General features: G+C 46.2%; 2 protein-coding genes across 7 annotated transcripts; both read left to right on the top strand.

The window, feature by feature from the left end:
* The first annotated feature begins 36466 nt into the window (after window positions 1-36466).
* PHB1 (prohibitin 1) lies at window positions 36467-48269 on the top strand. 3 transcript variants are annotated; one of them, XM_001502391.6, is made up of 7 exons: window positions 36467-37687; window positions 38878-38992; window positions 40357-40518; window positions 43017-43159; window positions 43321-43437; window positions 45686-45781; window positions 47117-48269. In XM_001502391.6, the coding sequence occupies exons 2-7, from the start codon at window positions 38905-38907 to the stop codon at window positions 47327-47329; spliced, it is 819 nt and encodes a 272-aa protein (XP_001502441.1). In that variant the 5' UTR covers window positions 36467-37687; window positions 38878-38904; the 3' UTR covers window positions 47330-48269. The 3 variants fall into 3 exon arrangements, with proteins under 3 accessions (XP_001502441.1, XP_070083543.1, XP_070083544.1); XM_070227442.1 differs by having other exon boundaries at window positions 37605-37671; XM_070227443.1 differs by having other exon boundaries at window positions 37640-37762.
* Window positions 48270-75381: 27112 nt separating this feature from the next.
* Window positions 75382-126203, top strand: ZNF652 (zinc finger protein 652). 4 transcript variants are annotated; one of them, XM_014741029.3, is made up of 7 exons: window positions 75691-75799; window positions 108825-108925; window positions 112125-113283; window positions 115739-115886; window positions 116244-116359; window positions 116823-116967; window positions 124987-126203. In XM_014741029.3, the coding sequence occupies exons 3-7, from the start codon at window positions 112381-112383 to the stop codon at window positions 125496-125498; spliced, it is 1824 nt and encodes a 607-aa protein (XP_014596515.1). In that variant the 5' UTR covers window positions 75691-75799; window positions 108825-108925; window positions 112125-112380; the 3' UTR covers window positions 125499-126203. The 4 variants fall into 4 exon arrangements, with proteins under 4 accessions (XP_023508462.1, XP_001502436.1, XP_014596515.1 ...); XM_023652694.2 differs by lacking the exon at window positions 108825-108925 and having other exon boundaries at window positions 75382-75799; XM_001502386.7 differs by lacking the exon at window positions 108825-108925 and having other exon boundaries at window positions 75654-76738.
* The last annotated feature ends 16595 nt before the right edge of the window (window positions 126204-142798 follow it).

The following is a 142798-nucleotide window of genomic DNA, read 5'->3' as shown; positions in this document are numbered from 1 at the left end:
TGCAAGCGCACTGAGGACAGAGACCTTGGTTTGGCGTGGTGCCTGGCTAGCAGGACGGCGCTGCTCCTCTTTCACAGACGGTTGATTCAGCCCCCTAACTGCTTTCTCTGCCTCTGTCTTGGTTCCTCCAGTCCATCCAGAGGTCTTCCTAAACACAGATCCTCTGACTCTGCTTAAATGCGTTTAGGGACCCTCCACAGCTACAGCAATAATTCTCAAAGTATGCCCTGGGGCACATCCATCCCAAGAGATGCTCCTGAAGAAACGGTTTGGGGGCCAAATAAGTTTGGAAAATGCTCTTTACTGGAGCTCCCCACTGCTGGGAGATTCGCATTCCACCTGAGCAGAATAAAGGCTCTGAGAAGTTCTGCAAGGTTAGTGCACAGCCAGGTTAGCTGTCTGACACAGCTTTCCCAAACTATCCCATCACATACAATCTTTTTTGCAAGAAATACCTAAAAACAGACCCGTGGAACATACTCTGGGAAGCAGTATACTGAATGGTGAAGCCCGAAGTCCATTCAGGGAGGGAAAGGGCAGCTGCAACGTGACAAGTCCCTGCCGAGGGAGCAGGAGTCTGTGGGAGCGCTCAGGAGCAGCGCTGGCCTGGGGTGCCAAAGGGGAGGTGAGGCTGTGGGCGGGTACGACAGAGGCTGGGTCAGGAGACCCCATCCACAGCTCTCCTCTCTGGGTGGTTTCCTCACCTGAACATGGATGTCCTCCCAGGCCAGGGTGTGCAATTCTGGACCTGGCACATCCAGAATGAGTCTTGACTCTCATTGGTCCCAGATACCCTGACTAGGGGGGTTACTGACATGGCAATTCTGAGGTCTCCCCAAAAAGAATGTTCCTGCTTGTCAACTGGGTAGTCATGGAGGCCAATGTCCCAAGGGATCAGCTACAGGAGGAGCCTCCTATGGTAGGAAAGGCACAGGCTTTGGGGGCAGAGTCCTGGGCTCCCTTTCTGACCCCATCACCTACTAGGAGCTGTGGGGCCTTAGGTAAGTCACTCAACCTCTCTGAACCTGTTTCCTCATGTGTAAAATGGGGAAATAACAGCTGCTTTCAGGCTTGCTGGTGGAGTCAGAATTCAAAGTGAGACCTTTTTTTGTCCGTTTGTTTTTTAGGAAGATTAGCCCTGAGCTAACTGCTGCCAATCCTCCTCTTTTTGCCGAGCAAGTCTGGCCCTGAGCTAACATCTGTGCCCATCTTCCTCCACTTTATATGTGGGATGCCTACCACAGCATGGCCTGCCAAGCGGTGCCATGTCTGCACCTGGGATCCGAACCGGTGAACCCTGGGCCACTAAAGCAGAACATACGCACTTAACCGCTGTACCAGCGGGCCGGCCCCCAAACTTTTGATGCCTCCAAAGCCAGTTGGGTTCACCGCCTTGTGATTTAAGTCTCATCACCTCCAAAGTTCTAGAAGTTCCCAAGGGTAAGATTAAGTCTCATCATTCATTCATTCATTCAATCCAAGTATTTATTGGGCACCTACCATGTGCCAGGCACTGGGAAACAATGCTGAGGAAGAGCCAGCTGGGTCTCTGCCTGTGCAAAGCTCATTGTCTGGTGGGGACTGAATCATTCGTTCATTTATTCAATACTGAGCCACCTCTGTGGGCAGGCACTGTGCTGGGCTTGGGCCCTGTGAGTTGTGTTTACAAAGCGCTTTTGCTGTCATCCTTCCGTTTGTTACCCAGGACAGTCTGAGGAGGTAGGAAGTACTGGGTTACTGCTCCATTTTGTAGACAGGGGACTAGAGGTTCAGGAAAACCAAGTGGAAAACTGAGCCAGAACCTAAACTCTCTTCCCTCCACAGGATTCACTGAAGCCCTGCTCTGGGCCAGGTGCTGTGCTGCATTGCAGGGCAGATGTCCAGTCTGGCTGCGTGGAGCTGGCAGCCTTTGCTTGCCTCTGTGTGTGTTTGTCCCTCGTGCTCTCTGAGACTTGGAGCCTCCCCCACCAAGTCCTCAGCCGTGGACCTTCCACACAACAGCGTGCACATGAACTGATTCCTTGAAATCCAGCCCTTCAGCTGTCCCGCTTTGCAGCCCAGGAAATCCTTCCTGCTCTTGAACTTCCACACCTGAAGGCTGGTCCCTCCTGGGGGGGCCTCCTTTGAGAGGAGCGATGCTCAGGATGAGTCAGCCCCTCCCCAAATGCCAGCATGTGAGCCAAAGGCACAGCAGACCCCGCACCACTGGCCAAGCCGGTGCTCATGGCGGGGCCACCCCGGGGCGGGGGGGAGGCGCAGGGAGCCAAGCATGCAGATCTTCCAGAGCCAGTGGGGCTAGCAACTGGGGTGGGAGGAGGAAAGAGTGATGAGGAGGCAGAGTGACGAGCCCACCATCATTTTACTGAGGGCCTGGAAACTGATGGCAAGATGGGATCCTGGAGGGAGGCGCGGCTTGGGGCGGGGTGGGGGGGGGGGAGTCAATATCATCCAACACCCAACTCGCTGTCAGTTTAAATGAGCGCATCCCAGCTGGGCCAGAGCAGACCAACAAATCCAGCAGTCCCCAGACCTCTTCTGAGCGCCCCTTCCTCCTCCCTCTTCCCCTCCTCCTCCTCCCGACCCGCTCTCCCCCTCCAAAAAGACTTCTCAGATCATCTCCACCCCACCGGAGTTTTCCCTGTGTGTCTGCCCAGCTTCTGTACCTGCACCCTCTGTCCCTGTGTGTCCTAGGTGTGCTCTTCCTCCTCCATCAAACTGGGGCTCCAGGCGGTGGGCCAATGCTGGAGAGCAAGCCCCCTGCAGGCACAGAGTACAGTCTTCTTTGAAGCTGCCTCCACCTGGGCTGTCCTGCGTCCATCCCGGCCAGCGCCAGCTTCAGAGACCACCCCCTCATCTCCACGAGATCCTGACTCTTCTGCGGGTGTTGACAGCCTCTCTCCCATGCTCCTGGCCCATGGCCCTCCGCCTGGATCCTGTCTCTTCTCTCATCCCCTGCCCCTGGTTCTTACCAACCTTATCCCTCCAGCCTGGTTGGCGGTGAGCAGTCGACCTAAGTCATGCCCACTGCAGCTTTGGGTGCACATCTTCCCTCGCGGGTTCTGTTGGGGATGGACAGCCTGAGGATTTGGGGGAGATCCAAGGTACAGCTCTCTGCGTGGGGGAGTGTTCTCGTGCTTTTCTTAGAGTTCACTGCAGGGCCTTCCCGAGGAGGGGAACCTTTGTCTCCATTAATTAACTTATTGCCAGGAGAGAGTAGAGCTGCTTCTTTCCTCCTTACAGGTGCGAAACCCCGCAGGCAGGAATCCAAGAGTCATCCTTGACACCGTCCTCCTCCCCTTACTAACTCCCCGCCAACTCCTAGTTCAAGCCAGTGTCAGCTCTCACTGGGACCACTGCCATCACCTCCTGACAGGTCTCCCCACCTCCACTCACGTTACCCCCAATCTGCAGCCCACCTGAGATGATCATGTCGCCCCTCTAACACAACTCCAAAATCCTAAGTGGCTGCCTCTGCTCTTAGATCAAGGTTTTAAACATGCCCTAGAAGACCCCTCATGTGCCATCTCTCCCCACCTCTCACTGTATTCATTCCCCTTGCTTTTTGCACTCCAGCCATGTCTGCCCTCTCACAGACCCTCGTACATGCTCCCTCCCCCCACAGGGCCTTTGCATGTACTGTTTTCTCTGCCTGGACTGTTCTCCCATTCTCTCCAGTTTCAGCTCAGGCATCACCCCCTTGGGGAAGCCCCTCAGCATCCCCAGCTGGTCAAATGATCCGTATATACTCTCAGGGTGTCCTGAGGTTCCTTTTCTTTGCACTGACCGTGGTTGTCATTTTGACTGCATTTCTGTGGCTATACAAGTGATATCTGCTTCACACTGGATTGCAGGCTCAGTGAGGGCAGGAGCCAAGACGGCTTTGCTCTCTCTGTATCCCCGTGCCCAGCACAGCACCTGGCGGACAGTAGGCTTTCAATCAATAATTGCTGTTGGAATGAGTGAGGCTTGGATGAGAAAGGCCTTAACCAAACCAGGATCAGGAACTCAGAGCCCTTGGTTAACTCCCAGGGGCTGGTCCGGGAGGCCACAGTCCCATGCCCTGCTGGAAGAGCCCGCCTCTTGCTTGGCCAGCAACTAGTCACCATTTAGAAACAGAGTTTGCTACATAACAAGCAGTCCCCAGGGACCGGGTGCAGAGGAGGGCGCCAATTCGAGTAAGGAATCCCACCACAGTCCCCACTGCTGCGGTCCCTCTCAGGGGTCTGGTTCTTGGCCTTGGGATCCCAGTGCTTGCTACATCCTTATCTTTGAAATTGTCCTCCCCAGGCCAATCCCAAAGCAGAGACATGGGAGGCTTCAGTCATTGCTTAAAGGGTGGAGACCTGGAGGAAAGGAGAAAGAGGAAGAGGAAGGAAAAGGAAGAAAGAGCATCCATGAAAAAATGCAGGGTGATGGGAGAAAGGCTCATGGGAGGCAGGATGTTGGCCATTTGGGGAAACACCTTGGGAAAGTGATTCACCGTCTCTGGTCCTTGGGTTGCTCCAGGCAGGCATCACGATCTCGCTCTTTAGCATCTCTCCCATGGGAAGAGGAAAGAGAAAGAAAAGGACATCTACTGTCCAGACAGAGCCAGGCAGGCTCCTCTGAGCAATCCGGGAGGGCTCCCTGGAGTAAAGGAGATTTATAGAAGCCACAGGCAGCCTGGGAGGGTAGCTGAGAAGCAGGAGGCAGCAGGCAAGGAAAGGAGGTGTGACCAAAGTAGAGCGGAGAGCGCAAGCAGGGCAAGAATCACCCTGCTGCATTAATAGGTCCGGCCGTGTCAGTCTCTGCTCAAAACCCTCAGAGGCTCCCATCTCACTCAGAGGAAAACCAAAGACCTTCCTCCCTGCCCTCAGCTCCTTCTCCCCACCCAGCCTGACTCCCACCCCTCAGCCACACTGCCTCCTCCCCGGTCCTCAAACACATCGCGGTGCTCCTCAGGCTCCTCCCTCCGCCTGGGACCGGCTTCCTTAGACAGCCCCATGGCTCACTCCCTCACCTCCTGCAAGGCTTTGCTCAAGTATCACCTTCTCAAGGAAACCTCCCTGATGGTGCTAGTTAAAATCGCACCTCAGGGCCGGCCCGGTAGCGCAGCGGTTAAGTTCGCACATTCCGCTTCTCGGTGGCCCGGGGTTTGCCGGTTCGGATCCCAGGTGCGGACATGGCACCGCTTGGCAAGCCATGCTGTGGTAGGCATCCCACATATAAAGTAGAGAAAGATGGGCACGGATGTGAGCTCAGGGCCAGTCTTCCTCAGCAAAAAGAGGAGGATTGGCTGCGGATGTTAGCTCAGGGCTAATCTTCCTCAAAAAAAAAAAATTTTAAAAAATTAATAAAATAAAATCACACCTCTTCCCCAGCACCCCCTCCCCCCCCACACACACACTTGGCACTCCTCATTCCCTTTACCTGACAACCTTCTAATCTACTCCAGAATTTATTTATTCTCTCTCATGAGAAAGCAAGCTCCATAGGGCAAGAAAAATGGTCTGTTGTTTACTGATACATCATCAGCGCCTGACAGTGCCTGACACACAGAAGGTACTAGGTAAACATCAGTTTAACTAACTAAGAGGAGTAGAGGGCAGAAGTGGGGCTGGGAACCTGGGAACGGAGGAGGAGCTCATTTTTCCAGGCTCCTTGGTCAGCTTGGGGTAAGGAGGCCCAGAGTGGATGGTCAGCTCCTGAGTAGCCACCCAGCAGGCCAGGAACAGAAGTGTCCCCCTCATAGGCCCGGCTGCTCCAGTCTCCCTCCTCCCTCCCCTCAGAGTCCTCTCTGGGTGATGATGCTCCTGGCATCCGGCACCCCTCAGTCCCTTCCAGAAGTCCCTGTGAAACAAGGGAGATGGCTAAAGCGACCCCAGATTGGGGACAGGCAGGAGAGTGTGGGTGAGCTGCCCCCAGAGCTGCCAGCCCACTGGCTTCACCGCTCCCAGCACCCCAGGGGCCTGGAGGAGGTTGTTGCCAACCACATACAACTCCTGGCTCCAGATTTGAGGGAGGAGGAGGGGAGCTGGCAGGAGGGAACAGGGGCAAGCAAATGAGAGCTGACGGGGCCGGGCACCTCGGGCAGAGAATGTAAATAAAAATCAGTAAATATTTAGGGGAAGTGTAGCGGGAAGCGGGAGAGGGAGGGCTGGAGGGGACGTGTTGGATTTCCAACAACATCTGGAGGGCAGTCCCCTCTACCTCCTCCCCTACACTCTCTCCTCCACAGTGTGGGGGCTCGCAGTGTGAGAGAGGGTGCTGGCTTGTGTGTGTGTGTGTGTGGGGGGGTGTCTGCTCTGGGCTATCTGGGTGCGTGTATGCGTGGGGGTGAGTTTGATGTCTGGACTGTTTGCTTGGCCAAGCACACACAAGGCAAGCATCACCCAGTCCCAAACCGAGTGTGTCCCTCTGGGTCATTAGTGTCCTCACTTCCATGTGGCCTGCGATGAGCCGGGCAGTGGGCATTCTGGGAGGAAAGGACAGAGTCCCTACTTTCAAGCAGCTAGGTGAAAGGGTGATAACTACACATGAGACGTGCCTTCAGAGAAGTCAGGTCAGGGGCTACGAAGCCAGGCCAGGGCGTAGTGACATGAAGTGGAGGGAGACACAGATGAGAACAGAATGGGTGTGTTGGGGGGAGGTTCATTTTCCGAGAGAGGTAGGAGTGCAGAACACCTACAGACAAGGTGACTAAGGATGATGGAGCAGGGCGGCAAAGAGGGTGGAAGCTTTGCCTAACCCCAGGAGAAAGTCTAAACCAAAAGCCCAAGCGTGCAGCCACAGGCACGAGAGGGGACACTGCGGGATGGGCCAGGCTCCGGCTCACTGTCTTTCTCTTCCATAACTTCCTGATGACCATTTCAGGACAGGAATTGGGTCTCTCCCTGTCCCTGTAGCCTCCCCTTCCAGCCTGGCAACCAACCCTGGGCTCTGCCCCCGGGCCCTGCCCAACCCTGGGGGCGCAGCTCAGAATGTGCAGCCCGGAGGGCCTCATCAGTCCTCCTCCATCAGCTTTACAGGCGAGGAAACTGAGGCCCACAGAAGGGAAGCGACCTGCCCAAGGGTCTGTGGCAGCATGTGGTGGAGCCGGGGCTGGAGTCCGGGGCCTCTGACCCAGGGAGGAGGAAGTGCGGTGAGTGGAGAGTTCCTCATTGCTCTGTGCTGCCTCAGGCTCTGCCCTGGGGACTCATTCTGTGTCTGGGCTGTTGGCAGATTACGTGCAATAACCAGTGTCCAGCCCACCCGCGCACGCTTGCCCCCACTCTGCATACTACTTCAGCCGTCACCGCTGATGTCCTCTGCTGTGGCCCTTCCCACCTGGGGACATTGGATAACTCTGGTATAAACGGGAGGGAGTCCCTGAACTGGGGATGGAATCCAGGATACCGATGATACCTAGAACGAAGGGGAAGCAGAGGCCCCAGCCCCAGTCCCTAAGAGACCCAAGCACAAAACCTCATAGCATAAGTGAGGGGTGGAGATATCCATTCATCCATTCATTCATTCATTCAGTCAGTCAGTCAGTCATCAACTAGACTTTAAGCACCTACCCCTGGATGCTTGGGGAGCAGGAAAGAGCAAAGTAGTCTAAAGCAGTGGCTTCAAACTATGATTTGTGGACCCCCCCCCCCCCACCGCGCCTTAGATGCTGCCATGGTTGGGGGGTGGCATGAGGGATGGGGAAGGAGGGTTGAAGAGGTCTCTGCTCCCCATCTCACCATTCCCATCATCCCAACCAAAGGAGCTTCCACTTTCATCTGCTTTACTGATCACACTTCTAAGACGGTTTCATTTGAAGGCTCCCAATACTATTTTTAAAAAGTTGAAAACCACTACTCTCCCAGGGAATAGAAGAAAAGTTTTTCCCCTCTCCCAGAGAGGTCACTGCTGGAAAAAGGAAAGCAGAGACTGTCTGCCTCTAACTTGAGAGCAATGGGCTTCCACATCCCAAGATTGAGGTTAGGACCCCAGGAAAGACTTAGCAGATATTCCAAGTTTTTCTCTTGCCATCTGAATTGGGTCAGCCTCCCTCTGAGGGGCCTGTCTCCCTGCCCTGGCCCACCCATGCCGACGCTGAGGCTGCACCAGCCCCAAATGCAGGGTATCTGAAGAGGGTCCGAGGACTGGAGTGTCATCCTCCCGCCTCCTGTTTCCAGACGGGGGAACAACTGGGCCCTTTGTCCAGCAGGAGGATGCCCAAAGGGTGAGGTCACCCCCAACATGGCTCTCTTTGTCCCAGAGCCAAGGAGTCACCAAAACTGAGTCCTAGCATCCTCCCCCCAACTCCCTGTCCCCAAGCCCCTGGGCACCCCCCCCACCCCCCAATAAGGGCTTCCCTAGGGGCACAGGAATGAGCACTGACAGGTAGGGAGGGTGCATCAGGCACGGTGGAGGCGAGGAAGGTTTGAGATGGGTACAGCCAGGGGGTGGGATGAGAAAAAGTCCCCAACTTAGAGTCCCCAACGGGGACTAGAAAAAGTCCCCAACCCTTCGTCACGAGGATCTTCAGGCTGTCATGTGGCTCGGCCTACAAAGATGGTTCCAAACCCCAAAGGAAAAGCTAAGGGTCTGATCCTAGAGGCCCAGCAGCTTGTCTCAACTTTCAACCAAGAGGCCTTGGGAAAAGGGGATGAACTGACAGTCCCCATAGGTACAGACACAGGCTAGCTGGAGACAGACTCACCCTGCCACGCAGGCCGCCCACAGAGAGGGAGAGTCTGGGGCTCAGAGCACAGGGAAAGCTTAGGGTGGAGAAGGCAGGGGGAACATGTCTATGGCCTGGAAGAGTAACAGAGCTGGAGTGTGAACCAGAGAGTTTCTGAGGAGCCAAGATGGGAGGCCTTCAAGAGGGACAAGAGGGACAAGAAGAGGGGCTTGTCTAAATGGAGTTTGGAAGAGATGTCGTTATGGTGTCACTGAGCAGTAGGGTGGGAATCGAGGGCACTGGGTTCCAGTCCTGGCTCTGCCTCTAACTCACCCAGGATCCTGGCCTTGTTTTACTCTCTCTGGACCTCAGTTCCCCCATCTGTACGGTGGATCCTTCTGGAGCCAAAGTTCTAGTAGTCCAGACTACGAAGTTCTAGGCAGCAGGGTGCGGGAATGCAGAACAGAGCACAGGATGAGGGGGCCCTTGTGGTCAGCTGATGAGACACGGTGTGAGCTGGCGGGACAGGAAGGGCCCCCCTGAGAGCTTCAGCTATTGGAGCAGCTGCCTTGGGGAGGGAGGGGCAAAGCTAGGCAAGAGCCAAGCACGACCTGAGCGGGTGGGGAAGACAGTGGCGCTACTAGTGGACAGCGCAGCTGTCCAGAGGCCACCAATGTTGGGAGCGTGGAGGGGTGGGTCCACCCACCGGGCTGAATGAACTGCCAGAGAGGGCCCAGAGCATGCCGGGAGCAGGCGCCAGAGACAGGACACGGAACGGTCTGACCAGGTCAGTCTCCGAATACGGATTCTCCGACTGGGAGCTTCCTAGATTTTGGGAGCACCCTGCCTCCCTGCCTTCCCTCACCCAATTCATTCCGACCCGGCCCCATTCCATCTTGGTGGCACATTGAGTGAGCTGAGAATAGTCGTTGCTGGGGTCAACGAAGGGAGAGTCGCCAGGGATGAATTGCCCTAAATAAATGAGCAATTAAGGCTGTTACAGGAAGTATCCAGACCCCCCTCCGCCCACCACCCTGAAAGATCACCATGGTAACCACTGCTGGCTCCACCCCAAGAAAGGCTGAGCCACTTGGTTGGCCCACGTGGCTGTCATTCAGACAGCTGAGGCTGGAGAGGGAGTGGCTTCAGTCAAGGGAAGGGAAAGGGGCAAAGAAAAGACCGCGTTGAAGGAGAGGCAGGGGGATGACTGGGGTGACCTTCTGGCTGAGGGTTCTGGGGGATTTCTCCCAGTCAGTGGGGAGGAGAGGAAGAGCCTGGGGTGCACTCCATGACTGCAGCCTGCAGGACAGCTGCCCCTGTGGTGGGGGCTGGGGGCGGTTGCCAGGAGAAGTAGACCGTGCCAGGACCCCATCTCCTCTCAGCACCTCGGCCCCTCCCCCTACACTTCCTGTAATGGCGTCTCCAATGGGGAGGCCATTAGTCCTGTTCAGGACAGCGCTTAAGTACTGTGGCTGATAAATATAACATGAGCTCATCGATTAGAATCCTCTGGTCCTGCATCAGCTCAGCTCCCTAATGGCTCCCCCCACCCGCCTCCACACACACTGACTACTCACCCCCACCCGCCACACGGGCCTACTTTTCTTGCTTACTTGGGGCTGCGATGCAGACGTTGTTAGAGGAGCAGAGTGAGGTGATGAAGGCAACACCCGGGCCTGCTCCGTAGAGACAAGCTGGCCAAGTGTGGGCCCTAGGAAGCCCGGAAGCCCCTCTGGCAGTCGCGGGGAGTCCTGGTCAGCACACAGGACATGGAGTGCAGGAGGCAGAGGGCCTTACCCTCCATGAGGTGGACGGCACAGCTCCTGCCTTTGGGACTCTCCTGGTGACTTTGAAAACTTTTCTCCTGGTGCAGTGACACCAACTTGGACCCTGTCACCACACCCCCTTCTCCCGGGGCATCTCCCAGCCCCCCACTCAGCCAAGCAATTCCCTCGCTGTCTCCCCCAACCCTGATGTTCCTAGCTTCATTTCACCCATCTTCGGGGTTGTCCACGCTCCCTTGTCAGATTGGGAGCCCTGAGCACAGGGGCTGTGTCTCCCCCAGAAGCCTGGGGCCCCCTGAATGGGAGGAACTGTCTTCTCTAGGGTGGAGGGCTCTAGAAGTCACGAACTGTCTCCCCGCCCCCCAGACTGGGAACTGCAGAGGGTGGGGTGTGCCCTTCATAAGCTAAGCAGACCAATTAGACCTTTGGACGTCGTTCACATCAGCGCGCTGAGCTGAGACAGCTCCACACACCTCTCGCCAATCTGAGACTTCTCAAGGCGCTGGCGGGCTGCTCAGCTGCTCAAAGACATCTGGAAGGGCCTTGGCAGGAGGCACAAGAACAGCTCCAGCCTGGGCGCTGGGGGGCTTTGGTGGGTGGGTGGGGGCCCATGCCTGGGAGGGGGCTGTGGTTTTCAGAGCCGTGTCTCTGGGCAGAGGCTGCCCACAGAATCCTCTAACAGGAAGGCTGAGCCAGGCTGGCTGCAGCCAGGAAGTTAATCCTTAATGTGCCTCTGGCCTTGCTGCTGTGCAAACTCACCACTTAAACACTCCAGGCCGGTGGGGACCAGCCACAGAGCCCGCGCTCCAGGGGGGGGGTTTGGTACCACAGCAAGCTGACTACCAGGCATGCTCTGTGTGCTACAGGCGTGCCTGCCTGCCTGCGTGGCTTTGTATGAGAAGAATGGGTGTGCAAGAGGCCAGAGGTGGCCCATTCTCTGCTGTGTCCCTCTCCCCCACCTCTGTGCCTCTCTTAAGCCTCTGGTAGGCACTCCAACAAAGAAATGTGTTTTTATGGATGGGCATTTGAGCACCATTCTTCTTTCCCATGTATCTAATTGCAGCTGTAGAGATGGTGGCTAGATTGCAAGAAGAACTTCCTCATGTACATCGGTGGGAGACTAGAGTGAGCATCCTTTTGGGAAGTGAAGGATTCCCCTGTGAAGAAGTTTCTGGAAGGGAAGTAGACCTTTGGAGAAAAGGATGAAAGCACAATAAGGGGCTGGGCAGGGAGGTTATGCTTCTAAGCTGTCCCAGTCAGCCCCGGCGGCCATAACAAAACACCACAGACCGGGTGACTTAAAGAACAGAAATTTATGTTTTCACAGTTCTGGAGGCTAGAAGTCCAAGATCAAGGTTGCAGCCATTTCAGTTTGGGTTGAGAGCTCTTCCTGGCTCGCAGACAGCCTTTCCTTTGGTGCATGTGTGCCGGAGGAAAGAGGGGGACCAGCTCTCTGGTGTCTCTTTTTATAAGGACACTAATCCTAGGCGAGCAGGGCCCCACCTTTATGACCTCATTCAACCTTGATGACTTCCTCATGGGCTAAATACACACATCTCCAAATATAGCCCCATTGGGCGTTAGGGGTTCCGCATATGATGTTCCGGGGACACAATCCAGGCCATAGCACAAGGTGAGGAAGCTCCCTCCTGGTCTCCCACATTGCACCCTCATTTTTGAAGATGAGCTAGCTTGGATTTCCCCTTCCAACGCTCTAAGCCCACCCTCTCGTGCCCTTCCTGGCCCCCTAGGAGGGCCCACGTGCCCTCTCCTCACCCCTACTGCCTTCCTTCCTTCCCAGCCTCCTTTTCTCCGGCTCCCTGCGGCCCGGGCCTGGGGCAGGCAGCGGGAGGCCCGGCCCCTCAATAGCCTGAATTCAGCCCCCAGCCCCGGCTATATTTAGCCTCCTGCCTCAGACACTGGACAAAGCCGCTTTCCAAGGGGCTGGTGAGGACAGAGCTGAGAGGGGGCTGCCCTTCCTGCCTCTTCCCCTTCCCGATATGGATACCCTTTGGTTACCCTTCTGGGGTTACCAGAAATGCTGTTCACAGGGCTGTGGACTAGGACTCCGTGCGACTTGCATTCTATTTCTAGATTATCTGCTGGGAAGAAAGTTTGAACCCCCCGCCCCAGCCCGGACGGGGACGTTCTGGAGTGGTTTTTCTTTCACGTCCTCTTGGTGCATCAGAATCATCTAGGGAGCTTTAAAACTATGGATGCCCAGGCCCTACCACTAAAAATTCTGACTTAATTGGTCTGGGGTGAGGCCCTGGCATCCTTTTTTTCCTTTTAAAAATCTCCCAGGTGACTGTCATGTGCAGCCAGGATGGCGAATCGCTGTTCTAGATCCTTCCTCCCCCTCCAAGCGAGGTTCCTGGACCAGCAGCAGCAGCATCTCAGGGAAGGGGACCCTCGTTAGAAATGCAAATTCTTAGGCCCTACCCCAGCCTCTGGAATCAGAATCTGCATTTTAACAAGCTCCCCAGGGGATTCCAATGCAGCCTGAAGTTTGAAAGTCACTGTTCTAGAACCTTCCATGGTAGTGGGTAAGACCCCAGATCTGTGCAAGAGGTTCTGATACTCACCCTCTCCATCTCTGCTTTATTCTTTGGAGAGGATCCCTGTTTCTTGAGAGGGTCCACCTCTCCCAGGTCATTCCTTCACTCCCCAATGTGTCCACATGCTCATACATGCACCCTCCCCCCATCTCAGTCCATATCCCCAAGGCAGCAGGATCTCCTCTCCCCACAGGCCATGTGCAGAGAGGTCCAGGAATCTGTATCGAGACTTATGACTAAACTCCCTCACTATCAGGAGCAGCTTTCGCTGCTCAGCTCTCATTTCCACCAGAGAGCCGTCCCCTTGCTCTTTCAGCATCCCCAAAGGCTCGCATATGTCCCCTGTAAGAAATCCCAAGGGTCCCAATCATCAGAAATTGTTTCTCACATCCAGTGTGCATTCTCAGGATCAACTTCGCTTAGGGCGTCTAATATTAATTTGTGTCCTGCCTTTGCTTGAAACCCTTCCCTGGTCCCCCCCCCAACCCCAGCCCTGTCTATAAGACAAAATGCAAAGTCCTTGGAGGAGCCTCAGGGCCTGCAGGATCTGAGAGGCCCTGCTCCTGCACAGAGCCTCACCTCCTGCTGCTGCACCCACACCAGAGCGCGACCCACGACCCACGCTCTGCTCCCGGGGCGGTGCTTGCTTTGCACTAGAGCACTTCGCATTTGCTGTTCCCTAGCTTGAATGACTTTTACCTCTTCTTTCCCCGTCTCCCTGACAGGCTCCTATTTATCCTTCAAGTCCCAGATAAGGTCACTTCCACTGGGCAGCCTTCATTAATCCTCCAGGCACAGTAAGTGTTCCCATGGCTGTTTGCACAAGCCCTTCTCCCAGCACCAGTTACACTGTGTCTGTCCACGTCTCTCTCTTCCACGAGTCTCTTCAAAGGGGGAGCCAATCCCATTCATCTTTGTAACTCTAGCACCTTGGCCCAGCATTTGGCAAGGAGTGGAAGTAATAACAATAGCTCACATTTATTGAGTGTTCGTGCTGTACTAGGCACCGTACAGACCACTTCCTCTGGATCATATCATGTATTATTCACAACCCTACAGGACAGGTACTTTTATCATCTCTGTTTTATTGATGCAGAATCCGAGGCCCGGAGAGGTGAAGCAACTTGCCTAAGATCACACAGTGAATCATGGCAGAGCTGGGATTTGAACTCAGTCTCTCAGGCTCCAGAACTCATGTTCTTTACCACTGCACTCTACAGAGCTCATTAGATGGATGATGGAATTAATGAATGAACAACTCGGTGACTCCCAGGCAGGAACTTCCTAGAATCATCTCTTCATCAACACATTCTTCTTCAGTGGTATCAATGTCATCTTTCTATCCTCCTTGTTACCTTCATCAGCAAGAATCCTTTGTCAGAGTCCAGCAACTCCTGTTGGCCTGCAGCTGGGATTAGGATGTCATTTCTGGACTTCTAGTTCAGCTGCATGAATCTCGGGGGTCAGACTGCTTGGTCCAAATCTCAGCTCTCCCACTTCCTACCTGTGTGACCCTGGGCGGGTTACTTCTTTTCTCAGACTCTGAGCAAGTTGCTTAAGCCTCAGTTTTACATATTGGGGATGGTAATGGCACAGTTCCTCCCTCCTAGGATTGTTAGAGGAAGAAATGAGGTAATGTATGTAAGGCCTGGCCCATCGCAAGGGCTCAGTTAATGTTAGCTGGTGAGCTAAGGCCCGAGGAGAGACAGTGCTGTTAGGGGAAGGTGGACTTCCTGGTTCAGACTTATCTTCACCGTGCCAGAGGCAAGGGATGTGACTATTTGGACACTGACCTTGATAAGGAGAGAGGGTTGTCAAACGGTGTGGAATCGCTTGACTCAAACTGAGTAGAGTTGAGTGAAGCCATCCCCTCTCCCTGATTACTCCAGGAAGACCGGAGGGGGAGAGAACCTTGAGAATGATGGAGAAGGTGTCCAAGAGATGGTATAGAGGGCTGAGGATGGAGGGCACAGAGAAGGAGGCAGGGGATGCCCCGGCCTGGGGGCCACTGCAAGCTCCAGCAGGCTCCCCTGGATGGCTGCCCCAAGTTCCACCTCCCGCCGCAGCGCCGAGGGTGCTCTGTTAAAACCTGGAGGTGACCCCTGCCACATCCCAGCCTCATGCCTCCCTGCTTGACCCTGGGACAGACCCTTGTTGGCACCATTCCCCGGGTGGGCGCCAAGAGGACCGAGAGCGGGAAGAGGGGACCTTTGTCCAAGCCCCCAGTGACAACCACTCCTCGGGTCAGAGCCAGGCCGAGGGGCCAATGCACAGCCCCCTCCGTTCGTCCTTCCCTGCCCCATGAGGAATGCGTCCTCTGAGCCACACCAGCTTGGCGGTCGGCTCCGGTTCACAGAGGGGGCTGTGTCCTGCCACCCGTCCCCTCTGAAGCCCCCATTGTCAGACTGGGGGGGTTGGGGGCAGGCTGGGGGCATGCCTCAAAGGCCTAATGTTCTCAGAGGTGGGGAGGCCGAGGGGTCTCCCGGAAGTTCTAGGCCATGGGACACCTGGCTCTTCTCTGCCTGTCTGCTCGGAGCCCTGGCTGGCCGGAAAGAAGGCTTCCCAGGAAGTGGGACAGTCATGGGGACATCCTCTGCATTTGCTTGCCTTGTGCCAAGCTGTTCCCTAAACATGGCAGATAGGCTAGAGAATTAAAGAATTAAGGCTAGAGAGGATTAAAAGACAAAAACAAGCAGACGGTTAAGATAATACAAGTTAATTTTATAAAGTCGCATTGAGGACCAGACACTGTGCTGTAAGTTTCAAAACCATCACAGCCCACCTTGAAGCAGATGTGATTATTGTCATCATTCCTGTATTTCAAGGGAGGAAATCAGGCCCAGAGATGTTAGGGGACCTGCCCACGGTTACACAACAGCGGGGGGCAGAGCAGCTGAACCCAGGTGGGTTAGTCACAGAGCCCATGTCCGCAGTGACCACGTGAACCAGGGACAGAAGAGCACTTATGGAGGAGACTAAGGCGAATCATGCCCGTTTGCACCCCAAGCCAATCCCCAAGACACCTCCCCAGACCCCAGGGGTCTCCCAACCACAGCTGAAGACACTGTTCTAAATCTTCTCCCAGGATCCTGCCGTCAGTAGGGTCTCCCACCCATGGCTCTTAGGTTGCTTCAGTTGGGGGGCCCACTTGGGGACAAACAACGATGGACTCATCTGCCCACTCATCCCCTTTCCTGCAGCCCCACTGGCTCCTACCATAGGCCTCTCCAGGCCGGCAGGAAAGCACGAGTACATTTCTTCCCCGGGGCACAAGGCCAGCACCACTGGAAGAAATAAAGGTCCTAAAAGAAAAGCACAAGATGTCACTGATGTTTTTGATAAAGCCCCAGGACTCACTCATTGAACACGTGTGGTCCTTTTCAAAGCAATCTTCCTGGGAATCCCCCAGCGTGTGGGGGGAAATTCCTTCTCTGGGCCAAACTTAGAGCTCGCAGCTCAGGCCTCTGGCTGTCCTGGACGAAGGCAGAGCTTCCTGCTGTGGGGGTGAACTTGAGTGTGGGGGACAGCCAGGAGCCACTTGAGTCCAGCCTGGTGAGTGAGAGGTGCCTTCCTCACTTGCATGGGCAGGCATCACCCAGCACAGAGCGCACAGCAGGCACTCACCTGAGGCATGGTCCCAGGCCAGGGTGGCAGTGGGGTGGACCCAAAGATGACCAAGGACACTCGCCATTCTTGGTCACTTGGGGAGGAAAAGATCCATCCCAAGCCACCCGGGGCAATGTGGACAACACATGTGGGGTCCTGCAGGGCGGGCCTTCTCTGTAGAGGGGGCTCTGGGACAAGGCGAAGAGTCGAAGTGCCGCCATGAAGTTCAAAACCAGGTACACCCGAGAGATCCTCTCCAGCATGTGGAGAGGGGCTTGCAAAATCCAGGATGGCTTTCTGGAGGAGGCAGACTTTGCCCTGGGCTCAAAAGGATGAGTCAGATTCGGACAGAGTTAAATAGGAGGGGGATTCCAGGTAGAGGGGACAAGCTGGTTGGTGCTATTTTGATTAAAATCAATCAATCAATAAAACAAACTCTAGCCTAGAATGCTTGTCACCAGAGGGTGGGAGGTACTCTAAAGTCACATCTAAGATGCTCGCTGAGAAGCTGGGGCTCAGTTTGCATCCAGCCTCGGTCATTTACTAGCTGTGCGGCCTTGGGCAAGTGACTTACTCTCTTAAAAAAACTTAATCGGCTTGTCATCTGAAAAATGAAGATAATAATGGTGGTTTCATCTGAAAAATGAAGATAATAGTGGTGGCTTCCATGTGGGATTATTTGAGCACAAAACAGGATAAGTTCTGAGAAGTGGGCCCTTTGTGACTGTTGCATGGTAAGGACCCACCCAGTGTCAGTTCTTGTGACAATGGCACCATCTCCTTAAGAGGCTCCTGAAGAGACCCAAGAGTGAGTTCTCAAAAAGGGGTCCCCAAGCTCCTCTGAGTCATGGAAAACATGTGACATGCCCCTTTCCCTGCTCCCCAACAGGGCTATGGAAGAAGGGGCAGACCCTTTGTGGATTCCATCCTTAGCACTTGGTCCCAGTGTTTGACTCCTTCTAGTCTGTCAATAAACCCTGTAGATTCTTCTAAAACAATTCTGCAGTCTTCCTCGCCTGTCTACCTCCAGTACCAAAGCTGTAGCCTCGTCAGTGGTGTGCCTGTCTGGGTCTCTCCGCACATCAAACCTCATCCTCCCTATGGCCTCCAGGTGATCCCCCAGAGCAGAGCAGATCATGCTTCTCCCCAGCTCAAAAACCTTCCATGACTCCCACTGCCCAGAGAATAACCCCCAGCTCCTTAGCCTGGCACCCAAAGCCAGTTTACCACAGTCCAGCCCCTGCCTGCCTTTCCAGTGTCCTCTCTGACCACTCACCTGCCAGACCCTCCAGTCACTCTGGGTCAACCACCTCTAGGTCCCTGGCAGCCCTGCATGGTCCTGCCTGGAGCTATTTTTTACAAGCAGCCCTGCTTTTCCCTCTGCCTGGATTGTCCTTTCTCCCTTCTCTGATGGTTAAGTCCTAGACATGCTTCAAGGCCCAGCTCAGACATCCCCTCCTTCCCGGAGCCCTCCCAGACTCTATTCCCCAGCAGCGACCATGGCTGTCTCCTATAACCGGGTGTGGAATATGGTCGAAAGCTGGGGCCACACTCTGCAGCTGCCCAGAAGGACTGTTGGGGACCACCTTCAGGGCAGAGATCGCTGCTGAGAGAGGCTCTACCCCACAGCCCCCCGGAAAAGAGCAGGGTGGGGCTGCAGAAGCCTCCACAGAGCCTGGCATGGATGCCAGCAGCCCGGATAGAGCCCAGGCGGCAGTGTTGGCACGGCTCCGCTGCCGGAGATGAGGGTGAGACAAACAGCAATTAGCCAAGCACAGGCTGGGCTCTCAAGGCTAATTACCAATTAGATGGGGCCGGGCGATTAGCAACATGAAAGAGACAGTCAGCAAATAGTCACTGGCGTGGCAAACGGAAGATAGAGGGGATGAGGGTCCTCTCTTTCTGCCAACAGGCCTAGCTTCCTAGGGGTTAGTGCAGTCCTGTCATGGGGAGACGGGATGCAGCAACCGACAGGCTGAGCCTCCTACGGAGACTCGGGCAAATTTGCCTTCTTTTTGATCCCAGACTCATCTTCAGGGTGGCGTTGGGGTGATGGATGATGAGTGCTTTGACACCTTTGGCCAGGTGAGCCCGGCAGAACGTCGGAGCCTCGGTGCCAGATGCCAATGGGATGCATTTGTGTCTGGAGCTTTGCCTGGCATGGCTGGGCTGAGGGGAGAGGGAGGGGCTACAGCTTCCTCTCTCCCCTCTCTTGGCTCAGTTCTTCTTCACTCTCTCCGTCTCCTCTGTCTCCCGCTCCCTGCCCCCTTCCTCTCTTCCCTCTGCTCATTTTCTCTTTTTCTTTCATCCCCCCTCCCTCTCATCCTCCTGGTCTCTCCACTGCTTACCTCTCTGGCTTGCTCTGTCTCTGGCTCTCTGGGTCTCGCTCTTCCTCCCTCCCTGAACTCCACACCCTATGGTCCCTGCTTCACTTAGGGTGGGCCTCCATCACTGCGGGGAGAATTGAGATTGGACATATGGTGACTTCCTGACACCAAGGCCAGGCCTCTCTGGGGTGAGCTGGCCCTGGGTTGGGAGAGGGTGGAGCTGGGGAAAGGGCCTCTCTCGCTTTAGGAAGCTTGTGGGGGCAAATAATGATTTCTGTGAATGATCCTGCAAGAAGGTTGGATTGTAAGACCCTTTATCATACAGGTTCAGGGCCAAAATCAAGTTCAACCTGGAGTTTGGTTACTAGACTACCCCTGGCCGTGTACTTCTCTCCAGGCCCTGGTCTGCTTGAAGCCTGGCAGGCCCTGCTGGGCCAGGAAGCCCGACCTGCTGACCTGGCTGGTGACCAAATCTGCCCACCTTACAAGCCCAGATGAGCCTTCCTAGGCTGGGCCTGCGTGATGGTGGTGATAGGTACGCTGTGGGTGCACGTGCCTGTGTGTGTGAGTGCCTGCGTGTGTGCGTGTGTTGTTGGAGGGCTGGGCATGGGCAGACCAGTGCAACCTGTCTCAGCCACCGTCTGTGGGGTTTGCGTTGTAGACCTCAGTGAGGGGGAGAGGATTTCATTAGCGGAAGAGGCTCTGGAGGAAGATGAGGGCTCAGATCTGGAAACAAGCTTAGGAATGCAGACCTGGCCGAGAGACCTGGTTTGCGGGTCTCTGTTAATCTTGGCAGCCCCCATCACAAGTGCACACCGCACAGGAGATCAAAACACCCCGGCTCTCATCCCAGCGTGGGTGGGGCTCCAGGGGCTGCCCCTACCCCCAGGGACAGGTGCCGCAGTCCTGCTTCCCCTTGCTGTCGCTATGTCCGGAGCCCCTGCCCCGGAAGGTGGGGAGATTCTGCCTTGCTAGCTCTGGGAAGGAAAGCAAGGAGCATCTGCCGGCAGGAATGCGGAAGAAGGAGAGGAGGAGCTGTCAGCAAGTCTGCTGGGCCTGAGGGCAGGGGTATGTGTGTGTGTGTGTTGGGGAGCATTGGGAGTGCATGGGCCTGTGTGAGGATGCAGTGTCTATTGGGCTCATGGCTCCGTATGCAGTGGCGTGCACCAGCCCCTTTGCCCAGGAAGCAGGCCAGCGATTTTCCCTGACTCCCTCCTGCTGCGGTCAGGAAGCCGGTGACCAGCCCAGTGGTCCACATCTCTGGGCTCTGAACTCACCCCTCAGCTATGCTCCCAGGACAATGGGGCTCTTTCTGCACAAGATGGGCACGAGGGACCCTGTCATGGACTTGTGACCTGAGGGACAGGGCTGCCTCAGGGCACATCCCAGCCTTGGTCACACTTGTGGACGCTGACTGGCCTTGAGCCAGGGCAGACCAGGGAGAAGGAGAGGCCCTCCTTCCCGCCTGTCCCAAGAAGGCTCCCTGGAGGAGGGGTCCTTGACATGCCCATGTCTGCGGTTCTGGTGGGCACGCATGCGCGGGGCTCCCCTCTGGGACATCAGGAGCCTGAACAGGTACCTGCCCTCCAGCTGACCTGTGTCCCAGAGTGCTGACCCTCCAGTGCCTTGAGGGGCAGGACCAGTGGAGGACTGGGAGAGTCAGCTGGAGGAAGAAACAAATGCAGGTCTCTTGGCAGAGACACTGCCCCGCCCTGAGGGAGCCGGAGTCTGAGGAAAGAAGTGTCCGCAGCCAGGGCTAATCTAATGAGACTCGGCCCCTCTCCCTCCTTTGTTAAGTGGCCCCCCACTCTTACAGCCCCCCAGCCCTCACTGAAGGAAGTGTCAGACACACACCCAGAAGAGAGACCAAGACCACCCAGGGAGACAGGTGTGCGTGTATAGCTTTGAGGGCAGGAGGCGGCACATGAGGAAAGGGCCCATCCCATCAAGAGAAGACCAGGAGGGCTTCCTGGAGCGGAGGTTGTGGAGCTGAGCAGGGAACTCAGGCAGGGATTGTGGGGGCCTGAGGAGCCCCTGTTAGGGGCTCAAAGGAGGGCGAGAGTGCAGGGAAGAGCTTCTGGAGTCATCCCATTCCATTATCGGAGCACCCGGAAGACCCGCGCAGAGGCCAGTCTCAGCCCCAAGGTGGCACAGCACAGAGGAGGAAAGGCACACGGCGCAGCCCAGGTCTCTGCCTCGTGCGCATCTTTTCACATCCTCTTCTCCCTTCCCTTGCAGCCCACACCCCGGGGCGGCGGGAGAGATCAGTGCGGGGCAGGAAGCAGCTTCCAGCCGCTCCGCGCCCTCGGCGGGACAGCTGTTCTGCGCAGCTGCTGGGGGCTCTGCGGGCTGCGGCGGATTTGATTTGATTCAGGCCCCAAAATAGCCATCATAGCAGGAAGCGGCCCCCTCCCCCAACCCCTCCAGGACTCTCCATCCGGGGGCTGAATTGACACCTTAGGTTCTGCCCCCTCCCTCTCCCCCGCGCTCACCCCCTTGTCTCCAGAGACTCACTCCATTTTTCCCTCCCCTTAGCCCGCAGCCATTCTCCTCCTCGTGCCTCCCCTCCTCCAGGAAGCCTGCCCTGGTCACCCCCTCCCCCCATTATGCCTGCCGCAGCTCTTTGCCCACACACGATCGCCAGGCCCTCCCCCACCAGCCCTGCTCTTGCGGGGGCTGACGGGGAGCCAGTCTAGGGCTGGGGGCCTGTGGTCAGGCACGGGCGGGCTGCGGAGGGCACACAAAAGGCTGCCCTGGCCTTTGATGAGTAATCGTTGTTCCCTGGAGCCACGATTCCACTCGGCTGCCTGGGCCCCCTGCCCCCACCCGCGTCCTAGTCCTCAAATAAGACTCGTTTTTGTTCTGAGGACACAATGCGAGAAAATGTCACCCAGGGGGCGTGCCCCCTGGCCCCAGCCCTGACAACCGGAGCTCTTAATCACCCGGCCTCCTTCCTCCCCAGCTTCCCTCTCCAGCAGCTGGCTGAGCTGGGGGAGGGGGGAAAGTAGGGGTAGGGGCCAGTACCACTTTCTGGGGCTGGGGCTTCTTCCAGCTGGAGGTCTAAGGCCTTAATTTTTCTCCTCGCTGGGGTGCAACCCCTGCACTAACCTCTCACAAAGGCCTGGACCTCTGCTCAGTTCTTAGCTTTTCTCTCTCCATCACAACCTGTCAAGGTCCCCGAAGCAGGAGACGTGGAGAGGAGCGTCAAGTCTGCATCAAAGCTCTGGAAGCGGGCTGCACTATGCCAGTGCTTTGAGAAGTGCTACCAAGAAAGTAAAAGAGTGTGGTAAAATGATGCTGGGGGTCAAGGGCAGAAGTCACCTCTCCAGGCTCTAGGCGGAACCTTCCACACAAAGGCCTTGAGGCCTGCGGTGGTGTTAGGAAGCCGCTAGAGGGGTAAACCCTCCCCCTCCATCATCTCCCTAAGCATCCATCCCTCTTCACCTGCCCTGAGTAAATAGAGTCTAAATAAGAACCGTGTGCTTGCTGTGCACACAACTTCTAGACAAGTTCTCTGGCCCCCTTCCAAACAAATGACTGCCTCCCAAACCCTTCTCAATAGAGATTCTGGAACCTTCACTGCTGAGGTCTTTTTCTCTCTTGATCCTCACATCTCATATGCCAGCCAGTCTGGTCTGCTCTCCCTTCAAAACCTTCGCCAACTCGTCACTTTGGCTGTCTCCACGGCCACCCATCCAGCCCACACCAGCTTTCGTTTGTGCCACTTCAGCAGACTCTATTGGGTCTCCCAGCTCCACTTTCTCCCCTACCATGCGTTCTCCCAGAGCAAACAGAGCAATCTTATAAAATGGAAGCCACATCATGTCACTCGTTTGCTTAAAGGCCTCCAGAGACTTCTGATTGCTTTGAGAATGAAACTCAAATTCTTTTGTCAGCAAAAGTAGGGAGAATGGAAGATTCACACGAGATAAATATTTGTGGGTTCTCACTGTGTGTGAAAGGAGAGACCAAAAAAATAGTCAGTGGGATGAGGATGAGAAGACATCACTCTCTCAAGACGAAGAGCTACTTGATTAAATTTGTGTACGTGAGATCCAGCAGAGAAAAAAACTGCAAACTCCTCATTGTGGTCCACAAGGCTGGCTGGTCTGGCCTCCCCTTCTCCCCTACCTCATCTACCCCTCTTCTCTTTCCTTTGCTTAATGGGCTCCAGCAGAGAAAAAGGGAAGATTTCAACCCAGCATGCAATTTCCCAGGCCATTCATATATGAATTCATTCATTCAGACTCATGTGTTGCATCCCTGCCACCCACCAGGCATTGATTAGATATGGAGATACGGAGCTAAATAGGGGCTTGCAGTCTAGAGGGGAAGCAGATAGATAAGAGAGATCTGTAAGAAGTGTGATGGGAACCCTGCCTGGGATCCTTGGGAAAGGCTTCACAGCCTGGAGCTCAGTCTTCAAGGAGGAGTCCAAGTTCACCAAGCAAAAATCAGAATTCTAAGCTGGGGGATGATGTTTGCAAAGGAGAACCCTGAGAGAACAGGGGTTGATCGGGGAAGAGGGAGGGGCATGTGGTGTGGCTGGATCAGGGAGCATGCTGGGAAATGAGCGTGCACTGGGAAGCAAGGGTCAGGCCATGAATGGACTTGGTAGCCTCATTAGGACTTTGGATTTATCTTTAGGCCACAAGGCTACAGCCAAGATTTTAAAGCAGAGATGTGCATAATCAGATTTGTGTTTTAGAAAGAGCTCTCTGGCAGCAGCATAGATAGATGATAGATTAGAGAGAGGACAGGCTGGAGTCAGAGAGACCAATGGGTTCCGGAAAGAAATAATGCAGGCCTGAACCAGGGCAGGAGCACGAGAGAGTGAGAGGTGGGCACATTCAAGGTAAGCCCATCTGGACTTTTGGCCACATGAATGTGGAAAAGGGGAGTGTGAGAAGAGTGGGGATGATGTTAGCGCCCAAACTTCAGGCTTGGTGATTGGCAGGGTGGTGGGGCCACCGCTGAGATGGACAGCTGAGAGGAAGAGCAGCCTGGCGTGGGGGTGGGGGGTTCAGCGTGGGATGTGTTGGGATGCAGGTGCCTCAGAGATGTGCAGACGGAGAGGTCTGGTTGAGAGCTGGGAACACAGTCTGCTTGGAGTGAATCGTGGATTGAGAAAGAGGCCCCGGTGATGCCAAGAGCGTGGATCTTGACAGGGGTCCTCCGACTCCCAGGGATTCTCCCTCTCACAACCCCCGGGGGGAATGTCCCTGAATTGGGGCTGGGGGAGGGGGAAGCAAGGGCAGGAAGCTCCGCGGTGGGAAGGGCTGCCGTGCACCTGCAGAAGACAGTAAGATGGAGGGTAGAGGGAAAGGGCAGTGCCAGGAACCAGCCACTGCAGGATCCCCATGGTTACGGAATCCTCGCTTTAACTGGAGCTGAGGGGCCTCAGAAATCACCTGGCTGACCTAATCCTCTCATTTTACAGATGGGGAAACTGAGGTTCAGATGGGTAGAGTGACCTGGCTAAAACTGCCCCCCTTAGTTGCTCACACTCTGAGACGGGAAGGTGAATATAGATTTGCTTTTTTTTTTTTTGAGGAAGATTAGCCCTGAACTCACTGCTGCCAATCCTCCTCTTTTTGCTGAGGAAGACTGGCCCTGAGCTCACATCCGTGCCCATCTTCCTCCACTCTATATGTGGGATGCCTACCACAGCATGGCTTGCCAAGCGGTGCCTTGTCGCACCCGGGATCCGAACTGGCGAACCCCGGGCCGCGGAAGTGGAACGTGCAAACTTAACCGCTGTGCCACTGGGCTGACCCCTAGATTTGCTTTTGATTTATGCACAACCTGCCTATTTCCACAGAACCTGGAACCCCACTCCGACCACCACCACTATGTGTGACAGAGGAGAGAGTCAGAGCCCAGGGTCAAAGGGGAGGTGTTTAGGGGAGGCCTGAGGATCTCTGACCCTCTCTGCCTTCCCACCAACTGAGTGCTCCTCGTCCCTGGAGAGCATCACCCTGTGGTCCACTGGAGGACACTGGCTCCTCCTAGTGGTCACAAGGAGCATTGCTCTGGGTGGTCCCAGGTGAGCTCAGAGTCCAAGTCCCTGGAGCATAAGACCTCCGTTCCCCCTGACCAGTCTCCAGTGGGCCCAGACCCAGGTGCCAGTGCCCTGACAGACACTCTGCCTGCCCCTATAGGAGACATTCGCTCCAGAGCTGAGGCCTGACCCCAGCAAGACACTCTTCTCCAGGCGAGACTCCTTGACCGTGACTGATGTGTTTCCATGGCTTATGATGAGGCTTATGACGAGGGGCGGGATGTGGCCCATTTGTCTCATATCCAGATGTTTTTCACCAGGCTGAGAGCTCCTTGAGGGCAAGAGCCATGCTTACTTCACCTTTGTTTCCTTGGGGTCTGACACGGTGCCTCGCAGGAATTGGGTGCTCAATATGTCTGCTGGGACTGAAAGCACGTCCCCGCTGGGCCATCCTGGGAGCTCAGAGATCCCCTCCCCCTCCACACGACCCCAGGATGGCTGTCTGCGCTCCTCTGACCTCTCAGTTTCAGCTCATCATGAAGTTCTCCCTTTTAGAAAAAAACCCAGACTTCTTTACTTTGCGTGGCTGGTGCCAGGTCCCTTCAGGCTTCAGCTGAGATGGAGAAGTGCCTCCCAGAACCGTGTCCAGCTTTCTGTTGGGGTCTACACCTAGCCCCCATCCCTCCTGAGAGGGCTCCAGCCCCCTCACCACCTCCTTCCCTGCCCCTCCACCCACCTCGGAGGGCAGAGGTGAGTCGGAGCCCTCCTGGGCTTCCTCGGCACTTCCCAGAGCCCATCTGTCTCCTTTTCCACGTTATCTTTTAGAAGCTGAAGATTTTTGCTTACTCCACAATCCTGGAGCAGGGGAGAGGGCACGATTTTCATGACTGTTCCTGTCTTTTTCATGTGAAGAGTTAGTTGTGTGCGGCATCCAATTAGGGTAAAAGGTTTTTATCGCTCCTGGCTGTGACTGCAATTCTGAGGGAGCAAGAGGAGAAGGGCCAGTGTAAGGAGGGCATCCTGCCTGGGCACAGGGGTGGGTGCGACTAGAACAGCCTGGAGAGGCTTTCGTGTACCACTTTTGAACATGAGAGGTGTGTTGTCCCATCCCCACTTAGCAGAGGAGAAAACTGAGGCAAGTGCATTGCTCAAGGTCACAGAATTGGCAAAAGGAACAAAACTGGGACCTAAGCCAGGCCTCCTGAGTCTCAAGTTCAGTGTTTTTTCCCTGCAACAGAGGTGCCCACTTTACCTGATCTGTGACCTTTCAGAGACCTGTTTGGTTGTGACCTCAGGCTTGGTGACCTGGAGAGGATGGATTCGTGGGATTGGCTCAGATATAAGGTCTGTCCCCCTTCTTGCCCTTCCTCTCTCCCTCCCTTCCTCCCTTCCGACAAATCCTGCACTCTAAGTCTCAGACATTAGACTCTGAAGACCAGAGTTGTGCGTTTCTCACTTATCTCTTAGCGCTGGCACCAGCACCGTGCTGGGCACAGAGCAGCTGGGCAGGAGCTGTGTTGAAGGAAGGGAGAAACCAACACGTGAATGACTGGTCTACCTAGGAGTATGTTGGGGGGCAGAGGTGGGGCAGGAGAGTAATGTGACCAAAGTCCCTTGAGAGCTAGAACCACAAGGAAGGATGGACCTATAGAGGCTGCAGCCACGCCACTGCCAGAAACACAGCCCAAAGCGAGGGAGAAGCAAGGAAGAAATACTCCAATTTCTTTCCTCCTCCATCTTCTGCTAGTGCCTCCCGTTGGCCTAACCCACCTGGAAGTAGCTGGCAAGTGAGCTGGGTTGATGCCAAAGGACTGACCTCCCCACCTACAGAGCAGGATCTGGGGATTGGGGTTAAACTAAGATGGACCAGCACGTTCCTATAGACTTAGTATTCCCAGGGTGTAACACAGTGTGGGATACACTGTGGGCACTCAAGGAGTAGTGCGGTGGGTACTGGAGTCACTCTGACTCTCATCCCTCATACTGCTCTGCACACCTCTAGTCCAACCCAACTCCTGCTCCCGGTGCCCCCATTCCCGTCCTCTCAGCCCTCCCACAGGGCCCTCTGGTGGCTCGGTCTGTGCCTGGCAACCTCCCTTCTATCTTCATCTCTGCCCAGAATACTGCTCCCCTCCTGGCAGCCTCTCCTGCAGCCTTTTCAATGGAAGACTTTTCTTCCCTCACCCTCTGACTACCTTGGGACTTGGAAGGGAGTAAGAGTTCTCCTTGCTCCCCATTTCTTTTTCCTCCTTCTTCCTTTCTTTAAAACTCCTAGATCCTTGGAAGCCCCTGGGATCCAGGCACCTTCTCCCCACCTGTTACTTCCTCTTCCTTGACCCACCTCCCTGAACCTCATCCTCACCAGAAACTAAGCCTCCTCTGAAATCTCTCATTTCAAACACCACTTCCTGACCACCACCTCCTGTCCTTCCAGCTCGCTCGCTTGGGTCCTCCTGTGGCCACACATCTGTGAGCTTGATGAGACCTCCTGGTCAAGTACCACTTTCTCACTGGCCACCAGCCCTTCCTGACTTCCCCCTTCTCGCCCAGCCTAGATTCTAAGGTCCACCTCTTGCAATCCCTCTACCCATGCCCCCTCTTCCCCTCCTTCTGTTGTCATAACCCACATGGCAAAACCCCAACCCTGGGTGCAGTCTACCTTATGCATTCTCCAGGCCCGGCCTGAGCAGCTGGCCATTGCTGGAGAGGATCACACTGCTGACCAGTCACTTGGTGTTTCTGCTCACAAACCTCACATGGGCTCAACTCCACCCAGCAGTGCTGCTATGTTTTTTGGGTGGTCTTGCTTCCACTCCACAGGACGTCTCACATCTTCTCATCTTTCCTCGAACCTCCCACCCCTCCTCCTCTGCCCTCCTCTCTACTGATGACTTTATCACATACTTAACTGAGAAACCATCCGACGTGACTCCGCCATCTCCCACCACCAAACCCTCAACCCTCCTGCATCTGCACCAGCCCTGCCTCCTCCTCCCCTCTTGCGAGGGCAATGCCTCCACCTGTGCTCCAAACCCCACACCCCTGGCCTTTCCAAAGACTCTGCTCCTTCAGTGACCCCCACCCCCTCGAGTCATCATTCTCACCACCAGATAATTCCTATCAGTCCACAAACAGGATCGAGTATCTCCCACCAGTGGGGGGACCCCTCTTTTCCCACATTGTCCCCCGCCTCCCACCTCATTTCTCTTCTCCCCTTTCCAAATGAATTATTGACACACTCAGTTTCCTCACTTCCTATTCTCTTTTTCTTCCCGCATGCTTACAAAAAATACTTGATGACAGGAAAATTCTTACAAGAGAGTGTAAAGTGAAAAAAGGCAGGATACAAAGCTATATATTCAGTCTGATCCCAATTATTGATACATTAAAAACCAAGGAAAGACCTGTTTCTGGCAGTGACTATTCCTGAACATTGGGGTTAGAGGTGATTTTTATTTGCTTTTGTATGTTTTTCTCTTTTCCTATTTTCTACAGTGAACACATTTTACGTTTTTTATAATCCAACAAAGTAAATACTATACAAAAGGAGAGAAATCTCCCTTCAGCTAAAAGTCTGCCGTGTTTCTGCCTGAGAAGAATATGTGTCTTCTTATACTGCCTAATTATCATGGCCTTCATCCTCTGTAATTATTTGTTAGCAGTTTGGGGAGACAAGTCTTATCGTGTATTCTTGTGTATGCTTTCTCCTTTAATACGATCTGTCTTTCTTCTTCTTTCAGTTATAATTTTTATCAAAGCTATATATCTACATAATGAACCAGAGAGTTCCAGAAGGCTCACAGACACAAACAGAAGTCCTGCCCCTTCTCTCGCCACCCAAATTCCTGCTTCCCAGAGGCCAACATTTTCGATTCTTTTATCTATTTCTTTTGCATTTCCTTTCACGTCTGTAAACCACATTCTATACAACTATTTACTGAATTTCAGCTGTAAATATTACTGTCTTCCTGTTATGGAGGATGGAGATTTAGCTCATATAAATGATATCATCTTTCCTCTCTCTCATCTTCCCAATAGAGCTGCTAGCTCCTATTTCATGAGATCATTAAGTGCTTACATAATTATGACCATGAAAATGTTATTCACCATGGAGCCACGTAGTATACTAGGACACTAGGTCCTATCTCAAATACAAATAAATTCCTTTCCCCTGGAATTAAACTTATCTCTGTTTTTAAAATTTTTCCTTAGTTTTCTGTGTACCTACTGCTAATTAATCCCCACCTAATAAAGTTACAATCTTCTCTCAGTATTTTCAAACACAATTTTTTTCCTTAGCAGCATCCTCCCTGGATCCCTGCTTCCTCACGCTCCCAGCTGGTCTGGCTGCTTTCTGGGCTGTGTAGCTCACTTCACCATCATCTGAAAGATCCCTTTTGTCTCTCTCATGGTTGGATCTCCCATTTCCTGAATCCTATGTTTCACGTCTTTTAAAATTTTCTCCTTCTTTTTGCTGCAGCTCATCCTCACGTAGTTTCCTGAGAAATGGTACATAGGAGGCAAACTTTCTGAGACCTCGTACTCTGAAAATATCTTGATTTTAGCCTCTCACTTGATCAGTTGGCCTGGTACAGAACACTAGGGAGCAAACCAGTTTCCCTTAGAATTTGCAAGCATTATTCCGTTGTATTCTAAGTTCCAGCGGGGCTGGTGAGATGTCCATGCCATCCAGATTCCAGTTCTTTTCTCTCCGGGAGCATTTAGAATCTTCTTCTTGTCCTCACTGTTCTGAAGGTTCATGGTGATGAGTCTTGGCGTCAGTCTTTTTCATGCGTTGTGCACTCCTTGGTGTGATCTTCTAATCTAAAACATGTCCTTCAGTTCATTGTATTATTTACTTAATCCTATCTTCCTCTTTATTTTCCGAAACTCTTATTAGTAGGATGTCACACCTGAATTGTTCTCTAATCTTTTCTTTCCTACCATCCATCTCTTTATCTTTTTGTTCTACTTTCTGGAAATAATTTTACCTCCCAGTCCCCTCTATTGAATTTTTCATTTTAAATTTTATCTCAAATTTTTAATCTCCAAGAGCTGTTGTATGGTTTCAATAATTCGTTCAGCGAATATTTGCAGAGAATCTCCTATATGCCAGGCGCTGTTCTAGGTGATGGGAATAGAGCAGTGAATAGGGAAAAAGCCCTCTGCTTAGGAGCTTATATTCTACTTTCTTAAAAATAAAAACCAGCTTTTTTGAGATGTAGTTTACAAGCAATAAAATGAACCTATTTAAGTGTGCATTTTGATAAAATTTGACAAATTAATACATCCATGTAACCACCACCACAATCAAGATAGGGAACCTCTATCACCCCCAAAAGTTCCCTTGAGCCACTTTGCAGTCAATCAGCCTCTTATCCTGGTCCCAAGCACTCACCCATCTGCTTGCTGACAATGTGGATTAGATGTGTGTTTTCTAGAGTTTCATGTAAATAAAATCATAGAATTTTCACTTTTTTGTGCCTGGCTTCTTTCATTCAGAATAATGGATTTGAGATTCCTTCGTACTGTCACTTGTAGCAGTAATTCTTCTCATTGCTGAATAGTATTCCATTGCACACCACAGGCTCTCTCTCTCCACCTCTTGATAGACATTTGGGTTGCTTCCAATTTGGGGTTATTAGGAAGAAACTGGATATGAACATTTATACCCAAGTCTTTGTATGGACATAAGTTTTTATTTCTCTTGGATAAATATCCAGGGATGAAACTGCCAAAATGTATAATAAATACATGTTTAATTTCATAAGAAACCGCCGAACAGTTTTCCAAAGTGATTGTACCATTTTACACTCCCACCAGCAATGTTCCAGTTACTCTACATTCTCCCCAAGAGTTGGTATTGTTAGTCTTTTTCATTTTAATCATTTTAGTGGATATGTAATAGTAACTCATTATGGTTTTAACCTACATTTCCTTGATGACTAATGATATTGAGCGTCTTCTCATGTGTTTGTTAGCCATTCCTTTTTTTTAAAGATTGGCCCTGAGCTAACATCTGGTGCTAATCTTTTTTTTCTCTCCTTCTCCCCAAAGCTCCCCAGTACACAGCTATGTACCTAGTGGCAGATCCTTCTAGTTCTGCTATGTGGGACGCCGCCTCAGCATGGCTTGATGAGCGGTGCCATGTCCGCGCTCAGGATCCGAACTGGCGAAACCCCAGGCCACCAAAGCACTGGGCCACGGGACCAGAATGGCATGTTAGCCATTCTTTGACGAAGTTTCCATTCAAATCTTTCGTCTATTTAAAAAAATTTTTTAATTGATTTTGTAGTCTTGTTATTGAGTTGTAAGAGCCTTCATACATATTGGATGCAAGTCCTGTATCACAAAAACACCTTGCAGATATTTTATCCCAGTTTGTGGCTTAAAAATTTGTTTTTCTTAACAATGTGTATCAAAGGGCAAAAGTTTTCATTTAAATGAAGTCTGATTTATCAATTTGTTTTTTCATCTATGGTTTGTGCTTTTTGTGTCCTATGTGAGAAATCCTCACCATGGTCATGAAGATTTTTTCCTGCTTTTCTTCTAGAACTGAGTTTATAGTTTAGTTTTTATGTTTGGGTCTACGATCTATTTCAGGTTAATTTGGGGTTATGGAGTAAGACAAGGGACAAGTAATTTTGGTTTTCCATACTGATATCCAGTTGCTCCAGTGCCATTTTTTGAAAAGACTATCCATTTGCCATTAAATAACATTGTCATCTTTGTCAAAAATCAAGGGTTTATTTCTCTATTCTGTTGCATTGAGAGCCAATATGACACCTTCTAGACTACTATAGCTTTATGGATGAAGGGACACGATATCTTCCATGTACACTAAACCTTCCAAGCTTGTTGTCTTTTTCAAAATTCTAGGTCCTCTGCATTCCATAGAAACTTTAGAATTAGCTTGTCAATTCTTACCAAAAAAGCTTGCTTGAATTTTGGTTGGGATTGCTTTGAATCTTTAGATCAACTTGTGGGGAATGGACATTTTAACAATATTGAATTTTCTCTTCAATGAATATGGTATAGCTCACCGGTTATTTAGGTCTTCTTTAATTTCTCTCAGCAATGTTTGTAGTTTTTATCATACAGGTGTTAGTAAATTTATCCCTAAGTATTTCATGTTTTTTATGCTATTGTAGTATTTTTAACTTTCAATTTCCAAATGTTTATTGCTGATTTTTGTATATTGATCTTATGTCCTGCATTATTGCTAAGCTCACTTATTGGTTCTAATAGTTTTAAAAAAATATTTTTTAGGATTTTCTACATACACAATAAATAAAGACAGTTTTACTTCTTCTTTTCCAATCTGTATGCCTCCTATTTATTTTTCTTGTCCTTTGTAGGCTATTGTACAGGGCAAGACCTCCACATGCTGAATAGAAGTGATGAGAGTGGGCATCTTTGCCTCCTTCTTGATTTTAGGGGAAAACATTCAGTCTTTCATTTCTACCTATTTTTCTTAACAGCATCTTCTAGTTGCATGGACAGTAGTATCTTTCTCTTTATTTGAGAATACCAATTATAGAGTTGGTTGGTTGGTTTAGATTTTCCGTGCTCCTTGCCTTGTTCTGATTCTGCCAAGTTCTTTGTTTGTATTGCTTTTGTTTTGTTTCTGTTTTGCTTAGTTGTTTTTCTCTTTCATGATACGGCTTTTCTCAAATGGACTGGGGTCACTTGTCTGATGGTTCATATTTGAGAGTGAGGTATTGCAGACTACTGGTTAGCCCCCAAATCTTTTCTCTCTGGATGCTTGGCTGCCCGGCTAAAGAATACATTTTCCAGCCTCTTCTGGGACTAGATGAGGTCATGTAACCAAGTTTTCACCAGTAAAGTGGAGTGGAATTCATATGTGCTGTTTCTGCCTTGTTTGCTCAAACCAAAATTGCTGCCCTGAATTTCCTCTGTTTTCCCTTCCCACAAGCTGGACCACAGATGGCCCATGGTCAGATGAAGACAATCTTTCAGGGATGGCAAACCAATGAAATGAAAAGAAACTAGGTGTGTAAATATCTGCGGAGCAAAGAGAAATTAATTTCTATCTTCTTTTGGGATCTTTTGGGATCTCCTTGGTACAACAACTTAGACTTTACTCTAACTAACATCCCAGCTAATACAAGCACTGAAAAGTTGGTTGGAAGCTTTACGTGCATGAGTGCTTGTCCACTACTGGAGAAGATTTCACTCTAAGATTATGCCTCTCCACATGTGGTCCAGGTAACCCTTGGGGTCCTTGAGGGGTCCTTTTAGGGGGTACTTGAAGTCAAAATTATTTTCATTATAATACTAAATCATTATTTACCTTTTTGACTCTCACCCTCTCCTGAGTGTACGGTAGAGTTTTCTAGAGGGTATATGACCTGTGATAGCACAACAGAATCGATAAAGAATCCGAGATTTGAAAAAAATGTAAAAGAATGCCACACTTCTCACTAAATAATTTTGCTTGGGAAACTCTAGTTGTTTTTCAAAAAAATATGTTAACATGTAATGAGTTTATTATTGTTACTTTTAAATGAGTAAATATTTTTAAAATTTCTCATATTAATTTTGAATATATATAATCCATATTTTAAAAGCTCTTTGGGGTACTTAATAACTTTTAAGAATAGGAAGAGGTCCAAAGATTAAAAAGTTTAAGAACCATTGCACTAGGGTGACCTGCCTGGGCTCCTTCACTGAGGATTTCCAACTGTTAGGATCTGCAGGTTTTTCCTTTGGGCTGGTTGTTTTCCCCACAGAAGAATTATTCACTCTTCTGCTCAGAAACTTTGAAGGACTTTTTGGCAAGGCCTACAACATCTGGCGCTTGCTTATTTCGCTATTGTAATCTTCTGTAACTCTGCCATTCACTTATCATGTATTGGGACACGTTCATCTTCATCTTCATCTTCACTTGGTTCCATCAATATACCAAGCTCTGACCTGCCTCAAGGTCTTTGCACTGTAGGGAAGTGGCTCCACCATGGCGCTCTGGCAACCTTACACGCCTCCACATAGTCCACACAGGCAAGGCTGGAAGCTCAGCGGAATCTAAGTCTTGGCAGAACGCCTTGCGATCCTCCTGGAACACAAAGGAGGCTTTTGAGGAGCTTCTACAAGGCCATTTCTCACTCACTTCCGTACCTACTGGGAACGTTGTCATAAGATGGTTTCTCATAGCCTCCAGGTTGTGGGGAGCTCTGAGGCTTTCTGTCTCACCCCTCCAACGACACAGTTCAGCTGGGAGTCCTAACATCTGTGTTGCCGTCGTCTGGCCCCATTTGTTTCAGTGTTGCCCTACCTGAGGGCCACTAGGAGCTGGCACCTTTGGCCACTCTTCCTTTTGGTGTCTATGTAAGCAATAAACTGTCTGAATCTAAAAAAAGCTCCTTGACTCTTTACTAGCCAAATCCATCCGTCATTCCTTGCCTTGTGCTTGTCACACACATGCTATTCCCTCTGCTGAAAGCTCTCCTTCCATCCCACCCAACTTCTTCCACTTCTTACCTGTTTAGATCTTGCCTTAAATGTCATCTCCTCACGAGACCTTCTGACCAGCTTGTCCAAAATAGACCCCTTGTGGCAGATGTTGCGTGCAATTCCAACATCCATTCTCCCTTCCATCCAGTTCCTGGCTAACAAGAAGTCCCATTTTGATTTGTTAAGGTATTAGGCAGTCATGTGGTTTGGGGAGAAGCCAGGCCCTTCCCCAGTCCCAGAAGACGACTCTTGATTTGTTGAGCTCCAACATGGCAATTTTATTCCTTTGCAAACGACTGGTCTAAAAACGGGCAGATGATAAAAATTCTGCCCAACGGCACATAACGGGATATCTGGTGGGTGCTTCTGGGAAACTTTACCTCTAACAAAGGGACCCAAGATGTGACTTGCCCTTTTCCTGCCTTCTGGCCTCTGGTTATTGTTTTGCGGGAACGTCAAGTTTGGACCTTCTGCAGTCATCTGTGGCCTTGAGAGGACAATGCGTGAGGACAAAAGTCCGCACCTGAAGATGACAGAGCTGAAAGACAGAAAGACTCTGCACCATTGATGGCCTTGGTGAGCCACTAAAGTAACCAACCCCAGAACTGCCCTACTGTGGGACTTGTTATTTGAAATAAGGTATATTCTTTTTGTTTAATCCAATTGAGTCCACCTTTCTGTTCTTCCAGTCAAAGCCCTTCCTGACTGGGTCACACCGCCTCTTATTGTCTGCTTGTTTTCTTCAGGAAGCTAGTCAAAATTTCATGCAATTTATTTTTTTGTATATACTTGCCTTTGTCTGTATGCCACCCTCCCCTCACCCCAGAATGTAAACTCCATGAGGACAGGGCTCTTCTCCACGTTCTTCGTCACTGTATCCCCATTGTCTAGCACGATGTCTGGGGCATGACAGGCCTCCAATATATGTGTGTTAAATGAGTGAAGAAATGGAGATATTCTTGTCTAATTGTTTGCTTTAATTACCACTCCTCCCATTTTGGCGTTGAACTAGGAAGCAGAATCAGTCTTTGGGTATGCCTTTCAGATCACCCATTCCCACAGCTTGGAAAAGCACAGGCTATGGTATCAGACATATATCTGCCATTTATCAGCTGTGTGACTTCAAGCAAGTTACTTGACTTCTCTGAATCTCCATTTCTTCATTTCCAAAATGGATATGAAAATAGGGCTGAATAAGGTTATATATTTATGAAGCAACTGGTCCACAGTCGGTGTTCAAGACATATTTGTTCTTATTCTCCATGTGCACGTCTGGCCGGGGACACGGGCTGAAGGGGAGCGTGCTCTATGTAGCAGCGATTCGGATCCACTCCTAAAGCTGCTGCACTGATGCGACTCTGTCCCTAATCTTTGTTTCACCACAATTAAATTATTCCCAAATACCCTCCTCAGTGTCCTTATCCTTCATCCGCCCCATCTCTCCACCTATAACCAGCCCAGGTCCACATGATGCCCTCACGTCACGTGAGCTTTCCCATTGCCTTTGCTTCCCAGGGCACGATATGGGCAAGTGGAAAGAATACAAGGCTTAGACCCTGAAGACCTGTGTTCTAGTCCAGTCTTGCTCTGACTAGATGAGTGACCCTGAGCAAGCCATTTAACCTCTGAACCACAACTTCCTTATCTGTGTAACAGGGATAATGGGCTGTAATGATGTGCAAGTGGGATGCTGTAGGTATACAGACTTGAAGATTATAAAACACTATACAAAAGTTGATTTCTTCTAATATTTTCAGCATTCCTGCTAGTGATATTAGAATAGAAGCAGACAAGACTAAGGCTATTCTTGCAGGATTCTGGAGCAGCCTGGCTTGTGTTTCCCGGCCACAGCCTAACCAGCCACTTCAACGCCCTTCATTATTCATTCATTCAACAAATACTGACTGAGTGCCCACTGTGTGCCAAGCACTGTTGTATGTTCTGGGAATAGAACAATGAAGAAAGCAGACTAAACTTTCAGTCTCATAGAGCTTGCATCATAGTAGTCAGGGGAAAAAATTGTGGTTGGTTAGGGCAAGCTCTTACCACCTGAAGAGTACTGCCATGGATATCTCTGATCGTTTGATTGTGCCAAGTGGGGACAAAGAAGGGGGACAGAGAGGAGGAGGGGAAATGCAGGAAAAAGAAATTGAAAGAATCCAATCCTACTAGAATCCAGAAATGGGCCTGGTTTTGTTAGAATTGTGTCCATACACCAGTTAGGTAATGCCCCAGCTAAGAATGCAGAGCCTGAATTTAATCATGAGGAAACATCAGACAAACTCAAAATGAGAAACATTCTTTTTGGTTTTGTTTTAATGTAATAAAAGACAGGGAAGGCTGAGGACAATTTTCAGATTAAAGGAGACTAAAGAGACATGAAAAATAAATACAGTGCCTAATCTTAGACTGCATCTTGTATGGGGGAGGGTGGAGATTGCTATAAAGTTCATTATTGGGTCAATGGACAAAATTGGAAAGCAGAGGGTAAACTTACTCTAGTCATATAAAAGAATGTCCTTATTCTTAGAAAATAGAGAGAGAAAGAGGGGGAGATTGTTAGCAATAAATTAATTTGAGTAAAGGATACGCGTGTTTTTTGCACTATTCTTGCAACTTTTCCCAATAAGACTTTTTAAAAAAATTGTGTCCAGCGGACCCGGACTCTAAGCCGAGACCCTTTGTTAAATCGACGCATGACCCTGAATGAATCCCCTCCTCTCTCTGGGCCTCAGTTTTCTAGTCCACATGGTTTCTAAGGTTCTCTCTAGCTCTGGCAAGCAACGTCTGACTCAGGACATTCGCAGACAGAGCTTTGGAAAGAAGACGGTCCCTCGACTTCCCTCAAGATCTCTCAGCCCACCAGTTATTTCACAACTTTCCCCAGGGTGCCCATACAACCTCTTTCATCACCCGTAAACTTGTCCCTGCCACTCTTCCCGAGTGCCATCCGGCCCATCCTCCGCAGGCTGTAGCATCGGTTCAGGATGGGCACGTGCATTTATCCCCCAAGGAACTACAGCCCCCAAAAGGCTTTGCGGCAACATCTCGGCGTCTACCACCAAAGAGAAAAGCCTTTTCAGCGCGGGCCAGCCGCTGCACGGCTCTTTGGGAATTGTAGTTCCTCTGTGAGGAACGGGAGAAGCCAGGCCAGGCTGCAAGCCACCCTTCCCAGAACGCACCGCGCTCTTCCTCGCCAATCAGAGGCGCGAATCTTGGAAGGAGGGCGGGGAAGAGACGGAGCTGCCAGCGCATGCGCAGTATGTGAGGCTGGGGAATTCATGTGGAGGTCAGTGTGGAAGCAGGTGAGAATGCAGGGGAGCGCCTGCGACGCGCGTCCGGGCGTCTCTGCACCCATATTCGTGATCTGGGCTGGCGGGGTGCGTGCGTGGGTCCGCCTCGTGTCGGAGGGGAAAGGGGGTGAGCCCGGGACGAGCCAGGGGTTGCGTAGAGTAAGGGAGGGGTGTTTGGGGGCAGGGTGAGGAATAATGCAGAAGCTGTTAGAAATGGAAAGGCCGGCGGGTCAGGACTTGGGCGTCCTGACCTCGAGAAAGGAACATTTAAATGAACCGGGAGAGGTCAAGGTAGTCTCAGGAGTTGAAACTGACGTGGACGACGGTGGGCGGGGCATTAAAAAGTTAAGTGCTGGAGTAGATTCTGGTTGGGTCAGCCTTGCTCCCGCCACCCCCTCTCCACCCCACCCTCTCCTTCCAGGGCTCTCCCGCGCAGCGCAGCTGTTTAGAGCCTTTCTGCCCAATTGCTTCTTCAGCTATCTTGATCCCAGAATGTCATCTAGCTCCTGCTTCCATGATAACAGGTCATTCTTAATACCTGATGTTGAGAAGCAGGATGATGATTTAAGTTGTGCCTTCTAGAATTAGACATCTAGGTTCTAATTCTGGTTCTACCACTTAATAGCTATGTGATCTTGGGCTCTTCATGTAACTTCTCTGTGTACATCAGTTTCCTCATCTGTATTAGTCTACTTCATAGGGGTTAGTGTGAGGATTAAATAAATTGCTGTTAGAAGACTGCGAGGTATAAAGATGAGCTGTTATTGTTATTTTTGCTGTTGGAATTACCATGTAGCACATTCTTTGAGTTATTTTTCCAAACCAAAATTGCGAAGGACCAACCACACAGCCTCTGTCTTGCGGCCTGGTTGTCTAGGAAATGGGAGCGTGGGTTCGTGTGGTACTGAGTTCTTCTTGGGTATGAAGCCCGTGCCTCATTCACATTATTGAACCAAGTGCCCCAGACCCCTTTTCTTAAGTAGTAGAAAAAGAAGAAAGAAATGGAAAAAGAAACAAGCAGAGGAGTTGGTACTACCCTTTTCCAAGCTGTGGAGTGTCATTTAGTAGGTGTCCTTGAGTGGATGGTTTAGAACTCCAGAGTGGGGAATGAATAGCCAGCTTGAGAGGTGAATATGCCTCACACATAGCTTTCTCTGAGGATTTTGGGATCAAGTTCTTTTGTTTTGTTTTTACCCCCTTAGGTGTGAGTGGGTCCAGCAGAAGGAGACATGGCTGCCAAAGTGTTTGAGTCCATCGGCAAGTTCGGCCTGGCCTTAGCCATTGCGGGAGGCGTGGTGAACTCTGCTTTGTACAATGGTGAGGCCCTGAGGGGTGGTGGGTCTCTGCCCGTTGCTGGAGGATGTCTGTTGGTCTGCACAGCCCATGTGACACTCCTGATGGCAGCCGCTGTCTGTGAATGTGTTTGTGCCCGAGAGGGCTCACCTGCTGCCATCCCACACCATGTGGTTGCATTGTCATTAGACCTCTGTCCTTGTAGCCATAGGTTCGCTCAGAGCCTTTATTCACAAAGCGCCTCTGAGCCCAGTTGCCATTGGATGTTTCCAGGTGCTCTTGCTAATTTGAAGTGATGCTACACCACTCGAGTGCTTCAGCAGAGTGTGGGGTTTCATGGGCTGGCTGGAAGGGAGGTCTCCTTTGTTCCCTTCTGCCTGTGCGTGGACTCAGCAAGGGCTTTAGACTGTCGGTGACCTTGTCCTCAGCAGGAGCTTTTCCTCTGCCGCAGTCTGGTCATTCCAGAAAAATATCTTTGAGATACATTGCCCAGCTTTTAACAGTGTGGCAGGGGTTTAAGCTGGCTTTTTTCCCACTTTCCTGTGTGACCTTAGGCAAGTCACTTCCCCCTCCCTAGGGCTCAGCTTCCTCATTGGTCAAGAAATGCAACTGACCTGGTTCATCTCTGAGACCCCCTCCAGCTCTGATAGTCCCTGACTTTCCCTCTTGGAAAGCAGCAGTGCATTGACCCACCTCGTGTGTGACTGGCTGATAAGAGGAGGAGTACTTCCAGAGGGAAGATATTTGGACCAATTTTAAAGTCCAAAATGGCAGAGGCAGAAACAGCTGATCAGAAAAGCCTTGGCTTATATGGCGCAGTTCCGTGTTCTGATCTTTTTGGCTACCCTTGCACAGCTAGACAGTAATCACCATCACTAAGTTCTCTCTGAACCAACAAGACAACTCTCTAAGCCCTTAAAACCTTAGAGAAACCAAGCTATTTGAAGGAAAGAGTGGGACCTTCCAAGTTTTAGGATTCGCCTAGTGAGAGTGCTGCTTCTGGGAACACTGGGTTAAATTGGAACCGGGGTGGCATGCAGTCACAGTGAAGACTTTGCTCAGTTTTGGGAGGTGATTCCAGGAACTATAATGGTGGGAGTTTGGGGACGGGGTGGTTAATCAGAAAACCGGCAGCCAGTTGTTTCAAGGAGAAAGGACGCTGAGGATGATCTATAATTGAAGTCCTTGGGAAGACACATGGAATAGGAAGTGATTGCTTAGTTTTGTAGCTCTTTAGAAGCTTCTAGAGACCAGAAGTTTGGGAAGACAGAGCAAGACAGGGGGACTTAATAAATGAACAGAAAGCACCAGGGGTCTTTCGAAGACACAGTCCTTCTGGTTAAAGGGCGAGGGGGTTTTCCTGACCCGTCATTATCCTTCATTCCTAGTTGATGCTGGGCACAGAGCTGTCATCTTTGACCGGTTCCGTGGAGTGCAAGACATTGTGGTAGGGGAAGGGACTCACTTTCTCATCCCTTGGGTACAGAAACCAATTATCTTTGACTGCCGCTCTCGACCACGTAACGTGCCAGTAATCACTGGTAGCAAAGGTGAGTCCTGCCTGGGGGTCAGGTAAAGTAGAGTGTGGAAGGGGCGCTGTGGGATCTGGAAGAGATTGAACTTCACATAATAAGACTTCCTAGCATGTTTTTCCTGGAGGGTTTTATATGGGTTTATAGGAATGTACACTTAGGGGCCACCCCTGTGGCCGAGTGGTTAAGTTCGCGCACTCCGCTTCGGTGGCCCAGGGTTTCCCTGGTTTCGATCCTGGGCGTGGACCTAGCACCGCTCATCAGGCTGCACTGAGGTGGCGTCCCACACAGCACAACCAGAGGGACCTACAACTAGAATATACAACTATGTACTGGGGGACTTTGGAAGAAGGAAAAAAAAAAAGATTGGCAACAGATGTAAGCTCAGGTGTTAAAAAAAAAGAAATATATACTTAAAGTACACACACAAACAACAGTACAAATTTAGAGAAATACAAAAGGTATATTTCAAGAGTTACATGGTGATCCAATTTTTTTTTTTTTTTTTTGAGGCAGATCAGCCCTGAGCTAAGTACTGCCAATCCTCCTCTTTTTACTGAGGAAGACTGGCCCTGAGCTAACATCCGTGGCCATCTTCCTCTACTTTATACGTGGGATGCCTACCACAGCATGGCTTATTGCCAAGCGGCGCCATGTCTGCACCCAGGATCTGAACCAGCAAACCCCGGGCCGCCGAGAAGTGGAACGTGTGGACTTAACCGCTGCGCTGCCGGGCTGGCCCCGGTGATCCAATTTTAGAGAAATGTACATGTGCCTTTGCTCCCTCAGTTGACCCTTCCCATTGGTTCTTCTTCCCCAGAGTGGCCATATAAACGGATCTCTAGCCATTCCGTTTGCCTTCATGGCTGACTTAACCTTTGCCTCTGTTTCCAGCAATGACGACCTCACATTGTTATCTCACAGGCTGAGGCCCACGTACCTGGGAGCAGTCTCCTGGTGTCTGACGTGCCACTGGATTTCCAGTTGGAGCCTGAAATGAATAGCTCTCACTGTTCTCCATCCTGCTCTAAGAGGGGCACGGGCAGTAAATGGAATAGCAGATGTTGGCTCAGCAGTGACATTTCTGTGCAGCAAGAGCAGAGGGTCGTGTGGATGTTGGTTTATCATCTGGGTAACCCTCGATGTCTTCAGTGCTGTTCCTCAGCAGATGTTTACTGACTGTCAGCATGCCCGGCTTTGTGCTGTGCCAGAGGGTGGGGATAATTCGAAGGTGACCTAAGCAGGGGCCTTTGGGAGCTCAGGCTAGCTAGAGTGATAGACGTGTGAACAAGCAGTTAGAGTCGAGTGTGGTGAGCCTTGAAGCCAAGGTGGCAGAGCGTAGGGGAGCAGAGAAGAGAGCAGCCAGCTCCCACGAGCGGCTGGGCAGGCTCCTGCAAGGAACTTAGTAGTCAGCTGGGACTTTGGAGTGAGAAGTGTGTTGGACAGAGGAGGGGGAAGGGTAAATTGGTCTTGCATCATCTACTCTGTAGCTACTGGCTGGGCAAGGAAGGAGCCTCCCAGAAGGAGTCTGGCCTGCCTACTACAACAGAGGAAATCAAAGGTGGGGTGCAGTTCACCGAGAAACAAAATCTTAAAAACCTAGTTCTAAACTCCTCACCTCTTTTGGATTTCTTTCTCTGCTGTTTTACATTTGTCCTAAGGTTACGTTACATACCCGTCTTCAAGACTATTGGTAAGAACTTCCAGAGATCAGAGCCTTGGGTGGTCCATTCCCACTGCTCTTGTGCTGGCTCCGGACCATCTCCCAGGCCACGGTCCACATTGTTGGTGACTGCAAGCAGGCTGTGACAGTGCTTTAGCTCCAAGCAGACAGGACTTGTCAGGGGAAGTTGTCATCCCCTCCCGGGGTCCTTCGACGGGGCTGTGTAGGAAGAACCCCTTACGGCTGGTGTGCATTCGACGGAGCGCTTTTGTATCTTGTTTTCTCCTTCGGTTTCCCTGGAAGGCAGGTGAAATCGTCCCTGTTCTTACAGACGAGGGAGCAGCTGAGATTGGCTAAGGCTGGCTGAGGCCACGTGATTAGTAAACGGGAGAGTGGGACTGCTGGTGAGTCCAGGGTGGACCCTTCCCTCGGCCCCGTGATAATCTCTCCAAGGCAGACCCCTGACGTGGGCCACAGTCAGCAGGCCTTGCAAAGGCCTCACCCCAGAATTCTTGGCACTGGCCTGTTTTCTTAAAATCTTCAGTGTTCCAAACATCTCACAGCACCTGTTAGACTTATAATCTGAATTGCTTATATTAGAGGGCATTCAGGACGTACTGAAAAGCTGCCATGACCAGAAGCCTTTGAGAAGTTCCTACCTCTAGTGCTGTGCTTGGTTCTCGACCAATGAAACCATGTGTGTGTGCTCCTTGCCTTCTAGGGTCTTAAAATCAGCAGCTTTACCTATAAATTATAGCAAATTGAGAGTAGGAGAGGTGATATAAAAGGCCACTTGTTTCCCCCCTGGGCTTTTTATTTTTAACTCCAGCATTTGTCTGTCTCCCACGCTAAGATTTACAGAATGTCAACATCACCCTGCGCATCCTTTTCCGGCCAGTTGCTAGCCAGCTTCCCCGCATCTTCACCAGCATCGGAGAGGACTATGACGAGCGCGTGCTGCCATCCATCACTACAGAGATCCTCAAGTCAGTGGTGGTGAGTGAACAGGGCCTCAGCCTCCGGCCTAGAGCACCGCCCCCATGAGATCGCTAGGCGGGAGAGCTTGGCAGTGGATGGTTGGGATGTCGCTCGTAGTTTCCTGGTTCCCTTTCTGCTTCCTCATGCTAACCAGCTCCTCCGCCCTCCCTTGGAGCCAGGCTCGCTTTGATGCTGGAGAACTCATCACCCAGAGAGAGCTGGTCTCCAGGCAGGTGAGCGATGACCTTACGGAGCGAGCAGCAACCTTTGGGCTCATCCTGGATGACGTGTCCTTGGTAAGATCCTTGGGGAGCCTGTGGGGAAGGGGCTGTGGTTCTTGTTTCGGTGCCTGGCTCCATTTCTGGGTAGACACTGTTTGGTCCTGCGTTCTTAGGACTTGACTTTCCTAGATGTGAGACATGAAAACATGGAAACTTCTTGACGGTATGAGGCAGTCTCCTTGGGTTTGTTTTCAGATGAGGGTTCTTTTACCTTCCCTGTACCACACACATTTTTCTTTTGACTTCCGGCCCTACCCAGATGATCCCTAACCACTAGATTTTTCACCTTCCCGAAACTGTTTCCCCGAGCTCCCCCGGAAGTGATGTCTTGTTAACCATTTGACACAGGAAGAAACTGCCTGGTGGAGACTAGAGAACAGCTCGGCTAGTCTTTCTCCCTAGTGCCGACCTCCCAGCCTGATCCCTGGGCGTTTCCTAACACTTAGGGGCTGAAGCTCAGTGAAGGGAGCTCTGGGGACCCCCAATGAAAGATGATAGAGTGTAAGTGAATGGTTCTATTCCTCAAAGCCTGGTATGGGGGGCAGGGGACATCTCTGAGGTGTAAGCTATCCTCTTGAGACTGTATAGGCTGTGTATTTATAGGGCATTGAATGCCATAACTCAGACAGAAAGCAATACAGGCGGGATAGCATTTCAGATCGAGGTGGGTGAGGGAAAGGGGTCGTGTTTCTAGATTCTCTGGGAAAAATCATTTGGAGTGATTTGTTCGGGTAGTGAGGTCGTGTTTCCTGTTTAGCTCTCCTGTGCATTGCTAGGGAAAGGCACCATTTTGCCGTCAGCATCTGTGCAGCTGTTTAAACAGTCACGCTTTGCCACAGCCGGCGCAAACCTGAGGGCACTGCTCCACCTTGCAGCATTGCCCGCCCTGGAAGTGCCTGCGGGCTCCCTCTGCTGGCAAGACGCCGGGCTGCAGCCTTTGCGCTCCCCTGACAAGAGCCGTTCCTCAGGCTCTCCAGCTTACTGTTGACCTGAACACCTTGGCCGTGAGAAAATACTAAGTAAAAACCTAAGGAGAAGCTTGGCATTTTGCTAGACTTTAACCACATACTCCATTCTGGGGAAATGTGGGCTGACCACAAGAAACCATATCTAAGAGGTGTGAGGAGAAAATTAGATTTCATGGAGAATTTGCTGCCCTCAGCTGGCCCTTTTAGAAAGAAATTTTATTCCTTAATTCCACGTTTCGTTTTTCGTTTCTCAAGATTGTGTTTTCTTCCCCAGACTTTGAACAAGAGTCCAGGAATGGAGCGGGCAAAGTAAGACAGCTATAGTTTAAGAATTAGGAGTGTTAAAAACTCTAGAAGACAGTGGGACTAGGATTTACTTTTTAGGAGAAGTTTTGAGCTCCTTATATTAAACAAAAAAAAAAAGCAGAGATTGAAAGGGTGAAGGACGTAAAACAAGTAGAATTTGATAGCAAAACCAACACTGTTCTTCCCTTTGTTTCTTCCTATTTAATAAAAAGTTGGATGAAGAAGTAAATTACTGTAGACCAGGCTATTAGGAGCTCTGAGATCTGTTCCCATTATTTGCACTGTCATTAGAGACAGTCACTTCAGCCAAGTCTCAGTTATTTATGTTATTAGGGAAAGTCTGTGGGTAATCAGAATTTTAAACCCTCTCCCTAAGCAATAGCTTTACCTGCCTTCTGTTTCTTTTAAACCCTTTTCCAGAAGCACTCACACATAGGGAATACCATGATGTGCGTTCCACCTTCTCTCTCCTCCTCTTCCTGCTCTGTGCTGGAGGTATGTGAGAAAGAAGTGGACTGGTTATTCCATAAGCAGAGAGCGTCACGCTCGTGAATCCCTGAGAACCAGCTGCCTCCCCCACTCTCAGGGGCTCAGTTTTCCATCTGGCCTCCCCGGAGGCTGCAAACAGGCCATCAAAGGACCTTGGAAGAGCGCTAGTCAGTGTGGGTCCTCGAACCCATAGGTCTGCTCCCCTAGGAAGGTGGTCAGTCCAGTAGATACCTTCTGGTGCCTTTGGGGTGTTTTCTACTTGAGATCGTCACACTGAGGGTGACAGAATGCGGTACAGGAGCAATCTGGGCAGCCGAGGAGTCCAGGGTATGAACTCAGTTTGGACAAAGATAGAGAGGTGGAAGGGTGTCCTGGCTCCACGGTGCCTCCAGCTGCTAGAGCCATTCCTGGCCTCTTCCTTTCAGCGGCCGTGGAGGCCTCACAGCAGCGCTGTCTAAGCAATTACACTGCCTCATCTCGCGCTCCCTCTCTCCCCTTAGACACATCTGACCTTCGGGAAGGAGTTCACAGAAGCGGTAGAAGCCAAACAGGTGGCTCAGCAGGAAGCGGAGAGGGCCAGATTTGTGGTGGAGAAGGTGAGCGCTCAACCAGATGGCAGGAGCCTCCTCCCCTCTCTCCTGTGCTCAGCCTCCCCGTTTGCTGGGTGGCCTGGAAATTCATCATCTGTCATCTCTTCTTCCGGGATCATTGGAAGGGGATTGAAGGGACCGCACTCCTGCAATTGGTTCCAGAGTCTTTGGGGGCTAGTCCAGGGATATGTGAAGTTATGTTCCTAAATCGCTGAAGGGTCATTTTTTTTCTACTTCGCTAAGATCAAAAACACTCTGCTACAAATAAAAATGTTTCTCCTGCAATATTTTCAGCTTCACCGAGAGGCCATTTTTAACCGGGGTTACACAGTGAAAGCTGTCAGCAGGAAGGATCAAACATTGCACCAGATGCGCTATCGTCACTGGCGTTTTTTCAAGCATTAAATCCATCCAGATGTGTCAGAGTGCAGTGGGACACAATATATTTGCATAGCAGCCTGGTCTTCAGGTCTTAACAAAGGTGTATTTACTTCTTGCTGTCCCCTTCTCCCACCACTCAATGTCTCGGGGTAGCATTCCTGATCCAAGACCCCTTAGACCTTGGAATCAGGGAAAAGAGGGACACATGGCTGACCAACATTTAATTCTAGAGAATGTAAACTCCGTATGGGCGGGGACTTTTCTTACTTTTTTCTGCTTTTCTCTGGAGCCTAGAACATATCTAAGACTGTGCCTGAGGATCCCAGGTGCTCAGTAATGTTTGTTGAGCGAAGAGTCACAGAGCCCGGCAGTTTCAAAACTGTTAATTTCAGAAGGGCTTGGTACTGTCTCCTCCTGCACTTCTGAAGGTCATGCGTTGCAGATAGATGTCGTGCTCGTGATGCGGGTAGGGAAGGCCCAGGAGAGTTGGTTCTGGGTGGCTGGGTTCCTGGTTGGGAACCAGTTCAACTCACAGATGTGACTCTAGGAAGTGCCTGCTGCTCCTTCTTAGCTGTGCTGGTTTTCATGAAAGTCACTTTGACTTGGGACTGGTGGGAAAGATGAGCTGGAGGATTGATTCTGCCTTTCCTTCTCTCCTGTTTTCCTGGCTCAGAGTAGGGTGGCCAGTCTAGATTGCTATTAATATTAATGAGGACTTTGGAATAAGACAGATATTTATGCAGCCAACAGAAATGTATCCCTCCAGTGGTGAGACGTGGGCGCTACAGTACAGAGGAGGATTGGGTAGGCGGTGCTTGTTGACCCCACCCAGTGGAGGCGGTAAATTCCCGCAGCGCCTTCAGGAACCAAAGAAGGTGCCTCACCTGGGCCTTGGAGGCTGTAGCCTGCCATCCCACGCCCTGAGGTGTGATCTTGGTCTCTCTCCACGTCCGTTCTTAGGCTGAGCAGCAGAAGAAGGCGGCCATCATCTCTGCTGAGGGTGACTCCAAGGCAGCCGAGCTGATCGCCAACTCGCTCGCCACTGCGGGCGACGGCCTGATCGAGCTGCGCAAGCTGGAAGCCGCCGAGGACATCGCGTACCAGCTGTCGCGCTCTCGGAACATCACCTACCTGCCTTCCGGGCAGTCAGTGCTCCTCCAGCTGCCCCAGTGAGGCTTGCCCTGCCTGCACCTCCTTGGGCCACAGCCCCGATGATTCTTAGCACCACCTTCCTTCTGCCCCCCACCCCAGAAATCACTGTGAAGTTTCATGATTGGCTTAAAGTGAAGGAAATAAAAGCAAAGTCACTTCAGATCTCTAATTATCAGATAGAGCTCTTTCATTCTTCTCATTTCCATCCAACTTTTTATCCGCCTCCCTCCCCAAAATTGCCAAGTGCCTACGCAGACCAGCTTGGCTCCTGTCTCCAGGGCCTGCTGGAGCTCCAGCCGAGGTACTGGCACTTTGGCAGAAGAAAGGCAGGGCCATGTGCGTGACGGGCTGGGGAGCACAGTTGTTGGCCAAGTAAACCTGTAGCCTCCAAACTATCATTTATTCAAGACGTAAGGAAGACGGCCCAGGCAGCTGAGCTGAGACTGCAGGCCTCACTCAGGGTTCTCCAGCGGTTCCTGCACAGACCCAGCTGAAGTGAGGTGCTGGGGAGGGTCGGAGAGGAAGTGGTCTGTCTCTTACCATCAGGCTCAATCTCTAACTGTGGGGCCAGCGGAAGCAGGTGTGTACGAACAGGGCGTGGATTGAAGAAGCTGCCCCTGTGAAGGTGGGTGGGCCTGACTGGCTGCCCCCCCAGGGTCTGAAAGCTGGGCTGGACTTGGATAGAGAGAGCGGGCCTGGACCACGATCTGAGTCCTGCTGGAGACTTCCTCTCTACCCCCACCTTGGTGTCTCAAATACCCGGTGGAATTCCAGCTTGAAGGATTGCATCCTGCCGGGGCTGAACATGCCTGCCAAAGACGTGTGCATCCTGCGTTCCTGCTCCCTCGTTCAGAGACTGCCCTTCTAGAGGGTTCTGTGCCTGTGCTTTGAGGAAACAACCATGGGAAGAAAAATGTGTGTAAACTGCTGTCAATAAATGACACCCAGACCTTCCAGCTCAGTCTTTGAGGTTTGTTTTTTTTGTTTGTGAGAGCCGTGGGATCAGAACAGAGCATTCCAGCAGTTGTTGTGTGTACATGTTTGTATCGCCAGCTGGGACAGAATCTCCAGCAAGGCAGAAAATGCTTTGGTTTCAGAAAACACTTTGTGCTGCGTTCCAGATCCATCCGCAGCCTGAAGCGAATCTGCCTCGTATCAGGTGAGGTTTGTCGGAGATGGACTCTTCCGAGGCGAGGGTGACTAGGAGTTAGTTCACTTTCCTCCGCGGCTTTACCACTGCTCCTGACTGCCCACCAACTGTCAGCAGTACTTTCTCCTGATGGGAGGGAAGCAATTGACGTAAAATACACGTGTGCGATAGCCCTCAGTGCCCTCTGCTTTGATTTTTATATGCATTAGATGGCTTCGGCTGCCCTGCTGTGGGTTTATGTTGCTTATTCTGCTTTGCTTTGACGTGGAAGTCACTTGGCATTTGACCGGGCCAAGTTTACGCATGTTGGATGGTGGGGAGGGAAAGCGGACCCAGACGAACTATGCCACTCGTCCACCTCAGATCCTATTAGGAACAAAACGGAAACAGCGATGAGCTGTGAGCACTCACGTTGACTGTGTTAACCCCTGCTCTCCGTTTAATCCCCGGGCTCACCACCTGGCCAAGGAGAGCGGTCTGTAAGAGCACTCTGCAGGCTGGTCTCTGACCTCAGATTCTGCATTTCCTCTCCCACAGTGTCAGGATCAGCTGTCAGCTGGGAAAGGCAGGGACTGATGCATAGATCTGGGGTGGGACTGTGGACTGAGTTCTCCCATCCCTGCACTCCTCCCAGGGCCTTTCGGCAGAGATCTGGTCCCTTCCCATCCTCCCGTGAACGTGCAGACAAGTGTGCGATGGGCTCCTGACCGCCGGCTGAACCTCAAACCTCCCACCAAAGCCTCAATCTGGTTGATAGTCCCCTGAGCCTCCCATCTAGCCCGTCTGCCCACCACCTCCCCGGCATCATTTATCTCAGGAGCTCTCTTCCTACGTTTTTTTTTTTGCTGCAAGAATAGTGAGGCCTGCAAATGATGAGGTGCCTGGACCCACAAAGCGCCTTAAAGACTGGAGCAGAAAGCGCGTAATTCCTAAATGGCTTCCAGACCGGCTTCCCCTCTGCCGCCGTCCTCCTTTCCTGCTGGTTATTATTGCTTTGGACACCCTCCGGGGGCTGGGGGGGCGAGAGGCTCCTCTTCCCCAGGCCCTTTTTAAAAGAGCAGTTGTGTTTCGTGCTTTTGGCGGAGATTGGGTTTCATAGGTGTCTGTAGGGGAGCCCTCCACAGCTCCTGGGTTCCGACTGACTCAGGGCAGCCCCTTCAGCAGCAGGCAGGCCAGGCTCCTGCTGGGTTTGCCTTTAGCCTGCCTGCCACGGATGGTGCCAGTGACAGCCGGGGGCCTCATTCTGCCTTGATTTCCGCCAAGTAATTCTTTTCACAAATGTTCAAGGGCTGTTAACTGGTTGCTGAGCCCAGAGTCCCCTCACGGCCTCTGGGTTTCTCCAGAAACTGCCACAATGGGCCTTTATCAGCTCGGGATTCTCTGGGCCTTGGATCAAAAGCTGTGTCCTGTCCTGGCCAGGGAAGGCACAGAACAGGGACTCTCCCCCCTGTCTCCTTTGGTCAGGCTGAATAGTTCCCTTGTTTGGGCTCTGAGGGGTCGCTCACTAAGAAAGCAGTGGACCTTGGACAGGGAGGAGAGAGAAAAACCCTCAAAGGGTCGCCATTTTCCTTACTTCAGCTAGTTTTACACCAATCCTGCCAGTGTGGATGGATGGGGGAGGAGCTGTGTTTGGTCATCCCCAGGTGGGTTGAATTGAAAGACAAGGAAAGACAATGGAATATTAGTCAAATCCTGACTTAGCAAATGCTGTTCTCCTAGGCCATTCCAGCAATCAGCTGGGGGGACACGCAGTTAGGACCTCCCCATGACCTTTGCCGTCTGCCAGTCATTGTGGGACAGGCAGCCCAGCCACGTGAAAACAACCTGGGTGAGAGGCTTGCGGAGGCTGTAACCTATTTCCCTGCCTCTCCCAGGCCTTCCGTTCATCCTGCACACCCCTCCAGACTTCATTTTCCTAAAACAGATCTCATCCCCTCCCTCCTGAAAACCCTCGCTCACTACCTTTCTGGTCCAACTTTACGTTTTACTGTTTGCCTTGGCCTCACTACCTAGTGGTTCCCACGGGGTGGGGAGTGTTGTTTGAAAATGCAAGGAAAGGGGCAGTTGCTACCGGCAGGAGGGCAGGGGAGGGGAGTGGCAGGGATGCTACAAGACCTACTTTATAAGGGACAGACCGACACAGCAAAAACTTGCCCCGAAAGTATTGCAGTAACACCCCCTTGAAAACACACACCCGCTCGAGTTCCTTGCTCTTGTCTGCATACCCCTTGTCACTTCACCGCACCCGCTTCTCAGTGTCCCTTCTTCCTGGGCAGACCTTCCCCACATTTCACAGGTCCACGTGTCCTCTATCCTTTGAGTCGCAGCTCAAGTTCTTTCTCTTCCATGAAACTTCTGCTGATGGCCTCCTCCCCCATCTATCTCCTGACCTCCTTATCCATGTTGCCATAAGGCATTTAGCACTCTCTTCATTGGGGTATAGTTGTGTGCATGTGCATGCACACACTCTCCTACTCTGTATTTATGGAGGGCAGGACACTTACCTGATTCTACGTTCCCCCTTCCTCTTTCCTCAACCACCCCCTGATATCTTCCCCAAGCCTAAACTGCCTGGCCTGTTGTTTTGGGAGTTACTGAATGTTTGTCGAATGACTAGGTGAAGGAATAGAGAGTGCAGGGCTGAGGTTAGAAATGAGGGCTGGAAGTCGAAACCCATGAGTTCTCCTATGTCATTACGTTATCTCAAGCTACTCTGAATCAGGGTTCTTGGGGTCTAGCAGGCCAACCCGTCCCCTAAGTCCCACCCTGACCAATTCCCCCGTCTCATTGCTCTCACTTCATGTGGGCTCCGTGTGCAGACACTCCCCTGCTGTGGCCTGCCCACAGCTCACCGTCTCCTGCTTCTGTCTGGAACGCCTCTCCTCTCTCCTCCGTCTTCCCCTCCCTGTCCGTTGCCCTGCCTCAAGCCCAGCGTTAAACCCCCTTCTCCTGGAGTTCGCTTCTGGCTCACCTCTTCCTGGCTTTCCCTGTGTATCAGGTCTCCTTTTAGAGAAAGGGCATTGGCTCTGGAACTCTGGCAACGGGGTAGAGAATTGAACAAGAAAGGAGTGATGAGGCCTCCCTGGCCGGCAAAGGCTGGGAGGCTTGGGCCGGGCCCAGCTGTGCATAGCTGGAAGAGAGAATGAGTGGAAATGTACTGGGCCCGGGGAAGCGAGTTTAGAGTTGAAAGAGAACACCTTTGCACAGGACACTGGGTGGATGGGGGGAGGGGGTCTTTCCAGCATTCTCCAATCAAACTGCTTTGTAAGAGAGAGTAAAGTTGAAAGAGCAAGGTTACTTTAGGGGAGCTTAAAGCTGTTGTCATCCTTAGAGGACAAGACAAACCACCTGGATTAGCCCGAAAAGCCTGATCACTGAAAGGCTTGGACCGTCTAAGTTTGGCTGAACGAGCTGCGAACACTTAGGTCAGGGGTTGGCAAACTATGGCCTGTGGGCCAAGTACAGCCCGCCACTTGTTTTTGTATAGCTCACGAGCTAACAATGGTTGGGAAAAAATCAAAAGAGGAATACTATTTTGTGACACATGAAAGCTATATGAAATTCAAACTTCAGCATCCCTAAGTAGAGTTTTATTGGAGCACGGCCATGCCCATTCGCACCACAGCAGCAGACTTGAATAGCTGTAACAGAGACCATATGGCCTGCAAAGCCTAAAGTATTTACTATCTGGTCCTTCACAGGGGAAGTTTGCTGACCCTGATGTGGGGGATTAGATAGGCTTGGAGAAGGGGAAGAACCCTGGAATTTGGAAGTCTCAGGCACCAAGGGGGCTGAGGACTGTAAGTCAGATACGAGGTAATGGTCACCAGAGTTCTTGACTGTGTCCCTGGCTGTGGTGATCGGGGAAGCAATGTCACGTTGGGACCCTGGGACACAGATTTATAGCACCTGCTGTTCTCCATGGCTTGCACATGTTTCTGAACAAGGCAGGAGGTGGGACTGGGGGTGGCAAGCAGGTGGGAGTTAAGAAGGAAGAACCCGATGGTCCCCCAAAGGTCTGAGGATCTCCAGGTCCGGGATAAAACCACCTCTTTTCCACCCCTCTGCCCTCCAGGAAGGATTTGCTGCTGGACTCTTTCCAAAGCCAGAGGAGGCCACAGCCAAGGAAGGGAGCCCAGTGCAGCAATGACTCCCAGGAGTGGCCTCTGGGAGCTTTCGCCTCTGGGCAGAGGAGTCTCTTGGTTAAGGCCATGTCTATCCTGGACAGCCAGAGACCCTAAAAGAACCTACAGATGCTCCTTATTGTGGACTGTGCCAAATCTAGTCCTTACCAAGCTTTTAAGAAGAGATGAGCTCGCTGTCTCTGGCTAGTAATTGCTTCTTTTCTTTGCCTGCCTTGGCCAACCTCTCAGCATGCAATGCCATTTCCCTCTTCTGTGTCCGTGACCCTCCCCTCCTCATGAGCCTGTCCAGCGCTCCCTTCAGCCTCCTTTCCTGTCTAGCTCCACCCCCACTGAAATCACCACAGCGCAGACCTGAGCCGGGGGCTTTCAGAGCCTCAGGAACGCCCCTGAGTGAGGCGGGTGAGGAGCCTTGCCCAACATCCACAGCACGCAGGCGGCAAAGCCAGGGCTTGGAATCCAAGTCCCCAGACTCTCCGTCTAGTGCTGTTTCCATCCCATCTCTCAGCTTTCTCTTCTATATCTGGGGCTCGTCGTCCTGGAAATCCTTCCTTGACGCTCACAGTGGGTGGGTACATGTGTATTCTTCCTTCCTTTCATAAGCCCGCTTTCATCCCCAGCTAGATCATGGCAGGTGGGAGGCAGAGACAATGTCTTCTCCTCCGCAAGCCCCTTCGCGTCAGTGAACTGCTGTGGTCCTTCCTGACACCGTGAAACCCTGAGCTGGGCTGGACTTCCCAGATCTCTCACTCCAGAAGGCAACTCAGTTCAGTGGAAAGGACACAGGTTCCAGAATTAGAAAGATTTAGGTTTCGATTCTGACTCTGCCACTGACTAGCTTGGGAGACCTGGGGTAAATTACTTCAGTGCTTTAAGCATCTCTTTTTTTTTTTTTTTTCTAAAAAACTAAGGCTATGAATATGCACATGGCAGCATTGTTGAGTAAATAAGATGACTGATGTGAAAATGCTTAGCACAGGGCTCAGCACACAGTTGATGCTCAGAATATTCTCGTTCTCTTCCCTATTTGTGTCCTAGGGGGCTGTCTGCTCCTCCTGAATGTCAGAGACCAGCAAACTTCTTTGGAATCCTGAGTTAGCAGTGGGCATCTCTGTGCCCCTGATTCCAAGCTGGCTATTGAGAAGGCAGCATGCGGACCCTCAAGGGTCCCACCCTGGTTTGATTCAAACAAAGAGGTGCAAGAGGGATCAAGTTCCAGGCTCCTCCTTCCCAGGGGCCCAGATGTGTTGGGATAGGTGGCTTGACCCAGCATTCAGGAAGCTGTGTTTGGTCCTTATTTGAAGTTGGGGGTAGAGGTTGGCTGGCTAAATTCCAAAGTCTGTTTGTACAAGGAATTTGCGCTTTAGTCTTTGTTATACCACTGTTTGCACTAGTCCCTCCATATCTTTCATCTCTGTTTCCCCATCCTTTCAATGAGGGGTAAGTCTATCAGCTGTTTGCCAACTGAGCTTGGAGGAGTGTGGAGCGGGGCCGCTGGGGCTCTGGGTCCCTCCCTCCCCTGCTGCAGCCAGAGCAGTGGTGAGTTTCTCAGTCCTACATGAGGACCTTAGTCACGGCTGTCATTTGAAGGAAGGGTTCCATGGCTGCAAAAGTTTGAAATCCGCTGTTCTGGAAGTCGTTCTCAAAGGTTCCTTTCATTTCCCAAATTCCCTTCAGACGGAGCCCAGCAAGGCTGTGGCCTCTTTTCTCCACCAGATGGCAGCACCCTGCTTGCTGCTGCAGGTGCCAGGCTGTGTTGACAATTACAAGATGTTTGGAGAAAGATCCCAGGGAAGGGACTAGAAGGAGGTTAGCACCAGCGCTGAGGATGAGTAAACAGGTCAAGATGATCCTCTGCAGACGACTTCCTGATATAGAACCCCTGGGCATCAGTGGCTGTAAATATACCAAGTGTCCTGCCCCAACCACCAGCCAAACTGGTGCTACCCCTCTCTCTGCCAGGTGGGAGATGGCCACGCAGCTCAGCTTTAACTCCTTCTTAAACCAGGGAGGCACCCAGCACGCTGGGTACTCAGGCTCTGCAGCCAGCCTGAGTCAGTTTGGGGAGCTCACCCAGTTGTGAATGAATTAATAAGACATACAGGAGACATCAGATTCTCCTTCTGAGGCCCCAGGAGTTTCCTTCTGAGTTCCTAAACAGTCATGAGGAGGAGCAAAATTAAATCTGATGGGCTGATAAGCACATGGGGAAGGCCTGACCTGCCACCTTGTGGATGTTCCCTGTGAATGAAGAGACCCGAAAAGGACAAGTCTTATATACACAAGTGGGTCCATTCATTCCTGCAACAATTATTGAGTACCTACTGTGTGCAGTCCTGGGCCAGATGCTTCAAGGGATTAAAGATGAATCAAACACAGGTCCTTTATCAAGAGACTAATACAACATCGTCCAAATGACAGCTGATCAGGTCATGTGTATTGAAATGCCTTATACTGTTTTTCTTCTCCCTTCAGATTTCTGTTTCTCATTATTTGTTCAGATCAAAAGTTAAATGATGAGGCCATGAAATGGGGGAAGAAACAGGGAAAGGGAGTGGTTGGAAGGAGGCCAGAGACAGTTCAAATATTTGCCATAAAGAATCCACAAAGTGGAGTGCAGAATCAGCTACACTGTCTGTTATTGTGTACAGATCTTACAGCACAGCATTTTCCCATCTGCTCCCACGAATTTTCCTGAAGAATCTGTGATCCTCACTGTACTCTGTTTCATCCTGCAAGTGCACACTGCCCGATTCTTTAAATTGTCTCAAAAATAATACTTATTAGGGGCCAGCCCAGTGGCATAGTGGTTAAGTTCACGCGCACTGCTTTGGCGGCCTGTGGTTCTCCGGTTCGGATCCCCAGCGCGGACATACACACCGCTTATCAAGCCACGCTGCGGTGATGTCCCACATATAAAGTGGAGGAAGATGGACACACATGTTAGCTCAGGGCCAAGCTTCCTCAAATAATAATAATAATAATAATAATAATAATAATAATACCTATTGGTTTAATATTTTTTATTTTAAATGATACAGAGAAGCATAAAAAATAAAACAGAATGGACCATAATCCCATGGTCCACAGGTAGTATTTTAAAAATATATACATCACTAAAAAATGCAAGCAGGACGGAAAGATAAATAATGAAACGTGAAAGCCTTCCCACCACTTTTCTCCCACAGTTTCTCTCCCTCAAAATAACCACTGTTAGGTTGCTTCAATTTCCTTCCAGAAAAAAAGTCATGCATTCAGCAGCACCCGTATCTCCAGGCCTATGTGAACAGGTTCTCTGCTGTTCTAATTATTTATACAAAAGGGATCACACTGTTCTGCGCCTTGTCTTCATTTGTTGGAATATCTTGAACATCTCACCACAATACACATATTGATCCACCCCGTTCTTTTTTAAGGGCTACATCGTTTTCCCTGGTAGAGATCTATCATGTTTTGTTGTCACCAGTCAGCTTTTGGATGACTTGGTGGTGGTTTTTATGCATTTTGCTGTTGCAAACAAAACCACAATGCACGCTGCCCGATTAAGGGCCCGGTGATCTCTGCACGAGATTTCCCTACAGGGCAAAAGGGTTGTGCCCAGCGTCCTAGGAAATAATCTTTGGGGTGGAGGGGTGGCAATGCTCGAGCCCTTGGAGCTGCCCAGAGGTTTCATATGATGAATGTGTGACTCCGACTTCTTTGGGGAAGTTGTTACTCTACCTCCTGTCACTGCCAAGCTGGCATGGCTGCTACCAGGCTGGCCGTCTGAGCGTGGCTGCCCTGGGATGGAGGCCCTGCCCTGGAGTCCCTGCTGGCTGGGGGCTTGCAAGGTTGGCAGACGGGCTCTCTGGGGCTCTAGGCTGCTCTGCTTAGCTGGTATTCATGGCCACATGCTCTGAGATTCACAAACAAACAGGAAGCCAGTCCACTTCCTCTGCTGGGGCTGGTCCCCCATCCTTATCGCTCAGTTAGCCCAGAGGGGAAAGGGCAGCCCAGGATTCACAAGGCAGCTTCCTGGCAGAGGTGGCTGGGGAATTCTGGGTCCCGCCGTCAGGATGGGCTTCCTAGCGCTGTTGTACCTATTTGCCCAGTTTGGGACAGCCTTACTGACAATCCAAGTTAGGCTCAGATCTCTCCTCTCTGGGCAGCCTTTTCTGATACACCCCACCCTGTTTGGATGCCCCATGCTCCTTTAGTTCTGAGATGAAGTTCTTTTGAACTTGTAGTAAGCAGCTCTTTAGGTGTTTGTGGTGCGAGAGTGTTTTCTCCCTGCAGACAGCTCTGAGATATTTTCTTCTGTCTTTTCCCAGCACGGCTCTCTCTGTGCATAGGGGATGCCCAATAAATGTTTGTAGTCTGAATAACTGACCAGCTCCAAAAGGGGTGCCAGGGGACAAAGGAGAGGGAACAGGGTTGCAGCCACAGCTCAAGGTGGGGCCGGAAGGCATTGCTCCTTGGGATCGTGGGGCAGCTGTACAGGAGGGAGTATTGGGAACAGTCACCAGAGTATAGTGCAGACATGTGGCTGGGGCCAAGGCCAGAGATGTGGACTGCAGATATTCCAGTCAACAAGTCCCGAATGCCCACTAGGCCACGTGGAAAATCAGCTCCCTCCTTAGTCACCATATACATTATACAGGGGGTGCCCATTTTTAAGGAATTAGAATTTTTAAGACACAGTCAACATAGAAACAATGCTGAGTATATTTAATCCTCTGCAGTGACTCAGAGCACAGTAGGATGCCGCAGCGCTTTGGGCAATCATTAGGACTATCAATTACTTTAGAGAACATTAGCTGTGGGCCCAGCAGCCCTCAGTGAGTCACTGTCAGTTGCTTTTAAAAAAAATCTCTATCAACTTGTTTAGTTGCGAGTGTTCTCTTTTTTAAGAAAGCTGGGCACAGAAACCAAACTTAAAAACAAACAACAATAACTGTAAAACCCTAAAAGCCCAGTCAGCCCCTCTTTGCAGCTGTCTGGGCTTCAAATAAGTTTCCCTCTTAAGCACCTGGGTGCAGAGCAGCGTGAGACCCGTGGGAGCCGGGGATGGAGTGGAGGAGGATTGGTGGGCCAGGCGGGGCTGAGGTGGGAGAACAGGAAGCAGAAAGGGTAGCCAAGCCCTGGGGCAAGGTCAGAGGAGGCTGGGAGGGAGTGAGGAGCTCTCTGAGCTGCATCTCCAAAGTCGAAGGAGACTGGCACAAGCCATGAAACAGCAGCTCTGAACGTCCCCTAACGCCTCCGAAGGGCATCAATAATGTGGGTCACGCAGGTGGACCGAGAGATGACCCTGGTGGCTGTTCCGGGGACATGTGGGGTTCCAGTGCTCCTTAATCTTCACCTAGCTCCGCAGAGAGGCTTCACAGCATCACCTGGGGGGAGTTCGGCTCCCTATGTGCCCTGTGCAGTTTCCAAAGCTTCAACTCTCATTTAGGGTGTAAAAACCCAGTTTAGGGTGTTTACTCCAGAAGCAGAGAAGGAAAAGCTTAACAGAGATGGCTCAGGGTGAGAGCAAAGGCTGGGCCCAGCAGTGAGGGACACAAACTGTAGCCACCAAGGCTGGCAAAACGCTCCCAGCCCTCCCCGCACACCAGCAGCCCCGCCCAGTCCCAATCGGACAGTGAGAGGTGAGTGGAAACCTCAGGTTAAAAATACCCAGTCTTGTTGTAAAGAGAAAGAACAGGAAGGAAGTGTGGGGAGGTAAGACAGAATAGGCAAAAAGCCCCAGAGAAGGAGAATGAGATGTTATTAATGGCCGGAAACTGATCAGGTAGACCAGGTGGGCAACGCCCTCCAGGTGCCTGAGGGGCTGGTAGGCAGGGATGGGGTCATGGGCATGGCTCAGGCAGGCCCTCTCAGAGAAGTGATTTGGACCCCTGGAGACCAGGACTGAGATCCCCTCAAAGAGTCTTGGCCCAGGAAAGGAGTGGGCAGGTAGAGAGCCTCCCCTACGGAGAGCGGGGCATTGGTGACCAGAGGGCAGCCTGGCATGCCTGTCATTCTCCCTGGGGGGAGAGAGTCACCAGAGCCACCAGACCCTCAGCCCCACCCCTGGGCAGGTGGAAGGGTCTTCACAGGGCCTCAGAAACAGCAGCTCTTGTCCAGGAAAGGGAGAACAGTGAGAAGGCTGAGCGAGGTGACTCTGTGCCACAGAGGCTATGGTCAGGGCTGTGGGTCCTGGATGCTGAGTTTGACTCCTGACTGTGCCACTTACTAGCTGCATGACCTTGGACTGTCACATAACATCTCTCTGCTTCAGCTTCCTCTTCTGTAAAATAGAGATGCCAACAGTGCCAACCTTATGGGTTGTAGAAAAGATTAAGTAAGCTAATACACCCAGGGCTGCCAAGACAGTACCTGGTACCTAGTAATTGCTTTTTAAGTGGTAGCTATCGGGAGTGGAGTAGGGGACAGTACAAGTGAGGGGTGGGAAAGAAGTTCTTAACTCCTCGTGTGGATGGAACAGCCCTTCACGGAGAGCCTGCCACCACACCAGGCTAGGAGTGAGTGGGGAAAGGAGGGTATGGAGAGAAATAGGATATGGGCCCAAGTGTTCAGGAACCACTATCTTAGGGAAGATACAAACAGCTAACCAATCACATTTCAGCATAAGACAGGCGAGTTTCGTACAAGCGCTAGGGTACAGAGAGATGGAGGAACCTTCTCGGCCTTCAGTGTTTGGGAGATGCCTGGGTGCTGGTCTTGAAGGGTAAGTAACGTAATTCAGCAGGCCCAGAAGAGGGAACATGACAAGCTCTCCAAGCAAGAGGGACCATGGTATTCAGGGCAGCAGCTCCTGTGTGGTTGACTGGGGGTGACCAATTTGGAAAGGTCAGCAGGGCCCGGCCTGGCAACACTCTGCCAAGAGTTCACACCTTATCCTGTTGGCATGAGGCAAGTGGAGAGACTAGGACGTGGGGAAATCCAAATCAGACTTTATTTGAAAAATTTCTCGGGGCAGAATGGGGGGTGGGGGGTGAGAGGGGAATGGTGGCAGGGAGGCCAGCTGGTTAAGTGACCCCAGCAATGGTCAGGGCCAGAGACGATGAGGAAAGGGGCCTTAGAAAGTGGACTAATTTGGAAGGGAGACAAGGAGGAAGGAGGGGAGACTGACTCTGTGGTTTCTCGTCTGGGCAACTGAACACTCAGTGGTATCCTTAATGGAATTGGGAATAAAGGGAGAGAAGTGGGCTTTACAATACGAAGGAAGGTTTAGAAAGCATGAGCTTGAGACGGTTGAGATAGCCAGGCGGGCCTTGGAGATAGCAGAAATGGCAGGTGCCGTGAGGGAAATGAGGCGGGGTTCAGAAGATCCTTCGGACTGAATCAAGGAAGCTTCACGATTATTTTCACATGTGGATGGGCACTGAGTCATGCACCATGTGTGACACATAGGGTCTCTGGAGGAAGCACGAAATTATACAAGAGGGGCTGACAGGGCCCCCTCACTCTAGCTCATGGCCAGAAAATTGCGAAGTGTCACAGCTTACACTGCCTGGTTAAATGACTTTGTGACCTATGTTGTCGAACTTGAACTAAATTAAACTTCATAAAATGGGCAAGGGGGTTAAAAAGATTTCAGCACAAACACTGCAGATTAAAGACCGAATTCAGCAAGCGCTAGCACACGAGAAGATGCCAAAGCTGGCACTTCTCACGTGAGCTCTTTGTCAGCCCCGTCATGAGGTTACAACAAGGATGATCTGATCAGGTCTAACATGAAGAACGCCACAAAACTCTTTTGTAATCTCTAATGATCAAGGTGACTATTTCAAATGTGACCTTACACTTCTACCATTGTTAAAAGTGAACCTCACCCCAAGTGTGTATTGTGTCTTGAGGTACTAATAATAGTAGGCCATGTACACAATTTGTAAATAATTGAACATATATTAAGGGTGTATGCTCACATTTTATTACTGATGAGACATAACTTTTCAGGATGGGAGTTGTCATCGCACACGGCATTTGATTTGGGCAAAAATTCTGAAGTCACAGGTTTCAGGTCCCAGGGCATGAACTGGTTTCCTACTTTATCAGTTCCACACATCTGAAATACTGTGTATTACGTTCACCTCTGAGAACAATGGATGCTTGTATTCTAGAGCGTGGCTGCCTCTTCCATCACCTTGGTCCTTCTCTTCCTTCTGGAGATGAGGGAAAGATTAGTTGAGCTCCCTGGAGAAAAGCATTAAGTAAAGATGAGGCGTTGCCAAAGTTATTGTTACTATTATTAACAACAATAATGGGCAGCAGTGATGAACACTGCTCCGAGGGGTTCTCATAAGGATCTAGGGGAAAGGTCTCTAAAAGCATGTCCAACTGTTCATCTCTTACACCATGTGAATCCAAGGAACCTCTGGTGTCTGAGTCCTATGGGGCATGGAGGCTGCTGGGGCTTAGAAGAACTGAAGCCCCCAAAGGGTGGGGCTGCCATTCTCTGAGGAGGCAAGAGCTCACCTCCTGCTAGACAGAGTCCAGGTCCGACTGGACCTGCGACTGGTTGAGGAAGGCGTTCCGCATGTCAGCCCAGGAGCCAAAGCCAGGGAGCCAACGCCTTCACTGGAGACCCGGCTACCTACATCCAACTCCAGAGGAGGCAGAGCAGAACACACATGGGTAACATTTGACACTGAAAGAATTATTTTTACTTTCTCAAAGTACATTTGTGTGGGGAAGTTAATAGTGTGGAGATGATTATTCACCACAATTTATGTCCAATGCTTGTTTATCGAGTGCTTGCCCTGTGTGCAGAGCGCTGTCCTAGGGACCATGAGGACATAAAGATGGAGACCTCAGCACGCTGATGATCCAGTGGGCAAGTTAAGATATGCACATAACCATCCCATGGGGTGGGAGGGCTTGACAGGATGAGACAAACAAGAACCAGTGTTCCAAGGTGGGACAAGGGTCAGGCACAGTCATGGAGGTGATGACCTCTGGCCTCGGCCTTGAAGGCTAGGAGAGTCTGGCAGGTGGAGATGGAGGAAATGACATTCCTGAAGAAGGGCCAAAGCCCCAGAATGGAAAAGCGTGAGCTATGTATGACCAACAGTGAGTAGTTACGTCCGGCTGGTCTCTGGAGGGTGAAGAAGGAGAGTGGAGTTAGAAAGGTGGATTAGAATCAGATTTCAAATAGCCACATGATGGACTATGAGAGCCAGAGTTTATCTTCAGGGAGCATTAGGAGCCTTGCAAAGTTTCGGGGCAGGCAAGGCAGTGAACTCAAAGAAGTTAAAAACAAAACAAATCTTGCCCAGGGTCCCATGGTGAGTTAGTTTGTGGCCCAGTCAAGACATGATTTCAGATTTGTATTGACACAAGTAAAGCTCCTGGACCTCACACTGACCAGACATAGATGGGTCTGTGGGAAAGTGCTCCAGGCCAGTGGCGGGCAGGCTGCTTCTCTGGGAAACCCTGGAGCCTGAGTTTCCAAGTAGCTGGGCGTCCTACCCAGCTGCTGGCTTGGGTCTCACCGAGCTGAGTCTTCCCATGGAACCTGGGTGGTGGATGAGCCAGTGGCTGGACTGCAGTCCTTGGGAACCCAAATGGGTTGGGCTGGGAATGGCAGAGTGTGGGATCGCTGCAATAAAATGAAGGGAGAGGAGCCCTTGGATTGTCCTGGGGTGTGAGGCACACAGGGCGTGGGGCCTTGCATTCCTGGATGGTTAAGATGCAGCAGCTGATGATTATCATTATTATTCCTGCTCTGGTTTCTCCGAGCTTTCATCCTGCAGGACCCTGCCTTGCTGGCCTGGCGTCACCAACTAGCAAGGCCTCCCGGGGTGGGGCGGGATGGGTGTCTCCTGGCTCCAAGGGAACACACGTGACTGTGGGTTTCTTCCCCAGTGAGCTCAGGGAACTTCCTAGTGCTGAGCAACTTCCTAACCCTGGAAGCATGGGCAGAATTTCTCAAGGAGGAAAGTGAGGCACAGAGCCAGGGGAACGATTTGACCAAAGTCCTATGGTAGAGACCCCCTCCCTCCCCTACTCACTAGACCATGATTATCCCTCCCCAATTGGGGCAGATCTGGTCGGCCTGGAGGAGAGCCAGGGAAGGTGTGGCTTCTAGAAGAGAGAACTGGGCTGGGGCCAGGAGGCAGAGCTGGTACCCTCCTTGCCAGGCACTGTGGGCACCACGAGGTCAGGCTCCTGGTTTCATGTCTCTCTGGAAGGTCCTGCCATATGAGTGGATCTTCCCCAAGCCTCGGAGGGAGGCCAACGCTGCAGACATGCAAAGTGCCCAGTGCTCTTGCATCAGAGGCCACCTTCAGCATCCCAGGAGAGGAAGAGTCTCGTAAAGATGGGCCAGGCCCAGAGGCAGAGGGCCAGACAATGGCTCAGAGACAGGGAAAGGGTGTGTGCGTATGTGCGCACATTTGCTAACACCAGGCTTCCAGTGGTGACATGTCCCTGCCTGCCGAGATGAGATCAAAGGGAGAAAGACTAGATGGAAATGTGAAGGACAACCTGATGATTGGTTGGGGGGCTGAATGGAACCCTACAAAATGCATGGGTCCTGTCTGGCAGAGGGGATCCCAAGGAGAAGGGAGGGGATGGCCCAACAGCCTGAGACCCAGTTGGCAAGTGCTAGAGTCATCTTCCCCACTATCTGCTGTCCACCTAGAGAGAAGCAATCTTTGGGGACATCTTTTGGCTTAAAGCAGAGGTGAGACAACACAGAAAAGTAGTCTGAGGAAGTTGGAGCAGAGAAGGCCATAAACAGAACTTGCTGTTTACTCCACAAGCTCTCACATCCTCAGTGCCTCCCAGAGCCAGCCAACCAGACAAGCATGCATTTATCAAGTGTTTACTAAGCAGCTACTAGGTGCAAGGCACTCTGCTGGAAGCTATGAGTGTAGAGGCATAAGACATGGCCTCTGCCCTCTGGAGGTGCTCTCTGGAGAAAGACAAATCTTCCTTTTGGTTTCACCCCAACTGCACACAACACAACACCGGAATCCTGAGGGATCTTCTCCTCCCTGGCTGTTTTTGGCCATGACTGCACTGGTTCCTGCTTCTGTTCCCACCGCCAGCTCTCTGGGTTCACACAGGAGCAATGCTCACTAGAATTCTTGCTGCTTTCTCGAACATCTGAGTAAGAGCAAAGAGCTCTTTAAGGGAATCACTTCCACATTTATAGTTGATTTATTCAACAGACCTTTACTGAACAGCTGCTGTGTACAGGCACTGTGACAGGTACTGAGGCAGCTCTGACGGCGACCAGGACAGACAAGCCTCCTGCCCTGGAGGAGCCCCTAAACTAGCAGAGGAGGTAGACACCTATCTGGGGTCCCTGTGAGTCTGGGCTGCACTTCCACAGCAGCCACATAGATCTGTTTTACTTCCTGCCTGAATTCTTCACAGAGTGGAGTGTGCCTTGCTGGGGAGGAGTGGAGAATGTTCCAACAGGATGTCCACATGGTAAGATCTGAAAGGCACCAGCCCCCAATCTGTTCTCCCCGGTGGGTGAGGTCCCTCCCTTCCCGAATTCAGTCTCCTACGGAAGTGGCACAGGAAGCAGGGACAGAATTAAGAGCCTAAGAATTCCCAGTACAAACAAACCCTTTGGGCAATGAAACTGAGGAGGGCTGCAAAGGCACTTCCCAATGTCACCGTGTTAGGAAGTATTGGCTCCTGCAGACTCTCCAGAAAGCAGCCACCTTTCTGGGTGTGAAATCCACCCCTCTGTTCTCTGGCTCCATCGTCCATGACAGGTGGTGCTCCGGGTCTCATTTTGAAACTTGCCCATGAATGAACGCTCTGACTGCTCATGCAGTCGTTGGATGTTGAGTCAGTGTTTAACCATTATAATTGGTAGAAAAGTCTTCCAACTATCTCACCAAGATGAGACACTGCAAATTCCACCCTCCTGCTTCTCCTTTGCCCTGGGGAATGGAGAAAACAAGGAAATGTTATAAAGCACTCCCTACTCGGAATGCTCTCAAGAAACTTCCATGAAACTGACAAAAGTAAAAGACTTTGGATCTGGTGACCCTCCTTCTCTCTAAATGTCAACATCCCATATGGAAATTTTTTCAAAGGATGTGATGGGGATGCGGGCTTTCCTGGGGCCTTCTCCCCAGTGGGGTTCTCTCCCCACTCGGTGCCTCTGTCACCCTGGGGGGTGACATACCTGGTCTTGGAACTGGAATGGGCCCCAAGAATGCTGGGGGTGAGGGTGGGTGGGGTAGAGCTGTGCATATGAAGTGCTGTGGTAAAGCACTCCTTTTTAGATGTGCCCGGTAAAGGTGAAAGTGGCTGGAGCTTTAAAATGAGAACAGCATCAGAGAAATAAAATTTTCAAAGGCTGCTGTCCTAAGTTTGTGGGAATTTCTTAAATCAAGGGGCAAATCACTACATTGGAATGGGCTTCTTTCCTTCTTTCTTTCTTTTCCTTTCTCTTTCTTTTTCTTTTTTCCTTCTCTCTCTCTCTCTCTCTCTTTTTCTCCTTCTCTCCTCTCTCTCCCCTCACTCCTTCCTTCCTACCCTCTCTCTCCCACCCCATCGTCTCTCCCTCTCTTCCTCTCTCTCCTCCCGTCATTCTCTCTCTCTTTATTGCCCCCCCCACCACTTCGTTCTCTTCCTCTCTCTCTCTCTCCCCCTCTCATTCTCTTTCCCCCTCTCACCGTCTCTCTCTCCCTCTTCCTCTCTCTCTCTCTCTCTTTCTCTCTCCCCCTCATTCTCTTTCCTTCTCCCTCTCTCTCTCTCTTTTTCCCTCCCACCACCCTTCTCTTTCTCCTGCAGGATCTAAAACAGCGAGTCCCTACAGAAGGATGACTTTGTTCCTGCTGTTCAGCCACATCCTGAATACTTTCCTCTTCTCTTTTCCAGCCTCAATTCTACCATCCTTTCAGGTTGAGCTAAAGTCTAACATTTTTCATGCCACCCTTCCTATCTAGTCAATCTCTGGTTGAACGCCCCTTTCTCTGAATTCCCATTTAATTCCATTAAACTCTGTGGCTTGGTATGATTACACGATGCCTCGTGTTCCCCAGCTGCTTCACCTACAGTCATGTGTTGCTTAACAACCAGGAAACGTTCTGAGAAATGCGTTGTTAGGTGATTTTGTCCTCATGTGAACATCACAGAGTGAAACGTACACAACCTAGCTGGTCTAGCCTACTACACACCTAGGCTATATGGTACTAATCTTAGGGGACCACCTTCGTACATGTGGCCCATTGTTGACTGAAACATCATTATGGGGGCATGGCTCTACACAAATCTTGTCTCCTTGACTAGGTTGTAAACTTCTAGAGGGCAGAGGCCAATCCTTACATTTTGGAGTCCCTCTGAACACTGGGCACAGGGCTGGGTAAGTAATAGGCCTTTATGAGACCTCCATTTGCCTTTTACTTCTCATTAAACATCAGAGAATTCATACAGAAAAAAAATTCATAGGCATAATAAATGCGAATAGGCCTTTATTTGGGTGGAGTAACCATCTCATACAACCTCAGAGAATTCCTACAGGAAAGAAACCTGTGTCTGCTGTGTCTGTGGGAGAGCCCGCGGGCCGAGTCTGGAGGCTTGGAAGGCACATCTGACTCAATATCATGGGACTCAATTACATGAATGCAGCGACTGTGGGGAACCCTTTGCTCAGATGATACCCAACATCGACATGCGCATTAGCGAGAAGCCATGAATCTGAAGAATGCGGGAAAGCCTCCCCTAAGATCTTCACCACCCACCACCAGAGTATCCACCTGAGAGCAAAGGGCAGTGCGGACGCAGGGGATACAATGGGCGGGAAGGAATGTGGCTCCTGTCTTTATAAAGCACATGGAGAGGCATTTCCCAGTTGAAGAAATGGAGACTTGGAGAGGAAGCGTTATATACTGTGGGTACAACTGGAATATTACAAAACTTGGATTAACGCCTTTTTCTTTTTCAGACTTGAAACACTTCCATGCCTGATTTCCTTCATCTTCATCTCTCACCAGGGAAGGGAAGGGATGATTCTCGCAACGCTTGTTATCGATAGAGAGATGGGGCCGGAAGGGCTGCATTGCTGGTCCAGGGCACACTGGCAGTCAGGATAAGAGCTCTGGTCTCTGGGGGCCTTTATTTTGATGTGCCAGGGGCCATGCTTTGCTAAGGGAGACCAAAGGTGGAAAGAGAGGTCCATGCCCTCAAGTAGCTTATAGTCTAGGGAGGGAACAGACAGGGTCCTTGAAATATGGGGACTGCTTTAATGGGAGTGCTTATGGAATGCAGCAGAGGCACAGGAAAGGAGCCCTAAGTTCCTTGGGAGGAAGTAGGAAAGGCTTCACAGAGGAGTTATTGTTTGAGCTGAGACATAAAGGATGAGGATTTTGCCAGACAAACAAGTGAGGAGAGGGTGTTCCAGGTGGAAGAAACAGCACATGCAAAGCATGAAAATAAGAGAGGGCACGGCCTGTGGAGGAGCCTGGAGACGTTCAGCATGTAAAGCACGGGGAAGGGGACAGCTAGGCAGGGGATGGTAACATAGGGCCCTTGAATGCCTTGTGAAGCAATTCAGAGTTCTCTTTTGACAATGGGAGCTGTATGTATCAATTGCCTCTGTAACAAATTACCACAAATGTAGTGGCTTAAAACAACAGAGATTTATTATCTGACTGTTCTGGAGGTCAGAAGTTTCCCTGGGCTGAAATCCAGGTGTCGGCAGATTGTGCTCCTTCTGGAGGCTCTAGGGGAGACCCGTTCTTTGCCTATTTGAGTTTCTAGAGGCTGCCCACATTCCTTGGCTCATGTCCCTCTCCCATTTTCAAAGCCAGCAATCACGTCATTCTGACCTCTGCTTCTGTGGTCATATCTTCTTCTCTGATTCTTCTTGTGATTACACTGGACCCCAGATAACCCAGGATAAGGTCCCCATCTTGAGATCCTTAACTTAGTCCCATCTGCAAAGTCCCTTTTGCCATGTAAGGTAACATATTCATGGGTCCCAGGGATTGGATGTGGACATCTTTAGGGGGCCATTATTCTGCTTACCATGGAGCCATTGAAGAATTCTGCCCAGGAGAGTGGTGTGAGTGAGTTTGGGTGTTAGGCAGTAGAGCGCTGTGGTTAAAAAAGAAGACTTAGGAGTCCATCTATCTGAGTTCAGTCCTGAGTCTGCCATTAAGAGTTATGTGACCTTGTATTGTTTCCTACCACCTACCTCAAAGCGTAGTTGGAAGGACTGTATGAGATAATAGAGGTAAAACACTTAGGAAAGTGAAAAGCACTCAATAAATTGGGAACATCGTGGTGCTCAGTACATGCTAAGAACAGCAACCTGGTCAGGAAAAAGACATTCACAGTGAATGCCATGCAAAGCAGAACCTAGCTTCCTATGGGGCCCATTTCCCCAGGACCATCAGCACAACAGGGAAGGAGGTACTTAGGCACCAGAGGATTCCCTGGCACAGAGGAAACATGCAGCCCTTCTGAACGGCACCACATTGCTCATTGGAGCACCCACCTTCATCCTCTCTGTTGGTATAAAGAAATGAGGGAAAGAAGCTGCCCACATCTGTTCCCATTTTATGGTAGGATTCTGTCTGGGTGTTGGATAATATTAAAGAGTAGGTGATGTTTTCTCTTAAGCTTTCTTCCCTGAGAGCTCTGACACAACTGTTGAGTTTGACATGGGGCCTGTTGAAGACCTGGTGACCTCTCACCCAGGCCCCCAGGGTGATGATGAGTGTGCTTACAGAGAGAGGGAGTGAGCACCTGCTTCTGGGTCCTTGCTTCCCTAAGACATCTGTGGCCTTCTTCTCTGTCTCCATTTCCTAGTACCAATGAACCTGAAGCTATCAAAGTCTCTCTCTCCTTCCTGGTGCTTTTTTCTCTAAGGAACTCTGAAAGGGTGGATACGAATCTCCTAGCAGTTTACCTACCAGTAGGGTTTCCAGATAAAATACGGGACATCCAATTAAATTTGAATTTTAGATAAACAATGAATAACTTCAGTATGTCTCATGTCTCATGTACTATATGTTTAGTACTACCCTGTTAAGCAGATTATTTGATTAACCAGAACACTCCATTCCCCAGCTTCACCATATCACACTTTATGGTATGTCCTTTGATGCAATCTACAAGGTAGATGGGTATTTGGGCTATGAAAGTTCTAGTAGCTGCTTATGGGTGACTTTCTTTGTGGCGACACAGGGAAAGGAAGGAAGGCTTTGATTCTAGAGGGCTGGAGAGGGTCAGAGTACTGAGGACTGGACTCTCCTTTGTCATTGACATGAATGGTGATGGTTCTTCAACTGTGGCACAAATTCTGCTGCTGCCCAACTCTGAGATTTGGAAAAGCTCAGCTCCTGCTCTGGATCTCACCTGCCCGCTTCATTAGTGGGAGCATCATCCCTACTTGAATACCAATCCACCTTGTAGACTACTAGTATACCCATTCTGTTTAAGTATATTGGGATTATTTGTTAAAAAAAAAAAAAAGGTGCTATACAATGCACAGTCTATTTTGTTGGCTTTGATCTTGACTAGGATGACAATGAAGACTCGCCATCTATGGGATGCAAATGAAAATCTGTCTTTGGATTGAATGTGTAAAATTTGTAGTAATTACTGTTACATGAAAAACACATAAATGAAAGAACAGTTGAAATCTGTAATTCTAGTCACTGTTGGCACTAAGATTTGCTCAAGGGTCCGGGCTCCCAGGCTCTGTCCGTCCCATATGACTCCTCCATTCTAGAATGATGCCCCTCTTTTTACTTGCCTTGAGCCCTCGTCCTAAATTTCCCTCCTTGGTCTGTGGAGGGTAGACACCTGAAGTCTTCCACTTTACCTTGTTTGCAGGGTAAGGCTCAATCTTGCCACTAACTGGGGCTTTATGCAGATGGCCACGAGGTGGCCATGTCCAGGCCGCTCTCCTCTGCAGCACAGCATTCAGCCTGGTGCTCTCAGGTGGGACTTGAGTTTTCACATCAAAATTGGTTAGACATCTTGTGGTGGCTGACTTCTACATTTCTGTGTTCACCCTTTTTAAGCACCATTTCAGAGACTCTAAATAAAAGCAAAAGATTGTAACAGTTTATGAAACCCTAAGGGAACCCTGGATTTTATGCCTCTGCAAGTGAGCTAACCCATCCAACCAATGGCAGCAGGCCAAACTGCACAAGGATTACCTGTGTCCCCTGGCACCTCCTTGACTTCTAGAAAAAGGTGGCCCTGAGGGGCCAGGGGAATTAATGAGTTAATGCCTACCGAGCTCTAGGAACAACTTGCTGCAGATAAGGTCTCATTATGGTTAATTGTTATTATTGTTGTTATTATTGTTCTAAACCCAACTCTTACGAAAAGCTGCCACTGTTTTGTTAATGACCTCAGGTCAGGGGTTTAATTAATACCTCCTCGGAACGCTGGAGGCCCCAGGCATCATGTTCCCGCCCCGACATCCGGGCCCCACCTCCTCTGAGCTCCACCCACAGGGTCCTCACCACCCCCAGATCTTCCCAGTCCCTCCCTCCCTGAGTGGCTCCACCATTCTTCACACCTGCCAACAGCTCCCCGTCCCATTCCAGCCCCCAGCTCCAAACACTTGTCTCTCTTTGCTGCCCCTCCCCATAATCTCACATACCTCCTTTGTCATAGCATTCCCTTTTCCACAATTTCCTAGCTCCCAAAACGTTTCTTTTTGCACCCAAACAGTTGCCCAGAGCCAAGCCTTTTAGAGATCGTGAAAGCTGAGAGAGCCACCCTGAGCCCCACCCTTCCCCCTTGCAGCCCCCATTTCCTGCACTGCATCCCAGGTCTCTGATCCCACCTCTGTGAGAACTTCGGGATTATTCCTCAGGTGGTGAGGCCGGTTGGGTGGGTTGGCTGGTTTAGGGTTACAGGGTTTGGCACTAACTCACAGCCCCATGTAGCTCCTTCTTTAACTAATTAATTCCGATTTTTTAAAAACCATGTCTTCGATTGGCCCTCAGTGCATGCCTCTGGGGCATAGGTCACATCAATTACAGACAACAATTAAGCCTGCTGCTTAAAAGAACCTGTGAGCCTCTTTAAAGTCTCAAACACAATTCAGGCCTAACTGCCTTAGATCACTCTGCTGTAGACAGACCCTGGGGCAGATCCCCCAGGGGGGGAAATTGGGCTGTAACAGTCGCTTAGAGATAAGAGGATGTTCTGCTGGGGTCCCTGCCCTCAGCTGCCCAAAATCCCTAACCCCAAGTTTCCTCTCTGCCTTTGCTTAGATATCCAGGAAGCTAAGCTGTTGCAGGTCACGGTGTGCTGGCTTGGCTTCTGGGATAGGACCAACGTCCCTCAAATTCCAAAGTCCACCTCTCTACTGTCCTAACTGGACGTCTTGCATGGATAAAGGTGAATCTCAGGCTCTCTAATGATAAGATGGGGACCAAGTTGGTTTGTCCTTTCTCCATCAGTAGAGATGGCAAACGCAGGGTTAACTGATGCTTTCACAGTCCTTTGAATTAGGAAAATGGTTGAAGACGTTGCTTGAAGGCAGAGATGGTTTCTTAATGGTCCTTGATTCCCACCTTGTGCAACACTTGGTAGATGCTCCAGGAAGGTTGATAAAATGTTGAAGACTAGGAGGGGAAAGAGCACGCAGTGTAGCTACAAATATTTTTCTGTGTACAAAGCAAGCAGGCAGAGATGGGACTGGCCTAAACCTTATCCTTGTTAATGTTGTCCTTTCCACCCAACTGGAATTTAAAAAACGCTAGTAGACCAGGTAAACATGGCTTTCCTTATCTATTTAACTCATTTATTTATTGGCGGATGTGAGCTGACTGTGAATCACGTTGTCCTTTCATGTTTGCTGGAATTGTGGCTGTCCATTTGAGTCCAAACTTCCACAGAGCAGAGACCACATCTGTTTAATTTGCTTTGTATGATGTCCAGCAAAGGGCTACAGTGTGGTGTCACAGAGAAGCCTGGACTCGGACCTTGGAGACCCAGGTTTTAATTCTAGCCATGTGACCCTTAAAATCCAGACCTCATTTTTACTCACCGTTAAAAAAAAAAATAGTGGGGGCAACATTTTCTGCTCTTCCTACCTCCCAGAGTTGAGGGAAGGATTAAATGAGGTAATGTGAAAGAAAGATTTGTAGAAACGATCAAATAAATCTGGTTTTGAAAAAATTACAAAATGCATTTTGATGATAAGGACACCTGACCAAAGTCTAAGCTCTGAAATGTTTCAAACCATAGCTGTAGGGAGCTGTGACCCAAATGACGGTCCCAAGGCCATGCTACAGCTACAACCAAGCATTAGGCTGAAGTGACATGGCTAGCCTAGTAGCCTTTCTCATCTCTGTCCCCAAGGTAAAACAGCTCCGCTCACATGCCTGGCCTTTTAGTGCATCCTCTTTTTCTCTTCTACAGCATCCTGGCATTTATTTTAACTTTACACTAGAACTCAAGTCGGGGTGGTGGGAGGGGAGGGGGCACAGAATGAAAGTGCCGATGGCCCATGTCCCTTTAAGATGGGACATATACATATACGCACATGTGCACAAGTGCACATCCACATACAAGCCCTACGGCAGAAAAGCCAAAAGTCCAGCTTTCTGAGCTGTCTCTAAACACTACCACTTAGAGATATGAGAAAAAAGTGTGACTAGAAAAGGGGAGCCCAGGACAGTTTTATCCATTCTATAAAAGGGGCAGTTTCCTATAGGAAGGGCTTAAGACATGATAACGGGATAGTAATTCCTAGGAAAGGAGTGGAATTATAAGGTATTAACGAACACGGTCAACTTTCTAGAGTAGAATCCTAGGTATCAGATCTCGAAGGCTCTAAGAGCCATAAAATCCCCTCTTTTTACAAAGTCTAAAAGGTGAAGTGACTGAGCAAAGGTCACAGCACTACAAGTAGGCTGATGACCATGACCATGACTCAGCCCCAAGTCGGGTGCAGTAAGACAGGGTTATATTAATTAATGGGTGGGCAAGGAGCCACAGCCACTGCCTCTAAATAAGTACAGTTGGTAAGAATTATTACGGACTAGGGGCACATCTCTGGAAACTTGGGGAGCAAAGAAATGCGGTGAACAGGGAGTTTGTACCAGGCTGTCCAGCTCACTTTACAGGAACCAGATAGATGGCCTGCTGTTTAAATTAAATCTTTCAAGGTTTTCAGAACTGTCAAAGTGTACAGAACTTTTTGTTAAAACTTTTACATTAAAAAAATGGGGGCCGGCCCTGTGGTGTAGTGGTTAAGTTTGGCAAGCTCTGCTTCAGCGGCCCAGGTTCACGGGTTTGGATCTCAGGCACAGACTTACACCACTTGTCAGCCATGCTGTGGTGGTGACCCACACACAAAATAGAGGAAGATTGGCACAGATGTTAGCTCAGGGCAAATCTTCCACTGCAAAAAAAAAAAAAAAAAAAAGAAGTAAATAAATAAATTTTAAAAATGGGTTCTGTTGTTTTCTGCCCAGTACCTTCAGGAGGAAGTTAGTGAAGAATATCCCAGTCCAGGAAACCAGGATAAGAGAAGCCTGATTTTCCAATAAGGCCAGATGTGGGTGCTAAATGTTGCAATGACTGCCAGGCTGCAGTGCCAGCCACTGAAGAAGGAGGCACCAGAATGAGCAGTCTGACTGAGAGCAAATGCCCTCTTCTTGTGACAGGTCGAGTGATGACATTGGTTGGCAGCCCCCTTCTTTTGGTAGGTTTGTGAAGGGAACAGCTAAGAGACAGCAGAGGAACTGGGATCTCCTTGCCTGCCCTGAGGCCCAAGGCCTTCCAAACTACTAGTCACCAAGGCTTCAGATACACAGCAGCAAGTGCCAGGGTCCTGGAGAGAGAAAGAAGGAAAAACGTTAAATAAAGGAGATGCAGACGTGGAACCGAACATGAGAATTATTCTCCATCACGTGCCAAGGCTACTTGTTTTTACGCCATAGGAATATGTAGCAGTTTTCCAGAGTGGGCCTGTCAGACCCTTTGAAAGAACAGCACACTGGAAGTCAGAAAACCTCGGTCCTGTTCTGGCCCCACTGTTCACTGGGCTGGGTGACTTTGGCTGAGCCATTAGACATACCTTGGCCTGAATTTCCTTCATTGGGAATAATACCTGTCCTGCCTGCCTCACAGGGTTGTTGGAAGATCTGATGAGCTAATGGACATAACCTCCCTGCAAAAATCATAAAGCTCTCCTCAAATGGAAGGTAATAATATTACGATTCTAATTACTAGGAGCTCTTCAGAGGGCTGGCCTGTGGGTGGAGAGTCACAGAGTCTTGGAAGGTCTCCTCGTTTCTTTAGCCATCACTCTGCACAAGCAGGACAGCTCTGACAGGCAGAGGGTGGGGAATGGATCAAGCGTCCTAGATGGCAAAGCTAGACCTCTCAGTCAGATGTTCTGGGCTCACCAGCCCCCAGGGATGTCAAATTCTTCCCTACATCAAATTGAAGTCTTTCCTTTCACTACTTATGCTTATTTCCTCCTGTTCTGCCTGAAGATTTTCTTTCTACCTGCTGAAATTCTGATATTTTTAGTGTTTATCCACTGAAGACACTCACTGTTGAAGAACATGACCCAAAGTTGCGAAATTACAATCCCAGGACTCTAGAGTTCAAGTGTAACAAAAACGGAGTATCTGTTTTTGGAAGGGACCAAGGACAGAGTTAGCCCTTGAACCCCTTTATTTATAAAGTTTGCATCTCTTCCTTAACCTTGTCCCAGACTTGGGTCATTTTACTCCCTGCAGGAATTTTTTTTGGGGTGGAGGTACTATTTTGGCGAGAAGTAGCTGCATCTGTATTGAAAATGTTTAGAGAGGTCAGCCTTAGTGTGAGAGCATTTGTAAAGTGTGCTTTTAATAATGGAAGGAGGATAAGGAGTTCCAATTAAGACAAGATTTGGAAAACATTAGGGCAGTTTGGTTTGTGGCAGGGAGAAGGTCATGCTAACCTCAGGCAGTGTCTTGGGTCTTCTCCACCTAGGCCTTCACCTTGCCTGGTTCACTCCCCCTCTCTGTACTCCATGTACTTTCATTTCTGGACAGCCTCTTTTGGCTCTGAACTTGGATAAATGCTACCTTGTTAGCTAATAGTACCATTAATTATATTAATGATTAATAGCTAATTAGTCATAATGCTGTAATACTTACAGTGGAGGCTTCCTTTCTTGCAGCAGCTCTGTGTCTCAAGCGCACACATCCCCTTCCCTATTCCTGGCCGCAGAGCACGCGCCGCTCTAAATTTGTTTTTCTGACCACTCTGCCAATCTCTAAATTTCTCGTTTTTATCAGCTGTCTCGTTCATCTGGCGAATGACCACCACTGCTCATATTTTGCCTCCTTTATTTCTGTCCTCTGTCACTCAAACTGCCCTCCAGGAATCAGGAGACCACAGTCCAGACTTTTGTTTTACTTTATTTCATAAACCAAAGGCTCTTTTACTGCTCAATTTCTCTTGGGCCTACTTTTCTACTTTCGGCCTCCTCTCCTCTCTTTACCTTTCCCTAATCCTAACCCGCCCCCGATTTCGCGCAGTCCCACACCCCCTGCCCAAAGCTCCCTCCCCTTCTCGGTTTTGCCTTCCTTTCAGCAACCACGCCCCCAGACCCCGGGAGAGCGGTGCGCACGCGCAGTCCACGCCTTTACCTGGGCGCTCGGGAGTGGGCGGAGTGGGGGGAGGGCGGGGGTGGAGCGGGAGTCGGCGGTTCTGTGGGCGGCGGGGCGCTCGCACAGTGGCAGGAGACAGAAAAGGTGCGCCGGGGCGGCCCGAGGGGCTGCGCATGCGCGCCGCCACGCCCAGCGGCCGGGATGCCGGGGGGCGGGCGGAGGGAGGTGTCGGGATCCCTGTTGGGCGGGGGGGCCGGGGAGGGAAAGGGCCGCGGGCGCGCGCGCGCTCTCGCCGCCGCTCGCCCTCCCTCCCTGCCCCCTCTCCGCACACACATCCACACACGCACACCCCCTCCCCTGCCTCCCTCCCCGCGCGCCGCCCGCCCCGCCGGCCCCGCTCGCCCTCGCGCGCTCGGAAGGGAGTCGCGAGACGTCGGAGCGGCGGCCACGTAGCTCTGCGGCGGCGGCGGCGGCGGCGGCGGCGGCGGCGGCGGCCGAGGCCGGGTCTGCGGAGCGGCCCTGAGGACAGACGTTGGGCGGGGGGGGAGGGGCCGGCCCGGCCGGCGGTTGTTACTCGAGCGCCGCGGCTACAGGGCCCCGCCGCAGGGATGGACCGCCGTGGCGGCGGTCGGGGCGGCGGAGGCGGAGGCGGCCGGCCCGGGTGAGTAGGAGCCCCTGCCCCCACGCACACGCCAGCGTCGCGGCTGCGCCCCTCGCCGCAGCCCTTCCTCTCTGCAGCCCGCCGGGCCGGCCAGGGCTCTGGGCGCCGGGATAACCCTTCGCCGAGGCAGCTGCGTGCGCTAGGCCGGAGCAGCCCCCATCCGGCGCGGAGGCCCGGGGCGCTGCGCTCTTCTGGCCCCGAGCCTGGGCCCGGGGCGCCCGCTTCTGCCCCCTCGTGCCCTCTCTCTCGGACCCGGGCTGGGCTCCAGTTTTGCAGAGAAAGTCTGCTCGCCCGAGGCCCGAGGGGAGGCTGGGGTTGCACCGGTTAGCGGGTCGAGGGGAGGCTTGCACCGGTCCTCCTGCGAGCATTCTCGTGCCCTGCAGCTGGTGGCTTACACCCACTGCCTCCCCCGCCCTGCGGTTGTGCTCAAACCTCCAGCCCCCGGGAGTATTGTGCCGCCCGAGATAAAATGCATCTAGTGTACACCCGCTCAACATTCACCCCAGAGGGTAATGCAGACCTTTCTCCACCCCCACCCTCTCCTCCCCTCCAATCAGGCTCTACTTAAGATTGTTAGATGAGAGACATTAAAGGTAGCGACACCCCCGTTATATCTGCATATAACCTGTTCATTGTCGAGAGAATGTAGAAATGGATAAATCCAGTAGAAATGATAAATGCCCCTGCCTCACCCTCGAAGTCTGTCTTCACGGTTTAAGATCCCATATGCTCTTTGAAGAGGGCCAGTCTTTGATCGCATCTAGTACATCCCTCCCCCACAACACACACATACACACACACACACTTCCTGATTGCCGAGCAGAGCAACCCCTGTCATCGCGAATCCATTGTCAGGAATGGCTTGTGCCAGTCAAAGGAATGTGCCTTTGCCTTTGGAAAAGGGTGCTTTCCACAACCATGTTCTCAGGATGTGCCTGCGTGAGTTTATCTTTGATTGTCCTCATGTTCAAGCCTCATTCTCATAGTACTAATCTTATATGCATCTCCCGTGTACCCTCAGTAATACCTGAGTGATGCTTTTTTTCCCCGGTTAATGAGGTACATAGGGTGCGTGGGAATTTTATTTGTTTTGTAGTAATGTTTAACATCTTTGGTCAAGGCATGGTAAATAAATAGGGTAATATTTTGGGAAGAATGTCTGTATTTTTTTTCCAGAAATGGCCAGGCCCGTATTGTTCTGGGAATGGCAACTAGCAACATGCTTTGTTGACAACATGTGTATGCTTAGGGAATGGAGAGCTGCTGTGGCTGGCGTGTGTGTGTGTGTGTGTGTGTGTGTGTGTGCCGAACGCAGGTGATGTTCCCGTGTGGGGCTGATTTGAGAGTGGTGAGCTGTACTGTGATGGGCAGTGCTGGCAGGCAGCTTGGTGGTTTGTATCAGGACTGTGCACATGCGTTCAGATAGGCACTACCTGTAGTATAATTCTGTTTAAAATGTTCACGGATGAGTTTTAGTGATCCTGGAAATGTCTGCTTCAGCGGTTCTTAGCCATTCTTTGGGGGCCCTGTTCTCCTTGAAATAGACATAACGTGATTTTGTCTGCATTTAAGGTCATCTTGAAGCCGGTTCTGAGACCTCAGGGTAAGACCTGTCTTATGCAAAAGTGAAAGGAACTTGAGTTTTGTGTTTTACTTTGTTTTGTTTTGTTTCCTCTTAAGGATTGGCATTACTTGGGTCCTGAGCAATAAGCAACAAAGTAGATTATATATGTATCTTTGTGTTTTCTTCTTTGATTACAGTGAGTTAGGTAACTGTTAGGTATCCTTTCCCTGTCTTCCTGTGAAGGAGATATATGTGAGTTTCAGAAAAACTTAAAATTGGAGTCAAAGTAATCTGTCTAAATTTGACCAAGTGATAGTGTTCCTTGCACTGTTTTCTAAACGTAGCAGATTTCAACAGCAGTGTCAGTGGTCTGTTTCATGATGCCTATCTGGCATCTTTAAGTGTTGGTTGAGGTTGATCTGATCTCTTAAAAGAAGACTTTATGATTCCTGTAGTAGAGCACCTCCTTTGTGAAGAAGATTTTTTCAGCTTTGTTAAGTGTGATTTCGTGTCTATATTCCGGGTGGAATTACCGTCAGAATCATCCATTTTTAAATTGTGTTTCAATGGAAGCATTTTCATTGTAGTTAGGGCAGTCAATCCCTGTGTTTAGAATCTAGAACTAGGGAGGTGACACCATTCTATCAATAACAAGGGGATACATATCAGCTATTCTGATTTAGATCACTCTGCACCCAGCTTTTGCCTTCTGATCATATTTCAATCAAGAGACATTTATTCCACCTTGCGATAGAGCCATGATGGGCAGTGGCATTCAGGAAGCACAGTCCCCAGCTCTCCAGGAGCTTACGGTTCTGACGATATTTTTCACTTAAAGAATCCTTCGAGACCTTCATATTTTTTGCATTTTGGGGGTCCTGAGGCTAAGGAGTTCATGGTATGAACAGCTTTTTGGGAGGCAAAGGAGCCTTGGAATCTTGCATGGAACCTGTTCCACACACCTGAAGAACAGCATTCATTCTAATAATTATGCTGTGTATGCTACAGAGTTTGAAAGCACGCTGAGATTGCAAATAACATGTATTTTTATTATCTAATAAACATGCTTGAAGTGGCTTACATTACAGGTTATATTTTTGTTCATGTCATGCCTGAAGTTTTATTGTCGGAAATTATTTGCCTATCCTAAACCCAAACCATTTTCAAAGTTGCAAATATGTTACTTTTCTTTGTCAGCGTCGAATGTGACAGATCTTTAAAATCTCAGGGGACATTGTGCTTCCTTAATTTAATATTGCAGAACCTCTTCTAACCAGTCGCTTACCTATTTAAACACCCACACACCACAGAACAGCTGATCATGTAACACAGATGGCTGTGAGAGCAGCATTCTCTCTGCCAGATTCAGAACTTGGAAACTGGAAAACAATTGCACGGCAATGAAACGCTTAAGGAGTAGTGGTGCCAGCAGCTCACTCTCATTAATACAAGCTTGCTTTAGTTTCTTCAGCAGTCTTCTTCAGACACCCTTCCCTTAGGAGGTTTCAGCTCAGCAGCTCCTACTCAAGGGAAACAGCACCTACTTTCTGCAACTGTGGCCTCAAGATCTGATTCGTGACACCCGGAGCTGTTTCCATTTCTGCTCTTAAATATGGGAAGTAATCTTGTAGTGTGGTAAGAAAAATACTTTTCAAGTCTGTAGAAAAAAGTTGATTAGTAATGCTACTGATGTGATTTTGTTTTTGAGTGTCTGAAGCCTGTCGAAGAAGTAAACTGTAAAAGTGAATTGTTAAGAAAAACCCACCCTTTTCTCAAGGGTTTTGGTTAATTTCACCAAAAATGTGAATGTACTCCTGAGTTTCATTTCCCTTGTTCTAAAAAGTCAGTTGAGAGACAGCCAACAACAGAAAAAACTTGTGGATTCTCTTGTATTTTGAATCATAGCCATTGGAACTAGTTATTCCAAAGGAGGTGACAGTATTTCCTCGCTGGGACCTCTTGGGTCTTGTGCTATGGTTTTAGGTATGATGTTTTTCTCAGCTGTTGTCATCATTTCAGACAGCACTGGAATTTACTTCGATAGAGGTGAGCTGGTGTTGCAGTTAGTGACTTTAGCTGAAAGAAGATCAGGAAGACAGTTCTTTGGAGCCAGGCAGAGAACTAGGTTTGAATCCCAGCTCCACCATTTATTGGCTTTATGGGCTTGGGTAAGTCATCTTGACCTCTCCGTTCTCAGTTTCCTCGTCAGCAGAATGGGATTTGTTATGAGGATTAGGGATAATACCTGCAAGCTTCTAGCACAGTTCCTGGCACATGGATGTATTAAGGACTCAATAAATGCTAAGACATGGGTGATGCGGGAGTGAAACTACGGATCATTTTGGCTTGTAAGATTTAGAAGTTTGGCGCTGTGATCTGCATGCTTTCATTTGTGCAGATTTGGGCTGAAAAAATTGCAAATGTTTGACTTGGAGCATACCTAAGTCTTGCAGGTACAGTGTGCTTATTGGAACTTTGATTTGTTGCTCTATGGCTGGCTGAACTTGGTGGAGACAATAAAACTTAGCTCCAAATTCTACAGTGTTACCCACAGGCTGTGCTTGTTTTAAGCCTATTCAGAGCTTATGTGGTGAAAGGGGTGTTTTAGTACATTAACATATCTCAATGAGTTCTGTGTCCAGAGATGAATCACGTGCAAAGCCTTGTATAAATTTTCATGGTTAATGCAATCCGTAAAGTGCTTGGTAGAATCAGTGAAGACATCAGATGCTTATTTTAGTTAATCTGTTTGTTTACATAGCAGTTATTTTTGATTTTTAAAAACTCTGGTGAACGTTTTCTCTTCAAGAATTCCCATTGCTCCTCTGAGGTTAGATCATAAACTGTTACTAGGGCTATAGGTTTGAGTGCCTTAGACATTTTCGCTTTGGTAGGTAAAGGAGAGAAAAATAAGGTCCCTTTACCTGTCAGATTTTATCGACTCTCCACTTTAGACCTATGCTTATGGATTGTGTGTGTAGTTCCTAGCCTTGTTTTTAGCCAAAAAGGCAGTTTTAAGGTAAAATATGACATTATCTACTTCCTTTTTAAACAGAGTTTAAGAGATCGATTTCTTTGAAAAGTAGATTCAAGGGCATGAATATAGTTTTATTCAGTGCATAGAGTTTTTAAAGTAGGATTTCTTGAGTTCTATAGAATTAAACTCTTCTGTCATTTTTGCAGGATATCGCTGTGATAAGTCTGTGAACCCACTAGAGTTACCTAGAGACTTTTCAGATAAGGGAGACACATGAGTAATGCACTGGGGTTTACTTCAAGGGAATCTGCTAATCCTTATTTTCTTTTATTATTGAGCCACCTACGGGCTTGCCCATCATTGGAATCAGTCGCTAGTATTGGGTTGCTGATAAAGAGGGATTGGCAAATAATGTTCTTAGACTCGCCTTAGATTTCTGCAGGACTCTTGAAAAAACGTAATCTTGGCCAGAATATAGAATAATAGCAGCACTTATTCTATGTGGACCCAGGCTGACTAAACAAAACTTAGATGATTGAGTTATCTGTTTTTTTCTTGACTATAGTACATTTTGCTAAGTAAACTTTTTCTTGATGGGGGGGGTGAGTGCTATTTTTTTTTAACTATTATTTTTTCTGATTAAATGGTCTAGCAGATAGCTAGTTGCTTCTGTCAGTTTCTTGATAACCCAGTCAGTGCGTGGTCAGAAGGGATCATTGGAAGAGAACAGAAATGGAAATGATGCGGAGAACGGCTCCCGAGTCTGATTTCTTGTCTTTACTGTGCATGTGGCACCACGGGGTTATGACTCTTAGCTGGGTTTCCCAAAGATGCATGGCGTTTGCACGGCATTGGGTGATTCCTTTCATCTTTGATGCTAGTGGGGAGTATAGTCTGTAACACATTTATGCTTTTCAGCTTTGGAATTTTGATTGAGTTTGGGATGCGATGGAACGTAACTTCCTAATTAGACCGTGTGACCTACAAAATGAGATTGATAACTAGACCCTTAGGAACTGTTTTGAATGTATCATTTTAGTATATCTGAAGTAATATTAGTGGCCTATGAGTATTGAAACACATGGTAAAGTGTTTCTGTTTGTTTTTTTTTAAGGGGGTGGCAACGAGTGTTTGAGCTCAATTTTGTGGATAAATCTGTATTTTTTCCCAATTCCTCTTAAGACTGTGACTCAGATGCCCAGGGATCTTTCCTGTGTTGATACACTACCAGAGCTGGGGTTTGACATTACTGTGCCTGAGGGAGCCTCCTGGGAGAGAGCCCTACAGTTTTCTTTTTAGGATAGATTCATTTAAGTTAACTCAGCAAAACCTAAATGTGCATCAATGTAGAAGTGGTTAAATAAATTAGAGTATATTCATACAATAGAATACATTTTATATAGGTACAAAAAGAATGAGGGAAACTCTTGATGGATTGCTATGGAAACTCTCTAAGCGACATGTACGTGGAATACAGTATATACTCATTCGTGTGTGCTTCCTTAGCTCAAAACTATAAGATTCACCCATCTTGTTGGTGTAACAATAATTACTTTTATTCTCATATAATATTCCATTATATGCGTATGTCATACTTTATTTTTCATTCTACCATTGATGGACATTTAGGTTGTTTCTGGCTTGGGCTATTGTGAGTAATGCTGCTCTAGTCACTATGTTCTCTTCCGTACTTAACATTTTTGATCCATGTGAATGTATACCTATTAAATAATTTTTTTTAATTTGAAAAGTATCCCCTAGCTGATCTATAGGAAAATTATAGTGTCCTATTCTAAAGAAAATATTGAAATATTTAGTGGGGCAAAATAACTTCAAACCTTTTTTTAGTACATTCTCAAAGATCTAGCTGGAATTTTCACAGTATTAAGAGAATTCCCCAGTCAACCTAAGAGCAAACTCCATATTCTTTTATCCTTCGATTAAAGAGGGGTTAAAAATGATGGAAAATGTGTTAAAAATAATTACAACTCTTGAAAGATTTGTTTTTGTAACTGCTGAGTATTTCTTTTACTGACTCATTTCGTAAGATTGAAATCACAATCCTTCTTGCATTGCTAATTATTAAAAATTTTTATTTAATGTACTTTTTATAATGGCTGTATATTCAAACTTTTTGAAACCCAAAGTTTTAAACAAATAGCAACATGAAGAACTTACTTAAATATAGTGAACCTTGTTTTGCGTACTTTGAAATTTGTTAGACTTGTCAACCGGTTGGTTGGTGGTACGTAATTGTGTGTACCCCTGCACTTTAACAACTGCTAAGGCATTGTCGTTTCTATTAAAAACTGCATTTGATCACATCTTTTGCTTTAATTGCAGTAATGTCATTTCCCCCCTCTTTTTGCCCAAACATGGAAATAATGACTAAAGTATAAACCTGTAAAGCAGTGGTTCTCAACCACGGGTGATTTTGCCTCCAGGGGACATTAGGCAATGTCTGGAGATATCTTTAATTGTCACGAGTGGGGCCAGGGTGTGCTGCTGGCATCTAGTGGGTAGAGCCCAGGATGCTGCTAAACATCCTCCAGTGCACAGAACTGTGCCCCACAGTGAGAAGTATCTGGTCTAAAATGCCAGCTGTGCTGAGGCTGAGAGCCCCTGCTATAAAGCAGCTTCCTAAACTGATGCTACTGGACAGGTAGCAATTTTAGCGTTGACTTAGTTAGATTTAGCACATGAAACTCAGTTTATCTAGTCTGGAGAAGAAATAAGCTACGTAATTTTCTAAATAGTAGTGGATTTTAAATATGAAGACTGATTTTGGTATAGTTTTAGTGGAGGAGTCATCTTTTTAAAAATAGGCTATTTATAGTCTCCTAGTGAGTAAAGCCAGATTATCTTGGAATATAACTCTTATCTAAAAGGCTATTCACAAAGAGAAAGTCTTTATATATATTATCAAAGCAAAGACTTTTAGGGGTGTAGTTTTTTCAAAAGCAGATACATTTTTACTTTTATGATCCTAATGTGTATCTTACTCTGCTCTAAAGGAAAATATTTGGTTGTTTGACATAAAATATGTCTAAATCTTGTATAATATGGTAAGTTAAAAAAACCCTTAATATTGCTAAGTGAGAAAATATTTAAATTAAATTTGGAAAATATATGCATAGTAGAAAAACTATTTTCTAATTTCAAAAGGCTAGTTTCTTCCTTCCAGGTAGTAGTAAAGAAGGTATGGTCTTCTGCATCTATTCCAACTTGTCAGATATCACAGCAGTATTCAACAGAGAGTTTGTTCTGCCTTCCAGCCTCTCCTCAACCTTTTGGTCACCTCAAATGGAAAGTCAGATTTTTCTTTTCCTTTAGAGATGACTTACGTCTCTGAAGTCAGGTGGTGCGGCGAGCAGTACGAGACGTGTCCACAGAGGCCAGCTGTTGCAGGGTCAGACTGTTCTAGCTCGAGCCCTGTTGTTTATTTAATTCCCCACAGCACTGTTTCTCAGACTTTCTGACCATGATCCACAGTAAGAAGCAGCGTGTGTGTGCCCGAGGGTGTCACTCACGTTCATACCCCCACCCCCACCCGAAACACAAGCTTCGTGAGGCAGTACTGACCCTTACTATCTGTGAGGCAGTCTCTTATTTTTCATTCTTCTGTTTCATTTTTAAAGATTGGACTGGGACAGGCAGTTTGAAAATCACTGCCTTATATAGTGCTTAACAAAAAACGTTTTCTTGAAGTAGGTGCTAAGCAAATGCTTACTGGGTTAAATGGGGGTGGGGGAAGTGATAAAATTAAAAGCTATGCTTAGAGGTATGAGTTTGAGGTAGAGAGCAAAGAAATGTGGCATGAAGGAAATCAATATATATATGACCTTACTTGCTCCATATAGACGGGTAAGTCTTAACTACCCGAACCTCTGGAAGGATTGAGGTTGGATCCTCCTTCTGCCCAGCATTTAAGCTATGGTCTTCTAATAGGTGGTACACCTACTATTGCTTCATAAACATACACATGCACGCACGCATACACTGTCTACCTGTTTATTCATTAAGTTAGGTAGAACTGAGAGGATTAATGAATATATAGACAGACTTTTCTATAGTCTAACCTTCTTTAACACAGAGCCTGGTTTAAACAATAATTTACTTGTGTAGAGTGGTTACAGAATAAAAATACAGCAAGGACTCTGTAGTGAATGTAGTTTACCCCTGTGTGAAAATCAGACTCTGGGCTGGGCTGTATTTCAGAGACAGCTCTATCAGGAAAGCAGTCTCCAGAGACGAACTTTAGAAGTTATTTGATTGGAGGTGTCTTTCGTTTCTATACCCAAAGTTAGATATAGTGTATATGTCTATTTGTTTATTAACAAACCCTTACATAGCATTTACCATTTAATCCTCATATAACCCTTTGAAGTAGGTATTATTACCCCATTTTACCAACAGGGAAATAGAGACAAAGTAAGGTTATGTAACCTGCCAAGTTGAATGTATTCTTTTCTTGGCATTGGGATTTTGTAAGAAAAGACCCATTAGATCATTTTATTTTGCTAATTGAAAATTAATTTTAAAAAATAGAATTTAAAAATTCATAAATATTTCTGGGTTTAGAAACCAGAGACTAAGTCAGTTTTAATTTTTTTTTTCCTCCCCAAAGCCCCAGTACATAGTTGTATATCCTAGTTGTAAGTGATTCTAGTTCTTCTATGTGGGATGCCACCACAGCATGGCTTGATGAGTGGTGTGTAGGTCTGTGCCCAGGATCTGAACTGATGAACCCGGGCTGCTGAAGCACAGCGCACAAACTTAACCACTCGGTCAAGGGGCTGGCCCCCATTTGTTTTAATTTTTAAATTAACGTTCAGTAAAACTGACGTTTTCGTGTGTGTACATTTCTAAGAATATGAGTACATGTATAGATTCATGTAACCACCACCACAATCAGGATACAGAACAGTTCCATCACCCCAGAACACTCCCTCTTACCATCCCTTTGCATTCATACCCTTCCCCATCCTCTGCCCTGGCAACCGTTCATCTGTTGTCCATTACTCCAGTATTGTCTTTGGAGAAAGTTATATAAGAGGGATCATAAAGTATGTAACCTTTTGAGACTGGCTTTTTTCACTGGGTATAATGCCTTTGAGATTCATGCAAGTTTTTGTGTGTATCAACAGTTGTTCCTTTTTATTTCCAAGTAATATTCCATCGTGTGCATGTATCACAGATTATCACCAGTTGGAGGACATTTGGATTGTTTCCAGGTTTTGATGATTAGGAACAGAAGCCACTATAAACATTCATGGACAGGTTTTTGGGTGAATATAAGTTTTCTTTTCTCTAGAGTAAATACCTAGGAGTGGGGTTGCTGGGTCATGCGGCGTGTATATTTAACTTTAGAGGAAACTGCCAAACTGTTTTCCAGAGTGACTCTGCTCTTTTGCACCCCCACCAGAAACATATGAAAGTTCCAGTAGTTGTTCTGCATCTTTGTCAGCACTTGATATTGTCAATATTTTTTATTTTAGCCATTCTCATAGGTATGTAGAAATAATTTATTTTGAGACTTATGACCAGAATCTGGTGCTAGACCCAGTTCTGCCATCAGCTAACTGTTGACCTTAGAGAAGCCATTTAACTTTTCTGAGCCTCTTGTTTTCTCATCTCTCATATAATAGACAATATTGAATGCATTATAAGTTCTCTTACAGCTCCCGAGTTCTTTGGTAGGGAAAGAGACACCCTTGGCAAGAGGACAGATTAGTGTTTGTGCAAAAAAATCTATTGACTCATCTGGTCAGCTAAAGTGCAAACATTGTAAGCAGTATACATATTTATAAACAGAATCCATATGAAATAACTAGATATTTATAACTATAATTTATCCTTTGGAGCTAAACATAATAATACTGTGATGGTGTGTATCATGTCTATGTGCTAAAATTGTGTAGCTAACGTTGCAGTTAACATCGACAACCTAGAGTCTTTTTGGCTAATGTCTGATGTTTTTACCTTTCTAGGGTTATAGTTTACAGTAAGTTTAATAACTATTTTGCCATTTTCTGTCATAATAGGGGTCAATTTTTTTTTTTTGATTGCACATTTAGGTACTTCTCCTTAGTGTCTCATTTGAGTGAGAAACAAATTGTTTCTATATAGCATTAAAAAGAATAGCTTTATTATTTTTCTAAAAATTTACATGCTTATTTAAAACTATTTAAAGATTACAGAAAAATATAAAGAAAAAAATAGCAGTGTCTCCTTCCCCACCCTGAGCCCTGTTCTGAGATAGCTCTCAACATGCATGTACATGTGCATATACGTGCAAGCATGGCTTTACCTAATGAGATTGCGTGATCTCCTTCCCACATGTTCTTTAGTCTTTTTGTTTCATCTGGACATATTTCTGTGTCAGTTAATATAAACCTGTATCATGATTTGGATGGCTACATGGTATGCCAGTAAGTCTGTGTGTTATTTATGTTTCCAGTTTTTTGTTATATTAAATAGTGCTGTAATCAATGCCCTTGTATACATATCTTTTTATGTTTCTGCTAATATGTTCTAATGCTGAATTCTTGATAACGAGATCCAAAAATGTGTACATTTCACACTTAGGAAAATAGTACTGAACTGCTCCAAGGAAGGTTATTCCATATTCACATAGCATTACGAGCTCTAGTTGGCCATGCCAGTTAGTGTCAGAAGTCAGTTAGCTTATCTTGGCATTAGCCAGTTGGGGATTTAAGCCAGAAAACATATCTACACATGTTTGTATGTGGATCCTGCTGAAAAAACCCAGCCCATTTGCTAATTGATAGTCCTTACCACGTAAACCTGAGAAAACTTCAAAGCTTAAAAAAAGTCAGTTTAAAAACAATGCCTTGAGAAAAATAAACTGATAAAGCAACTTTTTAAATTCAAATAAAATGTTTTGATTAAAGTGGTTATAACTTAATTTGTGTTATCCCAGTAGGTTCTCTTCTTAAAAAATTTCAAATTTTAAATTTTGGAATAGTTTTAGATTTACAAAAAAGTTGCAAAGAGAATACGTGTATACCCCTCATCCAGTTCCCCTTATTGTAAAGTCTTATGTAAACTAAGAGACTAACACTGGTATATTACCAATATATTACAACATTGCTATATCAGCTTAACCCCAAATTTAACTCAGATTTCAGTAGTTTTTCAACTAATATCCTTTTCCTGTTTGGAAATGTCCTAAATCAATGTTTTATTTATTTATTTATTTGTTTGTTTGTTTATTCATTCATTCATTCATTCATTTTTGCTAAGGAAGATTTGCCCTGAGCTAACATCTGTTGCCAGTCCTCCTATATTTTGCATGTGAGCTGCTGCCACAGCGTGGCCACTGATGGAGCAGTGGTGCAGGTCCATGCCCTGGTGCAGGTCCGTATCTGGGAACCAAACCTTGGCTGCTGAAGCAGAGTGCACTAAACTCAACTGCCAGACCACCAGGGCTGGCCCCTAAATCAGGCTTTTAAATTCTGTACTTAAATAAGACTGAATATCTGTTCATAGATAAATTTTAGTCATGCATTGTACATATGTATATACTGTTTATAATATATCAAGATCTCTGTATTTGTTTAAACAAATTTAAGTTACCTTTGAAAGTTATCTTTTGACATTCACAGACAGTTCTGCCCAAGGCCCTTTTGGGGTAGGGTTGAAGATCTTTTTCCCCACCCTTCTTGTGCTCTGTGCAAAAGCATTTATAACATTGATGAGTGTAGCTCTTCGCCAGTGGTACCCTTTTCAGCACAGTTACGAATCCCTGTCTCCAGGAGCATGTGGAAAATAGCCACCTTTTGTTTACTAGGGAATGAACTGGACTGTTAATCTTAAGTAATGGTCACGAGTCTAGTATGCCGATGGTTTCTCTGTCCATAATTTCTTGCTCTGAGGGACTTTAAGTATTATATGGTTCTTGAAGGAGGAAGATTCTGGCCTTGAGGCAGAATACTGTTAAGGATAGAGTCGTACGTGGGTATTTTTCACTCAACACTCGCTACTGTAAAGAACCCCTCCTGGGGCAAACGATGGCATCCAAACCCACTATGTGCATTTGAATCATTCCTTGAAACAGTTTAGTTTATGGAAGAGGAGGAAGAAATTGGCAACATCAAGTAGGTATGGATTTTTAAAAATCACTTTCCTCCCAGCCTAAATGGAATTCTTAAGTATTCCTTCCATTAGCATACCATACTTTTTAAAAAGAAAAGAAATCCTTAAGCATTCTAGGAAACAAAAATGGTGATCAAGAAACGCTTCAAGAAGAAGGTGCGTTTGAGCTGGCTCTTGAAAGATGTCTAGGACTTTATAATTGTGTCTGCGGGGTTGGAGGGGGTGTTCCAGGTAGAAGGAACGAATGGCATAGTCAAAGATTTAGAGGTAGAAAAAGCCAAGGATGTGCGGTGGGAGAGGAGGACGTGGGAGCCACGTCAGTTGGCTGTTGAAGAAGTCAGTTGGGCTCAGATGGGGGGGCGTTTTTGAATGCTTTGCTAATAAGGAGTTGTACTTTATTCCAAGGCTCCAGAGACCAATAAAGGTTTTGTAGCTAGAGAGTTACGTGATCCAGATTCTTTAGGAAAATGTAGTTCAGAAGATCACTGTGTAAAGTGGTTTGAAAGAGGGAGTCAGAAAGGTTAGAATCTGTGTATAAGGTGATGAGCGCCTGGTATTGGGAGGTTACGTTAGCAGTTGGAACAGGGAGGGCGGGGCAGTTTTTGAAAACAGGGCTTGGTTCATCAGATACTGGGGTAAGGTAGAGGGAACAGCCAGAAGTGAACGTGAGATTCGGTGCCTCAGTCAGAGGCTGTAGCTGCTTTCTTTGGATCTTCCACAGACTTGGCCATAAAATAAGAACTTCAAATCAATACCATCCTAGAACTGAGGAGAAGAATGTAGCATTCTTGTTTTAGAAAAAAACGTGCAGTTTAGAATTGAGGATACATGATATTTGCTGACTCAGGATGGAGGGAGCAAACCAGGGAAGGAGGAAGATGGTTTTCGTTTAACGGTGAGAGCTGTGGTTGTGGCCTGTGCGTGCGTCTGAGTTTTATTCAGTGAAATGCCTCAGACCATTGTGCTTACGGTAACACCACCACCACAACGCTGGCTGAGGAGGAAGAGAGACCTGGGTACTCCATGGTACAGCAAATTCAGAAAACCATCTAAAACGGTCTTCGGCTCACTCTGAACTCTCTCTCTCTCTAAACATATTCTTTGGATAATGGTCTCTTAGTTGGACCTGTGTATATGAGGGTGGTGGAACGTGATGTGTAGTATTTTAGCTGGAGAGCACATAGAAAGCAGCTTTTATACCAGAGCCTACTGAAACATTAGCTATGCGCTCGAGCAATACAGATCTAACACCTTACCTGTAGCCAGATCTGCATAGTGAGTTCCACATGAAAACCAAAGAAGTTTTGGTTTGGTTTTATTGTTCCATCCTTGAAAAATTAAAGGTTGAATTTGTGTCTGGGATACAGTAGTGGCTACTGTCCAGAAGGTTGGACTCTAATCTTGACTGAGTGATGGTCTTACTAGGCAAATTGTTTTACTTCTAACATGTTTAATTTTTCTTTTATACTTTTGATCATTATGTGATAGCATAATTGGGATTAAAGTTTTATTAAATCATAAGTATACCATATTGCTTACATTATAGTTTTAGAGATATGAAATGTAAGCTGCATAAAGAGAAAATTAAATATAGTCATAATACGGAAGGATTTTTCACTGTTTTACTTTGTCTGTAATTCCTTAGTCATATCAAAAAGTTAACTTAGATTTAGTTGTAGTTGTTATAAAATACTTTTTCTCTTCATTGTTATCAGGTTATAATGTCCTGTATGTTTCTAAACTATGATATTATTTCTGATCTTTCCAAAGAGGTAATACTGCTTTTGAAAAAAATCTTTTTATATTATAGAAATACTCAAATACAAAAAAAAAGAAAGTATGATGAACCTAGTATACTCGTCTCCCAGCTTCAACAATTATCAATACGTGGCCAATCTTGTTTCCTATATATCCATCCTCACTACACTCCCCTCCTTCCAATTACTTTGAAGCAATTAGACATCATATTATATATACATATATACATATATATTTTTATAAATATAAGAATTCTTTTTTAAAAAGACAACAATGCCATTGTTACTCTAAAAGTCTTACCGAATGTCATTAAGTATTCATCTGGTGTTTATGTTTCCCAGCTGACTCATAATTGTTTTTTGTTTGTTTTTTTAACATTCAGACATATGCTAGAAGGTTGAATTAGGATCCAAAGAAGGGTAGTTGGTGAATGTGTTTGTTAAGTCTCTTTAAATCCATGGGTTCTCCTTCCTTTCCTCTCTTTTTTTTTTTTTCCTTGCAGTTTTTGTTGACGAATCCAGATTACTTGTTGTATAGTTTCCCATGGTCTGGATTTTGCTAATTGCATCCATGTGGTGTCATTTAATATGTTCCTCAACCCCTTTTATTTCCTGTAAATTGGGCTTTAGATCTACTGATTTGATCAGATTAAGGTTCAGTTTTTCTTGTGGGTGTAGGGTAGAACTATTTAATAGGTGGTGGCATGTAATTCCACCAGGAGACATACAGTGCTGGTGGTTTCTTTTTTGGTACTGTTATCAGCCATTAATGATCTTTGCCTATGTCTGTTAATTCATTCGGGCTTTCAAAATGATGTCTAATACTGTAATTTCTTCTTCAGTTATTACCTGGAATGCTTACTACAGAAAGAAATTTCCCCTCAACAAGTATTTTCCTTAAGGTACAGAACTGATAGGAATGGCAGACCAAATGCTTGATTCTTGCCCTGCACTTAGCAGTTTTCGAGAGACTGAGTTGGTTCTCTTAGCGTCCTCTAAAAATGACCAGGGGATTTAAGTGTATTTGATGTGTTTCATTCCACCACTGTTACTAATCCTTGTTGATACTCAGTTGTCCTACCTTTGTCCATTAGGAGCTTATCAGGCTGGCTCCTGAGTCTCTTTGACACAACCCTGGTAGTCTTTGATGGCTTCCTTGCTTTCCATTGTGACAAGATGTTCCAGATTCACCTTGTACATTTCCTTTTGGTGGGAAAATATCTGGAAACCACAATATGTTCTCAGTACTGAGCTAGACACAGGCTAGAATGTTAAAGTACTATTTTAGAAAAAGCTGCCTGCCCTCAAAGGGCTTGTATTCTTTAAGGTTTTTACTTTTTACTTATTTGATTTATTTCTGCATTGTGATGTGCTAAAATCAGGTTTTGGGGGCTGGCCCCGGGGCTGAGTGGTTAAGTTCGTGCTCTCTGCTTTGGCGGCCCAGGGTTTCGCCAGTTCGGATCCTGGGCATGGACATGGCACCGTTCATCAGATCTCAGGTCGTGCTGAGGTGGCATCCCACATTGCACAACCAGAAGAACCTACAACTAGAATATACAACTACATACTGGGGGGCTTTGGGGAGAAGAAGAAGAAGAAGAAAACAAGATTGGAAACAGATGTTAGCTCAGGTGCCAATCTTCAAAAAAAAATCAGATTTTGATTTCCTCTTATTTGATTAAGGCAGATCTTTCATTTCATTGTATAAAAGGTATATATCAAAGTGAGATGGGGGCCGGCCCCATGGCCAAGTGGTGAAGTTCGAGTGCTGCACTTCGGCGGCCCAGGGTTTTGCTGGTTCAGATCCTGGGCGCGGACTTGGCACTGCTCATCAGGCCACGCTGAGGCGGCGTCCCACATAGCACAACTGGAAGGACCCACAACTAAAAATACACAACTATGTACCGGGGGGCTTTGGGGAGAAAAAGGAAAAATAAAATCTTAAAAAAAGAAAGTGAGATGAATGTCTAAAATGAGTTGTTTTTAATAATTTAAGAAAATTTAATGTGTAATAAGAATAAAATGAATAAAGAAAGGAATACATTTACAGACATGTAGCCCCGTAGGAACAGTAGTTTGTTTGTTTTCACCTAAATAGGTAACCATATAATTTATTGTCCAGACTGGGAGACGCGTGGTAGGGACATTATTAGTAACTGCTCTGGGAGAAACAGGTATAAACCAGGACTTTGCCTAGCAAAGTAGGACATATGGTCACCCTATTTATAAACTACTTTGCAGTATTGTAAGCCTCCTGAGACCAGGGATCGTATCTGTCATGTTCACAGTTATGTCTGTGGCACCCCACACATAGTAGGTGTTCAATAAATATTTGTTGAATGTTACCAAAAGTCTGCTGATATTTTGAGGCTTGGTGTAGACTTTAAGTGTTTTTTATGCTTACATTATGCTTGTACTTTTTTTTCAACTTTTTTTCATCAACACTTGCATCTAAATGATCTTTTTACGTTGAAAATGAATTTGATGAGTTCATTTATTCTTTACGTTTAGGACTGGTTGTTTTGCTTATTACAGAAATAACACATGTTCATTGTAAAAACATTAGAATATCTAGATACTACCACCAACCTTCACCTCCACTTCCAAAAAAAGTCGCCTATCCTCTGGTCGGATTTCATTTTACAGGAGAAAAGAGCACAGCAGTTATATACCCAGCTAGTTCTTGCTCTCTCAGAGTCCCTCTGACTCACATTTTAACTAGTGGGCCGTAGTTTTGTCCATTTATAAAAGACTACTACTTATTTGACAGAACTTTGGGATTCTTAGGTAAATTTGTTTTTTTAGTGGGGAGGAGCTGAGGGAGGAGGGAGAAACTACTTGAACAACGTTTCTGTGATCAGAACTATCTTTGGTTGCCGTAGCCGTGTTTCTTAAAGATATTGCTGAAAGTGGTGATAGAAAATTTGCATTGATGTAAACTAGTGTGAAAATTCTTTGGTTTTGGTAAAGGAAGTATATTTAAAGATATGACATAAAAATCCACGTTACTAATTAAAATCTTTTCTTCAGCATAAATGGGTGAAGGGACTTAGACTTAGTCATGTGTCCCCAGGCTTCTGACTGGGCCACCTGCTGGGTCATGTTGGCTTGATTATCTTGGCTACTCATTGGATTTGGGTTATGTCAAAAGTTATTGAAAACAAAACAGAAAGCAAGCAAGCAAACAAGTATTTATTCAGGTTTTTGACCTGTTGCATCTGTTTATAGCACATACATTGTGAAGAGCTGTGGTTTTCTTTAGATTAAGAAAAGCATTGTATAAAAATCATCCTCCCCACATAAATGTTTCCTCCACCTACTCATCTGTCTACAAGCCAAGGAGTCTGTTCACTTCTTCTTGGGCTCAGTGCCCTTGCTGTTCATAGGTTCGTTTTTTAAACATTCCAGTGCCATTAAAATATACGTCTAAAGTGTGTATTGTTACTAATTAATTTATTTTATACCCTAAAAGTAACTTCTCTGGAGTTTATGGGGAGATAACGTCTTGAAACAGGTTGTTCATTCAGAAAGTGCATGTTTGGGATTTTTGTCTTACTGAAATATGCGGTCACTCAATTCAATATAGAGAACCATATTTTGGGAGAAGGTAATTTAGAATTCTATGTGGAAAAAACCTTTATATGTTTGAACATCTTCCATCAGCTTTCCCTGCTAGGGTTACTACTGACCAGTTGTCAGGCCAGGGAGCAAATAGAAATAATTTTGTGTGATTCTAAGGGGTTTTTCCTTCTCACAAGCAGATTGTTAAATTGCCGTATGTTCCATAGTTTAGCCTTGAGTTAAAATTTTAGTGTTATGTCACCAATAACTAACAGAGGCTTGTCGGTATGATACATCTATGTGTGTGTGTGTGTGTGTGTGTGTGTGTGTGCGCGCGCGCGCGTGTGTGTTGTTCATAAGGACCGTGGTTTTCTTCCTTTAATCTGAAGAGTTGAGCTGTGTTGTAGCATGAAGATGTATTGATTTCTTTTCCCCCCTCTGCTTTACCTGTTATCTGGCGTTTAATGAAAAAATCTTTCTCGAAAGTTGCAGATCCCTTGAGGGCAACAAACACTACACTCAAAATGAAACTAGGTTACTGTTTCGCAGCCTAAAGTGGTTTGTATCAAAAGCTGTTTTGGTCTTAACTTTGAAATTATCCCTTCTTCTTTGAAGTGGTTGTATTTTAATTTGGAGTGGTTTTAAGTTTTAGAATTTCCTGAAGTGAACATAAAAATGTTTTAATATTTTCTTATGTGGTTCTTGTACCCAAGTTTATAGAGAGCTTATCTCCAGACAACATATTTCTTCAATAAGACCAAAGGGAAAAAATACTTCAGATTTGAGAAAGTATTGAAGACTGAAAGGACGTGTTTTAGGAGGATGTTCCAAATGGTTTTAGGTAGCTGTGTTATAGATTTCCTTTTAAAATATCTGGGCTTTTGTGGCTTAGCGCTTTGAATCTGTGTTGTAGTATTGGTATCATCTTTATAGTATAGACAAGAGAAAATTAGGCACTTTTCATTTACCGTTTGCTATTACTACATGTTGTAATGTATCATCTTTTTTCTTTTGGTTGATAATGTTCTGAAATGAGGTGGAGCTTAAGATTGTGGCTTTATCATACTTTTCTTCTGTATATAATTTTTAAAAGCTTAATGAACTAACCTCCTAGTACAATGAATTCCAGAATGTTTTCTTGTGATGGAGTTCTTTGTGGTAAGAGGTGTTCCCTCCCATCAGCAGTTAAACATGACTCAAGTCTCTCCCATCTTTAAAAACCAAACTCAGACCTTTTCTCTATTTCGAGTGCCATTCCAGCTTGTGTTCCTCAGCCTCCATTCCCTCCCCTTCACACTACGGCTGGCTGGTTGCGTAGGCCCCGCAGCTAGTGAGTGGGAGCTCCAGAACTCAGCCCAGGTCGGAGCCCTTAGCCATTATACTAACTCAAGACCCATGTTTTTCCAGGAAGGAGGCTGCTGGAAGGACAAGGGGGGCTTCCTGTCAAGGAATTACTCAGTCACTAAATTCAGTGGTCACATTTCTCTGTCTTACTCAGTGTTTTAGCAGCATTTGATACAGGTGACCAGTTCTTTCTTGAAAAGTGTTTAGTTTCTTGGCTTCTGTGCACTGCAGTTTAGTGCTTCCCTTACCTTACTGTCAGTTTCGTCTCTCTTCTTTGTTGGATCTTCCTTCTCTGCCCTTAGAGTACCCTAAAGCTTTCTTCTCTCTATTGATCCTGTCTTCCCAGGCCCCAAATTTAAATTCTTTCTATATGCTGATGTCTCCCAAATATGTAGCTTCAGTCCTCCCCTGATCTCCACATTCTTCTATCCAGTTGACTACTTGACATCTCTACTTACATGTCTAATTTGCATCTCAAACATGACAGTATAAATTAGGATGCTTTGAGCTTCAAATGATAGCCGTCTAATTTAAAATAATTTGAAAATAAGGAAAATGTATCATTACAAGTAACAAGATGCCTCAGTCCAGGATTGGTTTAAATCTGTGGTTTAGCGACACCATCAAGGACCCCTGTTCTTTCCACCTGTCTGTTCCGCCATCTTGGACATGTCTGCTTTATCCTTTGGTCAGTTCTCATCATGGATGCAAGATGGGTACCACAGTTCCAGGCATCGTATCCAGACAAGATGACATCCAGCAGAAGGTGGTGGTTATTGTTTTCTTATGCTTTTTAAGAGTGGAAATCTTTCTCAGAAGACTTCCAGCAGACTTCCACTTCAATTTCACTGTCCAGAACTTAGTCATGGGCCCACCTCCAAACCCATCACTGGCAATGGGAATGTGAACATAAAGCAGTTTTTATACAAAATAGAATGAAATAAGTATAATAGAGGTAGGAGTAGAGCAGAAATACACACAGGAGAAGTGAAAGAGGCTGGGGAATTTCAGAAAGAGGCAACTGGTGTTTGAACTGAATATTGAAAGATTAGTGAGATTCAGTTGTTCAGGAGGGAGATGAGGGCATTCTCTGCTAAAATGGCAGAATACACTAATGACTCGCATAGAGAAATTATATGGCGTGCCCAGGGAACATTGAGTAGACCCTAAAGCTGGTGCATAGGGTTTGTGGAGGGAAATGAGGTTAGAAAGATAAGGTGAGGAGTCTAATCTTGAAGGAGGTTTAGATTTAAGGTTTTGGCAGTAGTTGTCATTGTAAAGAAGTTTTAGCAATATTTAGCCAAAACCTTATCTAGTCACTGTGCAAAAGATAGAATTAGATACTATCTTTGAATTTGAGGCTGATTATCTTAACAGTAATAAAAAATATGTTCCTTCTCATCTCTCCCACCTGTGTTTTCTTAGTAGATACAGGAACGGAAATTCAGATTGTCTAAATCATCTTTGATCCTTTTCTTTGTCCTTCACATCTAATGAACAAATTCTGTTGATTTCCCCTTTTTTTTGGCTCTCTCTGCCACCTTCAGTGCTGCTCATATTTCTTAGCCCTCCAATCAAACCCCTCCATTTTCTGTCCGTATTCTGTGTTTATAGCCTTATCACCTACTAATCCCAGTAAGATTCCTTTGGTTAGGCCTGCGTCTTCATCCCCTCCTGGGTATACTGTGCTTATTCATGATGATGGCTTTACTCACATAGCCTTCTCCTCAACATGTCTTTTAACTTCCTCTCTGTCTTTTCAGATCCCTCCCATTCTTCGGGACCTAGCTCAGATCTCATGCTCTTCACAGGGGCTTCCGTAGCCTATCCATTCTACATCTTTCTTGCCCTTTTAAATAATTATATGGCACCTTTTTAAAAAAAATGCCATGTGTTTTATTTGGCAATTGTTACATTTTTTTGTAGAGTTCTTGCTCCCCAAACAAATTTTTAAGTTTGTGAAGGTTAGAGCCAATACAATAATTATTTGAAGGAATGAATAAGTAAGTATCTTCTCCTTACATTAGACTCTTGGTACTTTATATGTAGGTGCTAGTCAAAGCTTGTGAATGAAGAGTAGAGTATAGGAATTGGACCGAAGTGCTTAGTATATAAACCCTTTTGACCTATAGACTTCACCTTTATGGACAGAAAAAATTAAAAAGGTGTTTGGAGGGAAAAAGGAGATCTGGGCATTCACAAATAAACTCCACGTTTGAGTACAGCAGTTTCAGTAAACAGAGTCCCATCACTTCCAAGACTAGGGTATACTGGATGTCTCACGAAGATTCATTAACCGTAACTCAGTGTGGTTAACAGCTTGAGTAACAACCCAAACTCCAGTAACCAACCTCTTCTCTATAGAGTTCACCTGTGCTTCCCAAAAGGGAGGGAGGATGCACTGGGTTAGTTTGCCAGCATCCAAGGTAGCACGTCTCTGCTGAGTAAAGTTGTGCTCTATGCAACAACTTTAAGATTAGGTGGGCACTTCTGCCTTTCATGTTGACACAGTTGTGGCGTTGTTACCTGGTATTGTTTCACTTAGCCTACACTTATGTTTTAAAAGAAAGGACCATTAAAAAAAGTAAGATAGCAATAGATATGGCAGGTATCTGAGGCTTCCTGGATTTCTTCTACGTCCCACTTGGCGTATTGCCTTGAATGCTTTCTCTGCTTATGCCAGAAGATTGAATAGATTCATTCAAGGAATGGTGTTAAGTGTAGTTGTGTCTCTCTCCGCCCTGAGAAAGTATGGTGGACCCGGCGTTGTTTTTGGAAAAACTTACCTATATCATGGTTAAAGTTGTGGGCTCAATCCCTTATTTCAAAACTGTAGATAATATGTTCCGTTAACCCAGGTGTCCCCAACCTGAGATTTATAAGCTAATTTTAGTGTTCAAAAAGTCAAATAGAAATTATGGTAAAGCTGGACAGTCTAACCAAAAAAGTTATGATAGCCTGTTTTTTATATTTGGTTAGTAAAAATTAAAAAATATGACCTAAATGCAAATTCTTACAGTTTTTTAAAGACGGTGCTCCATGGGAACATGGCAGGGGATTGGACAGGAGGAGAGGGGAGTATATGATAGCCCTTCATGTCGGACAGTTTGGGAGTTACTGTGTGGCGGGAGGTGACCAGATGAATTAGGCAAGAGAGTGGAAACAATCACCACACACAGCAAACATCAGTGGTGTTAAGTGTGTGGTTGAGAAAATAGAGGAAAAGAAGCATGGAAGAGCCCCAAAGAGAGCCCGTCCAGATCCTCGGACTCCCAGCACTGCAGGTGTTTCTACTTTCCACCCAGGCTCATGGCATCCCTGCTGTTAGAGCCCCGTTCGCGGTTCATGTCCTAGCCAGTGAATCAATAATGCCATTTTGTATAAAATATCATAATTCTCAGATAATCTTATTGCTTCAGACCACCTTTGGACTATTATGTCCAGAGAGCCTGTTTCATTTTATTATTTTTGTTTTAAGATATAATTCATCTACCATATAATTCACGATTTTAAAGGGTACAGGTCAGTGGTTTTTAGTATATTCACCAGTATCTAATTCCAAAACATTTTCATCACCCCGAAAAGAAACATGGAATCCAGTAGCAGTCACTCCCTGCTCGTTCCTACCCCCAGCTCCTGTCAGTCACTAATTTACTTTCTATCTCCATGCATTTGCTTATTCTGACCATTTCGTGTAAATAGGATCATGCAATTGTAGCCTTTTGTGTCTGACTTCTTTCACTTAGCATAGTGTTTTCAGGATTCATCCGTGTTGTGCCACATATCAGTACTTCATCCCTTTTTTCAACCGATAATCTTCCATTGTATAGATATACATTTTATTTATGTACTCATCAGTTGATGTATATTTGCATTCTTTCCACTTTTTGGCTATTATGAATAATGCTGCTCTGAACATTTATGTACAAGTTTTTGTATGAGCTTATATTTTCAGTTCTCCTGAGTGTATACCCAGGAGTGGAATTGCTGGGTCTTATGGTAACTCTATGCTTGACTTTTTGAGGAACTGCCAAGCTATTTGCCGAAGTGGCTGTACCAGTTTATCTTCCCACCGGTAATGTATGAGGCTACCAATTTCTCCACATCCTGGCCAACACTTACTGTTTTCCAATTTTTGATGATAGCCATCCTAGCAGGTGTGAAGTGGTATCTTACTGTGGCTTTGATTTACATTTCTCTAGTGACTAAAGAGATTGGGCGTCTTTTCCTGTCCATATTGGCCATTTGTATATCTTGCTTGGAGAAGTGTTGTCTGTTCAATTGCTTTGTGCGTTTTAAAATTGGGTTATTTGTCTTTCTTTGTTCTTAGTGTTTGGATACTAGGCGCTTCATGAGGTCTATGATTTGCAAACATTTTTCCCATTCTGTGGGTTGTCTTTTCACTTTCTTGATAGTGTCCTTTGATGCACAGAAGTTTTTAATTTCGATAAAGTTCAATTTATATTCTTTCTTTGGTTGCTTATAGCCTATTTCACTTTTTTTTTTTTAATGTTTTTAAAGATTTTATTTTTCTCCTTTTTCTCCCCAAAGCCCCCCGGTACATAGTTGTATATTTCGTTGTGGGTCCTTCTAGTTGTGGCATGTGGGACGCCGCCTCAGCGTGGTCTGATGAGCAGTGCCATGTCCGCGTCCAGGATTCGAACCAACGAAACACTGGGCCGCCTGCAGCGGAGCGCGCGAACTTAACCACTCGGCCACGGGGCCAGCCCCCTATTTCACTTTTTAAACGTACATTCCATTCCCAATCTTTTCCTTTCCCTCATCTTCATTACCTCCTGTTCACTACAGAAAAATGTGTGCAACAAACTCTAAAATTACATAAATCTCTGCTCTCCCACCCATAATTTATAACTTCTTTAAGAAAGAGTTTCTCAAATAGATAGGAGAAAGGAGCTAGCACTGGAAGCCCCTTATGTGCTGGGAACGTTGCCTGCGTTATCAGATGAAATCAGTGTAGGTGCTGCCGTTCTGGTTGCACAGGGGGTGCATCAAGGTTGGGGGAGAGTCACTGGCTTGTCCAAGATCATACACCTGGTGAAGTAGCATATTGGGATTCATACTTAGATCTTTTATTTGACATTTAATAGTGTTACTCATCGCTGTTCTTCCATTCAGCTGTCATTTCACTTATGACCATAGATATGCCGGAGAGATTGAGAGAAAAGCATAGGGAGAGGAAGGAGGGAGGGAGAGAAAAATTTAATTTAGGAGCCTAATCTAAAGGTACATTAGGAATCAGGAGAAGTACAATCTGCCCTCCCACAGGAGCTCTTCGCCTGGGGTTTGGACCCCTACGGGATGCATGGATGGATTTCTGGAAAAGGGCAGACCCCTTGAAATTGCATGTAAACTTTTGTGTGTTCATTTTTCTGGGAGAGAAGATCTGTAGTTTTCCAAAAATTCTCAAAAGTTTAAGAATTGCTGCTAAGAAGAGGCATATACAGACTTCTGGGAGGGAACAGGCAGGGGGTGTGTTGGCATTTTTTCTTCTTCCACTGGCCGTGTTTTGGGTGTGTTATGGTTTGGGTTAAATCTGCCCATCTGGTCTCAAGTCTTTTTGTTTTAGACGATTTTTTTTTTATACCTGTTGGTTTAAGACTAGTTCAGTTAAACTTTTTTCCCCCAATTGTTAATTTTTGAAGTATCCAAATTTTTTTTGTTAATGAGAAAACAATAAATCCTGTCTTTTGGTAGATCAAATAGATAAACTAAATTCCAGCATTCCCTGATACCGTTCATACATCTAAAGCATTTGTGATTTTTATTTTTGTAAAATATAGGAATGTAATGAGGGCATTTCTCAATTATTTTCATTTTCTAAATGGGTTTTTAATTCAAGGTCACAATGATCTAGTCAAATTGACACAGGCCTCTTGTATGGTTTACATTATGGGTAGCCACAGCGTGAATGTCCGTACCCGCTAAGTATATCCAAGTTCTAACCTAAGGTGTTACTTTTAGGAGATTAGGAAAGGGAACATTCAGAAACCCTTTTAAGTCGCTTTTTTTTTTTGATAAAGCTAATTGGCAGGATATCAATTAATAATGACATTCTGAAAGTGAACTAACACATTAAATAATTGGATTCCATAAAACCGCCTTTGGTCCAGGCTGGACAGACCTTCCAAGATGATGTACCTTGTAGATATCTTCTAGTTGTTTTTATAAGGCACTCAATTTTATTTAAGCATTCATGAAGCCTAGACTTTAACTGTCAGATTTCAGCGGAAAAGATAACTAATTCAAAACTCTTACCCTTCTTTTAAAATTAACTACTTTAGGGGGTCGGCCCCGTGGCCGAGTGGTTAAGTTCGCGCGCTCTGCTTTGGCGGTCCAGGGTTTGGCCGATTTGAATCCTGGGCGCGGACATGGCACCGCTCATCAAACCACGCTGAGGCGGCGTCCCACATGCCACAACTAGAAGGACCCACAGCTAAAAATACACAACTATGTACCGGGGGGCTTTGGGGAGAAAAAGTGAAAATAAAATCTTTAAAATTAACTACTTTAAATTATTTTCTCCCGTCTGTAGATGATTTTGGTGAATTGCATTGAATAATAGAAAGATGTTTTGAATGTACATTGTGATCATCCAGGTCCTACAGTGTAGCCTACTTAGTATTCGATTTCTTCTTTGGCCCCAGGAGATTATTGGTGAAAGTTAAGCTTGCTTAAGCCAACTGTGTGATGAGTAATGCACATTAGTTTTTATTGTCTTATGTGGAAATGTGGAGACTGCTGATGCTTGAAGGTAATTAGGTAGTACTAGGAGGAGGACCTCTCCTTTGTCCTCTTCTACTAGCTTCACTTGCATGTTATTGAAGAAACACAATGACAGTCTCATTTAAATGCATGTGTAAAAAACTACAGTGAAATTTTATTTTTATAAAAGCTTTGTCTAAAACTGAAGGTGACAGGCATTTCTCACAGATAATAGATTAGATGGACTGCTTAAAGAAGAATTGTTTGACATATTAACTTTTATTAGATGATAGTGTGTTAAATCTCATGTTTTTTCAACTATATACAATATAGGCCTCTGAGAACACTTTATAATGTTTATCTAAAATATGGCCCAGCGGTATATGTCATTTGAGGCTTTGTTTGTTGAAAAGGTGACTTTTACATGTTGTTTTTGGTAGCTTTTCTAGTGCGTCCCCGGTGGATTTTGGGAGCACCTTTGGCACTGAAGGATATTTCTAAGTATGTTGCTGATCCTGGGATGTAGAACGTTTTTCACTGTAAATTTTCTATCTATAGCTTCCATATTACACACCAAGTTTAAAGTCCACAAATTTATTTAGATTTCATCCACTGGAAAGTTAACAGTTTTGTTGCAAGAAAATGAACTAAAAGATAAACTAAAACAATTAAAATTTTTAGTCTTTAGTGTGTCAGAAGTGGTTACTGTGAAAGGCAAACTTCAGGTGGATCAAATTGAAGATTGAAATATATCTATTTGAATCAATCTGACATTCAGGGCATCTTGAAGGGAGATGTGGATTTCACTAGCTAAGGATAAAACTTAGACCCTTGAATACTAACTAGTCTGGAATTTTATTTTTTTACTTTGTATCATATAGGTATTCTTTGTTCAAGGCCTAAGTGCCTCTTTTGAGATAATTGTTGTTTACCATTTAGCTCAATCAGAGACAGTGGGTAAACTGGGACTAGGAGTGAGAAAACCAGAATTCTAGCTCTTGCTCCATCACCGTCACCCAGCAATGACAATGGGAAAGGGGAAAGGTTTTCTTTTTTTCCTTTGTTTATTCCTCCCCAAAGCCCCATTGCATAGTTGCACATCCTAGTTTTAAGCTGTTCTGGTTCTTCTATGTGGGATGCCGCCTCAGCGTGACTTGATGAGCAGTGCACAGGTACGCGCTCGGGATCTGAACTGGTGAACCCCGGGCCGCGGAAGCGGAGCGCGCGAGCTTAACCACTCGGCAACAGGGCTGCCCCTGGGAAAGTTTTTAAACTGAGCCTCAGCTGTGAAATGGGAGCTACAGTCCGAGTCATTGTAGGGCAGTGATGCTTAAATAAGATAAACAAAACCTATGTGATTTCATTCCTGTCTTTTTTATATAGTGTTTCTCGTATGCAACTTGCCTACCTCCCTTCTCTGTGTCTCTCTGACTTATGCTTATCCTTCAAGACCAGCTCCAGTTTTATCTCATCTCTGAAAGCTCCTCTGACATGGTCACCACCTTTTATCCCATTTAGTCTTCTCCTTTTCCACATGGCCTCTGTCCATGATATGTTTAGGTATGTTTATTTAAGAAACACTTATAGTGCTTACTGTTGCTAAGTACTCTTGAAAGCATTTACACATACTAACTCATTTAATCCCAGTAACAATCCCATGGGGTAGATAGTATTATCTCCATTTTACAGATACAGAAAATGAGACATAGCAAGGTTAATTTGCTCTAGGCCAGCCAGCTAGGATGTGTCAGAGCCAGATTTTTAATGCAGGTACTCTGACTTTAGAATTTGTGCTCTTAAGCACTGTGCTATGCCGTCTTTTGCAATTGTCCTTATTACACTGTATTGTGATTACTGGTTTTCCTGTCTGCCTCCCCAGTTAGATCTTTGAACACCTTGATGGCTTCCTACAGTGCCTAACACAATAGGCACTTAATGAGTGTTTAACAAATGTATGATAAATGTGCTTTATGTAAACTATAAAGCATCATATAAATGCAAGTTACTATTACCTCTACCATATGCATTTTGTAGATCAGAGAGTAGAATTTATCAAGCTTTCCAGTTTTGTGGTTTGTTTTCTTGGCTCCCACTTTTCAGGTTGACAGATGGAGGTATAGATTGGTCAAGTTTAAGTATTGACAGTACCAGAACTTAGGTTAAAAATGAACCCTAGTTATTGGTTCCATCATTAAGCCTGTTTGGTCGAACACTCTTTGCCATAATAATATGGTTTGTTTTATGTAAAAGGACAAGATCAGAGGGGGCTAAGTGATTCTTATTACACTTGTTAAAATTACACAGCAGTTGAGCGTGGGAGGTAATTTGGACCTCTGGTGTACACCATAAGGTATACTGAAAGGTTTTGTACTTAGAGGTTATTTTTAAGGAAATGACAGGACATGGTGAGATTTCAGTCATTTCAGGCAAGTGGAACCTACTGTATTAAGAAAAAAATAAAGCTTTTAGTGTGGACATGAGTTTTAAACTCAATTGCTAGGTAGAGAAATTAAGTAATTATGTCATAAGGAGCACATTCCTGTAAAAAATGTTTTAAAAATTACAATTTGGATATTTTAAATTTTATTTTAGTCAGTACTGATACAGGATTTAGTATATAATGGTATGTGCTTTTATTTTGTTTTTGTCGCAATTCCTGGTATTATCTTACTTTCCTACTTCTTTTTTGATGAGGAAGATTCGCCCTGAGCTAACATCTGTTGCCAATCCTCCTCTTTTTTTTTTTTTTGCTTGAGGAAGATTAGCATTGAGCTAACATCTGTGCCAGTCTTCCTCTATCTTTTTTGTATGCGGGATGCCCCCATAGCATAGCTGATGAGTTGAGTAGGTCCGTGCCCAGGATCTGAACCTGTGAACCCAGGCCACTAAAGCAGAGCACATGAAACTTTAACCACTCGGCCGTGGGGCTGGCCTACTACTTTTATTTTTTTCTACTTCAATTTCTTATTTTATTTTACTGTATTTTACTTTATTCTATCATGCTTAATTGTATGTTTATTATATATGTTTCAAAGATATACTTAAATATAGGCCTACAATTGTTTGCCGTCATATAATTTGACCCCTAAAACACAACTCTAGTCATATTCTTTCCTTAAAAACCTTTGATGCTCTATCTTGTCTTTCCTTTTTTTTTTTTTTTTTTGAGAAAGATTAGCCCTGAGGTAACATGTGCTGCCAGCCGCCTCTTTTTGCTGAGGAAGACTGGCCCTGAGCTCACATCCGTGCCCATCTTCCTCTACTTTATATGTGGAACGCCTGCCACAGCATGGCTTGCCAAGCACTACCATGTCCGCACCTGGATCCAAACCGGTAAACCCTGGGCCACCAAAGCGGAACGGGCGCACTTAACCGCTACGCCACCGGGCCGGCCCCTATCTTGTCATTCTTATTAACTACAAACTCTTCAGCCGAGCCTTCAAAGTTGACCACAGTATGGCAGTAATTCAGCTATCTTGCCATCTCGCCCTTCCACAAGCCCTATGTTCCAGCAAAACTAAACAACATAAACTGTTTCTTGTTCAGAAATACACCCCACTGTTACCCACTTCTGATTTTCCTTCACTTGAAGTGACTTTTTCTGCCTTCATTTCTGCCAGTCTAAAACCTACCTGTCCTTCAAGCTTTTCTGAAATCTTCTGTCCTTCACAAAACAGTCCTGATTTCCCCAACTAGACGTGATTTCTCTCTCTTCTAAACTTTCGGATTTCTGCTCTTTGTGGACTCATAGTAAGCGTTATAGTAGTTGGTAAATAATTATTTGACCATCCACAGACTTTGAGATTAGCTGTTATTTGGCAAATGTGTCACAAACATAGCTTCCTGATGAGAAAGAAGTGAGTAGCCTCCTGCAGAAGCCGCAAAGCTTTGAATCAAGTATCAGACCGTTACTATCACAGACCCAAATGTCATCCTGGCCATTCTTCCTAGAGGATCATTTTTTTGGAAGAACTTTGCTGATCTGCATTTATCTTTCCCTCCTTGTTCCTTTCCATTCCTTGGCATTTTGAGTTTTGCCCTGATCCTCATAGATGGTTGTATGCCTTAGAAAACGCTCCATGCAGCAGGACCAGGGTCTGGCGGTGCATGTGTAGTTTGAGCTCTGGAAACGGGTCAGTGGAAGTGGTTCTGAAGGACGTGGACTAAGCAGATGGACCTGCCTTACAAGGCCGCCCTTTCTACTTGAAGAGACTCATCCCAAATGGAATCTTTTTAACGTATGAGGAGGATGCATAGGTGCTTATTTTAATAGAAAAAGAAAACCTGTTGATTTTATCAAAAATTAACTATTAAAACTTTTCAGGGAAGAAAATTAATTGTTTTACTGTTAAAACTAAATAAACACTCTTGAAAACTGTGTAAACTTACTTTCTAGTTCGCTTGGAAAAAATGGCTTTGAAAGCACATTCTGGAAGCAGTATTTTACTCTCTTTGTATGTGCTGTCATATTTTCTCTAGTTCATTTCTTAAAATTGTGTTTTCTTCCCAGTAGCTGGTTAAGCTTTTAGAGTGCCAGGACTGGTTGCCCCTCAATTTGTATACCCCCTAACATACACACTCCATTTTTTCCTAAGTTGTGTGCATTAGTTATAGCAAGACACTAAGGAATGACCCACTTTATTTTGGAATTTGTTTTATGAAACAGTAAAAGATGATCTCTAAAAACAAATGAACTTGGGTTGTTTTAATGTCATGAGAGATGAATTTAAACAGCTTTATATCAACGAGGGTTATTTCTTATTTGACTCTTCTGTTTTCAGGTTCTTAGAGCTCAATGTATTCGCTTAGAGAGTCTTTGAAAAAGCTAAGTTACGATGATTTATACTAAGTAAGTTAGAACTGGGGGTACACATTAAGAGTTGGAAAATGGAGCATGCGAGGTTGTACTTTCCGTACCGTGTTTTTGGTTTTTTAAAGGTTACTCTTTTGTGCCCTTAGGAAATATTTTAAGTTCTTTGGAAAGAGGATAAAGGAAGATTATCACCAAAACTCATATGGGAAAAGGTGCCAAAATCAAATGAAGGAAGTAAAATGTGGGCGGAAAGCCCAAGAGTGCTTCAGAGTGAACAGTTAGACTGCGTCTTCTATTGTGACCATGTGACTTACTGGTGTTTCTATGAATTTTCCTGATTTTAATCGTGGTGAGATGTCACTTTTAGGTTCATATGGGAATGCATATATGTGCACATGATGTAAAATAGAATAAAGCACTTTAATTCTAATTTTTTAAAAGAACAAATAGTCTTATTTTCTAATTTATTAAGTAAAGAATTACCCTGTGAATTCAGCCCTTTGTCTTTCTGATTTTATAACTTTTCTCTTAGTAACTGACATATGTAATATGTGTACATATACATGTTCATAAAGGACTGCATTAGCTGCTTATGCTGCAGTGACAAACCACCCCCTAGTCTAGGTGGCCTAAAACAGTGAAGGATTTCTTTTTTACTATGTGGCCGTGATAGATCAGCAGGGGAGTTCTGCTTGTGTCACTCAGTGATCCAGGCTGATGGAATAACCGCTCTTCTTGTACAGTATGATCACCATGCTAAGAGGTAGAAGAGGTCCAGAGGGTCTCTCATTAGCATTAAATTCCATGGCTCAGAAAGAAGTGACTCATACTGCTTATTTCACAACATCCTGGCCAGAACTAGTCACAAAATCTCAAGTAACTACGGGAGGTCAGGACACACAGCATTGCCTGTACCAGGGAGACAGAGAGCTGAAAATACTTGATAAACAGCACCTGTTTTGGTCATCAGATAGTCAGTCTACTCTCTCACAGGCAAAATGCACTCACTTCCTCCCCAAGGTAGGGAACTCCAAGGTCCTATCTGATCATGACATCAAGGTCCAAGTCCAGGATCTCTGGGGGATGCAAAGGTGATGGTTGGTGGTCTCTTCATGAGATGATGCATAGTAGACTCTGCACCGGGTGCACATGTTGCTCTTCTTGATCCAGAGACCTATGAAAGAAATTGGCAGATGATCTGTTGGCCCCACGTACACCGTACAATCGTGCGTAGTGACAGGATAATAAACCTAAACATCCCCATTTGAAGGGAGGACGAATAGGAGACGTATGACAGTCAATGGACCGCAACAGGTTTTGAAATCCCTCTGAGCGCTCCTTGAGACGGCCACAAGAATGGTCTCGAATAGATCCTGACTGGGCTTCTTAGAGATTAACTCCCTGTCTGTTTTTTCTTTGCTCCCGAGCTTCATCCTCTTGGACCTTCTCCTCCTTTTTTGTCCTGTTATGTTCCTTGGCTGTATCTGAAGTGGACAATGAGGAATATGCCTCTTTAGGGGGGTAAACAGCTTCCTTAGCCCACTTCTTGCCATAGATGCTTGGGCACCCAAAGGCCATTTTAAGTCTTGAATGGTCACAGCCTCTGTAGCCCAGGCTGGTGGTTCTCTTGGCAGTACAACTCTCAAAATCTTAGTTGGTTTTCTATTTATTTGTTTCCAGTCAGCTCCATGTGCCCTAACCACATCCACAGTTCTTCTCTAAACGTACGTCTTAGATTTGCTGTATAGCTCTGTCTTATTCGTCCCATACTTCTTCCTTGACTTAATTTTGAGTACAGGTATTTCTGCTATAATGTCGTGTATGCTTTCCTGAATTCTGCAGAATTGTACACTAAAGTAAACAGGCTTATGGGAAAAATGGGGTTGGGACAGACCACTTAAAATCTGTGTAACGCTGTAACCAGTGCACCGATAAAAACAACAATAATTATAATAAAAATAGCATATTAAGCCTCCACCTGCATATGCACCCAGCATCAGTCCGTTGAACCTCTGCAGACATAATCCCCTGGGTGGTGGTTTCCTGCTCTGAGATTGGGGTCTTGAAGACATTTGCTTACAGTACAGACCAGTTTCATTACAATAAAAAATTTGATGTATGGTACGATGTGGGCCTCAGCGATTAAAAGCTTTCATTTTTAAACACAGGAAGGGAAACATATACCCTCAGCTTCACCAGACAGAAAGTGGAAAGTGTGCGTAATGGCTCATGAAGCAGCTGAGCCGGCCACTACTTGCATTGAAGGAAGGTACGGAAGTAGGCTGTTCAGCTTTTTTCTTAAGGTCTTCATATATTGCTAAGCTTTTGTTTTTAATTGTGAGAAAGCCTTCTCCTGGTCACTTCAAACATTACCTTGCAGGGGAGAATCTCGTACAAACCAACATGACTTTTTGTTTTGCATACAGATGTCGTTTCCCTGTTTACTACCAGCATTTGAACTAATTCACGTGAGAGAAATACACTTTGTAGCAAAGTAGACTGAGACACCGCTCTGGTAAGAGAGCCTCATTTTAGTCCAGCTTTTTTATTGGCACCACCTTAATCAATTGGGAGGTTTTATCAATGGTTGTGAAGGCCAAATCTTTGACGTGATCCTTGCCTCAAGACTGAATTCTGATCAGCATTTGTAGCTCAAAGACCTTCTTAGTTTCATGTTAGGTACGTGCTTCTTCTACCCCTACAAATTGCTGACTTTTCTGGACTCCCTTTATTCCTGATTGTAAACTGATCAATTCTTTTCTGAAGTCATCTATTTCATGTAATAATTTGTCTAATACAGCCAACAGTAGCCAACACCCTCTCTTAATAGCCCATTTTCCCACTAGAGCTGTAAGTTCTCGTGGCATATTATCTACCTTCTGAGATAAGTAGCTGATAGTTTCACCAATAATTTCACCACTGCATAGTATAAGTTGCTGTCCTTTTAGCCTCCGATAACTGTTTCCTTCCTCCTTCCACCCAGCTCCTAAGCCTTTGTCATATATTTTAGGTTTTTTGATGAGGCAGCACCCCACTTCTGGACTCTACCTGTATCAGCTAGGATAGGCCAGATTATGCTGCAGTAGCAAGCAACACAAGATCTCAGTGGCTTTAAAAACACACTCTGTAGAATTAATAGAAGAGAATTTTTTTTAAAAAAAATCCACTGCGCTGTTGATATCCTGTAGGTCATTTTAGTCACCCAGGGATAGCAGTGATAGCAGCCATCACCTCGAAGATTGCTGGTCCCTGTGGCAGAGGGAAAAGAGATCTGGGGGGGTCTCGTATGGGTTAGAAAATGCCCTGGCCTTCTGCTTCTACTCATGATGCACAGGCCAGAAGTAGTCACGTGGCCCCACCCAGCTGTCGGGGAGGGGACAGGGTTAGAAAGTGCAGTCCCACTGCATGCCCAGAAGGCCAAGGGCCAGAAGCAGCTGGAAGGAGCCTGTAGTGACTGCCACAGAGGATTGCCCTTCATTTATTTTTCTCGTCTTCCTGATTTTTAATTCCCAGCTTTTGCTGGTTAATTGAATTTTACTGTCTCTCTTCCCTTGCTTAATTTGAGATAATTAATGTGAGTAAGTTTATTTAATGGTACCTGTAGTAGTTTACATTATTGCCATGGGTCAGAAGTTTTGGCACATGCAAAATAAAGTTACTAGGATTTCCCTACTTAAAATATGAGGTATGAGACTATTTGATGAAAAAAGATGTGTAGTACCAGGAGTAATTGAGTTTAAATGATTTTGGAGTGTCATTTGTCACAGCAGAAATAGAAAGATCATGAGCATTGGAGTCAGGCAGACCCGGGGTCAGACATAGATATATGGTCTCAGACAAATTATTTCACCTCTTAGAGGCATAATTTTCTCATTTATAAATCCAAAAAAGTATAAATGTATCTATTCAGATGTCAAGTAAAACATGGGGGCATTTATCACCACTCCTCTCTGAAATCCCACTGAAATAAAAGCAAAATAGTTTTTTTAAAAGAATAAATACATAAGGACAAAGAAAATGGAAGAGAAAACAGTGGCAAGGGAATGATAGAAATAGTTGGGAACTACAAATTACAGTCATAATTAAGCAATAAATACAGCAAAAAGTTGTGAAACAACTATATTGGGAGAATGAAGGGGGAGTTGGGAACAATAAGGTGAGAAAACTATAGTGGGAGACAAGTGGTGATATCTAAAATTGAAAAAAAAGAAACATCACATTATTTAGAAATATGCAAATACTGGGGGAAGGGGATGGGGGACAGCTAAAATAGTTGAATGTTTTTGTCTCTGGCGTGGGACTTAGGTGGGATGGAGCAGGCAGAAGTTTGTTATAAACCTGCCAGTACATTTGACTTGAAAACTGCGTATGCTTTTTTTCCCCCCCAAGTAATCACTTTGATAAAAAATTTAAAATGAGTTTAAAAATCAACCCCAAAGTTTTGCGGAGGGTTTTAAATAGAAATAATAGATAAAAAGCACTTTTGCAGGGCCTGTGCACATAACAGGCCTTCGGTAAGTGCTCGTCTCATTCCCTTGTCAGCTAGGCCCCGTGTGTGCTCGCTTCAATATTTGTATGACTCAGAGATTAGGTGGTTGACTAAGCAGCAGTGTGAGCTATGTCACAGAGCAAATTATGTGCCCTTCTAATCTTTCTTTCTAATGGATGGTTTTATTTTTCTTGGAACCATATCAACCTGATGGTTTCTGTTTCTTAGAATTTAGACTTCTGTGCAACTGACACATGAAAAATCACCCGGTTATTGAGTGGATCTAGTGAGCTATGCATAGAACAAATTTTAAAATACTTGGCAACTTTGAAATTAGTTTAGTAAACCTGAAAACAATAAGATCTATAATAATATCGTCTAAATTATTTAAGGCTAGGGACATTTTCTCTCTTTTCTGTAGTTGTGTCAATTAGCAGCTTTGTTTTCCTAGTTCACAGTGCCTAGCTCCCTACCCTTTGTTCTGTGAGCTCTCACTGTGGTGGATGGTGGTGACTGATGTTGAAAAGAAAGCCAGCCAGCATAAAGCTCTTGAGTGTGTCGCGGACAACACATGTTCTACAACTAGTCTGTAAACTCCTCGTGGATAAAGAGCGTATATTCTGCCATATCAGTATGTCCCATAGCATCTAGGATAATGAATGCTACGCAGTAGTAGATATTTGTATAGTCATCACATACATACCAAACACCTCTAAGTGCTAGGCACTGTGCTGAGCTCTATGGGCTATCTCAGTGAACTGGACAGATGATGACTCCTGCTGTTTTAGAGTTTACATTCTAACAAATGTTCGTTGAATTCATGTAACTCAGTAACATAATGGCCCACTGAACCATTTAAAGAATTGCATATATGAAGAGTTTAATCACGTTAAGCTATGTTTGTTGTATGATGTAAGTGCATGCTGTAAGAAGGAAACAGTGATATCTGATCTTTCGTCCTCTTTGTTTTTCTTTGTAGGTAAGATGCTCCAAGTCACTTGCAGCTTTCTTCAAAAGAAAAATCACTAGTGCTCTGCTCTTGCCGTAATACCAAACCTTTTGACTTATGCTTTGGTGCTGCAACACTGGAAGAATTGCACACAGCTTCCAGGAATACCTTTTTTTCATTTGAGTGATTTTTTGTGGATGGAAAAATATTTGAGTCTTAATAATTACCCTGTTTTAAAGCTATTTCTCTAGAGCCTGCACCGCTTAATAAATTGGGCCACTTACCAATGAGCCACACAGCCAGCTCTTGTCAGGAGCTGGTTGAAAACTGTGCTGCGCATGTAGCAGGGATGGCACAAGAAGATAGCCGTCGTGGTCAAGTGCCATCTACCTTTTATCATGGTGCCAACCAGGAACTTGACCTGTCCACCAAAGTGTACAAAAGGGAATCGGGAAGTCCTTATTCTGTGTTAGTGGACAGCAAGATGAGCAAACCGCATCTCCACGAGACAGAGGAACAGCCGTATTTCAGGGAGACAAGGGCAGTGTCTGAGGTGCATGCTGTTAAAGGCGACCGGGAGAACTCTGATGACACAGAAGAGGAGGACGACGAAGAGGTCTCTTACAAAAGGGAGCAGATCATAGTGGAGGTAAACCTTAATAATCAAACGTTAAATGTGTCTAAAGGGGAAAAGGGTGTCTCTTCTCAGTCCAAAGAGACTCCTGTTCTTAAGACAAGCAGTGAGGAGGAAGAGGAAGAGAGTGAGGAAGAGGCCACAGATGACAGCAATGACTATGGAGAGAACGAAAGGCAGAAGAAAAAGGAGAAGATAGTGGAGAAAGTCAGCGTTACACAAAGGAGGACGAGGAGAGCTGCCTCTGTTGCTGCAGCTGCCGCTTCCCCTACTCCCAGAACTACCAGAGGTCGTAGGAAGAGTGTAGAGCCACCTAAGCGTAAGAAGCGGGCCACAAAGGAGCCCAAAGCACCAGTCCAGAAAGCTAAGTGTGAAGAGAAAGAGACTCTGACCTGTGAGAAGTGCCCCAGGGTGTTTAATACTCGCTGGTACCTGGAGAAGCACATGAACGTTACTCATAGGCGCATGCAGATTTGTGATAAGTGTGGCAAGAAGTTTGTCCTGGAAAGTGAGCTGTCCCTTCACCAGCAAACAGACTGTGAAAAAAATATTCAGGTAGGTTTCATCACCAAGAGGGCAAACTTCCCAGGATAGAACCTGGCTGTTCCGACTCACCTGGTATCTGCCCAAGAAAATAAATACGATAGAGGCTGAAGGGACAGATTTCACCAATTTATCTCTCTAAGAGCTCCTCCTTTGGTCTTTTCAAAACCCAGGCTTAACATTCTATTTCAAAGCATTAAATTTAACTGACGCTGGACTAGCGGGAACCCAGGCACGTTAGAAGGGGGATCTGTTATAGGTGATTGCCCAGGAGGTAAAGTCAACACCGACTTTGCACTGAGATTCACTGTTGTAGGACATGTAATATAATTCATTCTGGCATCTTCTCTGGCAAAGCGGGAGATAGTGAGCAAAGGTCAGGAGTAGAGAGAGGTCCCTTTCTAGGTTTAAAAGGATGCCAGATTCTAGTGCAGCTGATGGGGACAAAAACCGTAATGACTCAGACCGGAGGAAATGGAAGATCTCCAGGAGTGAGTTTGCTTTTACCAGTGGAGAGATGACAACACTAAATTTGTCAAGAGGCTGAGCCCATGGGAATATGCAAACTTTAAACAGAGGCTGAGCTGGTTGAAAATGTTGCCCACCTGGCAGGAGGGTTCCATAATGCTCTGTACCATATTGTTAAGGTAACAGAACATGATATTCAAATCAGGCCGGTGTCTTGGAAGGACTATGTTGTGATAGGTTAAGAGGTGTGCTAATTATATTATATTGAGTGAGTTATGTTGAGCTGCATTTGCTTGCACATGTGAATGCATATTAATGAGTATTCATAAAAGGTAAGTCTATTAATATCTCTATAAAATGTGTACGATAGAAATATTTTGTACCATATTTGAGCTATACTTCTTTTAAAAGATGGAACTGTTTTGATTTGCTTTGTTTCTTGGCGTGCTCCTAATTTGGAGTGCTCCTTATTTGTCGCTTTTCCTCTTGCTTTTAATCAACAACTGAGATCGTTGCTTTACTTTAAAGTGACTTTTAAAAATATATAAATTGCATTGGCTAAAACTTCACTGCTTTTTGATTTGTCGGTTGTGACTTGATCTGGCACACACTGGGTAAATGAAAGACGACTGAGTCGTGGCGCCATCCCCTCCAGTCACTGCCAGTGCTCTGCTGGGTTGTGAATTGGTTGCAACAGGTCAGGCCAAAGGGGGTGTGATGTGGTGCTGCCCCCTAGGGGTGGAACCTGGGTGCTCTAATGAGTCTGCTGAAAAGGTGGATCTTGATCTTTCTATGGTTATACAGTTTCTATAGTTATACAGTTTTTTTTTTTTTAAGTCACAGGAAAGAAAACATTTAATAAATCCTTTTTTTGTGACTTTCCTCACCAAAATGTGTTTAAACTTGTGTTTAGGTTTTGTGGATTCTGCTAAATGATCTCTCTCTACATTCCTAAAGAACACTGCTTTGTTCTTCTGTATAGATCCTAATAATCCTGGTGACCTAGGAGCAAGTAAAAATTAAAATCCTTCCCTAAAAAAATGGCTTATGGGAGTAGTCTTCCCTTTCCTTGAGCAACATCCAACCAGAGGTCTGTCTTTTTAACTCTTCTCTGAGTCCGTTTCCTGAAGTGACAGTGATGTTCAGTGATCTTTATTTATGGTGAATACCAACTTGTTCCCTTAAGTATCCCAGAGTCTGCTGATTACCTAGAACTTTCTAGTACTGTTTTACTTTAATCAGAAGTATTTTGTTTTGATATACTTTATGCCTGATATTCTAGACTGTTAACGAGTCGTAATACGAGGAACGAGCAGTGTTGCGTGTGTTTCCTATAGATGCTTGTGGGGGAGACCTGGCGCTGGGCTGTAAGGGAAAAGGGAGAAGGAAGTGAACAGTGTAGGGGTTATATTAAATTCTGCCGGGGGAAGGAGATTCGGGAAAATGTAATAAAACCTCAGTAGTGTGTGTTGGTGAAGGTTCCAAATGCATTCTCTAAGGTACAGAAACGTTGTTGTACTTCTACAGATTTATAACCATTTAATAAGTCCCTTGTTTTATCTTGTTTTTATTTATGCCAATTTAACATTAGTTTGTATTCTCTGGTAAACATCTGCTGATTGCGTTGTGACTCATGTGTGGGAGGCAGCCACTCTTGGTTATCTGTATATTAAAAAAAGCCGGAAGATTCTTTTCATAGATAGAATACTACCTTGATAAGAGCGGACAGTTCTTTGATACTAGTGGAACTTTTCAGTTCTTTTTGTCTTACTTTTTGCCATTGTTTTCATACTCCCAAAGTGCCTCTAAAATACACCCCTTGGAAAATAGCACACACAGACGCTGGTGTTGGAATCAGGACTCCATGGAGGAATAGCGTTTGTTCGGGTTCTGGCCTTGTGCCACGAATCTAAAGCACGTCCGTCTCATCTGCCAGCAGGCAGGTATGGCTTTCTGCAAGCGCCTATAAACAAAGAGTGTTTCTATTTATCCTGCTCAGTGTGTTTCCTGTAACAAATCATTCAAGAAACTCTGGTCCCTTCATGAACACATCAAGATCGTCCACGGATATGCAGAAAAGAAGTTTTCCTGTGAAATTTGTGAGAAGAAGTTCTATACCATGGCTCATGTGCGGAAACACATGGTTGGTAAGTGTTTGCCGCTGCTTTCCTCTCACACCTGTAATCCCCCTTGTTCTTGGGTGTGTTTGATGCTCTGGATTGGGCAGGAGGTGAGGAACTGCCTGACTTCCGTCGGTTTTGACTCGTCGAAACTAAATGCCGCATGTCTTCAGTGAGCAGCGCCAGACTGGATGGTGTGGCCTTCCACACCCAGGATTCTTTTCTACGTTGTTATTTATTTTTCTCTTCAGAACATTTCTATTAAAGCCTACAAATTAGAGTGTAGGAAATTAAGATGGCATAATTACCCTACTGTAGGACACCTGTCTCTTTCAGTTTGAGCTCTTTGGCGGACTTAGAGTGTAAGTGTGTTCTCTGTTGCAGCACACACGAAAGACATGCCATTTACATGTGAGACCTGTGGAAAATCGTTCAAACGCAGTATGTCACTCAAGGTGCACTCCTTGCAGCATTCCGGAGAGAAGCCCTTCAGATGCGAGGTAAGGACTGTGCTGCCAGTGGGCTCAGGCCTCGGGGCCAGCTCTCGTGTCCTTGGGGAAGCAGTGAGGGAGGTGTGCTGCGGTCCAAGGCGCAGCTGCCCGTCCCCAGAACCGTCAGGCGTGTGCTCTGAGTGGTGTGTTACTGCCCTGCTGGGTGGAGAAATGTCATTGTTAACACACTGTTAACTTTCTTAGATTAGGTTAAACTTGGAAATAACACAGGATGAGTTATTTTGCTTTTCTCAGTAATTCAGATAAGTTGGGTATACTTCAGTGATAACTGTATGGGGAAACTTCCCTTTTTTTAACAACTCAACTGCAGAAGTATAGCAGAGCCAAATAGTTGGCACCAACAGCTTCTATTTTGAGTTTGGAAAATAACCCTAGCCCAGAGACTATGGAGGGCGGGCTCAAGTAAAGCTGCTCGCTCGGTGTTCACACGTCTCTGCCGTGTCCACTGCAGAACTGCGACGAAAGGTTCCAGTACAAGTACCAGCTGCGCTCCCACATGAGCATCCACATTGGGCACAAGCAGTTCATGTGCCAGTGGTGCGGCAAGGATTTCAACATGAAGCAGTACTTCGACGAACACATGAAAACACACACTGGTAAGACTTCCCTGGGGAAGGTACGGATGGGTCTCAAGCACTCGTCGATGATCACCTGCGAGTCTGTTTGTGTAAAAATCGGAACCACAAATTTGCATTCTAAGTGCAAATTACACTTTAAGTAAACCTGATGTATAAAAGCACATATTTATAATACTGAAGAATTAGGCTTTCGTAACTCTGTTTATTTTTTTTATTTTTTTATTTTTTTAAGATTTTATTTTTTCCCCTTTTTCTCCCCAAAGCCCCCCGGTACATAGTTGTATATTCTTTGTTGTGGGTCCTTCTAGTTGTGGCATGTGGGACGCTGCCTCAGCGTGGTCTGATGAGCAGTGCCATGTCCGCGCCCAGGATTCGAACCAACGAAACACTGGGCCGCCTGCAGCGGAGCGCGCGAACTTAACCACTCGGCCACGGGGCCAGCCCCTGTTTATTTTTAAAAGGATTATTTGTTAGTGCCTTTTGACTGCAGGTTCCTTTAAGACAATGGACTTTTTACTTGGGGCACAAGATCTCCTGAAATTATATAAAAATTGTTTTGTGTATGTGCATATGTTATTTTTCTAAGGAAGGGATTCTGGACCTTTAAAAAAATGGAAGACACTGACTGCTTCAAGTAGAATACCTCTCCAATGTTCTGAAAACTTGATTGGACTCGGTTTGCCAAAATTCACTACTTTTCAGGAACACATCCATCAAATGAGGTTAAATAATATTTGAACCACTTTGTGTTTTCAGGGGTGTGTGCTTCCTTGCATGGATTTGAATCTTGTAGGCATTTGACTATCCTGCTTCCAGGGAGCTGGCTAAAAATAGTAGCTCCCCCTGGAAACACCGTATCATTCAGCTCCGTCGCATTGTCCTGGGATTAGCTGTCTTTGCACACATTGAACAGTATGAAACATTTTTCAGGTTTCTAAATAAAATCTAATCATAGGATTCTTGGTTCTTTTAGTCTACAGAGTAGCAGAGCTAGAAAGAACCACGGGAGATTATCTCGCTTAGCCCGCTGTTCTTTTTGCTTGACTAATGGTGAGGAAATTCTGTCCATGGCTGGATCTCTTTAGTTCCATTTCTCTGTTGAAGTCCAAAGAAAAATGCCTTTGTGGTGGGCTGCTTTCCCGGTCAGATTTTAAGGATTAGGCTGAATGAAGAGTCATGAGAGAAGTTTCATTAGGTAAATTACACTTTAAAAGGTAATGATAACTTTGAGGCTTAAGTGAACACATAGCAGGATGTGGCAGAGTATTTGACAAAGTCTCCTCTTGGATAGGCTCTTAGTTCTAGCTGAGTCCCTTTTTGGATTCAGTTTTTTGTTATTCAGCAGGAGACTATGGAAGTACAGAAAATAAGTGTTTTGAAGGCAGCTGTATCACATTTACACATGCGCTTGGCACGCAGTGGTGCCAGCAAATGCTTGTCACACGATTGGAAGGAACCGCCAGCCACTGAAGCCTCTGCCCTCACCTTCTCTTCTCTGTGTCCTCCTGCGCATCTTTCTCCCTGCTCCTTCCTCTCTCCTTCTCCTTCCCTTTCTCTTCCTTCCTTCTTGTCTTTCTTTCTTCAGACCCTTAAATGTCCGTAATATAAAACTAAAGTGTATATTTCATGATTAACGTATTTGCTGAATAAAATAAGTCTTCTTCATTTTACCAATTAGGCAAGCTGAACATTTCCTAGATCTTCTAAAGGAATACTGCCACCTAAATTCACTTAAATTTTTATCCTTCTCGTTAAAAGACTAGTACATACTTAAAAAGTATATTAGAAAATTGAAAACAAAATAAAAATGGTCCATAATCTTATCACTGAGAGATCACTATTAACAGTTTGGCATACATTTCTTTAAAAACTTTAGTTTCTTAATACACATATAGGTAGATACTATGCATGAGTATTTATGAGCTCATGTATATAGTATTAAAACAAAAATTGGGTCTTTATACTCTATTGTAACCTTTGTATTTTACTGTATTATATCATTAACAGCAATATCACTTTAATGGTTGTATAATATTCCTTCTTATAAATTTGCTGTGATAAAAGCCATCACTTATTGTGCACACGTGTGCCCGGCACTGTCAGGTGTTTCACATACATTATCTCATTTCATCAATGTTACCTGTACATCAGTGCCCTGTTGGACACTGAGATTATTTCTGTTTCCAGTTTTTCTACTGTTATAAATAATATTGTCATAAACAACTTTGTGGCCAACACATCCATGGTTATTTACCTAAGATAAATCCCTGGAAATGGGATTATTAGGGCAAAGGAATGTGCGCATTTTTAAGACGTGCTGGTGTGTGTCACAAAACTGCTGTCCACAGACACTCTTACCAGCTGCGCAGGACAATACCCATTTCCCCAACCCCTTCCAGGCCTAAATATTAAAGTCCTCGCTGATTTGGTAGGTGAAAAATGGTTTCTTACTGTGTTAATTTGCACTTAATTAATTGCTAAATAAGTTTGAACTTTTTTTTATATGCTTGTTGGGTGTCAATATATTTTCTTTTCCAAATTGCTTGTGCCTTTTCTGTTTTCATCTTTCTCCATTTCAGTGTTTGACTGTTTCTTATTGTTTATAATAGCTCTTTATATATATTTATGTATACTCACCTTGTTTAACACTGATATTAAAATACTTTCCCCTGATTTGTCACCTGCCTTTTAATATTGTTTATAATACTCAAATTGGGAAATCAGCTGGATGATGGAGCTGGACAGACCTGGCTCTACCACCCACTAGCAGTGTGACCTTAAGTGAATTATGCAACTTCTCTAGGCCTCTGCTTGGTTTCTCGGTATTAAATAAGGATGACAGCAGTACCTGAGAAGATACAAGGAGAAGGGTTAGCTTTAAAGAAGAAAAGGGATAGCTCTTTGCAGACTGGATGAAACCACATTTAGAGTGTGTTTTGGTGGGGATTAAGGCCATTGCAGAAACTGAGATTCATTGGGCTGTTTCTTTGCAGTTAAAGAGAAGTGAGGCAGATCTTATCTAGGGAAGCTGACCAGCCCTCAGGCAGGGTTTCCTAGGATGGTGTGGACATGGGGTGAGTTCAACACAGAATAATGGCTGATTCTCCTTGTACCAGGCACAGTGCTAGTGTACCAGGCTAAGGGTTTTGCCCTCAAGGAGGTTAAAGTCCAATGATAGTGATGGTCGTTAATAATAATAATAATAATAATAGCACTAAAATGCATTGAGTGTCTGCTATGTGCCAGATACTGTTCTAAGCACTTTCTTTGTCTTTTCAACTTATCACAATAACCTGTTATTATCTTCATTTTTCAGATGAGGAAACTGAAGCTCAGAGGTTAAGTAACTTGTCCAAGGCAGTTTGACTCCAGAACCACAGACTTAATGATTCTGATGTAAATTTAATGTAGCAAGTAATAAAATGGAGGGATGCACAGGACATCATGAGGGCAAAAAGCAGCATCCCAGAATGTCGCTCTCAGCTTCCAGAATTTGTCATTGTACGCAAGCAGATCAGGATCAGAGAGATTGATTTGTGCTAAATAGTCTTAATGATACAGAAATAAAATTGCTAATTTATCAATTTACAGTGAAAAGGCTGAGTGGCAAGTGGTTCTGAACGCATATGTTCTTCGGTCAGCATATTCTTTGCCTAAAGAAAAATCTGTATTAGAAGCTAAATTATAATCAGAAAATTGTCAGGGACAGGGAATTATAGCAAAGGAAGTAACTGAATGACCTTAATGAATACCATACTTCACTGAATCCAAGAAGCCAGCAGTTGTAAGACAAACTTAATTTATATACGTCTAAGGAAATACTGCAAATTAAACAATGATGTGCCATTCATAGTAAGGTATTTGTCAGTTTCAGAGATGTTAATATGTAGGGGGAAATGCATGTCTTAGAATTAACAAATATTAATTTTTGAATATTAATTAGTAATCTACTAAATGGAGCCACTGTAGTTAACAAGACTGAAATGGTCCCTAGGTTCACACAGTTTATAGTCAGGTTGGGGTGATAGACAAGCAAGGCATAGCAGTGGTTTGGGGATGTGAGCGTAGTAAGCATGTGGAACTAAATGAAGTTGGCCAGAGTTTGATGGATTGGGGGCTGGGGTGGGCAGGGGTGTGATAAGGCGAGATACTGGAGAGCAGAAAGCTGGTACCACATCACACACAAAAAACAGAAGCCACGTAAAAACGTTTGGATTTTATTCTAAGGACAGTGGGAAGTTCTTGAAAGGTTTTAAGCACAGTGCAACACAACTATCTGAAAGTTCACTCTGGCTACAGTGTGGATTGGAGGGTGGGGAGCAAGAATAGAGATGGTGAAACTAGTCAGGTGGATATTGCAGTAATCCAGGTGAATGATTGTGATGATATGGACTATGATAACGGCAGTGGATGAATTACAGTGATAGACAAGGTAGAGTCAATGAACTTGGTGATGGATTGGATATCAGTGGTGTGGGAGGGAAGAATCAAGGGTTAGTCCCAGATTTGGGGCTTGTATACCATTTATCAAGATAGAGAATAGTGGAGGGAGTAGCAGGTTTGCCAGGAAGGATAATGAATTTAATTTTGCACTTGTTAGTTTTGAGATATCTATGGGACATTCAAGTGGAAATATCCAGTAGTTGGTTTGAGAGATTTAGGCTGGATATATAGATATATGGACTTCTGATGCTGCTCAGGGAGATTCGTCCTGAGCAGACTGGAATGCTTGTGTTCATTGGCCAGATTGCTTTTTCCCTTGAACAGTGCAAAAGACAACTAACTAGCCAAATCCTCGCTCTTTTCTATCTTCCCTGCAGATTCTCTGTCTTCATTTATAACGGTCTTTCTTCAGGCTCATTACAATACAGTTTCTTACAATCAGGTTAGCCTTATCTATATGTAGCAGGTCATATCTTCAAATGTATCGATAGACGCCCTTTTCTAGTTAGCTTGGTGGAGTTAGCTGTTAGTATATCTCTCAGCCACCCATTTATCTGCTCTTCCTTAAAGTGGGCCATTGTACAGGTGGTTGATTTCAAATGTTACATTTTGATTTTTCCTTATTATAGCCTCATTGTAATCTTACCTTGAAGTTTCAGGGAAATTTTAACATTAATTATTAGCACAATTAGGAGATGGGACCTAATGAATAATGAGAGTTAGAGGTAGGTGAGATTGTGGTTTTACATCTGGCAGAACAAATGTGGAAAATTTAGTAAGACATCAAGAAATGAGTAAAAGATTATTAAGCAGTGACAAGGATCCATTTTAATTTGAATCCATAGGTTTTTGGTAGGCCAGTTAGAGTTTTTGGTCCTTTTATGGCAAATCATTATAGCCTAGAAGGCTACAAATGAGAGATGATTAGAGAGATCTGAGCACATAACAGAAAGTTAAATGTCCATACACTCAGTAAACTTTCAACGAACACATGCCGTTTGCAGATAAAGCGTCTAGTGCACCTAAGAAGTGACTAGTGAATCAGCTGTAGAGTGTTGGCTCACGTTAGACTAATAATTCAAAGATTAGGTTCTTTGGCGCTGTCTCCTAGGGCTGTTGGGAGTGAAGAATACTAATTCTGGAAAGTCAAAGTGGGAGGGGTCCAGGGAGTGGATAGGTTGTCAAGCAGGTGTGCTTTGAAAACGTTTCATTGTACTGTAAGTCATGTTTATTTTAGAAAAACAGAAAGTACATATAAGCATAAACAATAAAGTAAAACATCTCTCATAATACCGTTACCTAGAGATAATCACTGGTAACATTTGTTATATTTCTTTCCATATTTTTTCTCTCTATATTTTTCATTAAAAGTGGATAATTCCCTGCGTACATTTCCATAGCTTGCTTGTTTACTTAATAGACTGTAATCTTAATAGATTATAGATTTTCATGTTGTTACATTTCTATACTTATTATAAAAGTATAATAATCTTATAAAAGTGTAAAAATATTATAAATTTTTAATGGCACTTTCCGTTAGATAGGTATGCCATAATTGATTTAGTCAACTCCATTTAACGTAGTTTGAAGTTTTTAAGGTAATTGGAGGAAACTGATTAAAAGGAAGGAAAACAGCTGGGCACAGAACTTATCTAGAAGGATGAGTATGAATCACAGCGAAGATCCTCGCAGCGGCAGTTACTGAATAATGAAAAGCAGAGAGAGAACAGAAATATGATAGAAAATAGTCCTGGTGATTTTGGAGAAAACGGATCCCTCCTGACTGTTAATCCAGTCTCTCAGGGAAGCGTGGGAAATTCTGGCTTCCATGGAAGGAGGGCAACAAGAGATGTCGGTTTGCAAAGGCAGAGAGAGGAAATAACGACTAGGTACAGGTAAACAGGTGTTTGCTGCTAGTATAAGAACGGGTCCCAAAGTGGAGGAAAACAGTAAGGAAATAACATCCCTTTGTGTATGCAGGAATGTACAGGGCATTGAGGCGGGAAGTGCTATGGTTTCCATGTCAAAGTGCAGACTCTGGAGCCAGACTGCAGAGTGTTCAATCCTGGCTCTCCACGCCCTGTAGAACCTTGGGCAAGTTTCTTAATTTCTTTATCAGTAAAATAGGGATAATAACATACCTGCCTTATGCTGTCTGTGGTCTGTGGCTTGTCGCCGTGAGGATCACCGAAGGTTCCTAGATGTAAGTGATTAGAACAGTGCCGAGCGCACAGTGAGACTCAGTACACAGTAGGTCTGTTATCCAGAGTAGAATAAGGACATCTGTTAGACAGACGGGGGGCAGTAAGTGAAGTGAGAGCAAAGTCTCTTGTAGCAGGAGCCACAGTAAAGACACAAGCTCTGCACGCTGAGAACGGAGGAAGGGGTGGATAAGTACAAGCGTGTGGCCACTGAGGCACACGTGCGTGGTACTCCACACCTCACCACAGCAGTCCATGTGAAGTGATTAATGGACAAGTACGTTCAAAAATCATTTTGTTTCCCCCCTATAGCCTGGGTATAGAACCAGACAGACATAGCATGGAACTAAGTGATAAGTCTGAAGGAAAGTTAGGAGGCTGAAAGATTAAGCCCTTAAAGGGAGGTGGGAGGAGGGCAGAAGGCATAAATGGGGAGACCTTTGTCTGGTGGCAGATGGAAACTAGACTTCTGGTGGTGAATATGATATAGTGTATACAGAGGTCGAAATATAGTGATGTACACCTGAAATTAATATAGTGTTATAAACCAGTGTTACCTCAAAAAAAAATCGAACCTTTAGAACCCAAAGCTAGTTTCCTCCCTAAGTTACCCTTAGAACTGTGGGATTTCTGTCTCCTTTTTGACTCATTGGCCCAGTGGTTCTCAACCCAGAAGAGTAGCCCTCCCCCAACCCTCCCCACACGCATGGACATTTGGAAATGGTGTGGGGACGTTTTTGGTTGTCAGAGTCTTTCGGGGACATTTAGTAGGCTGGCACCAGGAGTGCTGAGTGCTCTTCAAATGTGCCAAATAGTCCCACATAATGAAGAATTGTCTGCAGAAATGCCAGCAGCACTCCCGTGGAGAAACACTGCAGTGTGAAATTTGTGTTGTGGGGTGAGTCAGCCCAGTATTTTCCAAGTCTAGTACCAAAGAGCGAGCCACATGCTAAGGATTATGTGTGAGTGGACATGAAGAGACTTATTTGTTCCACAGGACATTTTCAGCAAAGTCTTACTTTTGGTTGAAATGTCAGAAATTGCTTACAGATTAACTTTGCCTAAATGTAGAGGCAGAGATTCATCTGTGGTTTTAGTTCCCTTGAGCACAGGAAAGCCATTGGAACAGTTCTTCATGTAGGACAGGAAGGATCATTCCTGAAGGGGCCTTCCTTTTTTTTTAACCAAGCCCAAATGGTAGGTTGTATGTAAGTTTGACTTGTGTCCGCTCTTATTTAAGTCCCAGCTTTGGGAGATACTTTTATGACTCTTAGAGTATAAGATATCATAAGGGAAAGGAGTGGTAATCTCCGTTTTTAATACGGAGAGTAACATGAGCACATAATTACCGCCCAGTATGTTAATCATTTTTTTGTGTCTGTGTTCATCTCAGGAGAGAAACCCTTTATCTGTGAAATCTGTGGCAAAAGCTTCACCAGCCGCCCCAACATGAAGAGGCACCGCAGAACTCACACAGGCGAGAAGCCCTATCCATGCGATGTGTGTGGCCAGCGGTTCCGCTTCTCCAACATGCTTAAGGCCCACAAGGAGAAGTGCTTTCGGGTGACCAGCCCCGTGAATGTGCCGCCTGCTGTCCAGATCCCACTTACAACTTCCCCAGCCACCCCAGTTCCTTCTGTGGTGAACACACCCACAACCCCAACTCCTCCAATCAATATGAATCCTATAAGCACTCTTCCCCCTCGGCCCATCCCCCACTCCTTCTCTCACCTCCACATCCACCCACACCCTCACCACCCGCACCACCTTCCTATCCCTCCGGTCCCACACCTCCCCCCACCTCCAGCGCTCTTTAAGAGCGAGCCTTTAAATCACAGAGGCCAGGGTGAGGACAACTTTCTTCGGCACCTGGCAGAGAAGAACAGTTCAGCACAGCATCATTAACATCCGTCTCCTTCAGTGTGTTCTCCACGTGTCGTGTGCCCATATGTGAGCTTGCAGAGAGGGAGTTGGTGAGCCTTTCTGCAGCTGTCGGACTCTTCTCGGCCTCCACCAACAGCTTTGTCATTGTCTTGGGGAATCAACGCATCCAAGGGAATGAACAAGAAGACCACCTTGAGCTCACAGAGGGGCTGCCGTCCAAACCAGGGGAACCACCGAACTAAAGCCCAATGTGCTTGCATTTTCTGGTGACTTTTATAAATTTCAGATACTCAGACTTGTGGAATTTTATAATTTCATATCAGCTGATGAGGTATGCTTGCTTTTATATCCTGGACTTCTCCTCAAAGAGGGGACAGGCCCGGTTTCCTTTGTACTAATCGGGAAGGCTGTGAGATTAATCCAGAGCATTAATTGTATCACTGTGTATCGTAATGAATTCTTTTCAGCTTTTGGTGCTGGCTTCAGAGTTGAGCTAGCCACATTTCACAGTATATCAAGCATTATAGAGAAAGACAGAAATTTTCTTCTTTGTGTAGCTCTCCTAACGCACTCTTTATTTTACTACAGAAATTATTTTAGAGTTTTTGTATAGACTTCTTTAGTAGTCTGTTTCTAAAATGAAATGTATTTCAATAAGCGGTGTAATTTTTTCAGTGTAGCTGGACCTATGTTGTAAAATAGAAAAAATTTTTATAATCATCAAAATGTGATTCTTAAAGATGCATATAACTTCTGTAGTTCAAAGTTATTCTTACATCCGTACAACTCAAAGGTGCTTCAGAGACTAGATGTATCTGGGAGGGTCTCCAGACCAGGTTACTGCAAAAATGAGGTTTTGCTTTCAGAACTTGGCATAAGTCCTTGGTAGTTTTTTAATCTCTACTTAACACTCAAGTGTCTGTTAGGCTCACTGACATGCTTCTGTCCTCCATGTTTCATTGGTTCAGTTGGTCCATTCAGTGGAATCATTTGCAGAGGGTTGGGCCTTTTCCAGGGCAGTCACCTAAAGCTTGCATGTTTTGAAAATCTGGGGAAAGCCAGTCGCTGTCAAGAGGAGGAAGTGATGGAGATTGTTTCATCTCCGTCACATCTGACTCTCACTTCCCTCAGAACTGTGTTCGTGTTCAATCTTCATGGGATGACACATCGAAGTCTCATAATACACTGCTCTTTTTGAGATTGCTTTATTTTTCTAGAATTGTTATAAAAAAAATAGCACACTAAAATCACAAACATGATGTTGTGGATGGTGGCTGAGAAATTTGGATGAGAATGCAAATTGGTTATGAGTTTTAAAATGTCTCTGAGATCAGTGGATGTGTCCACCACTCTGCGCTGTTTGCTGTCGGGAGGGAAGGCGAGCTCCTGCATTTTGCTGCCCCGTCCCCTGCAGATAGTTGCATGACAGCAGCATTGCTGGGTGGTGAGAGCAGCATCCCCAGAACCCTTAGGCACGTCATTTTTTCAAGTTTGGGGAACTTCTAAAGAGCACGATAAATCAGGAGCTTATTATAGAAAGGCTGAAGAGAAGGGCTGAAGAGATGGGTTATGTTTAACTGATCAAATTTATCCAGACTCAGCATAGCTAAAAATTTTGTATTTTTTCATCTGAGAGAACTGAGTTCCAAAGCTCGCCTACTTTCTCTCTCCCTCCCTCCCTCTCTATTTTTTTAATCTTGAAGTTTCTTTAGTTTTCTCTCCTCAGGCTCTTAAATCATTGCCTGAATCAGAACCCTGGCTTTTATTTATTTTTTATTTTTTATATTAAATGTGCAGATATACTTCAAGCACTTTTCCAGCTGATGAGCTCTGTGGTAGGAAAAAATGGAACTCTTTCAATTGAGGTTTAGTCCCTATTTTAAAAATATCGCATTCTCTGCTAGCTTTTTGCTTTAATATTTCCAAATTTTTTCCTTTGATTATTGCCTTTGTCTTTTATAATGAGCATAGGAAAATTTTGGAATGAGGCAGAAAAGTATCTCAAGACATATACTTTTCTTCCTGTTTTTGGATGTAATTTCTAAAGAATGTCATTTTAAATATATATATATATATATATATATATATACATTCTTTGAACACCCCGGTACCCAAACCAATAAGGAAAGTTAATTCCTTGTTTATGACTGTTATATCTTTAGTGGCTGCTCCCCCTTACTCCCAGTCTCCTGTGCATTCCATGACAAGTTTGTGGATCTACACCTTTATGTAGGCATATTATTATTTCATGGCCAAGCCTGTACTATTAAAATGATTTTTTTAAAGATGTAAATTGCAGCTTAGTTAATTGGTTATACCTTATCTTGTCCTAATTAAATTACAATATCAGGCAGCAATTCTGAATTCTAGACTTGAGACCATTGAATCAACCATTTATGAGGTGTACTATAATTATACACTGGAAAATTCAGGTAGTCATCTTTGATTTTTCATTCAAGTGAATATAGCCATAAGAGAATATCTGCTACATAGGAAAACCAGTATTAAGCAAATAATCACCACCACCCTTAACAGAAGCAAAAAAGAATTATTATCTTTTTTTAAATCAGCGTTGTCATACAATACAGTTCTTAATGAAATGTTCTTGTGGAATAATCTGGAACCTTGCAATTTTTTTTTCCTAGATAAGTATACCTTCCCTGTCTTGGGATCTGTGGTCTCCAGGAAGACTGCTCAGAACATGACTCCTCATCAGTTCATATCACATATGAATAATGAAATGAGTTAAGAATATCCGTGACATTAACACTTCTGAATATGAGAACTGCAGGATTAAGCCTTAAACATTCATGTGCATCAGGTTTAACATGCTTAAGACTCAAACTCAGGGTTGAAAATGTGATTGGGGTCCTTTGCCAAAATGAAAGTTGCATTATGTGGTGTGTTCCCTCCCACATACAGTACAGCACCCCGTGACGTCGTCACAACTTATTACCTACTTGCTCTCTGCTTATGAAAAAAGAACTCTGGAGGAGTTTTCAGTTTCTCAGCCCTTATCTGTACTCAAACAAGTCTTTTAAAGACAACAAAGGCCACATTTCAGCATTATATACATGTCAGATTGAGGCTGTTTCGCATTCCTTAATTTTACTGTGGTGAAAGGCTTGTATCATTACTAGGGTTAAGACCTACTTAAGGAAAATTCCCAAGGACTTTCTTGAGTTGACATTGCTTTTTTTTGTATTGCATTTTTCTGTTCTTTTCTCGTAGTCTTATCATTCAAATAGAAACTCTTCCTTATCCTTAATGAAAGGCTGCTTGCTGCTTTCTCAGATTGAGTCAGGTAGGCTCCGACTGAGTGAGATTTTTAAATTTGAATGAAGAAAATAAGATGAAGAGTTTAAAGGCATGTGGCTTCATTTCCACGTATGTTTGTGATTTGAGTCTTATTTTTAGCAAGCAAGGAGGTCTCCACATAAAACTTTACAGTAGTTCAAAGAAACCCTTGCAAATCAGTTACACATACATTTACAGTCCACCATTTACATTAACTGTTCTAAACTAACGACTGAGCATGGACGTTACCATAGTCGTACCACCTTTCTAGAAACTGCATTTGTTGGAAGTACCTTTTCATTGTGGTTAGAGTGCTCCCTATAATTTGATTGTCCCTAGTGTACTAACTGAAGGCAAAATACTTTGAAGAGATGCTTGTAAACTTTGAATTTTCTACTTCTTAAAGTTTTTTTCAGTTTTTATGTTTGTTGAATGGATATGTATGTTTAGCTTACTTTTGATTTCACTGGAAGTTTTAAATTTTGAGGAGATCAAGCAGAAATAGAAATCCGTTGTAGGTGTATATATATTTACTCCATCTTGCAGATTTCAGTTAGTGAAACACAGAATGATAGGTGGGGTTTTATTGTTTGAGAAAAAAAAAAGGAAAGGAAAACTAAAGTTAGAGAAACCCTTCTGTTTGAGCTACTGTATAGAAGAGACAACTTTTGTTACATTGCTGGTCCACGTGATGAACATTTCGATGCTGTTTTAGACTGTACGGGAAGTATTTAATGAAAAAGGGGATAAGTGACATTTAAGAGTTTTATCACCTATCCACCATTACAAAAATCTACTCACTTGGAATTCTTCAGGCTATAAAATTGAGCAAACAAATATTGGGTTTTAATTTTCCTTTGCCTGAACCAAGACAGGAAATTTCCCAAAAGATCATTTTTTCAGGCATGAAAGGTCATTAGCCGTTAGAGATAGTGGCATTACGCAATAATGACACCCGAGCTAGCCTGCTTCTGTCACCTGTAGCATTTGTACTAAATGACGATGACCTTCCAACCCTGGACACTACCTCGATAGAGCAAACTAGAGATCCTCTCTACACTTTCTATGGAAGCCATAAAAGTTGCCATCAATATACCCACTCTCATAGTTCTATACTTTTATACTCCAGACTTTTTATAGACTTTGTGACCAGATCTTTTTGTCTTAGAGGATAGGTTTTGCAAGATTCAAAGGAAAATCAAACTCCTTGGTTGTCCCAACTTTGAAGCTTTAGCTTCAGTAAATTTGTTTGAAGAGCCAGATAATGTACCATTTATCAAATTCTTCATTTAAGTCAAAGCTATTTTGCAGAGTTGCGTGTCTGGAAAACAAACTTCTCTTTCTTGTTCCCCAAGTAGATGCTATATTGTTGTAAGAAACTGCTTATAAAGTGGATTTCTACCTTGTTCCTCGGTGTGTTACTAGGTAATATATGTGTTGTCACAATGTCCCTGGACTTGTTTTTATTTCCTTTGACCGACAAGTGAGTATACACTTCCCTCTAATCCTCTAGTATCTCACTACAGCTTCAGTCTCTCTCACTCTACTCTTGAGTGCCTTCAAAAAGCCAGCATCCTGGAACATTCTTTTCCTGCTCTAAATCCTACCTCTGATTATTTCATTCTCCGTGAGTATTGGAATTCACCCTTTTTCCGATTGGGTTGGCTCTACAAACTAGCTAAAACCTTGGCTGAGAATTTTGAACATATTTCTGTTTTGTTCCCCCATGTCATTTTTAGATTACATTTTTAACTTTTATTTATATCTTATTTCTTCACATATTGTATCTTTAGTGATGAAAGATTGTATCCTTATCTTACTCTTCATCTTCTTGTCTTTCACCAGAAGCTAGAAGTTCTTTTAAAATGAAAGGTCAGTGAGTGTCTCTTGTGAGCCTGTGTTTCTCATCTTAGTCTTCCCGAAGGCCCCCTCTTTCTGATTCAGGATCCTGAATGCTGCTGTTGCCATCCCCTGTTCCTATATTGCTTCTCTCGTCCAGAAACGTTTTGCAAGGTTGTACCCATAATTTTATTGTAGTCAAATTAATTTAAAATCTCTCTCTGGGTTTATCAGAAGTCCTTACTGACTTTTCATCTGCCCCCTAGGCTCCCGTCCCTCAGAGACTTCCAGCTACTTTCTTTCCTACTTGTTCTCATCTAATTAATTTAAAAATAAGATTGAGACATAACATATGAAGGATTTAATAAAAAGGGGGTTGCAGTGTGTTCTCCATATGATACGAGCACCTTATTGATGAAACTGTTTTAGCAATTGGCTAATATTTCACAGTCAGAACTGAAGTGTATGCCTCGCACAGGTTGCCTGCTCTCTTTCAGTTCTCTTCCAAAACTGAAGACAGACAGAACTCTTTAAAATTAGGAAATTGGATTGCATTTTTTTAAAGTGAATGAAAGCTATTAAGTTGAGTATTTTGGCCTTAGTCAAAATCTTTCCTTTCTGACTTAAAATGTTGTTCCTCTTTCCTTAAAGTTAATACTACTAATACTCAGGTTTTCAAGACTAGCTAATAACCACATGAAGTGGGAGTCTGAGAAGGCAGCTGTTAATAAATTCATAATCCTGTTGGTCTGGCAAGAATATGTTATTGGTGAGACGGCAAAATTGTGAGAACTGGCCATGTTTGATAATGAGTAAATTCAAGACATTTGAAGGGCTCACTGGCTGGAACGGGAAGACTAGTTTACAAAATGCAAATGGTAGATTTCTATAGAAATAAGGAACAAGAGTTTCTTGTTGTTTTAAATACTTTTTGCTTTAATTTGCCTTGATAGTCCTCATTATTGACCTAGAAGTTGGCCTCTTTTAGGAAGTAACTGGCTTCCTAATCGTAACCACTTTGAAACCGTGGCTTTTCTCTCCAGAGTCGCAGGCAGCACAACAGTGGAGAGCCGCATGTGCTCACGCGCAGAGGGGCCCCCCGACGCCCACCGTTGGCTCGTTTCATGTCTTCGGTGATAGGAGACGTTTGGCCCAAGTATCAGAGGGCCCTTGCCCCCGAGCAAGGTCTCCTCCACTTTCTAGCTCCAGGCTCCTTTCACACTATTTGAGCTTCTCTGGTGAGATCAGGGATAAGTTACTTGAGAACGTTTTTGGGGACATGGAGAAAATGAGGATGGGACAAGAAGGGGTAGAAGCTGAATTTTGCTTAACTTCAGAAGGAAATCTGACACTTGCATTGTTGGTCTTGATCAACCAAAGAGCCTGTCTCTGTACTGGATGTGCCAAAGGATCAAGTTGTTTCTGAATATGCAGCTCCTCTGAAGGAACACAGCTTCCTCCCTGCCTGTCTTTTACAGGTGAAAAGGGACCTTGTGATCAGAAGGACAGAGACGCCAACTTACATCCTGCAAAAGACTCAAGGCTGTGTTTAATTGCATTGGAAAGTTGGTGGGAAATATTTTATTCTTTTAGAATCTCTAATCCTCCTACAAATATCTTTTCTATGCTTGATTATTCAACTCATTTGATTTTTTCAAAAGTAAGAAAAGTGTGTGGCATAATTTTGGTGTTTACTTCTGAACTTCCATCCTCAAGGATATATATGCAGCCTCTCAAAATCAGATGAATTCTCAATCTTCTACAGGTTAGAATATATATTTTATTCATTTCTTGACCCAGGCTGTGTGTCTATTCCATCAGCAGTACTGGCTTTGTCCACAAGGGAGCAACAAAGTACTTTAGCTTCTTTATTCTCAACCTTCTAAAGATCCCCCTTTTAAGTCTCTTATAGAGTATCCTCTCTTGGCTCAGTGCTTATTTATAGATCTTGGTTTTTAAGCCATTTTCCCTTATTACTAAGTCCAGTAGTTGCTCAGTCTTCATGATGCAAATGAAGAATGATGTGTGGGTCAGAGGGCTGGGTGAGTCAGGCGTCTTCACTAGCCTTTGAAAATAACGGTGCCCCGAGAGGAAGCCAGGACCTTCCCATGGGGGCTCCACTGTGTGCTAAACGCAGAGCAGGAAGGGACCATCCTTACTTTTTCCAGACCCCACCATGAGCACAGGGCCCTCACATCTCTGAGAAGCTTAAGAGCTGCCTGGGTAAGTCGAGCACGGATGAGGAAACGCTTCTCACCTTCTCTGCTCCAGATGGATGTCTGGCCCAGCAAGTACTGGGCCAGACCCTGTGTCCTGATCCACAGGAGGAGCCCTGCAGCACCACCTCTCCAGGCTAGAACTCAGTTTGTGTTCCCTCTCTGTCAGTTACTTGTCCTGGGCTCCCAACCTTCATCAGCTCTCTGACCTTGAGCTTCGTTGGTGCTCCTTGCAGCGTCGTCTTCACAATAGGCAGGTCAGTAATCAGCTAAGGGGCAATAGCAGACTGCACCTACTGACGCAGGGGGGCCAGGAGGCGTTTGCGCCTGGAGTGGCCTTCTGAACGGATGTCCGCCTGGCTCCTTTTCCTAGCCACGTCTGGCCCCGAGCTATACAGGTAGAGAGAGGTATCCACGTGTAACTTTAACACTCGACAAAAAGCGAAACTGAAGCTGTGACTGGTTTGGGTAGCAGGTGGCTAGGTGTAACGTGTTTGTTTTTACTTTTGTTTTCCCCGACAGTACTGAAATCACTTGCACTTTTCCTCATTTCTTAAAGAAAAGAAAATCCCGTTTGCTTGCCAGGAGTTGTTTAGGATTAGGTTTACAAAGTTTGTTGTTGAATGTTGAACATTTGTCCAAAGGAGTTTGACGAAACAGAAGCTGCTTGGTCCCTGTTCTGCCTGCTAGGTCGTAAGGATTAAGGCCATGTGGCTGGGGTACTTGTGTCAAGTCCAGAAGGGGGCAGTGTCCCTCTCCTACCTCTGCGAAGACGCAACGGAAGGGCAAGTTGGACTGGTGTGTAGGACAGGTACCTGTCACGCTGCAGAGGAGTTTAGAGGAGTCTTTCAGTCAGGGAGGTGGCAGGTAGGTAGGACAGGATCTCCTAAGATGGGAACGATGGTGGGGAGAGGAGAGCTGTGTGGCCCCAGGGAACCGCAGGGAGACGGAACCGAGCTCCCCTCCTCAATCCCCAAACTAGCCTAGCTTCCCTGAGTCACCGTTTCTCCAGCATCCTGTCAGATCCCTCAGTGTACTGATCTCCCCCCTTGTGTTAACTATACCAATATTATTTTTTTAGCAATTGAAATGCACTTTTTTATTTCAACTCAATCATGATTTTAAGTATAAAAAATTTATAGACTGTTAAAACTACTTTTTTGTGTATTTTTAACCACTCGATGTAGCATTGTCTATTTTATTCTTGTGAGACTCTGGTACAAGGTGTGCCACTTCATGCTATTTCCGAGATGCTGGGCCTTTGGATGTGTACGGTAACCACCTTAATGCTAATGTTCGAAGTAAAAAAAAAAAAAAAACGTAGTCATCTCTGTTGTGTGTCTTTCTTCACTTCGTTTCTTCCTTATCCTCAGTTGACAACGTTTTGAGGTCTCCATGCTCAGTGTTACCTTTTTCTCGTAAAATGCACAATCCTGATCTGCTGTTATCGGTTGTCTCTAGTCCTGGTAGAGGCTGCCCAGCCCGCAAACCTGTTTCTGAAGGATAACCTGTTTTCGAGGCTGCTGGCCAGATCAGTGATTCATTCTCTTTATTCAGTGCTGCCTGGCTCAGTGCAGATTGCTTTCAGTAACAGTGCTGCGTCCAGCTGAGCAATAATCTGAGCAGATCCTCGAAAACACTGTTTGAGAAGAGGGTCATGACTGGGTCTGAACCCGTCTGAAGAAAAGTAATAACAGATGGAAATAGCTTACAAAGTACATTCAGTGAGGAGCTGTAATTCTGAAATAGGGCGCTTGGGGTGAGGTTCCTCTTCCTGCCCCCATCCCATCCGTTCAGGCACTCATTTGTTTAGTCCACAGATGTTTATTGAGGGCTTCGTATGTGCTGGGCGCTGCCCTAGCCCCTTGTTCGGCAGTGAACAAGACGGGATCCCTGCTCTCGTGGGGCATGTGTTCCTGTGGAGGAAACTCGACATTAAACAAATAATTATCTGGTAGAACGTCAGCTGGTGAGATCCTGTGGGAGGCTGGCCCTCAGAGCTATTACTGCAGCCAACTGGAAGATGAGCTGTTTTCTGCCACAAGCCTTTCCAGCTCAGGCTCCATCCTGTCCTGTTGTAAGGATTCCAGTGAGGGAGTTAAGTATATAGAAAGGAAATCTTATTGTTCAAAGTTCCATTTGTTTAAAACCTCTTAGAATGGCACTAAACTACCTAGATCATAGAATTACTTTTCTTATTTTCGATTGTCTTGTAACTGACTGGATACTGATATTAACACTTTTTTCCTAGGTATAAAGTAGATATTCCCCTCACCCCAAAATATACTAGGTCAGCGGCTTTCAAACTTTTACTGCGACCCATAGTCAGAAATGTATTTTCCCATTCCTTGGCTATCCGACATATTTTTCTATTCTGTTTTTTTAAATATTGATCATGAACTGCTGAATTAATTTTAAGACCCACTAATAAGTCCTACCTGCAATTGGAAGAATCCTGTTCTAGAGTACTATATATATGTATTATTTTATTCCAACAGCAGCCTGAGTTCAGTTTCGGGCAGAATCTGGTTGTTTTAACTGGATCTTCCAACATCTTAATTCTTACGTGTTTCTGCTGCTCACTGGGTCCAGACTTGGACGCTCCCTGCACAGACTGGCCATCGCTCACTCCAGCGCCCTGCAGTGGAGACAGATCCAGTCCCAGGCACGCGGCAGCCCTTTCTCGAAGGGCCTGTGACCCAGTGCCGCTACCGAGCCCAGAGAACTCCTTCCCTGCAGTTTAAACACAAACTCCCTTTCCAAGGTCTCCATGGTAAATGGTAATAATAATGACCCTCGGTTCCCACCTCGTTGTGTTCACACCCTTTTATAGGGTGTCTTTACCCCTCCTCCTGTTAAGCTCCCAGTAAGGGTGGCCATTCTCATCTCCTTTAATCTGGGCTGGTCTTGTGACTTCTTTGACCAATAAAATGTGGCAAAAATGATGTGCAAGTTCTGGAGCCTATGCCTCAAGATGCTCGCGGCCTCTGCCCTTGTTCTCGGAACATGACTGCCAAGTGAAGAAGTTCGGGCTGGACCACCGAACGGTGAGAGACTGCGTGGAGAGAGAAGCCCCAGTTCTCCCTGCCAAGCCTCCGGACGCGGATGAGGACATCCCAGACCCTTCAGCTCAGCTGGCCCTCATCTACATACATGCTTAGGAGCCCAGGTAAGACCAGCAGAGTAACTGCCCAGCCAACCCAGAGGATCACTAGAAATAAATTATTCTTAGAAGCCACTGAGATTTGTGGTGATTTGTTACACTGTGATAGATAACCCGGAACAGCCTCAGATTTAGGTCTAACGGTTCCTGAGAGCTTCTAGCTTTGCACAGTCCCTTAGGCAAGAATCTTAACCTTTTTGGCCATAACCGAGTAACAGTTTTAGCTCATTTGTTTCTAGGTGCCTGATACCTCTATTTCTAATCTATACTTAGAAACTATGAACTGGACAGGATGGAGGGATTCCTCATGTCCACAGCTGATTTCACCAACAGTGCAACCATTTCAGAATTCCCCTCCACCCCATCTTCTGGCCTGCTCCTCCGTGTTCCCAGGCTTATTCCTGAACTTCCTGAGTTAGGAAGGGTCTGCTTTCAGAGCCCTGTGACTGGTGCATCTCGCCCTCAGTCCCTGTCCTCAAGCGTAGTAGCACCCTATTTGGCCTCAATATTCTGCAACAACTTTGATCGTTCCCCGGATGTTACTGAGGGAGACAGTACACTCAAAGTGTTACAAACACACAGGCTCCTTCACAGACAAACCTGGGCTCAATCTTTTCTCTCCTACACAGTCATTAATGTGGCTGTGAGCAAGTTATTTAACCACTCTGAGCCTGTTTCCACATCTGCAAAAGAGGATATTAATAGCAGCTCCCTTAAGGTCGTGGTGAGGATTAAATAAAGCAATGCAGGGAGAATGCTTAGCCCAGTGTTTGGCAGGTAGCATTTGTGACAGGCAGCTCCGATGATCCTGATGATCCCCGCCTCCTGGGGTTCACACCCCTGTGTAATGCTCTCCCCTTTAACTGGGCTGGATTCAGTGACATGCTCTAAGGAATAGAATATGACAAAAGTGATATGATGTCACTTCCAAGATTAGTTTTAGAAAAGACTCTTGGGCGTGGTCTTTCGCTCTACAGTCACCAGCTGCCATGTCACGAAAACAGTGAGGCAGCCTAAGGAGGACGTGGCCAGGAACAGAAGCCTGCCAGCAGCCACGTGAGTGAGCTTGGAAGTGGCTCTCTAGCCACAGCAGAGTCTTGAAGCGTCTGTGGCCCAAGCCAGTACCTTGATGACAACCTCATGAGAGACCCTGAACCTCTACGCCCAGCTCAGACGCATGGCCAACAGAAAATGGGGGACGATGGCTGTTCTTTGAAGTTGCTAAGTTTGAGAGTAATTTATTATGCAGACAATTAATACAAAATACAAATATTCACTATTGGGAGTTCCAGAAAACAATAATTGTGGCGGATGCTGTGGCGAGCCTCCCAGATTCTCCCCTCTTCATGGGTGAGGCGCTCATTCTCCCAGCCGCTCCAGAGTGTTTGTGCCAACAGCTCTCAGCTGAGTCCCTCTCCAGGAATTGCTCTCAGCTGAAGAGAGTTACCTCCCCCAAAGTCACGCCTCCTCCCCTCCCCAGGGCAGCCCACGTCCAATGACTTGTTAGTGCAGATGTATAAAGATCCGGACCTGTTGTCTCGAGGCCGGGCAATTGTGAAGCGCCACCCTCTCCTGAACTCCCTGTGAGACAAGCTGAGGCCTTTGTCGTGAAGGCCTCACAGTTGAACTCTGTGCCCAGCTTGACCTCTGCCTAATCCTACTTCCTGGAAGACTCTCCAGGTCTTGATGCTCAATACTCGAGTCAGTTCCCAGGGAACCTGATCTAATACGTTGGTGCCAGGATTGGTTCGGGGAAGCAGACTCCAAAATGGGACGTTGGCCCCTTGCTGGGTAGCTGGTAACGAAGACCCCATCACTAGTGGCAGGTGGAACTGACAGCCCTCTCATGCTGAAGTGGTACGATTGTCCAAACTCACTAGTGGTGAACCTATAGAAGTGGGGTGGTGCAACATCACAGGCTTTTGAGAGGTTAGGGGAAGCACTAATTCTAAACACAGTGGACTCTAAAGACGGTTGGTGAGTGCCTTCGATGCGTTAGGGAAAGATAATGAATGGCCGAGGGTGTTTAATCACCAACAGAAGGCAAGTGTCAAAGTCAGCAGGCCTTGTGTTGTTAAAGCCACCACATTTGTGACATTCGTTATGCCGCAATGGAAAACTAAAACAGGTGCAGGTACCTGGAAGTGGGGGTACCATAACAAATACCTAAAGCTGTGGGAATGGCTTTGGAATTGGGCCACGGGTGGAGGCTGGAAGAATTTTGAGGAGCATGATAGAAAAAGCCTAGATTGCCTTGAAGAGGCCTTTAGTAGAAATATATACCTTAAAGACTCTGCCGGTCAGAAGAATGTGAGGAAAATTACAGAGACATCCTCAGCTGCCTGAGAGAAAGCCTCAATCTTGATGAACAGACTGTTAGTAGAAACCTGGACCTTAAGATGCTGATGGTGAGGGCTCAGGAGGAAGGGAGGAATATGTTACTGGAACTGGAGGAAGGGCGCTTCTTATTACGGAGCAGTGGAAAGCTTAGCAGAATCGGGTCTGGCTGTTATGTGGAAAACAGAACTTAGAAGCGGTGAACCTGGATATTTAGCCGAGGTTATTTAGCCGAAGAAAGCCTGGTTTCTTTTTGCCGCTTACAGTAAAATGCAAGAAGAGAGATAGAAATTAAGGGAAGAACTGTTAAACAAAAAGGAACGAGGACTTCATGATATGGGAAATTCTCAGCCTGTCCAGATTCCAAAAGATACTAAAATTCAGAAATGGCTGCCCAAAACGAGCATAGAAAAAAGCCCGGGAATGTGGCAACCTTTGGCTGGAACTTCGGAAAGATCAACAGGCCAGTCACAGAGATAAGGGTTGCGTTAGTTTGCTAGGGCTGCCCCCATGAAGGACCACAAACTCGTGGCTTAAACAACAGACACGTGCCGTCTCACAGTTCCTGAGGCTACACAACCAAGACCAAAGCATCAGAAGGGTTGCTTCCTTCTGAAGACTGAGCATCTGTCCCATGCTTCCCTCCCAGCTTCTGGTGGGTCGCTGACAATCTTTGGCATTCCTTGACTTGTAGGAGCATCACCTCGATTTCTGCCTCCATCTTCACATGACATTCTCCCTGTGTCTAAGTCCAATTTCCCCTTTTTATAAGGAAACCAGTCATTTGGATTAAGGGTCCACCCTATTCCAGGTTGACCTCATCTTAACTAATTACCTCTGCAACAACCCTATTTCCTTATTTGGAGGTAGTGAGGCTTAGGATTTCAACATGTGAATTTTGGGGGAACACCATTCAATATCAAGGGTGTTCTTCATAGATCTCAATCAAACCAGGGAGCCTCCAGGAACCTTAATGGGTATTGCCCCTTAGCCTTCTCAGCAGAAGCAAATATAGAGAAGAAAATTGTCCCAGAAGGATCTGTGGGGGAGACTTTTGTGTAATGGAGTGAGTCCTGGTGCGATCCATGCAAAGCCCACAAGGTTCTTGAGAAATTTATACCTGCAGAAACACCATGAGCTTGGATTGAAAGAGACAGAGAATGAAAGAAGGCTTTTGGGTCCCCCAAATTTTACCGGCAGGGAGAAGGTCAATAAAATTTCTCAGCTGCAAACACGTGCTATCTTTCATGGAAAAGGAAGAGTGACTCAGAGGGTGGATCCAGGAGCCCAGAAGGCAGAGTCAAGAGCCATGAAAGGTTATTCTTAGGCCTTGAAACCTAATAGAGTTTGCTCGAATAGATTCAGAAACTGCTTTGGCTTGGTGATTTCCCCCTTTTTGAACCGGAATATAACTGTTGTCCTATACCTCTCCCACCATTGTTTGTTGGGAGTGTTGGGGGCATATGACTTATTTCTTTAGTTTCCCAAGTCCATCGATGGAGAGGAATTGCACCCAGGAGCTGTACTTAATGGGTTATACTCGGGATTCATGTGCACCTGATTTAGATGATAAAACGTTGGACTTTTGAGCTGATGATATTTAGATGAAATTTTGGACTTTGAATTTCTCATTCAAATTCTCATCCTAGGATGAGACCCTTGAGAACCTTGGGGGGTGGGGGGTGAATGTATTTTGCATTTGGGAAGGATGCATTTTAGGGGTCAGACGGTGGACTGTGGTGGGCAGAATTCTAAAACTGGCCCCCCAAGATTGCACACCCTAACCCTTGGAGCCTGTTCATCTGATGAGAGTCTGCTCCCATGATGATGTTATGTTGTATGGCACAGTTGGCCTGATACCCTGCTCAGACTCCTACCTACAGAATTGCATGATAATAAATGGATGTTGTCTTAAGCAGCTATTTGTGGTAGTTTTTTATGCAGCGATAGAAAACGAACTGCCTTGGCAGCACAAAAGGAGAAATTCTCATCTCCTGCAGCCAGAAAGCAGAAAAGCTGAGGATCAGGCGCAGGACTTCATTATAAGCGTATCAGGGCTCCAGATAAAGTCGAATCCTCATCCACTGCAGGCCTGCTATGATAAGGTTAGGGGCCTGGCTGGGAAGGAGTGGGAGCCTGAGATTTGTAACAGGGAGATCTGTGTCCAGGAAGTCCCAGATCCCCCTGAACCCTCTGGGCCTGCAGAAGTGGCTCACTCCTCCCTGCACGAGGCCAATGTTCCCCTCTCGCTTAAAGAAGACGCAGAGGCCTCTACCTCGCAATACTGCACACCTCTCTGGATCGACCCTACCTCTTCTCCTGTCCACCAGACCAATCACTAGTCAAGTCACAACATAACCTAGCCAGGGAAGTGCTGGCCTCGCTAAAGGAAGAGAAGGACGGTGCCTGTTGTCAATGTCTGCCTCTTAGCTCCAAATATGCCCTCCTTCGCCTGCTCTGTAAGAATGGATCTGAGCCCTTTAAATATTTCTCCTTTGCCAATTGGCACAATGTTACCCTTTGTCACTAGAGGGCCATGGAGAAACTGTGCAAGAGAAAGTTTTCCTTCCAAGTTCTAGTGTGCTACTCTTGGCAGCCTCTTGCAGCTTGTCCACCTCCTGGCTTCTGCAGCACGGGCAGCTTCTCGATTGTCCAGTTCTAGAGCCTGGCAGTGGGCAGCACCCAGAGGTCAGTAGCCTTCCCCAGCACTCCCCTCAGGGAATTTCACAGTGGACTGCTTCCAGCGACACACTTCCTCATGCATGGCTTTCCCAGGTATCCCAGAGGGCAGATTTTGATGAGTTCTGCAGGGCAAATTTCCAGCAAGTCCCACCTGCTCAGCACCACAGTAACTTTCCTGCCATCCAGTGAGCCATGCCTATGTCCTCTCTACGAGATCTGGATCTCAGCCCTGGGGTGGACTTCTCCTTGGGGCTCTATCTCAGCACTAGGGGTAGTGGCTGCTCCCTATATCTGCTATTGCTCTGCTCTCTCTCAAGTTCTCTTTGTTTTTTACTAGCCAATCCTTCATTACTCCAATGCCCTAATATAGTTCATTAGTCTGTGTATTAAACTTTGCCTTTTCAAATTACTGTGTGATCTCTGTCTCTTGATTGGACTTGGATGGATTCAGGCTTTGTATTCTGAAGTTTCAGGACCTAGCCAACATGGACTGACAGAAGCCAAGACAATGTTATAGGACTGGATCAAGGGGTGTAGGGTGGTATAAGGTTGGATAAGTGACAGTTTATTGACATGGGAACATTCTGGTAAAGGACCCTAGCAGAGATCCCAGGAGATGATGCTAATATGATAGTAGGATGGCTGTCAGAAGTTGGGAGAAAGCAATGGTCTATATTAAGAGAAGAAGAAAAGCTGAAACTGCTATGGAAGACAAAGAAATAAAGGCTCAGAGGAGTGGGTGTGCTCTGGTGGATATGCTATGGAGAGTCAGCAAATTGAACAGCTAACTGTATTCCACAGGAGAGCCTGGAGGACACTGGTTTTATCAAAAGGACAAGAAATCTCCGGTGAGGGGGACACCATCATCAACTGAGAAGCTCCATGTGTCTGTCCTCTGTGGGCCAGAGCTGATATTACAGAATTAGACTCCCTAATAGCAATGGGGATGACAGGGTCCTTACATAATAGAGGCTACCCGGTAGCACGTAAACATCAGAAGCAAGGGGGGTTCAATCATCATAATGAGCGGCCATGTCCGTTGAGGGGAGTGAGGTGGCTGATCTGTAGCAAACTGTGGAGCTGATTAACAGAGCGTGGTAGGAGTGGGAGTCTCCAGTGTATCCTCATTAAACTCGCCAGGCTGGCCCCTGCACAACCAGACAGAGCCTAGGGGATTAAAATGGACCACTGCAAACTCAACAAGTAGCAGCCCCACTAAAACTGCTGTGCTGGATGTGGTATCTTTGCTAAAGCTGATTAACATGGCCTCGGGTACATGGTTTATGGCCATTGATGCTATTGAATGCTTTCTTTTCCATCCCCGTCAAAGAGAATCAGAAAAAACTTACATTCCCTTTAGATGGATTAAAAAATATACATACAGTCTTATTCTCCCTCCCTTCCACCTGTGTTATCCCTCTCGCCCTCTGATATAATATACACAGTCCAAGGGGTCCTGACTCTCTGGATATCCTGAAAAGCATTACAATGATCCACTACATTGATAAAATTATGTTAATAAGACTGTATGGGCAAGAAGTAGCAAGTATTTCAGAGGCTTTGCTAAGACATGTGTAGTCTAGATGGTGGAAGGTCCTAAGAAGATTCAAGGGCCTGCCACAACAGTGAAGTGTCTAGAGGTCCAGTGATCTAGGGCACCCAAAATAAAGGACAAATTATTTTATCCTGCACTTCCCACCCCAGAGAAAGAAGTGCAATGCCTTGTAGGCCTCTACAGGTTCTGGAGGCATTTTTCCATACTTAGTAATGCTGCTTCAACTCATAGA

The sequence above is a fragment of the Equus caballus genome, chromosome 11 (genome assembly GCF_041296265.1).
Source record: "Equus caballus isolate H_3958 breed thoroughbred chromosome 11, TB-T2T, whole genome shotgun sequence".
Classification (NCBI taxonomy): domain Eukaryota; kingdom Metazoa; phylum Chordata; class Mammalia; order Perissodactyla; family Equidae; genus Equus; species Equus caballus.
This window is presented reverse-complemented; position numbering and strand designations above follow the sequence as displayed.

What these genes read in the sequence shown, in the direction of transcription:
- PHB1 (XM_001502391.6), top strand. Translation starts at nt 38,905, where the DNA reads ATGGCTGCCAAAGTGTTTGAGTCCATCGGCAAGTTCGGCCTGGCCTTA. An exon ending in GAACTCTGCTTTGTACAATG is followed by an intron (nt 38,993 to 40,356) that starts GTGAGGCCCTGA and finishes CTTCATTCCTAG; the next exon opens with TTGATGCTGGGCACAGAGCT. An exon ending in CCAGATTTGTGGTGGAGAAG is followed by an intron (nt 45,782 to 47,116) that starts GTGAGCGCTCAA and finishes GTCCGTTCTTAG; the next exon opens with GCTGAGCAGCAGAAGAAGGC.
- ZNF652 (XM_023652694.2), top strand. Translation starts at nt 112,381, where the DNA reads ATGAGCCACACAGCCAGCTCTTGTCAGGAGCTGGTTGAAAACTGTGCT. An exon ending in TGTGCGGAAACACATGGTTG is followed by an intron (nt 115,887 to 116,243) that starts GTAAGTGTTTGC and finishes TCTCTGTTGCAG; the next exon opens with CACACACGAAAGACATGCCA. An exon ending in AGAAGCCCTTCAGATGCGAG is followed by an intron (nt 116,360 to 116,822) that starts GTAAGGACTGTG and finishes TGTCCACTGCAG; the next exon opens with AACTGCGACGAAAGGTTCCA.